Genomic DNA, 142,599 nt, shown 5'->3' with positions numbered 1-142,599 from the left:
TTATATCTGGATTTTCATGAAATTGCTTTGGTCTGTCAGGGGCACATGAAGCAAGGAAAACGGAGTATACACTACCTAAAAACCCACTTTCACAGGTCAAACAGCACTGGAAACCACCATACTTTGGGGTTGGGTGGGCAGAGTAGAACTGAATATCAACTCCCTAGGTGCTGTTCAGTGAATGAGAGAGGTTTGTTCCCTGCCCCTTACACATTCCCTTGCTCAGGAAGGTTTACTGGAAACACTGAATTAAGCCCCTGTAGTTTACCCCACTTTCCCAGTAGTAACGTATGGCTGTGAGAGCTGGACTATAAGGAAGGCTGAGCACCGAAGAATTGATGCTTTCGAACTGTGGTGCTGGATAAGACTCTTACGAGTCCCCTGGACTGCAAGGAGGTCACATCAGTCCATCCTAAAGGAAATCAACCCTGAGTGCTCATTGGAAGGACAGATACTGAAGCTGAAGCTCAAATATTTTGGCCACCTAATGCGAAGAGAAAACTCTCTGGAAAAGACCCTGATGCTGGGAAAGACTGAAGGCAAAAGGAGAAGGGGACAGCAGAGGATGAGATGGCTAGATAGCATCACTGATGCAATGAATATGGACTTGAGCACGCTCCGAGAGAGAGCGCAGGATAGGAAGGCCTGGCATGCTATGGTCCATGGGGTCACGAAGAGTCAGACACGACTGAACGACTGAACAACAAAGTTTACCCCACACCTCTCTCCTCTCATCCACCATTGGGATATTGTGAAAGGTTCTGCACTGTTGTGAATGGGAAAAAACAGGCTACATAATCTGAACGGGTGAAGCAGCTACTGTGAATGCTTGAAACAGTGCTACTGCACTATTGTGAATGTGAAAACAGGCTACATGCTGTGAATGGGTAAAGCAGCTACAGCGGTATTGTGAATGCTTGAAACAGCTATTGTGAATTCCTGAAATGATACTGTTTCAATACTTTGATACTGTGAATGGTGAAAAGAGGCTAGATATTGTGAATGGGAAGGCAGCCTGACTGCGAATGGGGAAAAAGAGGGAATGGGGGTGGATGAAAGGTCATTGCCAGATCACAGCCAGGTCACAGAAATAGGCACACCCAGGATTCAATGTGGGAGACAGGGGACACTGCAAAGGAACAGTGCGGGAGCTGCATTTAAGGAAAAAAAGGCGCACTAAAAGGACTTTCCAAAAATGTGCCTTTTCCAGAGGGAAGCCACAGGATTGCTGCAGATTAGCAACAGCAGCAGCCCTGAAGTGCTGTTGCTCCGCACTAAATCAGCTGTGTAGACTGGGCCCAAGTTATAAAGGAGATGGATCGACAGAGCAACGGAGGCACTTGGAAGCATGGTTAATCCACAGGGGAATGGGGAATAATGTAAAGTAAACCTATGGGAAGCACTTCGCATCTGTCATGGACCTTGGCGCAGAGGGGTGGTGAAAGCCATAGGCTGGGAGCAGCAGAGGCTGGTTTCTCCTGTTTCAGTGGAGCGGTGAATCCGCTCTGGGTTTCAGTCAGAACTCTAAAGGAGATATCCAAGGTGCTGAACCCTGTGGGCTCTGCTCTTTTAGAGTTCTGACTAGTTTGCACTGAAACCCAGAACAGATTCACTGCCCCACTAAAATAGGAGCCACCAGCCTCCACTGGCTGGGAGTGAACTGCCATTTCTAAGACCACTCCTTAAAATGCCAAGAAACCCCTTGTGACTGCCTGGGGCTGGTGGGGCACTACAACAGGGTTCTGCGGAACCCAAGCAGATCTCGGACTAGATTAACATAAAAGCAACAGCTTTTTATTTGATACACATTACCCAAAAGCTTTGAAAGTTGAACTTCAAAGCCATCTCTCTCCCAGGTCAGGGACTAATATTACAAGGGAAGAGAGAGTGAGCAGGCAGTGATCTTTCGGGGGGTGGGGGTGGTGAGGCAGGGGGTGGAATCAAAGCATTCAGAGTGATCTCTTTACCTTGGAGTTACAGGAACATCTGCTCTAGTAACTCGTCCCCCTTGTTTATTGATCCGCCTCATTGCCACCCCCATCTCTGCACAGCAGCACTGCATTGCAGGAGTGAGGCTGCACTGCTGGCATCTGACCCATTTATGGGGAAAGCGCAATAATACTAAGGAAAATGACCCAAAGCAAACCAAGTCTTTGCCGCAGTGGGCAGAACACTGCGGAAGAGCAGCAGCCAAACACAGTGTTTGCGATCGCCAGTAAAACGGGTGGGGGTGGGGGGAGGGGAACCTGAGGCGACAATAATTAGATCGAACTGACCGTTCTGTGCAAGATTTAGAGAGGTGGCTAATTACACCCACCAAAAACAATAAAACATAGGGCTGCAATCCAGCAATTCTATTTGCAACAAATTCATTTGTATTTCCTTTAGGGGGGGATAAATCCGGGCTCTTCTCGCTTGCTCCAGGCCCCCTGCTGTTACTCATCTGAGCTTTTTAAATGATTTATTTCACCTAATGACGGAGAATGCGCCACGTGCCAGCTGAATTTAGAGAAATGTTTCCTAAACACGTATGAAATGGCAGTAAAGATTCATGAGAGTGGGCCTGGCGGCATCCCCCCAGCTGTGATTATTCGGGAAAACATTCTGTACCTCTTGCTACCCGAGTCTTCGTCTCGTACAAAATTAGCACTGTGCTTGTTAATTGAATAATTAGTCAGGTGCATGCAGACGTCGTCCTGTAAATAATTAAACAAACAAGCAGGTTATGAGGCTTGAGAGATTTCATCCTCCCTTCTGCTCCTTCTTCAGGGGGTGGGGGTGGGGGGCAGAGAAGCACCTTTACCTCATGAAAAGCCTGTGTAGGTTGGATGGCCCTTACGTCCGTTTCAGGTCTACCATTCTGTGGATATGACATTGCCTTCCTTAAATAATTTATTCTGACTGTAGAATTTCCAGCACACAAAAGTGACACCCTTCCACCTCTCAGGTGTGTGCAGTGGGTGGAGTGGGAGAAACAACTTGATATTTTTGCAATCTGAATTCTAACTATGCAAAGAAAGCAATGTCAGATTCCTAGAATCATAGATCTGAAAGAGGTTTCAGTCCACACAGGCTATTTTGTAAGGCTGGGTGCTCAGAGCAAAACTAAACAAATGGATTTTTTTTAACACTTCCTGCTTCACAGCAACGTTGATGGCTATCTGGCTCCTGTTCTGTTCTGAAAACAAGGAAAGTGAGAGCAGATCATTTTAATCAAACCACAGATAGCTGGGTGTTACCCAGGAATCGGCTGTGGGCTCAGATTTCCTTACAGCCTTTAGGACCTAACTACAATGTTTGACACGACAGTTTGTAACAGAACACAAACACACATTTGGAACCATGCAGATTTGGAGTGGAGAAGTGGGGGGCAAGGAAAGGGTTAAGCACCCCCTCCCCTCCACTGCTTCTCTGTTCCAAATTGCACCCTCCAAAAGATACTGTGTCTTTAAAAAAAACAAACCCTGAGAAATAAACATAACAAATCAAATAACTTCTTTGGGCTTTTCTACACAAGGCTGTTAATCCATTGCATCACTTTCAGTTTTGTCACAGAACTGAGATTCGAGCACAAAACAAGGAGCATTTTGTTTCCTGCTTTTCCACTACATAACCTCGAGGTGGCACTGTAGCCAGAACATTGGGAGGGCATGAAGAATGGTCTGGCGTGAACTGAATGTCAACAGGGTTCCCCCTTTACTCACCAAGTTGCTGTGGGATGGGTCTGAGTAGGCGGACGTTGCAAAGCGCGCCAGACCCTCCTTATAGACAAATACTCGCAGGGGATCACATGATGTCACCAGCACATAAACCCGGAGATCAAACTTGAACCCATCAATAATAAAAGGCTTGGGAAAAGAAGATAAATTCTTAAATTAAACACCGAAATGGTCAGAAGTGTCTTGTTATATCTTGAAAGTGCAACGTCACCTAGAAAACCACATGCAAGCCATTATACCAGTGTTCCAGGATTTTCAATGCCTTCCTATAGCCTACTGAGTAGTAATCCATATGTAGCTTTTGACCTATGGAGCCCTAAATGGCAATATATATATATATATATATATATATATATATATATGAATGAGACGCCTGTTGTGTGCATTGACTGATTCAGAATACCCTCTACTCAACTCCATCCATGCACTATGTTCACACCAGAAGGGTACACACAGAGGGGCACTTCCAGTGGCTGCCCCTTCACTGGAGGTTCACCAAAACCCACTTCTTCTTCTGGAAGTGCAGAGTAAGAACTGCCTTCACTAATTTGCACCTCAGATTTCTGACTGGTTCTGACTGAACCTTGGAGCGGATTCACCACCCACTGAGATCAGAGCCACCAGCCTCTACTGCTATCCGACCTCTTCTTGAAGGCCTCCAGCAAGAGACAGCCCTTCCCCTAAGTAACTTGTTCCATTGTCAAGTTGTCCTTACTGTTAAGAAATTTCTCCTAATGTTCAACTAAAATATATCCGCCTGTAACTTAAGTCCGTTAGATCTAATCCTGCCATCTGGGGCAGCACCATTTGACAGCTCTTTGGGTATTTGAAGAGTGCTATCATGTCCACCCTCCATTTTCTCTTCTCTAGGCTAACCATACCTATTTCCTTCAGTCTTTCCTTATGGGTCTTGTTTTCCATACACGTGACCATCTTCATTTCCCTCCTCTGAACACCTTCTAATTTATCTACACCCTTCTTAATGTGTGGTGCCCCAAACTGGACACAGCACTCCAGATGAAGTCTAACTACTGTGAAATAAAATGGAACTATTACTTCTCATTAAGGGGAAACAATGGCTCTATGAATGCACCTAAAATTGCATTAGCCTTTTTTGCAGTTGCATCACACTAGCGACTCATGTTCAGCTTGTGATTGGGTGCAATCCCACAACCTTTTTCCCATATACTACTGCCAAGCCAGGTATTTTCCATCTTCTCTCCCTGTGCAACTTGATTTTTTTTCCCAGCCTAAATACAGAAGTTTGCATCGGTCTCTGTTGAATTTCATGTTGTTTGTTTCAGCCCAGTTTTTCATTCTATCATGGCCATTTTGAGTTTTATTCCTGCCTTTTGAGGTTTCAGTTATCCCTCCCAGTTTTGTGTCATCTGTGATTTGGTAAGTTCCCTCCAGCCCTTCATCTCAGTAACTGATCAAAATGTTGAGCAATACTGGGTCCAGGACAGAGTCCTACAGCACCCCATTCAAAACCTCCCTCTAGTTTGAGGAGGAATACAGTTCGAGTAGAATTTTCGAACCTGCTGTGAATCCATCTGATGATATTATCATCTAGCCTGCATTTAAACAGTTTGCTGATTAATCTTGAACTGGAATTCTGCAGTCAAAATCCTGGCTGATTATTTCAGATCAGTATGTATCATTCTGTCCCAGTTCCACCCATCCTAGCTTTCTGTCTCCCAACTCCCTTGCTTCCCTCATCCTTTTCCACCATCAGCCCTTCCGGATCCTAGGGCATTCTTTCTGTGTGTCATCTCCCCTTAGCCTCCCTTACCCTATCCCATTTCCCCTGAGAGGCTTCTCAACCTGTTGTCTATTGTGATCCCTTCCTTCAGCCCCCTTTCTTCTTGAGCCCCCATCCCCACATCTTCCCACTTCCTTACCCCCCACCCCATGACTCCAGAGTATTTTTCACACTGACAGAATGCAGCTCTTTCTGTCTCTTGGTGCCATATGTAAGTTCCCTGGTCCTCAGTCCAACTACGTCTCTCACAATAGCTTCCGCAGCCATCAACATTCTTTGACTAACTAACCCTTCCCCCTCAGTAGAACGTTGTGAAGATCTGCAAAATTGCAACCACCAATGGCTGGAGGGCATCCCAGGTTTAAGATTAATTCAAGGGGTTACCTTTGAGATATAGAGCTGGCAGATCATATCCTCCCCAGGTTTTATATCTTTGACAGTTCTTGTGATGAAAATGCCTCTGCCTTGACAGCCAGAGTCTGGTTTGCAGATGTAGGTCTTATGTTTTTTCAATCTGCCAAAAGTCTGCAGTTCTCCATAGCTGACAGCCATGAGAAGGAAAGCAAAAAGAGATCCTTATTTGATATATAACAAAACAGTGGCATAACAACAATCTAAGGCAAACTAGTGATGGCAATTGGAAGTAGCTCTGATACCATCATCACCCCAGACTCATTTTTTTAAAAAACAGACAGAGAGAGATTCAGAGGGGATCTTTGCTGTTCTTCATACAGACCCTGATCTACCCTTTCTCCTCAGGATACTCCTCAGTGACATAATGAACAGATTGCTAATGGGGTAGTGGCTTTCTCAGAAAGACACAGAGAATGAGTAAAACTGTCATGCCCTGCTGGAGGAATCCTCCTCTGAGGAGCTAGAGCTCCCAGAGACAGCCAGCACCAAGGAGCCACTCATGGCAGGAGACCTGGGGGAGCCTGGGCCCTCAGAGAAGATGACCATGGTTCCATCCCCACAGGAGGAGGGGAGTTCCACCTCTGAGGGGGACACCGGGTGACCACCTAGACCCTGAGAACGTCATCACCTCAAGAGGCAAGCCAGTAGGGCTTCTTTAAGGAGAAGTGCTTGAATAGAAAGAAAGACTCCTCAAGAGGAAGGGACTCCTCAGGAGCAAGGCCTGTAAAAAACTGCAGTTGGGCCCCGGGTAGGGTCAGGAAGCTCTGACAATATAGGGCTACAGTATCGGTCTAGTCGTTGCTGGAAACGTTTTCCATGAGCTCCAGTACCTTGTACTTCTGACCTTGCTCCAAGATTGAACCTTTATGCAACTGATATTGGACTCCTGCTTGACTCTGCTTCTTGGACTGCATATTGTATCTGTCTGCTTATCTGTGTTTTGACCTTGGTTGCTCTTCAGACCTCTCTTTTGGAACTCTCCCTCTTGCCTGGTAAAACTGTGCCTTTGACCATTGCCTGGCTATTGACTTGCTTTTGAATTGCCCCTTACTTTAACCAAATCCCAAGCCTGAGCCAGCCATAGCTTGACAAAAATGAATTTTGACCATTTGTGTGAAAGACCTCTTTCTCTCCAATTTTGCTTGCCTCCCCCATCCCCTCGCAACTCTGTGCCCACCTGGTGTTGTGCTCACCTTCTGCGTCTATGTGATGATGAAGAGGAAAGATCAGAATGTAAACATTTTAGTAAGACTCACTCAGCAGGAAGACACCAGGTTCTGGGAAAGAAGTTAAATTCCTTTGGAAAAAGCTTTAGCATCCTGCCCATGTTCCTGGCCAGAAGGTCCTTCCTACAGATTTCAGACATCCCAGGAAAATGATTTATTTTCTAGAAAAGGAGGTCAAAGACAAATTCTTAAGTGATGCCTAAGCATTCAGATCTTTTTCATGAATGAAAAAAGGATATATGCTTTAGCTCCACCTTAGGGTGACAACAATACCTGATAACTTCTCATTTCCATCACCCGATCCAGTGAGACAGAATAATCAGTCCAATACAGGGTCCAGTCGTCAACCTCACTTGCCTCCCGGAGGCCACACATCCTAGCAGCCCGCCGCACTGCACCATAGGAGGAGAGACAGATTATATCAGCATTTACATAGAAAGGACTGGGAGGGAAGTGGGCAGTGGAGGCTGGTGGCTCCTATCTCAGTGGGGCAGGAAATCCACTCTGGGTTTCACTCAGAACCAGTCAGAACTCTAAAGGAGCTCTCCAAGGTGCTGAACACAATGGATTCAGCACCTTAGAGAGCTCCTTTAGAGTTCTGACTGGTTCTGACTGAAACCCAGAGCACCCCATTGACATAGAAGCCACCAGCCTCCACTGGCAGTGGGACGACTTGTTCCTTCAATGTGTCTCTCTAAATTGAACACCATAAGCTCAATGGTACCACTAAACTGTATATTTTTAATTGCATGGAATTAGTGTAACAGATGATGCTTTGGTTGAGCTTCGCAAGCGCAAAGCTACAGTTGGTGGACGTGTTTTATTTCCTCTGCAACATTCTTATCTTCAGACTGCTACCCTGAATAATGATAATTAAACATTTAATGTGTGTGTGTATGTTTTTTAACTTACATTTTAGTTTCCAAACCATATTTTCAACTGCAGTCATGAGGTCTAGAATCTTATTTTTGTTTGTTTTAAAACAAAAGTCTAACTTCTCAGTGCTGTAATTAGAATGAGAGATACATAAAAGTTGCTCCCTAATATGAATGGAGTTTTTCTCAGTTTTTCTCACAAGAACTGACTGAGAAATAAGGCCAACCTCTTCTTTCACAACTGAGGACCAAAAAGGGTACTCACCACTCTCGTATTTGCAGTTGGTCAGATTTATCACTAGTCATCTGGAAAACATAAAAAGAAGAAGAAAGACAGAGGCAGACAGGCAAAACCAATTCATGGTTTTACTGCGAAGCACCTGAGAACCTTCTGGATCTACTTTCTAAGAAGAGGTGGAAAGAATACACAGAAGAACCATACAGGAAAGATCTTAATGTCCCTGGTAGCCAGGGTAGTGCGGTCACTGAACTTGAGCCAGACATCCTAGAGAGTGAAGTCAAGTGGGCCTTAGGAAGCATTAGTAACAACAAAGCTAGCGGAGATGACAGTATTCCAGCTGAGCTATTTAAAATCCTAAAAGATGATGCTGTTAAAGTGCTGCACTCAATATGCCAACAAATGTGGAACACTCAACAGTGGCCGCAAGACTGGAAAAGGTCAGTTTACATTCCAATTCCAGAGAATGGCAATGCCAAAGAGTGTTCAAACTACCGTACAATTGCGCTCATTTCACATGCCAGCAAGGTGATGCTCAAAATCCTACAAGCTAGACTTCAGCAGTATGTGAACCGAGAACTACTGGAAGTACAAGCTGGGTTTCGAAGAGGCAGGGGAACTAGAGATCAAATCGCCAACATTCGCTGCATCATGGAGAAAGCAAGAGAATTCCAGAAAAACATCTATTTCTGCTTCATTGACTACGCTAAAGCCTTTGATTGTGTGGATCACAACAAATGGTGGCAAATTCTTAAAGAGATGGGAGTACCAGACCACCTTACCTATCTCCTGAGAAACCTGTATGAGGGTCAAGAAGCAACAGTAAGAACCGGACATGGAACAACCGATTGGTTCAAAATTGGGAAAGGAGTACGACAAGGCTGTATATTGTCGCTCTGCTTATTTAATTTATATGCAGAGTACATCATGAGAAATGCTGGGTTGGATGAATCAGAGGTCGGAATTAAGATTGCTGGGAGAATTATTAACAACCTCAGATACGCAGACGATACCACCCTAATGGCAGAAAGCAAAGAGGATCTAAAGAGCCTCTTGTTGAGGGTGAAAGTGGAGAGTGCGAAAGCTGGTTTGAAACTCAACATTAAAAACACTAAGATCATGGCATCTGGCCCCATCACTTCCTGGCATATAGAAGGGGAAGAAATGGAAGCAGTGACAGATTTTATTTTCTTGGGCTCCAAGATCACTGCAGACAGTGACTGTAGCCATGAAATTAAAAGACGCTTGCTCCTTGGGAGGAATGCTATGGCAAACCTAGACAGCATAGTCAGAAGCAGAGATATCACCTTGCCGACAAAGATTCGTATACTCAAAGGTATGGTTTTCCCAGTAGCAACGTGTGGCTGTGAGAGCTGGACTATAAGGAAGGCTGAGCGCCGAAGAATTGATGCTTTCAAACTGTGGTGCTGGAGAAAACTCTTATGAGTCCCCTGGACTGCAAGGAGGTCAAATCAGTCAGTCCTAAAGGAAATCAACCCTGAGTGCTCATTGGAAGGACAGATACTGAAGCTGAAGCTCAAATATTTTGGCCACCTAATGCGAAGAGAAAAGTCACTGGAAAAGACCCTGATGCTGGGAAAGATTGAAGGCAAAAGGAGAAGGGGACAGCAGAGGATGAGATGGCTAGACAGCATCACCGATGCGATATGAACTTGAGCACACTCCGGGAGAGAGCGGAGGACAGGAAGGCCTGGCGTGCTATGGTCCATGGGGTCATAAAAGTCAGACACGACTTAACGACTCAACAACAACAACAACAACTCCATCCAAGTGTGGATGGAGTGCTGGACTTGGACACTGGAGAGCTGTTCAAATCCCACCTCAGTCATGGACTCCCTGAGAGCACTCTATCTCCACCATACCAATAAGCACCTCATGGGAATATTATGAAAATCAATACTGAAATGCTACCTAAATATTATTCATACTTATTTATTATGAGAGAGAAAAACATTTTTCAGAGAGCCGAATGACACGTTATCTTGGCAAAGATGTGTTCCCAAACCCACATTTGCTGAGTTACCAGAAAGGCAGGATGGGGCATTTGCAAGAGAGAATTAGCAGGCAAAAAGGGTGATTATCCCCTTCCACGCCACCTGATTCTTGTCTGCAGCCCTCCCCGCAAGCCCTCTCCTTCCTGACTAGGCTTCCTTCTGGTTTCAGAGTCCAGCTGGGGGAAAATTGTTACAGGTAAGACCTGGTGGGACTGAGAATGTGAGCATGTCCTCTGCTCCTCTGATGTTGAGATTAATGCACCTCTGATTTCTGCTGCTTTGATAGACTTTGAATCTAATTGGTTTACATTATAGTATTTTAATGATGATGTATGTTTTGCTAATTATTTCTTAGTGATTTGAATTAGTCAGTGAAGAGCTTGTTAACTAAATATGGGTACTCTTGAGATAACTGTTAAAAATGTGTTTTCATATATTTAGGGAAATGTTAATTGTAATGTCTTTGTTAACTTGCTAATGTGGATATAATATTATATTATGAAATGTGTTTGATATATTTATGGTTCTATATGGTTTTTCTTGTATCTGTATAGTAATAGTATGTTTTCTCTCCCCGTGAGCCACTTTGAGCATAAAGGGGGTGGGGGGGACAGCATACAAATAAACATGATAATTAATATTTTGTACTTGAGAAAATGTGATCCTTCCCCAATTTGGACATCCATTATTATGTTTCTTATGTGGAATGTGGTTTCACGCATATTGCAGGCACCTACTGAATATTTCCTGACATTCTTGGGGGGTGTCTCCATGAGTGATTTACCCCAAGCTGGCTGCATTTGGAGTTGTAAGGGATATATGACGTTGTGGCCCTCCAGCATCCACCCTGGAGCTTATCAGATTTCCTGAGACTGCTTAAAGTCTGATTCTTGTCCTTAAGTCAGGTTCTCCCAGGTATAGTTGCTGTGTGCCCCAACCCTCGCATTGACCTCAGGTATGCTAGCAGGGTGTGCCTTTCACCCTGACCCCAGTCGGGGGGTGTTTCCTGTGTGTTTCCTGTCCCTGCACGATTAGTGTCTACTCAGAAGTAACTCCCATCGTGCTCAGTGAGGCTTGTCCCCTGAATGCCCACATCAGAATTTACAGAGATCCCCCTCAACTGAAATGCCACAGTTTAAAGCACAAATTCCCTAAATGCTCTAAAGCACGATTCTCCATTGTTTGGAGGTAACTACTTCACACCTTCATTATAGAGACCCTGCACAGCATCAGGTTAGAAAGGGGGCTGGTTCCCCATCCCTATGTTTCTCCCCCCCACCCCCAACTTTCCCAGCACAAGCATATGTGTGTCTACTCAGAAGTAATTCCCATTGTGCTCAAGGAGGCTTGCTCCTGAAATGCAGGTGCATCTGAAGCTTCAGGGGAAAGGAGAAAGGTGGGGAGGGGGGAAGCCTCTCTTATTGGTTGAGCAGCCCCTGCCGGTCAGATGACATTCACTGTAACCCCCACCCAGAAGTATGTTCTGTGAAGTGATTTTTACTGGTACGAAGCACTTGCTCATGGAGCCCTGTACAGACCAAAGCACAGCAAAGCTGATTCCTTTTAAAAAATCTGGTACTCCTCCATTCGATTCTCCTTCCATTGTTGTGGAAACACCTCCTTGGTGATGAATACACCAATCTCTTGCTTCAGGGCTGTGCATTCTTTATACAGGCTCCCATCCAACTCCATTACACGCAGATGTAATATTGCACCCTGTTGCTAGATGAGGACTTGCTTGGGAGAACCACACACAGGGTAAAGCACTTTCTAATGCTACAAGTCTCTCTTGTGCTCCAGTACACAAGTGCGTGCTAAGACTTATTTGTTTAATTCTACTTTTATTAATTCTTTTCCTCCACCTACATTACGTTCTCGGTCCATGCTCTGACTACCGATATAAGCAAGATATTACAGTGACTGTGTGTCTCAAATTCTGCTCTGAACAACCAGATTCTGCAATTGCCATAACAAAACAAGGAGATCTGGTATTTGAAGAATGGTTTAGACTGGAAGTTCCTTGGGGCAGGGCCCTGTCATCCCGTATTTGGTAAAGTGCCATGCACACAGATGGAGCTATATAAATAATAGCGACCTTTAAACACTGCAGAATGTATGCTCTGCAAAATCAAGAGTGTTGAGAAATGGCACAGGTTTGATGTCTGGGACTCCATGCCTATGATGGAAGCAGCAGCTGTGTGGCACTGGATAGGGTGGGAAGGGGAAAATAGGAAAGATAGGTGGAGTTGTGACATACAGAGCCTGACCACAGAAAGGCTGACAAGATGCAACTACTAAAGTTCTGAGCCTTTAGCAGAAACCGTCTGTGCATCATTTTTAGCATTTCTCAGAAGGAATACAACCAGGAGGTACTTTGGAGGGAAAAAATGCCAAACATTAGAGTAAGTCAACAAACCTCATTTCAGCAAGAAAGATCCTGCCAGCGCAGAGCACTTGCTGCTATTTTTGTTGTTGTTGTTTATTCGGTCAGTCGCTTCCGACTCTTCGTGACTTCACGGACCATCCCACGCCAGAGCTTCCTGTTGGCCGTCGCCACCCCCAGCTCCCCCAAGGTCGAGTCCGTCACCTCCAGAATATCATCCATCCACCTTGCCCTTGGTCGGCCCCTCTCCTTTTGCCTTCCTCTTTCCCTAGCATCAGCATCTTCTCCAGGGTATCCTGTCTTCTCATTATGTGGCCAAAGTACTTCAGTTTTGCCTTTAATATCATTCCCTCAAGTGAGCAGTCTGGCTTTATTTCCTGGAGAATGGACAGGTTTGATCTTCTTGCAGTCCAAGGCACTCTCAGAATTTTCCTCCAGCGCCACAGTTCAAAAGCATCTATCTTCCTTCGCTCAGCCTTCCTTATGATCCAGCTCTCGCAGCCATAGGTTACTACGGGGAATACCATTGCTTGAACTATGCGGACCTTTGTTGTCAGTGTGATGTCTCTGCTCTTAACTATTTTATCAAGATTTGTCATTGCTCTCCTCCCAAGAAGTAAACATCTTCTGATTTCCTGGCTGCAGTCAGCGTCCGCAGTAATCTTTGCGCCTAGAAAGACAAAGTCTTTCACTGCCTCCACGTTTTCTCCCTCTATTTGCCAGTTATCAATCAAGCTGGTTGCCATAATCTTGGGTTTTTTTTAGGTTTAACTGCAACCCAGCTTTTGCACTTTCTTCTTTCACCTTCATCATAAGGTTCCTCAGCTCCTCCTCGCTTTCAGCCATCAAAGTGGTATCATCTGCATATCTGAGATGGTTAATGTTTCTTCCAGCAATTTTAACTCCAGCCTTGGCTTCATCAAGCCCAGCACGTCGCATGTTGTGTTCTGCGTACAGGTTGAATAGGTAGGGTGAGAGTATACAACCCTGCCATACTCCTTTCCCAATCTTAAACCAGTCCGTTGTTCCATGGTCTGTTCTTACCGTTGCTACTTGGTCGTTATACAGATTCCTCAGGAGGCAGACAAGATGACTTGGTATCCCCATACCACCAAGAACTTGCCACAATTTGTGATGATCCACACAGTCAAAGGCTTTAGAATAGTCAATAAAACAGAAATAGATGTTTTTCTGAAACTCCCTGGCTTTCTCCATTATCCAGCGGATACTGGCAATTTGGTCTCTAGTTCCTGTGCCTTTTCTAAACCCAGCTTGTACATCTGGCAATTCGCGTTCCATGAATTGCTGGAGTCTACCTTGCAAGATCTTGAGCATTACCTTACTGGCATGTGAAATAAGTGCCACTGTTCAATAGTTTGAACATTCTTTGGTGCTTCCCTTTTTTGGTACGAGGATATAGGTTGATTTTTTCCAATCTGTTGGCCATTCTTGGGTTTTCCAAATTTGCTGGCATATGGCATGCATCACCTTGACAGCATCATCTTGCAAGATTTTAAACAATTCAGCTGGGATACTGTCATCTCCTGCTGCCTAGTTATTAGCAATGCTTCTTAAGGCCCATTCAACCTCACTCTTCAGGATGTCTGGCTCTAGCTCACTGACCACACCATCAAATCTATCCCTGATGTTATTATCCTTCCTATACAGATCTTCCCTATATTCTTGCCACCTTTTCTTGACCTCTTCTGCTTCTGTTAGGTCCTTGCCATCTTTGTTTTTGATCATACCCATTTTTGCCTGGAATTTACCTCTGATGTTTCTGATTTTCTGGAAGAGGTCTCTTGTCCTTCCTATTCTATTATCTTCTTCCGCTTCCGCGCATAGCTTGTTTAAAAATAATTCCTTTTCTCTTCTGGCTAACCTCTGGAATTTTGCATTTAATTGGGCATATCTCCCCCTATCACTGTTGCCTTTTGCTTTCCTTCTTTCTTGGGCTGCTTCCAGTGTCTCAGCAGACAGCCATCTTGCCTTCTTGGTTTTCTTTTTCTTTGGGACTTTTTTGTTGCCGCCTCCTGAACAATGTTGCAAACTTCTGTCCATAGTTCTTCCGGGACCCTATCTACTCAATCTAGTCCCTTAAATCTATTCTTCACCTCCACTGCATATTCACTAGGAATATTAGTGAGCTCATATCTAACTGATCTGTGGGTCTTCCCTATTCTCTTTAGTCTGATTCTAAATTGTGCAATAAGAAGTTCATGATCTGAACTACAATCAGCTCCAGGTCTTGTTTTTACCGACTGCATAGATGTCCACCACCTTTGGCTACAAAGGATGTAGTCAATCTGATTTCGGTGTCGACCGTCTGGTGAAGTCCATGTATAAAGTCGTCTCTTAGGTTGTTGGAAGAGAGTGTTTGTTATGCACAGTGAGTTGTCTTGGCAAAATTCTATCAGCCTATGTGCTGCTTCATTTTGTTCTCCCAGACCATGCTTGCCTGTAATTCCAGGTGTCGTTTGACTACACACCTTAGCATTCCAGTCTCCTGTAATGAAAATAACATCTTTGTTTGGCGTACTATCATCCAGTAGGTGCTGCAGATCCTCATAGAACTGATCTGCTTCTGCTTCTTCAGCATCTGTGGTTGGGGCGTATATTTGGATCACCGTGATGTTAAATGGCTTACCCTGAATTCGAATTGGGATCATTCTGTCATTTTTTGGATTGTATCCAAGCTCTGCTTTAGCCATTTTATTATTAATTATGAAGGCTACTCCATTTCTTCTGTGGTCCTCTTGTCCACAGTAGTAGATCTGGTGGTCATCTGATGTGAAGTGGCCCATTCCAGTCCATTTCAGTCCACTGACACCCAAAATGTCTATATTTCATCTTGACATCTCCCCAATAACCACATCCAATTTGCCCTGGCTCATAGATCTTACATTCCAGGTTCCTATGGTGTGTTGATCTTTAGAACATCAGATTCGTCGTTCACCATCAGCACCATCGGCTGCTAGCTGTCCTTTCGGCTTTGAGCTAGCTGCGTCATCACATCTGGGGCTAGTTGAACTTATCCTCTGATCCTCCCCAGTAGCATTTTGACCATCTTCCGACCTGGGAGTCCCATCTTCCAATGGTATACCGACATATCTCTGGTTGTACTGATCCATTTAGTGTTCATGGCAAGAATACTGGGGTGGGTTGCCGTTTCCTTCCCCAGGGATCGTATTTAGTCTGACCTCTCTGCCATGGCCTTCCCATCTTGGGTGTCCCTTCACCCAAGACATCATTGACGTCTTGCTCATTGCTCATGACGTCACTGAGGTGCTCAAGCTCCAGCACCATGACAAGGTAACGATCTCCTTTGCTGAAGACTTGCTGCTATACAGAGAGATTTTCCTGTTATCCTGAACGGTATGTTAGAAAAGGTCAGCACAAACCTGTGACCATTTCCCTTCTGAAACCTGCCTGCATATCCATATGAATATTATTTGGAGCATTTTAAAAATTAAAATCAGGAACTAGCCAAATCTTTTCAGAGAGTGAGAGATGCTGGTGGAATTTCAATGTCCGGCCTAAAGTGTGCAAGCTTCCTGCCCTCAAATGGTGTGCATCCCTTTTCCCCATGCCTTGCAGTCCTGCACCAGGCTATAGCGTCAGGCTTTGAGTCTCCTCCCTCTGCTAGAAAGGGTGTGATGATCAACAGCAAATTCAAATGTGCTTGTTTGCTGATCACTGCAGCCTCAGAGTAAGTGAGCACAGGACTCCCAGAGCCCTGGCTGAGGTATCAAATGAACCACAAGCAGTACGGTTCATTTGACAGAGAGATGCAGAGGAGCTGATATGCTATAACACCAGTCAGGCATGCAGCAAGATCACCATCAGTCAATCCAAAGCAGGTTGGAAATTGCTGCATTACATAGAAAAAACAGAATATATTTGTTTAATACATACAAAACAGTGGCGAAAGGCAGCTGAGTTTGGATGATGGTACACAGAAGGCTCCCCTTCATGGATCACTGCCTTGTTGTGGCGAAGGGGCTTGCGTAACTCAGTGAAGCCATAAGCTATGCCGTGCAGGGCCACCCAAGATGGACAAGTCATGGTGGAGAGTTCTGACAAAATGTGGTCCACTGGAGAAGGAAATGGCAACCCACTCCAGTATTTTTGCCAAGAAAACCCAATGGAACGTATCACAAGGCTAAAAGAGATGACGCCGGAAGATGAGCCCCTCAGGTCGGAAGGTGTCCGATATACTACTGGGGAAGAGCAGAGGGAATTTCCAAGTAGTGTTAGAAAGAGTGAAGCAGCTGGGCCAAAGCCGAAAGGCCACTCAGCTGTGGATGTGTCTGGTGGTGAAAAGGAAGTCCGATGCTGTAAAGAACAATATTGTTTAGGAACCTGGAATGTCAGATCAATGAATCAAGGTAAGCTGGAGGTGGTCAAACATGAGATGGCAAGATTGAACATCGACATCTTGGGAATCAGCGAACTAAAATGGACAAGCATGGGCGAATTTACTTCAGGTGACCATCATATCTACTACTGTGGGCAAGAATCCCTTAGAAGAAATGGAGTAGCACTCATAGTCAACAAAAGGGTGGGAAAAGCAGTACTGGGGTACAATCTCAAAAATGATAGAATGATCTCAGTACGAATCCAAGGCAAACCATTCAACATCACAGTAATTCAAGTCTATGCCCCAACCACTGAGGCTGAAGAAGCTGAGGTTGATCGGTTCTATGAAGACCTACAACACCTTCTAGAACTAACACCAAAAAAAGATGTCTTCTTCATCATAGGGGATTGGAATGCTAAAGTAGGAAGTCAAGAAATCACCGGGATAACAGGCAAGCATGGCCTTGGTGTACAAAATGAAGCAGGACAAAGGCTAATAAAGTTTTGCCAAGACAACACGCTGATCATAGCAAATACTCTTTTCCAACAGCACAAGAGGCGACTACACATGGACATCACCAGATGGTCAATATCGAAATCAGATTGATTATGTCCTTTGCAGCCAAAGAAGGAGAAGCTCTATACAGTCAGTCAAAACAAGACCTGGAGCTGACTGTGGCTCAGATCATGAGCTTCTTGTTGCAAAATTTTGGCTTAAATTGAAGAACATAGGGAAAACCACTAAACCATTCAGGTATGACCTAAATCATATCCCTTATGAATATACAGTGGAGGTGAGGCATAGATCTAAGGGATTAGACCTGATAGACAGAGTGCCTGAGGAGCTATGGACGGAGGTCCGTAACATTGTTCAGGAGGCAGCAACGAAATCCATCCCAAAGAAAAAGAAATGCAAGAAAGCAAAGTGACTGTCTGATGAGGCTTTGCAAGTAGCTGAGGAAAGAAGGGAAGCGAAAAGCAAGGGAGAAAGGGGAAGATATACCCAACTGAATGCAGATTTCCAGAGAATAGCAAGGAGAGACAAGAAGGCCTTCTTAAATTAACAATGCAAAGAAATTGAAGAAAACAGTAGAATGGGAAAGACTAGAGATCTCTTCTCTGAATACCAGTTGCTGGGAAACAAAGGGGAGGGTGCTATTTCCCTCATGTCCTGCTTGTGGGCTTCCCAGGGGCACCCAGTTAGCTGCTGCGGGAAACAGGATGCTGGATTAGATAGGTCTGATTTGGCAGGGTGCTTCTTAAGTTCAAATCATGATGGAGCCATGAAACTCCCAGGGAAGCCCTGTGGAGTCACCATCTTTCAGCCCAACCTACCTCTCAGGGTTAATGGTAAGCTAAAGGGCCATATCTCAGAGCAACTGCCTAGCACACAGAAGGTCCCAGGTTCAATCTCCCGCATCACCAGATAGGGGCTCCTTCACACAGAGCTTTTATCCTGCAATTGAGACGGCTCCTTCATGGACGTTTGCGGGCTCTTTACATGACGCTGTGACCCTGTTGTGATCCTCCAGAGCGTTTCCTGCACTAAATGCCCTTTGTTCCATTTTTAAATAGATCGCAGAGAATAAGCAATCAAATTACCCTGTTGTGTTCCGCTTCAGTTTCCTCCATGAAAAGAGTTAAAGCGGCAAGAAGAGGAGTGAGATCAGTGAAAGATAATGGAAGACTCAGGGCATCTCTACACCAGCCTAAAATCCTGCATTGAAAACGGGGCTTTCTGCTTCTGTTTTAAATGCAGGATCACAATGGGTGTTTCTGCATTAAGCAAACCCCCCCCACAAAAATCCACATCCTTTCTGGAGCTTCCTGCGTGTGGTTTCTTTGCTGGATTAGGAAGGGCGCCTTTACACAGCAGACACATGGTTTGAACTGAGGGAGTGCCTTCGTCCCTCCCTGGCAAGTGTGCAAAGGAGCGGGGGTGGAGGGTTTCTTGTTTTCATAGCTTAACTTCTGCTGTACTCTTTTCTCGCAGCCCCCAGGAAACCTGACTTACTTCTGGGCAGACATAAAATGTAAGGTTGTGCTGTAAGTCTGCAACCCTCTGCACACTTATGTGGGAGTAAACCCCACTGAACTCAATGGGACTTACTTCTGAGTAGACATCAGACCACCCTGTAAGTCTGCAACCCTTGGCACACTTACTTGGGAGTAAGCCCCAATGAACTTAATGGAGTGCTCTAAATCAACAGAGGACGTTGCATCTGAGCTCGGTGGGGTGGAGGGTCAGATGTGTCTCCCTTCGTTTCAGGGAGGCATTTTACCCTCTTCTCCCTCCAACTGAGAAATGTGCTCAAGCATTTACATGACAGACACCTAGGAATCAAGCAAAGTCCTTCCTCAGCAAGACTTGAGCGGAGGAAGGCGCTGCAATTGGTGGGCCTCGTGCCTGTCAAATCTGCTCCTGCACATCCCACTCCCATCCTCAGTGCCTTCGTCATCTTGACCACGTGCACCCCCAGTAACTGAAAACAAACTCCAAATTCTGGAGCAGCTTATAAAGCAATCCATCTGTAAGCACCTTGAAAACAATGCAGTGATTACTCGAAGCCAACATGGATTTGGCAAGAACAAATCCTGCCAGATGAATCTGATCTCATTTTTTGATCAAGTAACCTCCCTTGTGGACTGTGGGAATGCTGTGGACATCATATTCCTCAACTTCAGCAAAGCACCCCATGATATCCTGATGAGCAAACTAGCTCAAAGTGAGCTAAATGAAACAACGATCCGGTGGATCCACAGTTGGCTACAGAATCAGACTCAAAGAGTACTTATCAATGGGATCTTCTCAAACTGGGGAGAGGTAACAAGTGGGGTACCGCAGGGCTCAGTCCGGGGCCCAGTGCTCTTCAACATTTTTATTAATGACTTGGAGGAGGAGGTGCAGGGAACGCTGATCAAATTTGCAGATGACAGAAAATTGGGCGGGATAACTAATACTTTGGAAGACAGAAACAAAATTCAAAGTGATCTGGATAGACTGGAGAGCTGGGCAGAAAACAACAGAATGAAACTTAACAGGGATAAATGCCAAGTTCTGCACCTAGGAAAAAGAAACCAAATGCACATTTACAAGATGGGGGATACGTGCCTCAACAACCCTACAAGCAAGAAGGATCTTGGAACTGTTGTCGATCACAAGCTGAATATGAGCCTACAGTGTGATGTGGCTGCAAAAAGGCAAATGCTATTTTGGGCTGCATTAATAGAAGCATAGCTTCCAAATCCCAGGAAGTACTAGTCCCTCTCTACTCAGCACGGGTTAGGCCTCATCTGGAGTACTGTGTCCAGTTCTGGGCACCACATTTTAAGAAGGATGCAAATAAACTGGAGAGGGTTCAGAGGAAGGCAACGAAGATGATCAGGGGACTGGAAACAAAGCCCTATGAAGAGAGACTGAAAGAACTGGGCATGTTTAGCCTTGAGAAGAGAAGACTGAGGGGAGATATGATAGCGCTTTTCAAGTCCTTGAAAGGTTGTCACAGAGAGGAAGGCCAGGATCTCTTCTCGATCATCCCAGGGTGTGGGACACGGAATAATGGGCTCAAGTGACAGGAAGCCAGATTCCGGCTGAACATCAGGAAAAACTTCCTGTTAGAGCAATACGACAATGGAACCAATTCCCTAGGGAGCTGGTGGGCTCTCCCGCACTGGAGGCATTCAAGATGAGGCTGGACACCCATCTGTCAGGGATGCTCTGACTTGGATTCCTGCACTGAGCAGGGGGTTGGACTCGATGGCCTTGTAGGCCCCTTCTAACCCTACTATACTATGATTCTATGAAATGCCCACAGACACAGCGGTTTCTCCTGCTATTGGAGAATTTCACAGGGAGGTCATGGCACTCCTCTTCCATGGGCTGGAAAAAATACATTTTTTTGCGTTTGGGGAAAACATTAGATACACTGGAGGAATGTCAGGAGACACCCTGGAGGGTAACGGCGGCGTCTAAAGAGCCCGCAAACTTCCGTGACAGAGCCATATCAATAGCAGGATAAAAACTCCGTGTGATGAACCCCAACGACTCCCTTTTTCATGGGCTTCCTGTTCCCCTTCCCCCCTCCTTCTACCCTACAGCTGAGTCTTCCATTATCTTTCATTGATCTCGCTCCTCTTCTTGCCGCTTTTACTCTTTTCACAGAAGGAACTGAAGCAGAACACAACGGGCTAATTTGATAGCTCATTATCTGTGATCTATTTAAAAATGGAACAAATGGCATTTAGTGCAGGAGATGCCTGGGATGATCACTGTGTCATGTAAAGAGCCTGCAAACTTCAGTGAAGGAGCAATCTCAATCGCAGGATAAAAGCCCGGTGTGAAGGAGCCCTCAGATATGGGGAGAAGCGGGGGGAAGGGGGCATGTGTAAAGGGAGTCAGTTGTGATCCTGCATTTAAAACAGAAGCAGAAAGCCCAGTTTAAAATGCAGGATTTTAATGTAGATGCCCCTAGGAAAGAATCCTACCTGAAACTCTGGAGAGCTGCTGCCAGTCAGTGTCGACAATACTGGGCTAGATGGACCAATAGTCTGACTTAGGTTTTTTTTTAAGTAGGAACACATGAAGTTGTCTCCAATAAGTTAAGCATATTCTGATATGCATCCAGAGCCTTTGGGATAGGTGGGAGGGGCTGGGAGAAATTATGCATATATATTCTGTATAGTTCAATAATTTCCTCTCAACCCAATATTATTAGCCAAGCTCTCTTCCCACTGCATAAACCTTGCACCCCCTTCCCCTTACTCATTAGTACCATAAAGGGCTGTCATGTTTCCCTGTAGCTCAGGGGTGAGCAATTTGTAGCCCTCCAGATGTTTTGGCCTACAACTCTCATCAGCCCTAGCCAGCATAGTCAATGGTGAGGGAACATGGGAACTGTCGACCCAAAGATCTGGAGGGCCACAAGTTGCCCACCCCTGCGTAGCCCTTCATCTGTTTTGGGGAGCTTTAGAGCTACATTTCCCTATCCTTATCCTAATGTAACTTATTTCTAACCTCCTTTTCTTCCTCTTCTTCTTCACAACAGTGCTGGAACCTGAACTTCTTCTGCTTTCCTCCTCACACACCACAGTTTCCTGGTCCTGATCCGTGGCATCCAGTGTACTTTCCTCTCTTTCCAGCCCACTTGGAAAATAATCTAATTCAGATGCATCCTTCTCACCCAGCTCTTCCAGCTCTTGCCTCTCTGTGTGAAAAGAATGATACCTTTGTGCTTCATCTGATACTTTCATCCTGCCAAAAAATAAAAGGGGGTGGGGGGAGAAGCAAATTGGATATACAGGCAATAAACATTTATACCCACTTGTTTGTGGGTCTGGAGGTTTCCTTGTTAAACAACCAAAAAGATGCAATACCCCCTCCCTTTTGTTGCATAGGTTTTTGTAGATACCTCTTTAATTGGCTGTGCCTCCATGAATTTCTCCATGTTTAAATAAGATGGCCTCCTTTTCTTCCCATTAGAAGGTACAGCCACCCACTATGAGCATCTCTACATCAACCTAAAATCCCACATTTAAAATGGGCTCTCTGCTTCCATTTTAAATGCAGGACAAGGAAAAGCACCATGTCTCTTGGCCCTTTCACTTAGGTTTAATATATCATGAATTCATCCCAGTGCAGGCATTAAAGTGATATGCATCCTTCTCATATAACCAGTGCTTCTTTAAGAGCTTACCGCTGCTCATCTCTACAGGTTCAGTCCTTCTTAGATTCTCAAGTGCAATGCTATAGCCCAAAAGAACATGCACCTCATTTGAATGCCACCTCAGTACTGACACCCGATAAGTAGAATGAGAGAACTCTGGATCTATCAAATCTACGGGTTGAAACTTGAATCTAACAGGGTCAGGTTCTCCTGCAAGCAAGCAGTTCAAAGGGAAGTTAAAGTACAGCTGCCTTGGGTTCCTTGCAAGAGGAAAAAGGCGAGATAGAAATGCAATAAATATATAATAAATAAATAAATAAATAAAGTACAGGAAATAGTTCACTGAGGTCTGTGCATTTCTGGATGGGGTTAATTAATAACCATCGTACCCCATCAAATCTGTTCTCTTTTGCTACAACGTTAAACCCTGTAGGATTTATTAAAAAGTTAGAATCCAATAACTAAGGGTACAATCCTATGCATGTTTAGACAGGAAAAAGTCCTACAACTCCCAGCATGCCCAAGCTATGCCGGCTGGGGCACGCTGGGAGTTGTAGGACTTTTTCCTGTCTAAACATGCATAGGATTGCACCCTAAGTTATTCAGCTACAAGGTTTTTTCAGTAAGACACTAAAAATGGCTGGATAACCAGATGTTTGCAAAAACAAAAACACTATATATGAGGGTGACACTGAGATGTAGCATGTACATCTAGATGTACATCTAGATGTAGATGTTGATATATTCATACAAGTACCTCGGATGACTGTTGTGTAAAAAAAATGGGGGTTCTATTTTAGGTCAGAAACCAACTCCCAAGCTTTAAAAACCCTGTTCTTCCAAATCTCAATTACCAAACATATTTGGATAATCAGAAGTTTAGCTGAAAGGGAGAACAGCTTACAGAATGTTATACTGATTTGGAGGCAAATGAGTGAATTTAGAATTTCAGAGACCTTGGATAAATGGGATCTTGTATAAATTGTGCTGTCAGGCTTGCTTTCTGGATATCGGTTTGGGAGACGCCCAACCAGTTTGCCAACCAGGCAGAGGTTTATATAATTGGGTTACACCAACATGCAGTGATGCGGGAATTACAACAGCGCATATTAATTTTAATAAGCAGGTGTAGAAAGTCCTGAAACATACCAAAGAGTAAATATTTAGCCCTCCCCACTCCATCTGTCTCCCCCAGCGGAAGAAAATGAAGCTCAGGCCTCCTCTTTCTCCCCTCTCCAAAAGAAAAAGGCAAGCACTGGACAGGACAAAGGGGTCCCTAGCAAGACCGCAGTTCTGCCTCCTTTCTGGTTCTGGTACAGAAGATGAAATGAAAAAGTGGGAAATCAATCTGTGCCGAAATCCTCAATAGGATTGTGCATTCTAGTTTGGTTTGCTCTTGACTCCTACCCAACAACCTGCAAAGCTGGGTTGTAAGTGGAGCATGCTAAAATTCACGGACACTTCTGGAGCACATTATTCTGTTTAATCTTCATGTAACAGAGACGCTGGTAGCAATCCATCCTGAACAAGGAGATGGGGAAGTGTGCAAAACCTTTTGAGAAGCTATCTCTAAACTAACCGCTTTGTTCTTACAGTGCATCACACAAGATATCCAATATAAACCTTGAAAAGTAGAACATTAGCCCTAGTTGCAACACCCTGTGCCAAGGAGTTATCAATGTTCATTACTACAAGCAGTTTCTTATAGTAAGTATATTAATTAGCATTGCAGCTACAAATATGTTTTTAAAAGCATACTTTTTCATGGTACAGAATTATTTAAAATCGCAGTGACTATTCTCAAATGGGACATAGCTTTGCTAGGATCTGAATGCTAAACAAACAAAATCTCTAACAGTGCATGTAACTTGCTTAAATAGGATTGCAGAGCAAAAATAAATGCATAAGCAAACTGTAAATCATGAAATAACACACTCATTGTTAGTTTTCAGAATTATAGTGCAATCCTACGCATGTTTACTTCGGGTGCTTCCAGACAGAGAGCTCCTAGCACTACCAATCAAAAGACATTGTGGAATTATTCCATATTTCCCTCCTTAACGGATTTTCTTTGGTAAGAAAAAAAAACCTGGAAGAAGTGGTGAGAAAATACAGGAGGGTTACAAATGAAAGATGTTGTCATCTGGATATCCTGTAAAAATTCTGTGAATGAGGCAGAGTAATTGATGGGACTTACAGTTGAGTAGAAAAGTACAGGACTGCACTGTGAGACTTCAATCCTGACCATAGTTATTTGGCAGTAAGCCCCACTGAAATCAAACTGACTTCTGAGTAAACACTGTTAAGAGGACATTTGGAAAAGATTTGCTAACATTGGAGGAGGTGTTTTTTTTAATGTACAAGCATTTGCTTAAAGAAGTAGCCAACCACAGTGGTATATTGTTTTGGACTCCAAATAACTTGAAAACTATCAGAAAAATAAACAGCATGTTTGAAAGTGTGAGCAGCATACACAGTTTTATAATAATTCTGTTTACAGCTATGAGGCCGTCTCTCATATGTTTAACTCTCATATTTACTAAAACTAACCTGATCCTCTGGCTCCATTCCTCAGAATGGGTTTTAGGCTCTTCCCAGATCTGTTCATAAGGGAAGGAATATGTTGTTGCAGTTGTCATCTTGACGTCTCTAAGCAGGGTAAAAATCAAACAGTATAACAAAACTGAAGTCTCAGCTGTTTGGATAGCAAACTATGCTTTCAGCACTCAATCCATCTAAGACTGGAATCACAACAGACCCAAACAAAAATCAAGAGTTATTTTTAAGTAATAATCAGTGAACACACGGCAAAGAAAACCAGTTATGGTAACAGAATCAGTCCCACCGTCACCAGGGAAAGGTTTGTTTGTTCTATTCACAGTTGTCTGAACATGTCTTTCTGTTATAGACCATTGTGGTTATCCAGATGGCAAACAGTATATGTATGTGTACACACTTATAACTGATAAGAATAGGGAGGGTTTTTAAAAGCCTGAAAGTGTGTCTTACTCATACTTAGATTTAAAAACCCAGTAGAAATATGCTTTTAATTTCAACAGTGCCCAGATGTACAAAGGTATGTTTGTGCAATGCTGCAATTTTATATTAGAATACACGAGCTGAACAGTTAAACTGAAGATAAAGTATTACTTTCCTCCACTAATAGATAAGCACGCAAAAGGGCAGTGGGAAAACAGCCCTTTAAATCCCATACACACCCAGTGTTATTACTGTATAACATATCTGGAAATTGTTATCTATTACAATGCAAAAATTATACTAAATACTAATTAAGGTGGCCTTCCACAAAGCCCGTAACTCCTTGAGCTCTGTCTAAAGCATGAAAATAAAAAATTGAGCTATGCAGATATTGTTTATATGGGAGCATCCCAAGCTCATGCAGTTGATCTAAAACTGTACATGTGGCAAGCAGCTAAGGTAAAAGAAAAAGTACTATGGGATTTGGGGTATTTTCTCCCACATGGATTGTGCCATTCCCAGTGATCCCCACAGTGCCCATGTGGACTGACTGACAAATTAATATGGGATATGCATAAGTGCCTGAAAGGATCTAATGCACTGCATCATCACACCAGGGACCTCACATGACACATCCATTGAGTGACATTGGCCTGGGTGGGGGCACAGTTGCCTTGATCCAGCAGCCTCCTGCAGGCACAGGAAGCTAGTGCACATATGTCACACAGAGCTTTGTCACCTGCAACAGCTTCTGCATTGCACTTCAACAGCGCACTGACACTTCATGCACATAAAGGCATTGAAGTGAATGGGAACGCCTGTTTGCACAAATAAACATGCTCTGGGTTTTTTAGTATTGTAACACAAAAATAAATAAGAAAACTGTGACTTTTGCTTTGTTGTTGTTGTTCAGTCGTTCAGTCGTGTCCGACTCTTCGTGACCCCATCGACCATAGCACGCCAGGCCTTCCTGTCCTGCGCTCTCTCCCGGAGCGTGCTCAAGTTCATATTCATTGCATCGGTGATGCTATCTAGCCATCTCATCCTCTGCCGTCCCCTTCTCCTTTTGCCTTCAGTCTTTCCCAGCATCAGGGTCTTTTCCAGGGAGTTTTCTCTTCGCATTAGGTGGCCAAAATATTGGAGCTTCACCTTCATTATCTGTCCTTCCAATGAGCACTCAGGGTTGATTTCCTTTAGGATGGACTGATTTGACCTCCTTGCAGTCCAGGGGACTCGTAGGAGTCTTCTCCAGCACCACAGTTCGAAAGCATCAATTCTTCGGCGCTCAGCCTTCCTTATAGTCCAGCTCTCACATCCATACATTACTACTGGGAAAACCATAGCTTTGATTAGACGGACCTTTGTCGGCAAGGTGATGTCTCTGCTTCTTACTATGCTGTCTAGGTTGGCCATAGCTTTCCTCCCAAGGAGCAAGCGTCTTTTAATTTCATGGCTACAGTCACCGTCTGCGGTGATCTTGGAGCCCAAGAAAGTAAAATCTGTCACTGCTTCCATTTCTTCCCCTTCGATATGCCAGGAAGTGATGGGGCCAGATGCCATGATCTTAGTTTTTTTAATGTTGAGTTTCAAACCAGCTTTTGCACTCTCCTCCTTCACCCTCAACAAGAGGCTCTTTAGATCCTCTTCGCTTTCTGCCATTAGGGTGGTATCGTCTGCATATCGGAGGTTGTTGATAATTCTCCCAGCAATCTTAATTCCGACCTCTGATTCATCCCACCCAGCATTTCTCATGATGTACTCTGCATATAAGTTAAATAAGCAGGGTGACAATATGCAGCCTTGTCGTACTCCTTTCCCAATTTTGAACCACTCGGTTGTTCCGTGTCTGGTTCTTACTGTTGCTTCTTGACCCTCGTACAGGTTTCTCAGGAGACAGGTAAGGTGGTCTGGTACTCCCATCACTTTAAGAATTTGCCACAGTTTGTTGTGATCCACACAATCAAAGGCTTTAGCGTAGTCAATGAAGCAGAAACAGACATTTTTCTGGAATTCTCTTGCTTTCTCCATGATGCAGCGAATGTTGGCGATTTGATCTCTAGTTCCTCTGCCTCTTCGAAACCCAGCTTGTACTTCCAGTAGTTCTCGGTTCGCATACTGCTGAAGCCTAGCTTGTAGGATTTTGAGCATCACCTTGCTGGCATGTGAAATGAGCGCAATGGTGCGGTAGTCTGAACACTCTTTGGCGTTGCCCTTCTTTGGAATTGGAATGTAAACTGACCTTTTCCAGTCTTGTGGCCACTGTTGAGTGTTCCAGATTTGTTGGCATATTGAATGCAGCACTTTAACAGCATCATCTTTTAGGATTTTAAATAGCTCGGCTGGAATACTGTCATCTCCGCTAGCTTTATTGTTACTAATGCTTCCTAAGGCCCACTTGACTTCACTCTCTAGGATGTCCGGCTCAAGTTCAGTGACCGCACTATCATGGCTATCAGGGACATTCAGATCTTTCCTGTATAGTTCTTCTGTGTATTCTTGCCGCCTCTTCTTAATCTCATCTGCTTCTGTTAGGTCCCTGCCTTCTTTGTCCTTTATCATGCCCATCTTTGCACAAAACGTTCCCTTGAGATCTCCGATTTTCTTGAAGAGATCTCTAGTCTTTCCCATTCTGTTGTTTTCCTCGATTTCTTTGCATTGTTCACTTAAGAAGGCCTTCTTGTCTCTCCTTGCTATTCTCTGGAAATCTGCATTCAGTTGGGTATATCTTCCCCTTTCTCCCTTGCTTTTCGCTTCCCTTCTTTCCTCAGCTACTTGTAAAGCCTCATCAGACAGCCACTTTGCTTTCTTGCATTTCTTTTTCTTTGGGATGGATTTCGTTGCTGCCTCCTGAACAATGTTACGGACCTCCGTCCATAGTTCCTCAGGCACTCTGTCTATCAGGTCTAATCCCTGAAATCTATTCCTCACCTCCACTGTATATTCATAAGGGATATGATTTAGGTCATACCTGAACGGTTTAGTGGTTTTCCCGACGTTCTTCAATTTAAGGCGAAATTTTGCAAGAAGCAGCTCATGATCTGAGCCACAGTCAGCTCCAGGTCTTGTTTTTACTGACTGTATGGAGCTTCTCCATCTTTGGCTGCAAAGGACATAATCAATCTGATTTCGATATTGACCATCGGGTGATGTCCATGTGTAGAGTCGCCTCCTGTGCTGTTGGAAAAGAGTGTTTGCTATGATCAGCATGTTGTCTTGGCAAAACTCTATTAGCCTTTGTCCTGCTTCATTTTGTACACCAAGGCCATGCCTGCCTGTTATCCCGGTGATTTCTTGACTTCCTACTTTAGCATTCCAATCCCCTATGATGAAGACGTCTTTTTTTGGTGTTAGTTCTAGAAGGTGTTGTAGGTCTTCATAGAACTGATCAACCTCAGCTTCTTCAGCCTCAGTGGTTGGGGCATAGACTTGAATTACTGTGATGTTGAATGGTTTGCCTTGGATTCGTACTGAGATCATTCTATCATTTTTAAGATTGTACCCCAGTACTGCTTTTCCCACCCTTTTGTTGACTATGAGTGCTACTCCATTTCTTCTAAGGGATTCTTGCCCACAATAGTAGATATGATGGTCACCTGAATTAAATTCGCCCATGCCTGTCCATTTTAGTTCGCTGATTCCCAAGATGTCGATGTTCAATCTTGCCATCTCATGTTTGACCACCTCCAGCTTACCTTGATTCATTGATCTGACATTCCAGGTTCCTAAACAATATTGTTCTTTACAGCATCAGATTTTCTTTTCACCACCAGACACATCCACAGCTGAGTGTCCTTTCGGGTTTGGCCCAGCCGCTTCACTCTTTCTGGCGCTACTTGGAAATACCCTCTGCTCTTCCCCAGTAGCATATTGGACACCTTCCGACCTGAGGGGCTCATCTTCCGGCGTCATCTCTTTTAGCCTTGTGATACGTTCCATGGGGTTTTCTTGGCAAGAATCCTGGAGTGGGTTGCCATTTCCTTCTCCAGTGGACCACATTTTGTCAGAACTCTCTGCCATGACCTGTCCGTCTTGGGTGGCCCTGCATGGCATAGCTTATGGCTTCACTGAGTTACGCAAGCCCCTTCGCCACAACAAGGCAGTGATCCATGAAGGGGACATTTGCTTAGGCATTGATGAAACAGGATTAACATGTTGGTTGTGGCCTGGTGTGACCTTTTGGAGTGGGGAAGGGCTCAGCTCTTCTTTGAGGATTTTTAGATTTCACTCATGTTAGTTCAGGTTGAATCCCTGCATCCATCCTGTCCATATTCAGCCTTCTAGGCATATCATCAACACGCCATCATCAATACCAAAACAGGCTGAGGCAATTGCTGCAGTTGCCTCACATTTATGGATCTCCCTGAACTTTTGGGGAGCGGTGGTCACCATGGCTCTACCTAACATTTTCAGGATCAGGTTAGCCACCCTGAACCTCCCACATCATAAACTCAGAAACATTTTTAAATGCTTGGCTGGTGTTACATATGCATACATCTAAATGAATCAGGACATACTGGGGGTTGTGATAAAGTTGCCTGTGGGTCAAATAGGAATCAGCATCATAGGCAGTTGTCGTCGCTCGGCTATGGGGAAGATTGCGATGGGTGCGTGTGTGTGCAGGTTCCTCTTATGCTTAATAATCTGAGGCAGGGCTACCTCTGAGCAGTGTTTACAGACCCACTGGAGAACCCCAGTACTGCTGCATGCTCTTGGAGATCAGTGATTACAACTGAAGCAGTCCTTATTTGCCCAGGGGGGGAAGGCAAGAGAGAGGAGCCCCAGGCAAGGGAACTGACACCATCAACAGCCTTCCAGTTCCTGTGAGGCAGTCCCTCACTTGCCTAAGTGTAGCCCTACCCTATCAGAAGGCGACAAGAGTTTTAGTTCACGCTCTAAACCTAAGAGGAAAGCATAAATTGGCAGATAAATGGGAGAGCCAAGTATACGCGTTCATTGAACAACTACAGGGCCTTACAGTTTATGTTGTGAGATCTGAAGATAACGACGGGCCAGAAAGGACACTGCATCGTTGCGGCCATGTGGTTTCATTTCAGCTATGAAAGCGGAGGAATCTCAAGCAGGTGACTAAGAATTGTCAGGTGCTGACATATTCAACACTACAGATGAAGACGAATCAACAGTTGGCTCGAACCCTGAAGCATCTGAGTTTGAGCCAAAAGAGTTTAATCTTTCTGAATCCAACGATGTCTCGCAGCCAACCGCAGACGAGACGCGCCTCTCACAGAGCCCTGAGCCTTACGCGGCTTTCGCCGCGCAAGCCCAGTGGTGCTGGAGTGGGCGAGGCTAGACCCAGCGGGGGCGTGGCCTCCAAGCCCATTCCCGGCTCCTCTGCCCTCCGCCCCGCCCCGTGTCGCTCTCAGCCAACCTGCAGCAGCCCCGCCCACAGGCAACCAACCCCTACCTTCCCTCTTTCTCTAGCTTGCTGAAATCTGAGCCCCGAAGGTCCCGCCCGCGCAAGCCCATTTCACAACAAAAAAACGTACTGCTTTCCTATTGGTCCAAATTGAATCCGGGGCGGCTTTGCTTTTTTTTTTTTAATTAGGTGACATCAAGGCGGAAATGCGGATGTGGAGGCACGGTTGTCATGGAGATAGCTATCATGCTGGAGGACTACAGACTTCCAGAGCAAATGCGGCTGCGCGCGGGATTCTCTCTCCCTCCCTCCTCCCCACCTTCCTCCCAATCAAGTCCCTTCTCCCGCGTTCCCCAATTGTGCACATGCGTACTTCTGGCTCCGAACGAATCTTTTTCCGGGTTTTCTCCTACCCATCCTCCCCGCTGCATAAAAATTAGCGCGAGACAAACCGTCGCCGTCTCTCTTCTTTTCCCGCTAGTCACAGTTGAACGCGGAGCCAATCAGGGCTACTGGCGAACTGGCTAATTTGAATATTGATAAATTCTCATTCTCCGCCCCCGCCCCGCCCCGCCCCGCCAGGGCTGCTAGGAAAGGGCCGCTGATGCTTGTAGGGTTAACACATAATTGCCTTGCTCTGTACCCCCAAAGCCAAAACTCACCTCGTACAAAGGCGAACAAATACCTAATCATTTTACTTCTGTCTCTGATGGATCACCTATTTTCACACAGGAGAGCCATATATTTAAAAATTAGAAATATAACGTATCTTCCTATGTGCACCATAGTTGCCATTCTCGAGGTCACAGCCTTTTTCTCTGAGTCTTTACTGAAAGCAGGCAGACATTTTAAAGCAGGGGTGGGAACTTGTGGCCCTCCAGATGTTGAACCGCAACTCCCATCATCCTTCACCATTGGCTATGGTGCCTAGGACTGATGGGACTTGCAGTCCAACAAATATCTGGCAGGCCACACATTCCCCATCCCTGTTTTAAAGCTGGTGTGGGCAGAAAGTAGATCACCAGATGTGTTGGACTTCAACTCCCAGCATTCCTAAACATTGGTCATGCTAGCAGGGGCTTCTGGGACCGAAGTCCAAAACATCTGGAGCACTACCTCTGCCCACCCCTGTTTTTAAAGTATGCTAGAAGTGTTTTTCAAAAAACAGGTTCCTTGTCTGGGAGGTGATAAGGCCGAATTCTGAATTGGAGGAAGGGAATTTCCTTTTTAAAATCTCCCTGAAAGTTTTTTGAAGACAGCAGTGAGAAAAATAGGCTAAAAATGTCTCCCGGTGGGGTAGTTTCTTACATGCAATGAGCTATTTACATATGAGAGCATTAAAAAAAAAAACTGAGTTCACAATCACACTCTGAAATGATATATAGTCCAATCTACCAGGTCAGGAGTCTACTACCACATTCCCACCTAATTCTGTTACATGTATAGGCCTCAGATCAGGGGTGGGGAACCTCTTCCAGCCTGAGAGGGCCCAATTCAGTTTTGGAGAAGTTCAGGGTAGGTGGGGGGCATTCCAATGGGGGGCAGGGCAGGGCAGACCAAAAACGGGGATGGGGCCAGAGGCAAATGGTTTGAGGGCAAAAATACCCCCCAAATCAGAATATTGTAGCTTAAAACTCTTACTGGCAGTAACTAAGCCGTAGGAGAGGCATTTCAACCTTTTAGAATGGGGAGCGGGCAAACCTGTACAAACGATTGTGGGGAAGGGGGGCATGGCCATGTGGGGAACCCCAGGGGACCAGAATTAGTCCCTGGGCCTGAGGTTTCCCATCCCTGCCTTAGGTGCATCAAATGTATGTGCAAACTACTTTGACCACACTTCAGAATGTCTATCTGCCCTCTAGAAAGTAAACATTTTGAGTGGAGAATATACATTTAGGGCACAATCCTATGCATGTTTACACAGAAAAAAAGTCATACAATTCCCAGCATGCCCTAGCCAGCATGGCTGGCTGGAGGAATGCTGGGAGTTGTAGGATCTTTTATTCCATCTAAACATGCACAGGATTGTGCCTTTGATCATAGTACTTGTATGAATCATTGTACTGGTTAAGCTTTCTATTATTTTTCTATACTTGACACCAGACTTCTTGTTATGTGATAATTAGACAACCACCAAGCTGGCACTTGTCATAGTGAAAACAACAACATTTTTTATTCTTGGATGTACTCTTGGGTTGTATGCTGTTGCCATGGGTGTTAGCTGAGAAGAGTTTTATAACCATTTACATTTTGGTTTCGTTTTTTGTTTCTGAAATTCATACTAGCCGTGGAGCCTCTTAAAGTAGAATCATCACCATCACCATCATCTTGGGTAAAATGAAGTGAAACTAGTTCTGCATGCCCCAGGGGGCTCTGAGATTCTCAAACGACAGTCTTCCTTGCTTTATGGCAAACCGCTTTTGAAACTGAGGGGAGTTTTAGGGTACTTCCATATGGAGAACTCCTAGCTCTGCCAAAGCAAAGACATTTTGCAGCTATTCAGTTTTTTCTTTCTTAATGGATTTTCTGCATTTAAGAGAAAAGACTGAAGAGAAGCAGTGGAAAAACACAGGAAGGTTTGAGTTGAAGATGACATTGTCTGGACCCCCCATAACATTCCGTGAATGATGCAAGGCAATAGTGCCATAAAAGTCTTGTCTGAAAGTAGATGTTAAGGATAGGCATGGTTGGGCATCTGCCGAGGGCCCATACCCCAGCAGGGACCCACTGACAAGAACCCCCTGGAGTTGCTCCTCCTTCTGCAACCTTCTTGCTCACCTGCTTCTTGCTCTGGCCAAGACAACGGTGGAGGTGAGGAGGAGCAGTAGATGCCACTGCCTGCTTATTCATTGGCTCTCTGCAAGTCAAGCAAGAAAGCGGCAGCAATTATTAGAAAGAGGATTAGGAGCAATAGAAGCTGTTGACTATGTCAGTGACAAGACAGAGTCATTGAGGGAGGCAGTCCATTGAGGGTGTCTTGCCCAAGGGCACTTAAACATCTGGAGCTGGCACTGCCTAGAAGCACCCTTAAAAACAGTTTGTAATGTGGCTTGGAGTCTACTGTTCAAAGGGGGAAATTAAAACAAGAAAAATCCCACTGGGTAATTACCTAAAGTAGCTCTTTGAATTTTGGTTGTTATATTTCTGTCCCATCATTTGGCCTTCAAAAAGACATCTTAAAAAGCAGCACTTCATACTTACATAGCAAGGAGCAAGGGAGAAAAAGCATAGCAACTTTTATTCTCACAGCTATGGTATAAAAAGCTTTCTGATTAGTTACCCAGGATTTACAAGTGCGCAGAATATGACTGCGCAAACTGTGGTGCATTTTCCTTTATTGCCCTTGAGTTTTCATGATGATGATGTTATCCTGCCATTCCCCACTATGAAATTTCCCTCCCTCATTAAGGTATGGAAAGGGTTTGGTGTCTCTAACTCACCATTCAACAGCTGCTTTCCCAGTACCAACTCTTTTGATTTCCAAGCCTCCTTGCAGTGTCTTCCCCAACCTCTCCTCCCCTCTCTTTCCCTCCCTTGCCCTGTGTCCTTCCAATCTATACTGCCTGATACATGCTGCAGGCTTGCAGTCCCCAAGGAGGGATGGTGTGATGGAAATGAGGGAGGGCATGTAAAGCAGAACTGCACAGGCTTCCATTAAAACCCTTGACAACTTGTAATTGATGAGAGAGAGCCCTCCTGCTTCACTAATAGCCCAGATATAGGAACTATTCTAGTCCTATGATGCTGCTTTTGGAAATGGAACAAAAATAAGCATGACCAGAAAATAGCGGCTATCTCTGCTGGCAAAATGTGAAATCTGACCTGGCATTACAAATCAATTTCATTTATCCAAGCTATATTCTTTGTGTGATTGATAAAACTCTTATTTTTAAATACAGTGTGCGTTTAAAACTCATAAGAAAGCTAGAATTCCATTGACCAAATAATGCACAGTTTAATATAGAGTTCTACAAATTTGCTCCAGTCCTCTGAACATAATTGTTTCCTACTCAATAGTTCTCTGGTATGAAACCAGAACTCTGGTCATGCCCTGCAACACTGTGGAATAATGGAAAACTATTTAAAGTGAGGGATCTCTGACAATCCTTACACCATACAGTGACATAGTACAGATAGTCTATTAGAGACTTCTAAAAAGAACAAGCTCTTATTTATGAGGTGTTCCGTATCTCTTTCTGTTTGAATGTTTATCTAACCTTAAATTAGCATTGTGCTGATCAAGGGTATAATTACTCAGATGGCATCTAGAAATTTTGCTTTGAACATATAACTAGCTTACATAATTAAGAATGTCTTTTTCTTTTCTCTTACACTTTCTCTGACACCCACTTACAGTCTAACCAACACAACTTGCATACTAAATACAGAGCAGTTATTACAAACGAAAGCTAGCTGCTGAATATTTATCTCCTTCGCACTAAAACAATTACTGGTAAAGGACATGTGCTAGTTGCACATATGCACAAGTCATTTTAGATTTACTAATGAGTGTCTGGTGGTGAAAAGAAAATCCGATGCTGTAAAGAACAATATTGTTTAGGAACATGGAATGTCAGATCAACGAATCAAGGTAAGTTGAAGGTGGTCAAACATGAGATGGCAAGATTGAACATCGACATCTTGGGAATCAGCGAACTAAAATGGACAGGCATGGGCGAATTTAATTCAGGTGACCATCATATCTACTGTTGTGGGCAAGAATCCCTTAGAAGAAATGGAGTAGCACTCATAGTCAACAAAAGGGTGGGAAAAGCAGTACTGGGGTACAATCTTAAAAACAATAGAATGATCTCAGTACGAATCCAAGGCAAACCATTCAACATCACAGTAATTCAAGTCTATGCCCCAACCACTGAGGCCGAAGAAGCTGAGGTTGATCGGTTCTATGAAGACCTACAACACCTTCTAGAACTAACACCAAAAAAAGATGTCCTCTTCATCATAGGGGATTGGAATGCTAAAGTAGGAAGTCAAGAAATCTCCGGGATAACAGGCAAGCATGGCCTTGGTGTACAAAATGAAGCAGGACAAAGGCTAATAGAGTTTTGCCAAGAGAACACACTGATCATAGCAAACACTCTTTTCCAACAGCACAAGAGACGACTCTACCCATGGACATCACCAGATGGTCAATATCGAAATCAGATTGATTATGTCCTTTGCAGCCAAAGATGGAGAAGCTCTATACAGTCAGTCAAAACAAGACCTGGAGCTGACTGTGGCGCAGATCATGAGCTGCTTCTTGCAAAATTTCGGCTTAAATTGAAGAACGTAGGGAAAACCACTAAACCATTCAGGTATGACCTAAATCATATCCCTTATGAATACACAGTGGAGGTGAGGAATAGATTTCAGGGATTAGACCTGATAGACAGAGTGCCTGAGGAACTATGGACGGAGGTCCGTAACATTGTTCAGGAGGCAGCAACTCAATCCATCCCAAAGAAAAAGAAATGCAAGAAAGCCAAGTGGCTGTCTGATGAGGCTTTGCAAGTAGCTGAGGAAAGAAGGGAAGCGAAAAGCAAGGGAGAAAGGGGAAGATATATCCAACTGAATGCAGAGTTCCAGAGAATAGCAAGGAGAGACAAGAAGGCCTTCTTAAATGAACAATGCAAAGAAATCAAGGAAAACAACAGAATGGGAAAGACTAGAGATCTCTTCAAGAAAATCGGAGATCTCAAGGGAACGTTTTGTGCAAAGACGGGCATGATCAAGGACAAAGAAGGCAGGGACCTAACAGAAGCAGATGAGATTAAGAAGAGGTGGAAAAAATACACAGAACTATACAGGAAAGATCTGAATGTCCCTGATAGCCATGATAGTGCGGTAACTGAACTTGAGCCGGACATCCTAGAAAGTGAAGTCAAGTGGGCCTTAGGAAGCATTACTAACAACAAAGCTAGCGGAGATGACAGTCTTCCAGCTGAGCTATTTAAAATCCTAAAAGATGATGCTGTTAAAGTGCTGCATTCAATATGCCAACAAATCTGGAACACTCAACAATGGCCGCAAGACTGGAAAAGGTCAGTTTACATTCCAATTCCAAAGAAGGGCAACGCCAAAGAGTGTTCAAACTACCGCACAATTGCGCTCATTTCACATGCCAGCAAGGTGATGCTCAAAATCCTACAAGCTAGGCTTCAGCAGTATGCGAACCGAGAACTACCGGAAGTACAAGCTGGGTTTCGAAGAGGCAGAGGAACTAGAGATCAAATCGCCAACATTCGCTGCATCATGGAGAAAGCAAGAGAATTCCAGAAAAACGTCTATTTCTGCTTCATTGACTACGCTAAAGCCTTTGATTGTGTGGATCACAACAAACTGTGGCAAATTCTTAAAGTGATGGGAGTACCAGACCACCTTACCTGTCTCCTGAGAAACCTGTACGAGGGTCAAGAAGCAACAGTAAGAACCAGACATGGAACAACTGATTGGTTCAAAATTGGGAAAGGAGTACGACAAGACTTCATATTGTCACCCTGCTTATTTAACTTATATGCAGAGTACATCATGAGAAATGCCGGGTTGGATGAATCAGAGGTCGGAATTAAGATTGCTGGGAGAATTATCAACAACCTCTGATATGCAGACGATACCACCCTAATGGCAGAAAGCGAAGAGGATCTCAAGAGCCTCTTGTTGAGGGTGAAAGAGGAGAGTGCAAAAGCTGGTTTGAAACTCAACATTAAAAAAACAAAGATCATGGCATCTGGCCCTATCACTTCCTGGCATATCGAAGGGGAAGAAATGGAAGCAGTGACAGATTTTACTTTCTTGGGCTCCAAGATCACCGCAGACGGTGACTGTAGCCATGAAATTAAAAGACGCTTGCTCCTTGGGAGGAAAGCTATGGCAAACCTAGACAGCATAGTAAGAAGCAGAGACATCACCTTGCCGACAAAGGTCCGTCTAATCAAAGCTATGGTTTTCCCAGTAGTAATGTATGGCTGCGAGAGCTGGACTATAAGGAAGGCTGAGCACCGAAGAATTGATGCTTTCGAACTGTGGTGCTGGAGAAGACTCTTACGAGTCCCCTGGACTGCAAGGAGGTCAAATCAGTCCATACTAAAGGAAATCAACCCTGAGTGCTCACTGGAAGGACAGATACTGAAGCTGAAGCTCAAATATTTTGGCCACCTAATGCGAAGAGAAAACTCTCTGGAAAGACCCTGATGCTGGGAAAGACTGAAGGCAAAAGGAGAAGGGGACGGCAGAGGATGAGATGGCTAGATAGCATCACCGATGCAATGAATATGAACTTGAGCACACTCCAGGAGAGAGGGCAGGACAGGAAGGCCTGGCGTGCTATGGTCCATAGGTTCACGAAGAGTCGGACACGACTGAACAACAATGATTATATTTATTTGAAGTCAACGCCAATAGACATGTGTAGAGAACAATAAGGGAATAATTGAGGGACAAGAAACAAAATAAGAACAGTAAGACAGCAGAAAGGGACTTACTCCTGAATAAATCTGCTCCTGGGTATGTACATCAGCCTGTTGTCTGAAATGCCAAACTGGGTGTTAATCTACTCAAAAGTGTATAGTTAATGGTTTTGCAAACTAGCCACATTTCTGACTTCTACCATATATATTTTGTTACTCACTTGCTAGTTCCGTAAACAGTGAGAAGTTCTGGAGCAACACCACTCAAATTTGGTTTCCTTTGGAAGAGAGCTCATTGGCAACTTAGGGCATTTTTGTAATGTTTGACTAATTTACATATATACAAGGCCTGCAGCCTTTCTCTCTGAGGACCTGAGGCAAAGTTGCAGCTCCAATGCCTTGTAAGAGCAAGTGGACGCATGCTGCTTACCTCCATCTATGCTCTACTTGTATATTCAGTGATTAATAAAGTGCCTGTTTAAGTCCAGAGTTAAGGTTATTTATTTACAACATTTCTATACTGCTCTGCATCTAAACAGATTCTGGAGCAATGAACAACAAGAGATTAAATGATAAAAAGTTAAAAAGGATAAAACACAATATTAAAATTACTCTTTTTAAAAACAGAGTGCCAATAAAACCGTGGCTGGTCAACCAAGGAAGGCTTCCTGGAAAAGAGCTGTTTTCAGGAGGTGCCAAAAACACTATAGTGTTGGCACCTATCTCACCTCCAGAGGCAGGGAGTTCCATAGGAAGGGGACCACCACACTGAAGGCTCTTCTCTGAGTGGACTCCAGTTGGGCCATAGGTCCATGTGGAACCACCAGGAGCATGCCCTCTGATGACCTCAGTGACCGGTCAGGTTGGTAAGGGAAAAGGCACTCTCTCAGTATCCCAGTAACTCATTATGCAGAGTATACTGCAAACTAAATGGCAATCTTAAGAGAAAAATCCACTAATTGCGACCATCCCACCTGCTTATGTGGGGAATTTGGGGTTGCAGGGGTTGCTACAGTTCCAATAGGGATCAGAAAAAAACAGCTGTAAGGATGGAAACCAAAATACAACAGGAACAGTTGTACCAATTGAATTCCCTTCTTAAGGGAGAGGGAATCCTCCAGAAAAGGCTTAGAGGGAGCACTCCTATGTGGAGAGGTGGCCGCCTCCGAACTCGGAGCAACCGCCTATCCAATGCAGGGCAGATGGATCTTCTCCGCTGTGCTCCAGCCGCCCTAGATGGCCAATTTCACCAGTCTAGCCGGGGCAGAGCAGTGGACGGATGGACAGACGGTGCATAGGAAACCTCGTAAAGAGGCTTCTGCCATCCCTGCCCCTCCCTACCTCTGGGAACGCCCCCTTTTGCCCTGCTCCACACTGCTCTTCCAAACATGGGGACGATCAGTGCCACCTACAAGGGAGAGGGGGAGGGAGAGGTGGTTCCCTGGGAACCAAAAAATCCTACGGCCATCTAGCTGCTGTCTAGCAGCCACAGGATTGCGCCCTAAGCCTTTGTAATTCCATTGTGAAAGACCTGCATCAAAAAGCATTGGGAATTCAATTGGTGCAGCTGCTCCTTTTTGGATTTTGGTTGCAGGGTTTGCTCCCCACCTGCCCCATCTGATGAAATTTGGAGCACCACTTTAGCACCTGCACCACTGTTAGGCAGAAGATTCTGGACTCCGGTGAGGTAGGAAGCAGAGGTGGTTCTATATGTGGGGCAAATGGAGCTGTGACCCCTTGCCTGTGCCCTACCCACTTGTTGCAGAGCCCCCCATTTGCTCCACTGCTCCCAAATGCCACACATGGTCTTATCCTGTACTCCTCCGACAATTTATTTGTTTACAATATTTGTATACCGCTCCATATCTAAAGCAGATTTCGGAGCGGTGAACACAAAAGATAAAACAATAAAAGAATAAAAAGATTAAAATACAATATTAAAATTATGCTTTTAAAGAGCAGAATGCCAATAGAAACCGTGGCTGGTGAATTAAGGAATGCCTCCTGGAACAGTGCTGTTTTCAGGAGGCGCCAGAAACAGCACAGTGTTGGTGCCTGCCTGACCTCTAGGGGCAGGGAGTTCCAAAGAAGGGGGCCACCACACTGAAGGCTCTTCTCAGGCCATAGGTCCATGTGGAACCACCAGGAGCATGCCCTCCAATGACCTCTCAGTAGAGAGGCAATCTCAGTAGAATACTGAGCACTTCTCTTGTCTTCCACCCCACTAGCCCAATGGGCACCAGCCGCCACTGGTAGGAAGTATAGTGCAGGCAAGCTGAATTGGCCAGCACATCAGCTTGGCTGATTGGACAGCAGCTGCCTGTTTTACATTTTTCACTTGCTTACTCTCATTTAAGTTGGATGCATAATAGCAGAGCAGCCTTCCCCAACTGACTGCCCTCTAGATGTGCTGGACTACATCTCCCATCATCCCAAGCCAGCGTGGCCAATGCTGTTGTATAGGATTAAGCTGCACTGAAGGAGTACTCAGGGCAGACATGAATGAGGTAAGAGGAAAATGGGAAGTTCTCTTTTGCGGGTGGGGGTATAAAGGGGGGAAGGAGTGTTTTGAAGGTAAGCTGTGGGACGGTGTAAAAGCCGGAACGGGCCGAAACGGCCACTTTATATTTAAAAAAGCATGCCAAAAATAGCGGCATGTGTTAGAAACACTTGAGAACAATGTTTTAGGACTAAAACTCTTGCAATATTGAATTATTATTAACTCCATTATGCCTAGAACGCATCCAGAAGAATGGAATGGCCCGGAACGTACACTTCCGAATGAGCAAAATCAACCAAACTCACCAGTCACATATAATCCCACGGCAGGGATTGTCTACAGAAACCATGTTCTGATACCAGGCAATAGTCCGTATTGAAGAACAATGGCCTGGAACAGCAACTTCTGAGTGAGCCAAATCAATCAAACTCACCTGTCACACACTACTAGATGGAACAGATATAATAAGCTCCAAAACCTCCAAAATCACATTTCAATAGCCGTTCTGGGCCATCGTCCATATTCTGAAAAACAGGCCAAAACGTCATCTTCCAAGTGAGCCAAATCAACCAAACTCACCAGTCACACCGGACTAGATGGGACTGATGTAATAAGCTCCAAACCCTCCATAGAAACCATTTTTCAATAGCCGTTCTGGGCCACAGTCCACATTCCCAAACAATTTACCTTTCCACTATCTGACTTACACACACAGGAGAAGATATAGGTGACTTGCTGCAATTGTTTTCACTGGTAAATTAGACAAATATAGCACTGGTTGGTTTAATAGTAGACAAATTTAATTTGATTATGACTGCATAATTTTGGACTAGACTGGGTTGCTTTATTCCTATGTAGGATTATAATATTATGCGTCTTGTTCATTTGCTTGTAAGAGATACCCCAGAAACTCAATACCCATTCATGACATTGCAGCAGAGGCTACAAGGAGCGAAATCCCGGTGTGCACCAAAAAGGGGGTGGCACAAATAAACCCTTGGAAGTTTGCAAGATTGGGGGAACAAACTTCATACACAGCCTCTCCTAGGCAGGAGGCACCTGATGCACCATCAAAACCCAATGCAATTAGCCCAGAGGAGGGAAAATCCCAGGTGCAACAAATAGAGGACGCCTGTGAGGATCAGAGCAACAGCAGTCTCAAATGCTGTTGCACACAACTCTGTAAATGACCAAAATAATCCATGGTGACCACTGGTTGACAAGATAACCCACGACGGGTTAAATACCCCTAATGCAGACTGTGGGTTAGCAGAGTGAGTTATTTCAGCCAAATAAGCCTTTGCAAGTTAAAAAATTCCCAACAGATGACACAATAACTCACAATGGGTTAAGTAAGCCATCATGGCTTCTTTAACCCATTGTGGGTTATCGTGACATCCGAACCCAGTCTTTACCTCATGCCTCTGGCAACATATTTATTTAATTGCTACATTTATATCCCACCTACGTTCAAGAAGCGCATGGTGAAATATAATGGTTGCCCCCAATTTTGTCCTTGCAACAACCCTGTGCGATCAGTTAGGCTGAGAGATGTGAATGGCCAAAGGTCATTGTAAGCTTCAGGAGTGAATGGGACTCCTTGTCTGATATTTTACGCACTAAACCACACCACAGTTATAGGCTTCTGTTGGAAATGGTCTTTGCAGATCTTCCCTCTGGATTCTGTAGATGTTTCATGATTAACTGCATCAGTTCCATCTAGTAAAATGACAGTGGTATATTTGGTTAACTTCACTCACTCAGAAGTTGTAATTCTGGGCTATTTCTCCACAACAATTTGTGGTTAATTTTGCTCATTTGGAAGTTACTGTTCTGGCCTGTTTTTCAGAATATGGACTATGGCCAGGAACAGCTATTGAAATGTGGTTTCCATGGAGGTTTTGGAGGTTATTATATCAGTTCCATCTAGTAATGTGTGACTAGTGAGTTTGGTTGATTTGGCTCACTCAGAAGTTGCCGTTCTCGGCTATCCTGTTCTGTTCTGGGTATATTCTGGGTAATATGGGCTTAATAATATAATATTGCAAGGGTTTTAGTTCTAAAATATTGTTCTCAAGTGTTTCTAACACATGGTACTATTTTTGGCATGTTTTTTTTTTTTTAATATGAAGGGGTCGTTCCAGCCCACTGCATTCCGTTCCGGCTTTTACACCGTCCCGTAAACTGTGGGGAGACTGATTTGGGGGTTAGATTCTGTGGCTCAGGCCCCACTCCTGCCTTGTACTCAGTTTGTGGCTTGGGCCGCATCTATATGGCACCGCTTTGACCCCCCTGTTGCAACTGCGCAGCAATGAGGCTTCAAGTCAGCATGCCCTGCAATACACTCGCGATGTACTGCGCTCTTCCCTTACAGGCTCTCCGTGCCCTCTTTTTTTTGCCATTTTACTGAAATGTGCAGCTGTGCAGTCCCGTAAGTGTGGGGGTGTGAACCCTCAGTGGCTGTTTTGTATATGAGGGGCTCTGCTGTGTCTTTCCGTCCCTTTTTAGGTAAAAAGTGAGTGTTATGTGCTCCTTCATTTCCGCACCATCAGTTTCTCAGTTCCCCAGCCCAAGACTCTCGCGATGGTTCGCACTCACAAGCGTGAGCGCTAGGTGCCTAGCCATCACTTCGAAATGGTGGCCAGAGCAATGTTGGTCCTTCCCCAAGACCCCCACCCCCTGGCCCTTGGGTACTGAGTCCACAACTATTGTGACGATACGAAGCTGCAAAACTGTGCAAAAGTGTGATTGCACAGATTAAAACACCCCTCTGTGACTCTGTAACTGTGCAGCTGAGAAGGGATGGAGGGAGTAAAGGGGCATCACAGAGTGACGCAGGCACCACGCACGCCTACAACACGCCCACTGCAAAATGCGAAGTCAGTTTGGGGAAGGAACAGACAGCCCACAACTGCTGGGGAACCTGCAGCAAACCCAAAAAATCACAGGAAAATGACTCCTTGGAACTCCTCATTTTGCAGGCAAAAACCACAGATGGCTGTGAAGTTGCGACTGTTTCATCTGTCACGAGGGACCTCATCTCGCACCCACCCCAGAGTAAAAGCCCGGTGTAGATGGGGCCTTGGACTAGTCACTTATCTCTCGGACTTTCCTGTTTCCCTAATGCAAAATGGATGTTGCAGCTGCAAATGTGGCAACGTCGTGTTTTGGGCCTCAGTCGACAACCCTGTGCTGCATTCAGTTTGTAACCTTGGACAATTCGGTTATTTATTTTATATATGTAACCCTTGCCAGATCAAAAATAAATAATTCAAGATGGCTTACATATCATAAAAGCGACAAGCATAAAACAATAAATACCAACAAAAGAAATAAAATAGCAACAGCAAAACTGAAAATGACAAAGCAGCCCATAAAAGAATCCAGTGAAAACCGTAAAGTTTTAACATTCTAGAAGCAGCAACCAATAAAACAATAATATACAGCACTAAAATGCCTGGGCACATTTCCCCCCCCAGCTTCTAAAATTCATAACAGTGGGTTCCAAGTGCATGAATCTAGAGAGGGCATTCCAAAGGTACGGTGTCACCAGAGAAAGAAAGACTGCCTCCTCCTCCCACCCATTTAGGGGTGTATGAAATCAACTTACCTTTCCGATCCGGAGCATCCGCGGCGGGGGGGGGGGGGCGATCTGTCCCTCCCCTCGGAATCCTCCCCGGCTGGCTCCGCTCCGCAGCAAGTCCGCAGAGCCGCCGGCCAGGCTTGTCTACAGCCGGACTTCCATCTGCTGCCAGGCTGTGGCCACAAATGGCGTGCGGCGTGGGGGACGCCATTTGCGTCGCTGCTTTAGCCGTGATAGGCTACATAAAGATTTACATAGCCTATCATGAAAAGAGCAGGGATGTAAATGGCGTAGCGGCAGCCATTTGCGTCCCCTGCTCTTTGACGTGATAGGCTATGTAAATCTTTACATAGCCCATCGTGTGAAGGAACAGGGACACAAATGGCGTATCTGCAGTCCGCAGTCGTCAGTCCATCCAGCGATATGGCAATGGCGGCCGTATCGCTGGGGCTTAGGAGCCGGCGGCAGACAGGATCCACCGGCGAGGACTTTGCAACAGAAGAAGAGGTAGGGGATCCGATCCTCTATGGACTTTGGGGGGCCAGATTCAATAGAATCCGGCCTCATTGGGATCCATGGAGGATTTCTCCAACATCCCTACACCCATTTAACCTCAGTAACAGAGCTGATGTCAGCAGTTTTATAGTGGCAAATTCAGAAGTGCAGGGTCCCTTCATGATAGTCACAGCCACACACCCCACAGCCACGCCCCCTTCTAAGATTATACAGCCTTGTAAGAGTATACAGTAAAAAAGAGCTTTCAGTCATTTTGGAGTTCTGTTGAGCAATGAATGCAGGATGAGGGCATGCCTTTTTGAGATTCATCAAGAAGGCAATGATAGCTTCCAGAAGGTCCAATTAATCACCCACAGTGCCAGAAACACATCTTGTTATATTCTCCCTAGAGCAGCAGTCTGGATTGTTGATGACTATTTTGGTTTCTTTCAACATTCTGTGGCCTCTGTGACCACTAATTTCATAGGGTTTTTTTTTAATGAGTCCAGAATCCATAGTTCAGTCATCTCTTATGGTGTTTTAGTTGGATCCAGACTTAGTCATGCTTAGAGCAGAGTCACTGAAATCAGAGGACCATAAGACAGTCATAAGTCGTGACTTACTTTTCCCAATTGATTTCAGTGTGTTGACTCTATGCAAGACTAAGTCTGGATCCAACCCTTTATGTGGCCTTCTGAGCAATGTCTCAACCTTGGGGAAATCACAGTATACAAAAGCACTCCTCTGGAAACAATGGCTACTGCCACTGCTAATGATGATATCCTCAAAGCCACACAGCAAGGGCCAGCTCAAGGCCATGATGGGCTCCGGAGTAGCTGTCCCTACGGAGCCTCCTACTCTGCCCCCAGTACTGAACTCACACACAACATACACACATACATACACAGAGTCAACAATGTACAATAATAATGCAAAAACATTTTTCACTACATACTTTAGTGGAAATCATCTTCCATGCTTTCCTGGAAGCAAAAGACTTATATCTCTTCCATGGTAGAAAAGTCAGATACAAACACAAGCTTCTCCTTTTACAATATACACATAAACACATTGATGTACTCTCTCATACACGCACACGCGCACACACACACTCAAGAAAGAGACAAACTGACTCACTGCCTCTTCAAATGCAACAGCCAAACAGGCTGTTTTGTTATTATAAAGAAATCAAAAAGGCCTGTCAGGAATCCATGAGTGTTTATACCCCATTAACTTCTCGGGGCCCGCACCTACCTTTTTTTAATGTAACCTCTTCAAGACCATGTATTGTGCAGTGGCACAACACAGACTCCACCTTCCCCAGTTTCCCTCCCACTAAGCACACAGGGAAAAGCAGAAGGAAAAACACAGAAAGGCTGCAGGAGCTTTCTTAGACCCAGCTTCCTCCTCCTCCCCCCCCCCATTTCTTCCTCGGAAGGAAGGGAACAGAGGAAGGGGAGTGTACAACGTCAGGCACACTCTCCATGCAGACAGCCAAAACCAAGGAGGTATACCATGCAACCCCCAACTCCCTTTCTCCTTCCCACAATGACTATGGCTCCCTCGCCTCCCTCGTAACCTTCTGCTAACCTGGCGCCCACAGCCGCAGGGAGCTGCTCCAGCTGCCATCGCCAGCAGCAGCAGCACCCACTCTGAACAGCATCTCAGGCTCTTCCAGCTGCCTGCCCCACAGCAGTAGCTGGGAGTGTGAGGGACCCAGCTGAGACCTGGCTCCAAAAAGAGTCCCGCGTTTTTGTCCCGGTGAGACCCCGCACCACTGCAGCCCTGGATGTCGGTGAATCCTTGGGCAGTTGCAAGGCTTCTGGCAGGCCCACCAATGATGGCTACCTTGGTCCCCCTTTACCCCCCCAGTCCAGCACTCCAAGCAGTGTCAGGTAGCTGGGTCTAGCCACCATTTTAATTTCCACAATGTCCCCTGATGCTGTATCACTCTGGGGCACTGTGAGAAATAGTGGCTAGACTCAGCTGCCTGGCACTGCATATACTGCTACTGCTGGGTAAGCCCATCACGGCTCACTGACAAAGGAGGGGGGCCACCAGGGAGTACTTTGGCCAGGACTCCCTCCAACCTGGAATCAGCCCTGCTCAGCAAAAGGCGGCGGGTGGGAACATGGAGAAAGGTCTCCCCAGATGATTTCAGGCACAAACAGATTCATCTGAGAGCAGGATTGTTTTCTTAATGCAGGGGAAGGAAGCTGTGGTCCTCCAGATGACATTGGATGCCAACTACCGTCAGCTCCTGCCAGCATAGCCAATGGTGAGGGATGATGGGAACTGTAGTCCAACAACATCTGCATGGCTTCCCCACCCTTGGCTTAATGGGAAGAGCATTCCGCTGCCAACAGTGTCCAGCCAAATACTTCAGAGGCCTTTCCAGAAAGAGGAAATAATAAAATATGAACAAGTTATATAAAAATGTTGTAAAAATATACAAAATGTTTTAAATAAATTAAATAAATACATCTCTTGAGGGGCTGATCCTTTCAAGCTAAGCGAATGCCGGAGGATTTATCAGGATCCGAGAAAAAGTGTTTCCTCCAGTCCAGGTTAACTGGGTCCTCCCAAGCATTCTTTCTGCTGCAATGGAGGCAGAGTGCCTAACAGGTTCAAGGATTCTGAAATAAGGGGTGTATATAGCATTACTACTTACTTCTGAAAACACATGCATAGGATTGCGCTGCAAGTCTTCAGTACTTTCTCATTTAAAGGAAACTAAACTGCATAGCCCTGCTCCCAACACTCACCACTTGGGGGTAATGCATAACAATATGTTTGACCCAGAGTCTGAGGAAGGAAGAGATCGCAAGGGATTTCAATAAACAATCTCTTTATTACTACTTAGTTGTGCTATATGACAAGAAGCAAGAAACAGGCCTTCCTGATAATCTGTTGGAATGATCAGTGATGCAGTGGAGGAAATAATAGATGCTTCTAGTTCAAAGAGTCCAGATGTGTTGGTTGTCGGTCTGTATGGCTTCGAAGGCCAGGTGTCCTCAGCTTCATCCTGTATTTCTGCTAATGATGGCATATTGCATAAAGAAACACCTGAGAGAAGTCCAGTAGAGCTGTACACCCTGCCCTGTGTCCAAGAAGCAAGCCCAACACTGAAGGCTGTGCATCTTCTCAGAAGTCCCATGATGGCTGTTGATAAGCAGGATAGAGCAGAGTCCCTTATGCAGATTAAACGGCTTGGCAAGAGCATCTGGGCCTGAACAGGTAACTGATCAGCACGATACTGTATGTCCCCCATGCAAGATGGGGGTCTTCATGTGCCTTCGTAACTGACTATATACCCCGGGCTTTGCGATGAAGCTTGACCATCTCAGACAGCTTCTCCATCGCTTCAGGGATGCCCTCTCCACTCACGGCACAGCAACCCTGTACGTGCCACTGGTGCCCTGGCAATTTCCTCAGTCCCATTTTTTCTGCCACCTCCAGCGGGGGCCATGCTCCAGGTAAGTCCTGCTTGTTGGCCAGCAGTACCAAAGGCACTCCTTGTATATCCTTGGCACCCAGCAGTGCCTCCAACTCATACCTGGCCTCCTCAAAGCGATTGCTGTCCATGCTGTCCACCACAAAGACCAGCCCATCTGTGTTGGAATGGTAATGTTTCCACAGGGCCCGGATCCGGTCTTGGCCACCCACATCCCACATGGTGAAAGTGACGTTGTTGATGGGCTGTATCGTCTCCACGTTGAAGCCCAGGGTGGGGATGGTCAACGGGGTTTCGTTCAACTTCAGCTTGTAGAGGAGGGTTGTTTTGCCAGCTGCATCCAGACCCAGCAAGAGAATCCGAGCTTCCATCCCATAGAACCCCTGCAAGGCATTCTGAATCCGGCTCAGTAAGAGCCCCATGGCACACTGTGTGTTAGCTCAGCCAGCGTGTAGCATTGCAAAGGACTGCATTCATTCTTATAGACAGCCAGCTGTTGTTTCATTGGCTCAACTCTAGGAGGTGTGGTGTGGAAATTCCCTTCCTGTCTTGTTGGCAGCTGAGACGCTGGAGGTTTTGCAGCCTAGCACTCTGACACAGGAGGTTTTGACGCAAGCAGAGCTTGGCCAGTTAAGAGGAGGAGCTCAGAATTCTAGCTGCACAAGCTATGGAGTGGCTTCTCTTGCTGTTGAAACTGCTTTGTAGCCCTTATCAACAACCCTGGCTGGTTATTAGTACTCACTGTGGAGCAGAGTAGCCACAAGCACACGAGGACCTGTTTGAACCTGCAATAGTTGTATAGCAGAAGGAATTCCAGCAGATGTGGCTTGCTTGACAAGCTACACCTGCTGAAAAAAATCCCTTCTTTTGCACAGCTGTTAAAGGTGCAGAAGCCCAGTCCTTTTTTGCATCTGGCCCCCTATAACTAACCAAACCTTTCCTCTGGACTGCCTCCATCATCTCAGGAAGGGCGACTGCCAGGCAAGGGGGTAGGCACTGTACCAGCAGAATCCCTATCCTGTCTCAGAAATTGAAGACACAACGTGCTGGTAGGAGGCACGTAACAAGTAGGCGGTTAGATATGGCACCTGGTCAGTGAGATGGATTTTCAGTGTACCATGGCAAAACCAAAGGCAAATATTTTTTGTCTGTTTTTTAAATCACCCAAACACACACAAGCCTGAACACTGGTTAATAAAATTCTGCAAGGCTCACAAGGGGAAAAAATACCACCCCCCATTGCTACCTAGCAACCAGCAGTAGGTCGCACAGGTTTTCCATCCCTATGGGGCTGGCCATGTCTTCACCCAGCCAGCTGCATAGTCTGTGGCTCCTGACTATGCCCAGCAGCAGTGGTAACTGCTGGGGCAGCCTTTCCCAACTTGGTGCCCTCCAGATTTTTTGGACTTCAGCTCCCATCAGCCCTAGCCAGCATGACCAATGGTCAGGAATCCTGGGAGTTGTAGTCTAAAACATCTGGAGGGCACCAGATTGGGGAAGACTGCTCCAGGAGGACAAAGATGTAAACCAGGAATGTCGAACCTCTTTCAACCTCAAGGCCACATTCAGCTTCAGAGCAGCTCTCTTGGGCCACATTCCTGTGGTGGGCAGAGCCTGGAGGCCTAGGCAGTAATTCAGCATTTTCCCAGCAGCCCTTGCCCTAATGGACCATTGCTGTGACCCAGGGGCTACAAGAGAGATGCTGCCTTTGGCCTGGAGATAGCAGCATCAGCAGCAATTCCAGTAGCCAGAGGGGAAGAAGGAAAACCAGCTGCCCTGAGCTTGACAGTGAGTAAGCTTTTACCATCTACCTTGCTTGCTTACTTGCCTGTGGAACCTTCCTCTCAAGTAGACCTGCTTCCGGAGGCCTGGCTGTCCAGAGAGTTTCTGCTTCCTAGTCAGGCCTGGCAGTAATTTTCCAGCAGCCCCTTGCCCCCACTACTGGGACCTAGAGACTTAAAATCTCTTTGTTCTCCAAAGTCTGGGTTAAAACATGGTGTAAAAATATGTCAGGGCTGTCAGTACTTCAAGAAATGGAGTTCATAGACAGGTGTAGTATTAATAAAAAGACTGAGTTCTTTATGATGAAAGCTGCTAAATTAATCTACCTTGGGTTTGGGGGAGCCATGTCCTCTTGCCTGCCAGGAACACACAGCTCCCTCGCTGTTCTTCTACATCACCCCTCTGTGGCATAGGTGTGGGTTGGTTTGTTTTTACCAAGAAGCTATAGTAGAGGCCCTACCATTAGGCAGAGTAAGGAGGACTCCTCAGGTGGCAGATGTTGGGGTTGCAGAGCAGTGGTGAGGTGTTGGTAGATAGAACTGTGGCCCTAACCTGTTGCTCTCAGGTATGGGGGATGACAAAGTCCTGTTTCCAGTGTTCAAGTAAGATTCAACAGTCACTGCAGTCAACTTCTGTGCATGGAATGGGAGGGCTTTCTTGTCCTTTTCCTCAGGCACTGAAATGGCTTGACTGTTCTATCAGCACATATTTCTGCAGCTTGTTACTGCTCCTGTGGCATCCCATGGAATTCACCACATACCCATACACACATATTTGCTTCCATTCTTACAGGAATCATGCAGGTTTTCTCCCTCTGAATTATATATTCTGATGAAATGAGATAGCACAGAACTCAGTTACCAGCGACAACAAAGTGAAGTCTATTTATTTAAGCTGTTGAGGGACGTAGTTGGTCAAGCAATATGAATCCCTTTCCACAGGGTAACCATTGTGCATATTTAATGACCCGCATAACAGAAGGAGGAATTGATCAATGCCGCAGGCCCAACAACAGGTTTCACTCTGGTATGCCACATCCTACAGAGATCATTTTGTGCCAGTCACTGCCAGATCATACAGAGAAGAGGAAGAGGCACTATCCCTTGTAGCTTATGGCTTAAGCAGGTTCAAGATCAGTCTAAGTCATGGCAGAAGACGTGGTTATCAAAGACTTGCTTGCTGGAGTTGTCAAAGGTCTTGATGCAATAGGGGCAGGGCCTCTTCAATTCTTTGTATAGTGCCACGTACATAGATGGTAGTAAACAATAATCGTGGAGCAAATGAAACCGGTCAAATTAAAGGTCTTTCCCGAAGACCCATGGGAACACAATACTTACAAAGTCTGCCTCAGGAATCTCTGGGCGTGTTCCAAAACAGAGAGTACATCTTGGCCATAGAAAGAAAAATGCAACACTCTGACATGAACTGATCTATGGCACGAGTAACACACTAAGACGGGGTAGGCAGCCTCATGCCCTCCAAATGTTCTAGTCTATCACTCTCGTAATCCCTGACCACTGGCCATGCTGGCTGGGGAAAATGGAAGTTGTAATCCAAACATCTGGAGAGCTTCAGGTTGCTTACACCTGGACTAAAAGATTGTGAAGTGGCAAGATCTCTGGCAGTGATTGGCCCAGCTGCCTGTGCTATCACATGAGAAACTAAATAGAACTAAAGGGTCTCTGGCTTCCATTGGCTGAGCTGCTCTGACTCTAGAGAAGTGTGGGGCAGGCAAAATGTAGGTGTAAAAAGTAGATGTAGAAAAAGCTGGAGGCCTAAGAGAGAGGGCAGCAGCCAGGGCCTGAGAAGACAGCAAGGGAGCTAAGGAAAGCTGGGCTAGGAGGGGCATTAAAAAGAAGAGGGTTGGAAGAGAACATGGTCCCCATGAAAGAAGGAAAGAAAAGGCCAGAGGGAGGTAACTGAGAGGAAGAGGAAAACAAAGAATTAGAATATAGAGAGGTACGCATGGCTAGGAATGGCAGAGGCAAAGAAGGTGAAAGTTCCTGTATAGATCTGAAATAACCATCCAGTTTTTTGGCTGTAGGCCTTTAGTCAGTGCTTATATTAGCAGGAGCTTCCGAGCACCAGACAGGAACTCATTTAGGAAATGAGGGGGCTGGGGGATGAATGCTTCAACTTGGAGAATTGAGATTCAGAGGTAGACTGCTTGTCTTGCTCATGAACAAAAGAGCCCACATCCTGCGCAAAAGAAATAATACAGAATACTGTAGCAAGGCAGACTAGAAGACCCTCCCAATAAAAACTCATCAGTGTCAGAAATTGCTTCCTGTCTGGAAGCAAATAAAGAGGTTTTTATTTCAGCAAGGGTTTAAAGTGACTGCCCTACTAGGTCACAATGCAGCAAAGAGTTCCACTCCTGCTCACAATTCAGTTCAATGGGCGTCGCTCGGGAAGACTTCCTAGCTGGATTGTGCCTCTAATCTTTACATACTCTTTGTTATTAACCATTGTCCAGGCTTGTGTGTGTGTGTGATATAAAATGGAATAATCTCCCCGACGATGCCCACGTGGTGCCAACACTGTTATCTTTTCGGCGCCAGATTAAGACCTTTATCTTCTCCCAGGCATTTGGCAGCATATGATAAGTTTTAATTGTTCCTGGAATATCTTATGGTTATAGTTGTTTCCACTGAGATTGCTTCATCGAAGTTGTTTTAGATATATGTTCTTTTGTGTATATTGTCTGTTCGTGTGTGTGGTTTTTTTAATGTAAATGGGTTTTGATCTCTGTATACTGTATTTTTAATGTTTTTAATCTTTGTAAACTGCCAAGAGTTTGGCTATTAGGCAGTTTAGAAATGTATTATTATTATTAACAACAACAGCAGCAACAATAATAAAAATAATACAAAAATATTTATTATTTATTTATTGCATTTATATCCCACCTTTTTCCTCTTGCAAAGAACCCCAAGGTGGCTTATATTATCCTCCTCCTCTCCATTTTACCCTCGCAACAACAACCCTGTGAGGTAGGTTGGGCTGAGAGTCTTTGACTGGCCCAACATTACCCAGTGAGCTTCCATGGCTGAGTGGGGACTAGAACCCAGATCTCCTGGCTCCCAGTCCAACACTCTAGCCACTACACCACACTGTGGTGGCTCACAACATTTGCCTTTGGTTTTGCCATGGTACACTGAAAATCCATCTCACTGACCGTTGCCCTATCTAACCGTCCACTTGTTACGTGCCTCCTACCAGCACGTTGTGTCTTCAATTTTTGAGACAGGATAGGGATTCTGCTGGTACACTGCCTACCCCCTTGCCTGGCAGTCACCCTTCCTGAGATGATGGAGGCAGTCCAGAAAGAGGAAAGGGAAATGGTTTGGTTAGTTACACGTGGCCAGATGCAAAAAAGGCTGCTGCACCTTTAATAGCATTGTAGAGGAGAGGATTTCAGCAGGTGTAGCTTGTCAAGCAAGCCACATCTGCTGGAATTCCTTCTGCTATACAACTATTGCAGGTTCAAACAGGTCCTCGTGTGCTTGTGGCTACTCTGCTCCACAGTGAGTACTAATAACCAGCCAGGGTTGTTGATAAGGGCTACAAAGCAGTTTCAACAGCAAGAGAAGCCACTCCATAGCTTGTGCAGCTAGAATTCTGAGCTCCTCCTCTTAACTGGCCAAGCTCTGCTTGCGTCAAAACCTCCTGTGTCAGAGTGCTAGGCTGCAAACCCTCCAGCGTCTCAGCTGCCAACAAGACAGGAAGGGAATTTCCACACCACACCTCCTAGAGCTGAGCCAATGAAACAACAGCTGGCTGTCTATAAGAATGAATGCAGTCCTTAGCAATGCTACATGCTGGCTGAACTAACACACAGTGTGCCATGGGGCTCTTACTGAGCCGGATTCAGAATGCCTTGCAGGGGTTCTATGGGATGGAAGCTCGGATTCTCTTGCTGGGTCTGGATGCAGCTGGCAAAACAACCCTCCTCTACAAGCCGAAGTTGAACGAAACCCCGTTGACCATCCCCACCATCAGCCTCAACGTGGTGACGATACAACATCCGTTTCACCATGTGGATGTGAGCAGCCAAGGCTGGATGATGGCCAGGTGGAAACATTACCCTCCTAACACAGATGGGCTAGTCCTTGTGGTGGTCAGCATGGAGAGCAATTGCTTTCTGGAGGCCAGAGCTGTGTTTCCACCAGCGATTTACTCCAACCTGGCTGTGCGGTGAGGTCTCTGTTTCCATGACGTCATGGCCATTCAGCCCCAGCCCCGCATTTTATCGCAGAAAAACTGCTTCTTCCGAGACTGGTTATAGTCCCGACTTTTCCAGCTTACTTCGGCTCCGTTACTGACCTGTTTCCACAACTGCACTGGGTTCAGTATCGTAGTCCTGCCCGTGGGGCATGTAGCCTGGCCCTTGTGGGTGTGTTACTCATGACTTCAGTGAGCCAACCCTTTCATTGCCATTTTGGGGCAGGATGCTGAGGGGCCAACTTTTAAAACATCATTGAAAATAGCGCTAGAACACTAGTTCATGTAAGCCTGCTATCGCGGGCAAGCAAGTACTCCCACTACAGCCTGAAAATCAGGTTTATCTCAGGTCGCTTCCCCAGAACTACACATGGGGAGGATCCATGGCTAATATTCCTTTGTGTCGTTTGGACCAGGGAGACGATGCTGCAAGCATCATAGTCTAGTTTTCATATTACACGTTTAGTCACTATCTCATTATAACACTATTGCACAGGTCTTCGTTCAATATGCACACCCTCTATGTCAGTATCTTCCTATGACTCTATCACTCAATCGCAAAAGAGCACTAACATGCATTTGCACTGTTGCGTGATAGTGCTATGCACAGTAGCGCATTTTCAGAAACAAGTCTCCTTGACCTCAACAGGAATCAGCAGACACCCCTGGACTAATGTGCTATTGTGCAATAGCGCAAATGCGTGGTAGTGCTATTTCGCAACTGAGTGATAGAGTCATAGCAACATACTGACGTGGAGGGTGCGTGTGTTGATGGAAGACTTGTGCAATAGTGTGATATGAGATAGCGACTTAGCGCATGCCTGCTAATGCGGTAGCCTTAGGGGTGCTTCCTAATGCAGTTGCCTGCTATTTACAGGGAAAAGGAAAAAAATGGGCAGAATCGGGCATACGTCCAGGAAGTCTACTCAGAAGTAACTCCCCTTGTGGTCAATTGTTCCCAAGATTGCTATTAAGGGGAGTAGAGCCTGGAGGGGGGAGCCTCTCTGATTGGTTCAGCAGCCTCTGCCAGTCTGATGATGTTCACTTCCAATCTCTCCACCCCACCTGGAGGTATGTTTCTTTTAGCGAAGGGGGAGAAGGAGGCGGGACTCAGCAAGAGGAGGAGGCAGGAACACGGATGAGGAAATCAGACTCCACCCAGCCATCAAGAAAAGAATTTGATTAGAGCTCAGTGGAAACAGCACAGAGCCTCAGGATACAGCGATGATAAGCCAGGACTTTAAGCACTGTGGAAATTGGAAAAGGAGAGGATGCAATTGGGGGGAAATTGCAACGATGTTGCAAGCCAGCTGAAGCGGATAGTGTGGAAACACACCCCAGGTGTGAGTTGAATGCACTGCTGAAGGAGGAGTGAGTTCAAGGGGGTGCCTTTGGTGCTGTTGGCCAGCAAGCAGGACTTGCCTGGAGCATTCCCCCCCACACCTGGAGGTGGCAGGACAAATGGGATTGAGGGAGTTGCCAGGGCACCAGTGGTACGTGCAAGGCTGCTGTGCCGTGAGTGGAGAGGGTATCCCCAAAGTGATGGAGAAGCTGTCTGAGATCATAGAATAGTAGGGTTAGAAAGGGCCTACAAGGCCATCGAGTCCAACCCTCTGCTCAGTGCAGGAATCCAAGTCAGAGCATCCCTGACAGATGGGTGTCCAGCCTCATCTTGAATGCCTCCAGTGCAGGAGAGCCCACCACCTCCCTAGGGAATTGGTTCCATTGTTGAATTGCTCTAACAGTCAGGATGTTTTTCCTGATGTTCAGCCAGAATCTGGCTTCCTGTAACTTGAGCTCATGATTCTGTGTCCTACACTCTGGGATGATCGAGAAGAGATCCTGGCCTTCCTCTCTGTGACAACCTTTCAAGTATTTGAAGAGCGTTATCATGTCTCCCCTCAGTCTTCTCTTCTCAAGGCTAAACATGCCCAGTTCTTTCAGTCTCTCCTCATAGGGCTTTGTTTCCAGTCCCTTGATCATCTTTGTTGCCCTTCTCTGAACCTTTCCAGCTTGTCTGTGTCCTTCTTAAAGTGCAGTGCCCAGAACTGGACACAGTACTCAAGATAAGGCCTAACCCGTGCTGAGTAGAGGGGAACTATTACTTCACATGATTTGGAAGCTATACTTCTATTAATGCAGCCCAAAATAGCATTTGCCTTTTTGCAGCCACATCACATTGTTGGCTCATATTCAGCTTGTGATCGACAACAATTCCAAGATCCTTCTCGCTTGTAGTGTTGTTGAGCCACGTATCCCCCATCTTGTAAATGTGCATTTGGTTTCTTTTTCCTAGGTGCAGAACTTGGCATTTATCTCTGTTAAGTTTCATTCTGTTGTTTTCTGCCCAGCGCTCCAGCCTGTCAAGATCATTTTGAATTTTATTTCTGTCTTCCAGGGTATTAGCTATCCCATCCAATTTTGTGTCATCTGCAAATTTGATAAACATTCCCTGCACCTCCTCCTCCAAGTCATTAATAAAAATATTGAAGAGCACTGGGCCCAGGACTAAGCCCTGCAGTACCCTTCTTGTTACCTCTCCCCAGTTTGAGAAGATCCCATTGATAAGCACTCTTTGAGTCCGATTCTGTAGCCAACTGAGGATCCACCTGATAGTTGTTTTTTCTAGCCCACTTTTAGCTAGTTTGCTCATCAGGATATCATGGGGCACTTTGTCGAAAGCTTTGCTGAAGTCAAGGTATATTATGCCCACAGCATTCCCACAGTCCACAAGAGAGGTTACTTGATCAAAAAATGAGATCAGATTAGTCTGGCATGATTTGTTCTTGACAAATCCATGTTGGCTTTGAGTAATCACTGCATTGTTTTCAAGGCGCTTCCAGATGGATTGCTTTATCATCTGCTCCAGAATTTTCCCAGGAATTGATGTCAGACTGACTGGTCTGTAGTTCCCAGGTTCCTCCTTTTTACCCTTTTTGAAGAGAGGGACAACATTAGCCCTCCCTCAGTCGTCTGGCACTTCACCTGTCCTCCATGATTTCTCAAAGAGAATAGACAGTGGTTCTGAGAGTTCTTCTACCAGTTCCTTTATTACTCTAGGATGCAGTTGATCTGGCCCTGGAGATTTGAACTCATTCAAAATAATTAGGTGTTCCTTGACCATATGCCTATCAATCTCAAGCTGCAATCCTGCCCCTTCAGCCTATACTTCCGCTTTACCAGGGGGGTGGGTCATAGACCCTCTTTCAGGAGGAGACTGAGCCAAAGTAGGAATTAAGAACTTCTGCCTTTTCTTTGTCATCTGTTATCATTTGGCCATCCTCATTTAATAGTTGAACCACCATTTCTTTCCTCTGTCTTTTACTATGCATGTATCTGAAGAAAGTCTTTTTGTTGCTTTTAGCATCCCTCGCTAACCTCAGCTTCTTCTCAGCTTTAGCCTTCCTGACGCCATCCCTGCAATTCTGTGCTATGTGCCTGTACTCTTCCTTTGTAGCTTGGCCTTCCTTCCGCTTCCTATATGTGTCCTTTTTGTTTTCGGGTCATCTCTAAGCTTTTTTTGTGAAGCCACATTGGCTTCTTCTGTTGTCTTCCACCTTTTCTTCTTGTTGGAATTGTTTGTAATTGTGCCTTTAGAATTTCCTTTTTTAGGGAAAAAAGGATGGTCCAGCTGTGTCACAAAGCTGGGGGTACTTAGTTAATTACAAAGGCACATGGAGGACATACAATATCCTGCTGATCAGTTACCTGTTCAGGCAAAGATGCTCTTGCCAAACTGTTCAATCTGCATAAGGGACTCTACTGCATCCTGCTTATCAACAGCTATCATGGGACTTGTGAGAAGATGCACAGACTTCAGTGTTGGACTTGCTTCTCAGACACAGAGAAGAGCATACAGCTGTACTGGACTTCTCTCAGGTGTTTCTTTATGCAATATGCCATCATTAGCAGAAATACAGAATCAAGCTGAGGACAACTGGCCTTCGAAGCCTAAACCATACAGACCAACATTTACCATCTCTGGACTCTTGGCTGCTAGAGCCTATTTCTGTCATTGTACTAGAAGCATCTATTATTTTCTCTACTGTATTACTGATAATTCCAACACGTTATTGGGAAAGGCCTATGTATTGCTTCGTGTCATGTCTATAGCACAGCTAAGTAATAATAAAGAGGCTGTTTATTGAAATCCCTTGGGATCTTTTCCTTCCTCAAACTCTGGGTAAACCGCAGTGGTGTAGTGGAGGCAGGGGTTGCAGGGATGCAGCCCCAGCACTTTTTCATTAGCAGAGACCCTGATGTCATCTGCCACCCCCCCAGAATTCCCTGTTCCCTCTGTGCTTAGCTGAGATCCTCACTGTAGCTGTGGGGGGAATGAATTTTCCAAGCAACAATATATCATTCCATGTTGGAATGCAAAGTCTTTGGGATGACTTGGTCTGGAATGGGCAATTAAGACCTATTCGCTTTACCAAAGATGTGCTCCTGGTGGAGATGAAAACTTCTAGAACTGGTTTGTTATAGATCGACACAACTGCCTGAAATTTTTGGACTGCTCTTGGAGACTGTCACAGTGAGCTCCTGCATTTCCAAATTTACCACTACACCACAGTATGTGTGTGTGTGTAGTTCAATCCAGCTGGGTGTGTGGATGTTTCTGTTGGAGTGGGAGGGGAGAGATATAGTGAAGGAGCTTAGCAAAGGCTGGGTAATGTTGGGAGACTAGGGGAGTGTGCAAGGGGGCTGTTTAAATGAGAAGGGATCTGTCCATGAGGGCTGAGTTGAGAGGGTGAAGCTTCCACAGAGTATAATATTTTGAAAACCTAAAATGTTTGTAAGTGAAAAAGATTTTAACACCCCTGCATTTTTTCTCAGACATCCAACTGAAATTCCCCTGCTTTACTCTCAGCTGCACTGTTTTTGGATCCCAGTTGAAGGCTGTATCTCTTACAAGGTTGTATAATCTTAGAAGGGGGCGTGGCTGTGAGGGGGCGTAGCTGTGACTGTCGCGAAGGGACCCGCACTTCTGAATTTGCCACTACACTACTGGTCAAACATATTGTTATGCATTACCCCAAGCAGTGAGTTCTGGGAGCAGGGGTACACGGTTTAGTTTCCTTTGAATGAGAAAGCACTGAAGACTTGCAGTGCAATTCTATGTTCTCAGAAGTAAGTAGTAATCCTATATCCACCCCCATTTCTGAAACCTTGAACCGGTTAGGCACTCAGCCTCCAAGAATGCTTGGGAGCAGTTAATCAGGATTGGAGGAAACACTTTTTTTCTGACCCTGCTAAATCCTCTAGCATTCGCTTAGCTTGAAAGGGTCAGCCCCCTCAAGAGATGTAGCTATTTGTTTTATTTAAATCATTTTTTATATTTTTATTGTTGCGTATTTCCCCCTTATTATAATTTTTGTAGTCATACATATTTGGTCTACACTTTTAAATACAAAATAATTTATAGCCCACCTTTCTGCCTGACAACAGGCCTTGAAGGCAGCCTACAATAAAATCAAAGCACTATAACCATAAGGCACAACAGCACAATAAACATAAGCACAATAAACTTAAGGGGGCGGTATTTGTTAAAGCAGTGGTGAGTGATGAGGATGCTAAGCTTGCTGCTCTTTAAAGATTCTGCAGTGGCTGCAAGGGAAAGAATACCTCCCCCCCATTGCTACCTAGCAACCGGCAGTAGGTTGCGCCAGATTTTTCATCCCAGTGGGGCGGGGCATCTCTTCACCCAGCCACAGTGCATAGTCTGTGGCTCCTGGCTCTTCCCAGCAGCAATGGTAACTGAAGAAAGCTCTGGGGCAGCCTTTCCCAACCTGGTGCTCTCAATCACCTTTGGACTTCAACTCCCATCAGCCCCAGCCAGCATGGCCAATGGTCAGGAATCCTGGGAGCTGTTGTCTAAAACATCTGGAGGGCACCAGATTGGGGAAGACTGCTCCAGGGGGACAAAGATGTAAACCACGAATGTGGAACCCCTTTCAACCTCAGGGCCACATTCAGCTTCAGAGCAGCCCTTTGGGGCCACGTTCCAGTGGTGGGCAGGGCCTAGAGGCCTAGGCAGTGATTCAGCATTTTCACAGCAGCTCTTGCCCCATTGCTGGGACCCAGAGGCTTAAAATCTCTGTTCTCCAAAATCTGGGTTAAAATATAGCGTAAAATGCATCAGGGCTATTAAATGCATCAAGAAATGCAGCTTATAGACAGGTGTAATATTAATAAAAAGATGTATTGAGTTCTTTATGGTGAAAGCTGCTAAATTTATCTACCTCAGGCAAGGGGAGCAATCTTCTCCCCTGCCAGGAACACACAGCACCCTCACCGTCCTTCTACATTTCCCCTCATGGCCTAGGTGTGGGCTGGTTTATTTTTTATCAGCAATCTATAGTAGCAGTGTATTGGATTTGGTTTCAGAAGAATGACAAGTCAGGTGTGAATTTACCGAGTCATATGCAGTGTTTAATGGTGTAAGAATATTGATTTGCTAGAGTACAAAGAGTTAGTTCTCATAGCTGTATTCACATACAGTGAAGGTCAGTTTTTTTGCAACTTACAACGTACAGTAGTTCTGCACAGTATGTACCTTCTAGCTGGTAAGGATGCTTCTTTCTATGCTGCGAGACTCTTTCCTGCCAAGAGAAAAGCCTTTCTTCCTTCTCTCTGGGCAGAGTGAGTGTGTGTGCGCATGTGTGTGGTGACAATTTCTAACTCAGTGAGACTTGCTCTATAAAATCCTGAGCAGGCTGGCCTGTTACCTGTTCTCATCTGAAAGGGGGAAGGTGTACCACCTGCTCAAATAACCAGCCCTGGGACGTGCCTGTCGCTTCTTTGGGAACCGGAGTGACTGCAGCTGAAAACCAGTGCGTGTAAGCTTTCTTTCGGTTTATTCTATCATCATCCATTTTCCATCAATAAATTCTATCCTTCTTTCACACATAAACTTGAGTCATATTGGTACCTTTGAACATGTTTAGTGTGTGGGTCCTGACTGGACCAGGCCCCAGATTTAAGACAGGCAGCCCTACCATTAGGCAGAGTAAAGAGGACTCCTCAGGTGGCAGATGTTGGGGTTGCAGAGCAGTGGCGAGGTGCTGGTGGATAGAACTGTGTGCCTAACCAGTTGCTGTCAGGTATATGGGATGACAAAGTCCTGCTTCCAGTGTTCAAGTAAGATTCAACAGCCACTCTAGTCAGTTTCTGTACATGGAATGGGAGGGCAGCTGCTTGACTTTTGACTCAGGCACAGAAATGTCTTGAGACTAGGGATGTATGAGAAATTTGTTTCAGATTGTTTTTGATTCAGGATTTATCCTGTTTGCACCTTCTAGACCAAATACAAACTCAGACATAATCTGTGGTCGAAGTCCATACGTTTCCGAACTTGCAATGTGATTCATAGACCTAAAAATAGCATTCGACTGCATGCGTATATTTAAAAAATGCATATGAAAAATTCATACTTTTGAAAAATGCACACAAATACACTTGAATCAATTGGAGAATGTGTACATTTCAAAGATGCATAAATTGATGCATACATTAGGAAAAATAGGCATGAACATACACACGGCTTTTCATGCAAAAAGAAAAAAACCCTCGTCGTCTGATATAGTCTCAAGTCAGAATGAGCTAAGGGAGAATTCAGCCTTTGGAGCATTTCCATGAGCTCAAGTTTTGCTGATTTGCACATCCCTTACTTGAGCCCTATACAGCACATATTTCTGCAGCTTGTTACTGCTCCTGTGGCATCCCATGGAATTCACTACATATCCATACCCATATATTGCTTCCATCATTACAAGAATCATGTAGGTTTTCTCTCTGAATTACATATTCTAATGAAATGAGTTAGTACAGAACTCAGTTACCAGCAAGTGCTTGAAAGAAGACAACAAACTGAAGTGTATTTATTTAATTAACCACAGCTGGTCAACCAATACAACTTTAGATTTATAGTATCGGAGGAGAATTTTAACATGCTATCCTTTTAAAATACAATATCAAATATAACTGAAAGCAGAATGCTGTTAAAACTAAAATAGATTCCTCTACCTACATTATTAGGTATTTATCAGTAATCAATACACAGTGTAATACCTGTAGGGAACTGACTACTGTTACAGCTTTTGGTCTTGCATAGGACAACATGTGCTGTCAACATCAAAATGAAAAATTAAAAACAGCAGTTTTCAAGAAGCAGTGCAAGAATTCTACGTATCTGCTCAGTTCTAATCATCATGAGTATGTACTGAATATAGCTTCTTTAAAAACCAGAGAATCAAATTTTGGATCAAGCCTTGCCAGTTCCAAAGCAGCAATGAAAGCACACAAATTCTATTGAAAGATGTATTCTTTATGTTGTTACTTTGGTTCCTGAGTTTACTATTAGCAGTTAAGTAGCAGTGAATAAAATAAAAGGCGTTGGCCTTGTTTTAAAAACAACAGAACTGAATCAAGTCCCTAAAGCCTTATATTCCATGGACTGCTTAGACAAGAGACTTCCAACTGCTGCCGCCTCACAGCTGAGGTCCCCAATGTGGGGCCCATGGGCGTCACTATGCCCTTGGACACAGCCCTAGGCACCCTGCCTCTCTTGATTTTTAAAACGTAAGATTTTTTTAAATTACAAAAACATTAACCGGGAAGCCAGCATACTGCCAGACAAAGTGCCAGCCTCCAGAGCTTCTCCATCTTTATTTCCAAGAATAAAGGTCCCTGGAGGCATTCTTAGAAAAATAAAAATGGTGGATGGCTGCATCGCAGTGCGTTGTTCTGACGTGTGCCTTCCATGAAAGAGGCATTGGAGCACAAAGCTGTGAATTCAAAAGAATGGTTTTGTGTTTTGGAACTTAGAACCTACCTCTGCCTTGTACTTAGGTTCCTGTGGAAGTTAAGGTTTTGTTTTATTTTTTAGCCTCACCAGTTTACCTTCTAGAAAATGGGTTCATAGAAGTTCGTAGAATCATGGGGTTGGAAAGGGCCTACAAGACCATTGCGCCGAACCCCCTGCTGAGTGCAGGAAGCCTGATTGCCAGGTGGTCTCCCATCCAAGTACTAACCAGGGCTGACCCTGCTTAGCTTCTGAGATCAGGTGCATCCAGCCCTTTGCTTTGTGACTGGTGATGCCATGGTAGCCATTTTGAAAATGGAAGCCCCCCAGTATCTATCTTGTGAGAATCCCAATATCATGCTCTCAAAGTTCCAAATATGCTCCCCAGCCCAAGAAGGGTGGGAACCCCTTCCTGTCTAGCTCAGCCTTCCTCAACCTGGTGCCCTCCAGCTATTTTGGACTTCAGCTCTTATGATTCTTGGCTACTGGCCATACTGGCTGCAGGTGATGGGAGTTGAAGTCCTAAACCTCTGGAGGGCACCAGGTTAGACGAAGACTGGCCTAGAGCTTCCATCAAGACAAGGTCCATGCCCCCTTTTTTCTGGCCTTTGCACTATGGCCAAATCTGATGCAATACACATGAGCACGTGGACTTTCTCCACTTCTTATGTCCATTCAAAACCAGCATGGAGGCAGGAGTTGGTAGGGTCGCCATCACACCTGTAGTTTGTTTTTCCAATTATCCCCTCTCTTAGCATGAAATGGGTAAAGCATATAGACAAATTATTTGTCTATATAAACTATATTACAAAACAAATCTCCTATGCTGGACTGATTGATTCCTATGACTCCTATAGCTCCTATGCTATGCCTGTTACAAACATGTAGGAAGAAGGGTAAAAGTCACCATTCCATAACAGTAAAAGGCACAGGGACAAAACACACACCATCTCACTTTGAAATAACCTGCAGCAAGATTTTAAGCTGTTGAAAAAGGTACTTAGTCAAGCAGTATGTATCCCTTTCCACAGGAGAAGCATAGTGCATATTTATTTAATGGCTCGCGTAACGGGAGGAATTGATCAATGCTGCAGTCCAAACAACAGGTTTCACTCTGGTATGCCAAGTTTAACAGCAGCACATCCTACAGAAATCATTCTGTGCCAGTCCCTGCCAGATCATGTGTGGAAAAGAAAGAGAAAGAGGCACTATCCCTTGCAGCTTATGGCTCAAGCAGTTTGTCATCTAAGCCATGGCAGAAGGTGTCGTCAGTTAAGCCATGGCAGAAGACGTGGTCATCAAAGACTTGCTTGCTGGAGTTGTCAAACGTCTCGCCACAATAGGGGCACTCCAGAAGGTGGCTCCGCACATGAGCAGAGTACTGCTGCTCTCCAATGTCATTAGGGAAGACTTCACTGCACAGGGGGCATTTTTTCACAGAGACCTAAAGGGAGGAGAATGTGAGAGCAGAAGCAAATGACAGTATCTCTCACAGAACTGGACAATTTATGTTTGTGTCACAGCAACAAATTAAACAAGATTTGGGTTTTGTGGCACTGGGGCAAGTGGGGGAGCGAAGACACAGGTGCCTGCAGAATAGAGGATGGATAGCTAGCACTGGGCAATGAGGGTAAAGGTGACAGAAACAAAGGGTCCCAGAAGGACAATCCCAATTTGCCTTTCATCCTTCAGGGCGTGCTTGGTGCCAAACAGCTTAAAATAGGCAGAATTTTTATTGTTTTCTTATGAAATGATATGGAAGTGTTAGGAGTGATTATATAGATGGTGTCCAATTGGGTCTTGGAACTTGAAGTTTCAGTGTTTAACCATCTTCCCTGGGATCTCCAAGGAAAAGAACTAAGTCAAGAAGAGGAGCTGATCTGTTTTCCCCATAAGACCCCCTCCCAGTGTTCTCTGTCATTCTGAAATTTTATAGCTCATTCTTCAAGGCACACAGTCTCTCATTTTCTGTGGGAAAGAGCAACATGGATGCCTAAACCCAAGTCTGTGTAACTGTAAAAAAAAAACTTATTTTTCCCCAGTTTATCCCTGCCTCAATTTCATTCCTTTCTGTTGTGTCTATTGTGTCATTTTAGAACTGTATGTCCTTTGAGGCAGGGTCCTGTCCTCTCCAATTCTTTGTGTAGTGCCAAGTACATAGATAGTGCTCCAGTAAACAAGAAGAGTAGAGCAAATGAAAGCAAACAGTCAAATTAAAGGTCTTTCCCCAAAACCCAGGAGAACACAATACTTACGAAGTCTGTCTCGGGAATCTCTGGGGGTGCTGTAAAACAGAGAGTACACCTTAGCCATAGAAAGAAAAATGCAACACTCTTGACACGAACTGCTCTATGGCATAAGTAACACACCAAGATGGGGGTAGGCAACCTCACGCTCGCCAAATGTTTGGAACTACCACTCCCATAATCCCTAACTATTGGCCATGCTGGCTGGGGACAATGGGAATTGCAGTCCAAACTTCTGGAGAGCACCAGGTTGCCTATGCCTGTGCTACGTGGCAAGACCTCTGACAGTGACTGGCCCAGCTGCCTGTGCTAGCACATTAGCGGCTAAACAGAGATAAAGGGTCTCTGGCTTCCATTGGCTGAGCTGCTCTGGCTCTAGAGAAGGGCAGGGCAGGCAAAAAGTAGGTGTAAAAAGTAGATGTAGAAAAAGCTGGAGGCCTAAGAGAGGAGGCGGCAGCCGTGGCGTGAGAAGGCAACAAGGAGCTAAGGAAAGCTGGGCTAGGAGGGGCAGTTAAAAGAAGAGGGTTGGAAGAGAACATGGTCCCCATGAAAGAAGGCAAGAGAAGGCCAGAGGGAGGTAACTGAGAGGAAGAGGAAAACAGAGTTAGAATAGTCAGAGGTACGTATGGCTAGGAACAGCAGAGGCAAAGAAGGTGAAAGTTCCCGTAAAGATCTGAAATAACCATCCAGATCTTTGGCTGCAGGCTTTTAGTCAGTGCTTATATTAGCGGGAGCTTCTGAGCACTCGATAGCTCATTTAGGAAGCAAGGGGGCTGGGGGATGTATGCTTCGACTCAGAGAATTGAAATGCAGAGGTAGACTGCTTGTCTTGCTCATGAGCAAGAGCCCACACCCTGCGCAAAAGAAATAATGCAGAATATCTGTAGCAAGAGACCCCCCCCCAATAAAAACTCATCAGTGTCAGAAATTTGTTCCTGTCTGCAAGCAAATCAAAAGGTTTTTATTTCAGCAAAGGTTTAAAGTGACTGCCCTACTAGGTCACAATGCAGCGAAGCGTTCCACTCCTGCTCACCATTCAGTTCAATGGGCGTCGCTCGGGAAAACTTCCTGGCTGGATTGTGCCCCTAATCTTTACATATTCTTTGTTATTAACCATTGTCCAGGCTTGTGTGTGTGTGTGTGATATAAAAAACACAAAAATATAAGCCCCTTTGATTCAACTGGAATGCCACAATCAGGAACATTATGAGAAACATTCTTGTTCAATAAAATTCATGTCCCAGGCAGATCAAAACCATAGAGAACAAATTTGGAAATTTCTATAGAACTATACAAGTAAAAACATGATTTCATTAAATATGAATAAAAATAAAAAGGCAGAATTAAAAGAGTACAGTATCCAATCACATCACATATTATGCAAATGTGAAACTATAGAAGTAAAGGGAAGGTACTGGGTGGGGTTGCTCCTGGCAGGGAGTAATCTATGCTGGCAGAATTCTGTATTGGTAATGTATGCACCGTGCATTGTCTTGTTTTCTTTCCCTATTGTAACCTTTGTCAACAAATACCATGTCAACAAATTTCTTTCTATAATTGTCTTAAATATACTTGCTTGGCATTAATAAATGTTTACAATATAGTCTATGAGCATCTATTTGTAAAGTAACTGTGTTGAGTATAAGATGACTGGGTCCTTCCCAGCATCAGAAGAACCACATCTCTGTGGACCCAGATATAGAGAGGAAGTGGGAGCCTGTCAAGATAACTGGAGGTCTGCTTAATTAGATTATCCATAAATTATTTCTCTGACAATTGTCTACCCCACTGCCTGGCAGTCACCCCTCCTGAGTTGATGGAGGCCATCTCAAAGGTACTGTTTTAAAACTTTAATAGCCACACTGAAGCCCCCTTATCGGGAACAGTGCAGGACTTCATGGCCTCAAATTGTATCTGGCCCAATGCACTTAGCTGGGCATATACTAGGGCTGCTGCTTCTTTCAAGTTAGGATGAAGACAACCACATATGTGGGTGAGAGAATCTTAACTGGTTCCATTGTCACGGACAGATCATTACCTGGTCAGGTTTGGGCTGTGACACCTAATATCCACTGCAGGGGTCTGGGACCCATTAAACTGGCCTTCCCTGAAAGCTTATCAGGAATCCATTTGAATCCATGTCTTTTGGGGGATTTTCTGATATATATGTTCGGTGGTTGTGTTACAGGGTTGGCTGATCTTTGGAAGAGGGACCTGGACTATTGTTCCTAAGCATCCTCTCCCTATTTTTGAGTTTAGCCAGCTCCTTGGTTTTCTAAGGAGCTGGGAACAACACAGACAACAAGAGTGCAAATGGTGGGAAGACTTGAGATGAACCCAACTGAACAAAGGCTAGACTCTCCATTAGGGCCTACTCTGCGGCAGTGATAACGGCAAAGAAATCTTACTTCTCTGCCACTGTTGCATCTGCAATAGTGTCTTCCAGAGGAGCTCTTCCAGGTGTTGCGAAAGGCCTTCTACAGTCTGGCCAAGTGGGGAAGTGATACAACCACTGTTGGAATGTTGTGATGGTTTTGCAAGACATTTTGCAGATCAAATCATTCAGATCTGTTCTGATTTGAAGTCCACTTTTGGAGGAAGATCATGGATACCTTCCAGATTGTTGACCCCAAGGACCTGGATGGAACTTGATCAAGCACAGGTATGTTTGATCCTTGCCTATTGCTGCTTAAAGCGGTACAATAAGACATGTGTAATTGGCTCGCAGAGGGAGTCAATGCCGCTTACAGTTCTCAAAGAGGTTATGGTGAGACCCTTATTAAAGAAATCTACCCTTGACTTTGGCAGTAATAATTGTTAGTTTCTATCCTTCCTACCTTAATAAGGTGTTCAAGTGTGGTTTCATCCCAGCTCCAGGTTTTTCCGAATGAAACTGTTTTGCATCCATTCCAGTCTTGTTTTAAGCCTTGTTTTGGAATGGAAACTGCCTTGATTGCCCTGGTGGATGACCTGCACCAGGAGGAGTGCTACCCTGATCATTCTCCTGGATCATTCAGCAGCTGACCATGGTATCCTTTTGGCCTATCTGGGTATAAGTGAGCTTTCCCCAACATGGTGCTCTCCAGATATTTTGGACTTCAACTTCCATGAGCCCCAGTCCACATGACCAATGATCAGAAATTCTGGGAGTTGTAGTCCAAAACATCTGGAGGTCAGGGAAAGCTGGTATATGTGATAGCACTCTTCAGTGACTCCATTTCTATCTCAAAGACTGGACCCAGAAGCGTTGCCTGGAGAATGCTCTATTATTCCATGACTTTTGGGGTATCACAAGGTTCTACCTTGTCTCCCGTTGCTTTTTAATATGTACATGAACCCACTGGGTGAGGTCTTCTGAAGGTCTGAGCTGAGATGTCACCAGTACGTAAACAACATACAGCTCTACCTCTTGTTCCCATTGTCCAATCCCAGGCAGGCAGTAGAAGTGATCATAGCTGTATGGAATCAATTCAAGAGTAGCTGGGGGTTAACAAGCTGAAAGTTAATTCAGACAAGATGCCAGTACTATTTGTCAAGAATACTGGTGATCTAGGTGAGATGGTTCAACCTGTTCTGGATGAGGTTGCACTCCCCTTGAAGGGACAGGTACGTAGCTTGGGGGAAGTCATTGATCCATTACTTTCCCTGGATGCTCAGGTGATGGTGGTTGCTAGGAGTGCCCTTTACCAGTGTTGGCTGATATGCCAGCTGCAGCCTTACTTGGAGAAGGCAGACTTGGCTTCAGTCATTCATGCTTTAGTTACCTTCCAATTGGATTACTACTGTGCACAGTATGTGGCGCTGTCTTTGAAGACAGTCCAGAAATTTCAGTTTGTTCAAAATACAGTAGCCAGGCTTGGTCTGGCACTCACCAGGCAGAGTGTACAACTCTGATCTTATGTCAACTCTGCTGGCTTCCTATTAGCTTCCAGGATGAATTCAAACTGTTGGTCCTATCCTTTAAAGCCCTATATTCTGTTTTAAACTTAAAAGTTTTTATATTACATTTTACTATGTTATTGTATTTTATGGTTTTATGTTCTGTTTTGTGAACAGCCCAGAGAGCTTCAGCAATTGGGTAGCATAAAAATATAATAAATAAAAATAATAAATATAAATGGCTCAGGACCAGGTTAACCTTAGGGACATTCTTACTCCCATATACACCTAGCCCAGAAGTTAAGCAGTATCAGAGGCCTTGGTCTTGGTGCCAGCTTGGGAGATTTGGTGGGTAGGCAAAAGACACAGGGTCTTTTCTGTGGTGATGCCTCAACTCTGGAATGTTCTCCCAACTAAAATTCATCAGGTTCCCTTGTCTGTCTTTTGCCAGAAACAGAAGATGCTTATTTCAATGAGCTTTTAATGTGTAACATCTAGTTTTACTACTGCCAGTTTTGCTGTGTAAAATCTTTTACTCTTGCTGCTGTTAGGTTTGTGTTTTAAGTGTTCGTTGTATTTTATTTTTGCTTTCAGATGTTGTACTTACATTTTCATTGATCATATTCTATGGTTTTACAATTATGCTATATAATATTTTTGTTTACAATTATGTCTTGGATATGTTTGGTAGAAGAGCAGGATGTAAATAAATTAATAATGATGATTTTAAAATGATGCTGAAAGGCAGAGCAGCAGTTAAATAAATAAAAACAACTGACAAAAAGCCATTCCTATACATATGGGGGACCACAGGGTGGCAGTATTGGCTTTTTCCACAAGCCTAAGGTGGAGAGACTCCATCTAAAAAGAACAACCCCCACTAAAAAACCAAGGCTTATTACAGCATTCCCCACCCTACAGCCCTCCAGATGTGTTGCACTTTGAATTCCATCACCCTGGCCATACTGGCTGGGGATGTTGGGTGTTGTAGTCCAACACATGTGAAGGACTGGCTTATTAGTTCATTCCCACCACCGAGGCTGTGGTGTGCCAAATGGGAGAGGGCTATCTTGCAGCTGGTTTCAGCGGTTTTAATCCCCAGCTGTTGTCTTTCCTCTCTCTTTTACAGGGAGAGTTGCTGACTGTAGCTTGTTTAACAGTCAGCCACGATGCAGATTTTATTTGCTCTCAGAAGTAAGGGAAGCTTGCCATAAAATGGCACCTTAAAGGCTAACATGGCATTTTACTGTGTTCTTCCAGAGCATGTGCTGCTGTTGCAAGTTGTAACGTGTGCACAGAAGGGAACCAAAACAAAACAGCTTACACCAGTGTCTCATCAAGATGAGCTGGTAGGGTAGCAATTTCACTCATTATTTTATTTTGTTATGCAGTGTGCTACTGAGAATGTTCTACAAATGTTACATGGTGAAGTGTACAACAAGTGCAAGGAATTTTAAAGAAACATGTTTTCCATGTTTCACCACTCCTATCTAGATCTCCAACTTGTACTTACCGTAGGGAAGGGCTATAGCTCAGTGGCATGCTTTGCACATAGAAGGTCTCAGGTGCAATCATAGGAAGCTGCTTTATGCCAACTCTGACCATTGGTCCATTTAGTTCTCTACACTGGCAAGCAGCTGCTCCCCATGGACTCTGAAGGATTATCCTAGCCCTACCTGGAGCTGCCAGGGACTGAACTCAGGACCATCTGCATACAAGTCATGTGCTCTACCACCAAGCTAGAGCTCTTCCACCTCACTGTATTTTCATAACATACTTCATATTAGTGCACAACCAGAATAGTTGACAGCCCCACCCCCGAAAGCTATCCCAATTGTAATTTTCTCAGCGCATACATGCTTGAACAGCAGCATTAGTCTGCCACCAGTGTGAAAAGTCCGTTTGGATCTGTACCTAGGCTAGGAATGTACAGGTTTTGTTAAACCCATTCCGTCTATATTTTGCAGGTTGTCAAGCATCTTTCATTCCGTCGTCTGCTCATTGACGGAATCTGATTTTTTTTAACCGGAATTTTGTTCTACTTGCGCAAGTCCACTAACGCATTAGTTAATACAAATATGCACATATCCCCCCTCCCCCAAGTGAAAAACTGATCCACAAGTCCATGGAATCCACATGATTTGGGACAAGTCTGTCTGCTGCAGAATCCACAAGTTGGATTCATATAAATCCAAACTCATTTGACTCCACTGCAGATTTCTCTGACATCCCATTTATCTCTTCTCCACCCTGTTTGGAGAATTTCCTTCACCCTCAGGCACTATGATCATGTGACTAAAAACAATTTAGCAAGTAGTTCATTCCTGTGCCCTGCAAAAAAGAAACTTAATTTTCCATCATTGCAAAATTTGGCTCTGCAAGCACAGGAGTGTGGTATGTGTATTAAACACCTGGACATTAAAATATAAACTCATGCACCTTTGTCTCCAGTTCAGCCTTCTAACTGGATTTCCTAGCGTACTCACCAGCATACGGATTCCCAAACAAAAGGACTGAATGTTCTGATGATTGGGTTAGGGACCCAGAAGGTGCATCACCTCTCATTTCAGGAAAGTGTGCCATCAGGTCTTGGTTCTCCTGCCTTAATCTCTGCGAAGGAACACATGGCAGAATAAATCAATGCCTTTTGAAGCCATCACTTGTAAGCGGTTGGGACCTGAAGTGGTTGCTTGCATCTGAGAAACAAAGGAAGCAGTGGCAAAACTTGTTATTCTGGCCTTCCTCAGCCAGAGGCCTTTCAAATGGTTTGGACTACAACTCCCGTCAGCCGCAGTTTGTAAACAGCTGCTTACATACAGGAAGTACATAATGGCCAACGGTCAGGAAGGAGTGCTGGGAGTTGTTGTCCGAAACATAGAGGGCATCAGGTTGGTGAAGCCTGCTTTATTCACTACAGAAAACCTGCCTCTTTCCTATCCCCTAGTCTGCTTTAGAGTGCTGGACAATCCACACCAATCTATGGGAATGGGATGAGCTGGAGTACCTTTTGACTGGGCAATTCAGAGTAGGATGTTTCAGCTGAAGCATGAAGGAACAGAAGTGAGGTGGGAGGCAGGAACCAGCAATGAATCAATGATGGGGCAGAGGGAACGAGAGGAATTGGGCAGGGAAACCGAGGCAGGTGCTCTAGCCTGTGGACTGTGTTGCATTATTCTCAAAAATCTATTTGTTACATCTTTCAGTATCCTTCAAGGCAAGTTTGCAAATAAGGCCATGGAAGTCACTAGCTCACCAATCCACTTTTTTTTCCCTGGCCCACCTGCCCACACATACCTGTATTAGTAATTTGTGACACTCTGACAGCTTGAAAGAACCAACACTCTTCCAGTTTATGAAAGCTTCCTTGTTTGGTAAGTTACCTAGAAGCCATTCTTGCTTGGTGAGCAGCTATTTACAAGCGCAACTTTAAAGGCTTTAAATCATCAGGTACTTGCTTTCCCAGTGATCTCTAAAAGGTATTGCCACTACTCCATAAGAACAACTCTTGGCTATGGTGGTTGGGGGTGATGGGGGTTGTAGTAAAACATATCTGGAGGGCACCACGTTGAGGAAGGTTGCCCTGGGCAACTTGTATACAGCAACATGCTTCCATCCATTGCACAACAGTTCCTATAATAATCTCTTAAAGGTGGCACATTTATTTTCACAACATTTGAGCATTTCTGCCCAAAAAAACATGTGTGTGATCTTCTGCCACCCCCACTTGACAGAACTTGCACCTGATTCTCCTTTTGCATTTCAACCAACTCCTGCTGCAGGGTCTGAAGCAAACGTGTTGTCTCCTCCAGTTTCTCCTCTGAATCTTGCTGAGGAAAGAGAAATGAGGATTTGCAACGAGGAGCTAAACGTTATCAAGAGCAGCTGTATACCATCATCTGTCTGATTTTTTAAACCTCAACCTTCCTCCAAGGAGCTCAGGGCAATGTACATGGTTCCCCCATGCCACTTTATCCTCACAACAACCCTGTGGGGCAGGGCAGGCTGTGAGATGGTGATGAAGTCAAGGTCACCCAGAAAATCTCATGGCTGAACAGGGATTTGAACCTGGATCTCTCCAGTCTAAGTCCTGCTCTCTAACCACAACATAAAATTGGCTCTCATAGAAGGGTAGTTACTACTCTCCATTCAGGGTGCCCTGATTCAGTCACCTCTATATAAATCTAAATCCATCAGTAGGAGTCCCTGCAGACCTTAAGATAGGAACTTAGAGAGGGTAAGCCACTTCCCTTCTCACTATCTCTCAGTTCTTGTGAGTCAGCCTCAAATGTGCTTCTTCCTCCTGAAGAAGCATGACACTCTGACTGTATTCTGCACGGCATTTCCAAGACACTAACTTCGGGTAGCCCTTCATTTTCAGAATGCGCTGTCAGGGCCCAGCTTCACCACTGCGGCGTGCCTTGTCGGTTATAGCCAGGATTTGATTAGAAGTATAGCCTGGAAAAGCTTGGGCCTATTCAGCCTCTGGAATGTCAGAATCCGTGTGAGCTTATCTCTGCCAGTGCTCTCAGGGCAGAGCCAGGGGGAGTCACCCAACTCCCTGTCCACCTGCTGGTCTGGCCTTGGAGGGCAGGGAGGCTGGAAGCTGTCCATGAGACCCTGACAGAGGTGGGGTGGGATTTGCAGAACGGTCGCTCAGGCTGAAGCGTCACTGCTGGAGGGCTGAATAGGCCCAAGCCCTTCCAGGCTACTTCTAATCAAATCCTGGCTATAACCTACAAGGCCCACCGCAGTGCTGAACCTGGGCCCTGTCATGCGCTAAGCATGCCTCGATGGCCTGCTACTTCCCTGTCCTTTGTAATGTTAAACCACGGAGGCAGGTTTCAACAGAGAAAACGTACACAGGACCAACGACTCCATTGCTTCAGTGTGGGCTAATGGTTAAGCTGGGCACCCCAACTAGAGATGTAACGTTTCTGGATATTCTCATGGGAAAAAAAGAAGTCTCCCCCACCCCACCACATTTTTCTGGCTTTTTTCCAGGCCCCAGCTTGAATGTCTTCCAGATATTTTGGCCTACAGCTCCCATCAAACTTCACCAATGGTCAGGGATTGTAGGAGTTGTAGTCCCAAAGAACTGGAGGTCACCACATAGGTGAAGGATGGGTTAGAGAGTCAAACTAGGGCCTGGAGACCTGTGTTCAAATTCCCACTCAGCCATGAAACTCAGTGGGTGGCCTTGGGCCAGTCGCAATCCCTCTGCCTAACCTACCTCACAGGGTTGTTATGAGGACAAAATCGGGGAGGGAAGGGGAAGAACCATCTACAAGGCCTTGGAGGAAGGGTGGGATATAAGTGCACTGAATAAATAAAACAATTTCCAGAACAATCCCTACCTGTGAACCCATCTTTACCATCCACAGCTGCCCCCATTCTAAAAAGCTAAAATGCCCTTTTTAAGGCTCAGCTACTGGCAGTAAGAGCATTAAGCTGGTTTTTCTTACATTTTGGCCCCACCCACCACTGGAATGCGGCCCCTGAGATCTTCTCTGAAACTGAATTCGGCCCTTGGGCTGAGATTCCCCACCCCTGATATAGAACCTCCATGTTCAGAAGCAGCGTACCCTTAAATACCACTTGCTGGAGAACAGTGGGAGACAGCTATTGCCTTCATGCCCTGCTTGTGGGCCTCCCAGAGGTATCACTGCGGGAAGCAGGATGCTGATCTAGATGCCGGCTGCTACGGTGCAAGCAATGGTGGAGGAAGGCCACTGCTTTCTTGCCTGGTTTTGCGGCCTTCCCAAAACCATCAGAATCACTGCTCTGGGAAACAGGTTTAGCACTTGCGTTCCTCTCTCCAGCAGGACATGTTCTATTTGGAGACTGACAGGATACAATGTCCTATTCTCTCTTCCTACAGGCGATTACTACCCAGTGCAAAGTAAAAGTTTTCCTGCAAGGCTATACCAGACAGGAAAGGTACGGCAGAGGTAACAGGAAGAATACAAAGCAAACAGAGGAGGAGGAACATATCATTGTGCAGACACATGGATTTTGTTCGGGGGGTGGGGGGGTGGAAGGACACTCAATGATCTACAGCAGTGATCTGAAGCTTTCATCCTGTGGGGGAATCCATTCCCTATTGCATCTCCCACAGAACCTATTGCAGGCTCCAAAGGATTCTGGGCATGTTCCAGGGAACACCATCAGTTCATGCAGAGATCATAGGTCTACTTGCCCTCACTGCTGCCCTGCACAAACCGAGAGTACACCTTAGAACAGAGGTGAGCAAACTATGGCCCAGATTTCATCTGGCCCTTGGGCTAATTTCAAAAGCCCTCCGCGAGCGATCTGTTCAGACCTCGGGGAAAAGGGCTCTGTATCTCCTCCAGCAGTCCGTGGGTGGGATGGGGGGATGGGGAAAGGGGTAGGGAGAGAAAAGGGCTCACTCTACCCACTTTTAGTTTTTGGCCCTGCCCACTGCTGGCTTCTGCCCCATGTACCAGCAGTCTATGGCCTTCAACAGATTGCCATGTGGCCTTCAACAGGATGAAGCTCCCCATTCCTGCTTTAGAACGTACCCATTTCTCAGCTGTGAATGCACACTGAAGGGGAAAACCAGTAGCGGCAGACAAGACAAGTTTCAAGGAAAGTTTGTTTGCCCATTACCGATCTTCTCATTAAGGAGGCTGATAAGCTTCTGACCATCAGAACATACAAAGCCACCTAATCAGACAGCTTCATCTGATTCATCCATCTAGCCCTGTACTGACACTACTTTTGACTGGAATCAGGTCTCCAAGTTCTCAAGCAAGGGTTTTCCCCAGCCCTACTACCCAACACCCTCTAAACAGGAGATGCCAGGAATTGAACCTGCAAGTTTATGCATGCAAAACATTTGCTCAGTTAGCAAACAAGGGTCCCTCCCCATGAGGAATCCCTATAACACAGTTTGAACCCCACTGATTTACAATAATGAGGAGGGGTAAGTAAGGCTACCTGATTAAGTAAAATGGCATTCAACTGATGATTCTCTTCATTCAGCTTTTCCAGGCATCTTGCTTTGTCTTGATATGCCCCCTGCAGGTTTTCCATTTCCTTCTCTTGACTCTGCACTCGTGACTGCAATAGAACAAGAGGCAGACATGACTCCCCAAGACCCAGTTTATGAAAGGAACGCTGGGCAATCAGGCTCAATGTTAGCCCCATTATGTTTTGGTAAGGTTTCCAGATTTATAATTATGAGATTACTAGAATTTTAGAGCAGTGGTCCCAGGAGAGATGTGGAGGCTAAGAACCTGTTAGGTTTCAAAATAAATGCCTATTGGATGCCATAGATCAAGACAAGTTACTTTAAATACCTAGTGAGTGCCCAGAAAGGAGGTTTAGTTTTCAGAAGCGATTCTATTTTTTAACTCCCAAGTGTAGATGAGGTAGGAAAATGTGAAAGGCTGTGCCCTTTTTCCCTCTGGAACTGAAGACCATCAGTTCTGTACTGGCCTCCAATTCCACATTACATGGAATAAGAAGATTCTGAGGTTGTTCCAGTGACTCCCATGATGCTAGGGCAATGTAAGGACCCACTCAAGGAGGTGCTAGAGCGGAGTAGTAGAATTCTGGACTGTACCACTTCTGACGGCAGATATGGGGGGATTGCATTTTTTAAATACTATTCTGCTTTAGAACAAAGCACAACACACACCTCTCATGTAAATGTACATACTGGAGGGAAAGGTCTAGCACACCCCTTACCTTAATCTAACATTCAAGGAGCGCTTTATGGGGGCGAGCATTTAATAACATGACACCCCCTCACCTTCAGCCTGATTTTACCTCCTCATTCCGCCCAACGTGTAGCACAGCTCAGAGACATGGGGCTCCTTCACACCAGGCTTTTATCCTGCGATTGAGATTGCTCCTTCACAGAAGTTTGTGGGCTCTTTACATGATGCTGTGACCCTCCTGCACTAAATGCCCTTTGTTCTGTTTTTAAATAAATCGCAGATAATGAGCTATCAAATTACCCTGTTGTGTTCCGCTTTCTTCCATGAAAAGAGTTAAAACGGCAAGAAGAGGAGCAAGATCAATGATAGATAATGGAAGACTCAGCAATGGGGAGAAGGAGAGGGGGAAAGGAAGCATGTGTAAAGGGAGTCAGCTGTGATCCTACATTTAAAATGGAAGCAGAAAGCCCCGTTTTAAATGCAGGACTTTAGGCTGGTGTAGAAATACCCATGGAGTGCTTCTAGACAAGGCTTTTATTGTGCAATTGTCCTGCTTTGTTCACAGAATTTAGGGGGGGGGGGTGTCTAGACGTTGCCTCTTCCATTTGTAACCCTCTTGTGTTTTCCCACCAATTCTTCTGACTTTTTTCTTACCACAAAAAATCTGCGAATGTAAATGGCTCTGTTAATCTGTTAAAGCCAGAACAGTTGCATACTGTCTTTGGACAGGCAGCACTAGGAGCCCTTATTTGGAAGCACCCATTGTTTTAAAGACATCACAATCCCAGCATGCAATATCCAGATAGGAGCACCTGTGTGGTCTTTTTCCTGAACAGCTGTCCAGGTGGGGTATTTTTTTCCCCCTGAACAGCAATGATAACTATATATCATCTGACCATTTGTGGCTATGCGGAATGAAGTCTTGGCCTTGGTGCGTGAACAAGATCAATCACAAGTTAAGCGGTTCGGCATATTTGGCCCTATCCATTAGAGCACAAATTCAGTTTCTGGCTCTCCAAAGGCTGACTGGGTTTTAGGTAGCCTCCTCAACTGCATGTATTTCCTTTCCTCACTCCCCAAGGGCTTACAGCTTTTAAACCAGGCTTTCCCAACCCGGCACCCTCCAGATGTGTTGGACTACAACTCCCACGAACAGGAGAGAAACGTCTCAAGATGCTGGAACAAAGAATTTATTTGTTAAAAAGCCCAACGTGTTTCGGGCTATTTTTATTTTAAAGCCTTCTTCAAGGGGTTATAAAAATGTCTGCAGAAATTCCTGTAATAATGTCTCCTACTAAAATTCACTGGCGACAGGGGATTCCTGTGCACTAGTCAGCTGGGGCTTGCAGGAGTCAGCTCCTGAAATTCCCAGCCAAGTTCCATTCCACGCCATTTGCACCCTCATCAGGATGCAAATGGCATGGGAAGGAGCAACCCGGCTCGGCCGGGGCCTGCAGCAGTGGGCTCCTGCAAGTCCTGGCCAGGTTCCTCTCTCTGCATGGAGAATTTTTTCAACAATAAAGGGGGCGGGTGGATGATGTCATTGGAGGGGGAGGAGCTTCAGTGGGAGCTTCAAGGGGATAACACCCCTTGATATCATCTGGCCTGCCAGGCTGGTCTGAGGGGGTATAAACCAGCCCCTGAGCCAAAAGTGGTTGCCTCCCCCTGCCTTGAGGGAAGATCCAGGAGTTTCCCACCTGAAGTTGATCCAAACGAACCAGGGTGGTTTTCAGCTTGCTTTCCAGCTGTTCCTTTTCAGATGACATGTTTTCTCTCTCGTCTTTAACCCTGTTTGGGAACAGATAGTGGATGAATTGTTTATTTCCTCTATTTATATACCGCCCAATAGCCAAAGCTCTCTGACCAGTTCTCACCATGAACATTAGGACCATAAAAATGCACGAATATAATAAAAGATAATGTAAAATCTACAGCAAATTAAAATAGCCGCAAAATAAACCCATGGTAAAAAATAGAGGGCAGATATAGTGTAAGGATCTGAAGTGGGTGGGGAACCTCTGTCAGCCCAAGGGCCAAATTCAATTTCAGAAAGGCTCTTAGGGGCCACATTCCAGTGGTGGACGTGGCCAAATGTAAAGGGGTGGGGCCAAAAATACACACACACCCCAGCATATTGTAGCTTATACCTCTTGCTGCCAATAACTAAGGCTTAGGAGAGGCATTTCAACCTTTTCGAATGGGGAAAAAACTGTGCAAAAGCCGGGAAACCCCCGAACTATCAGTAATCGGTGGAAAGGGGCCAAGGCCTGGGGAAGGGGGCACGGTCATCTGGTGAATCCGCGAGGGCTGAACTGGGACCCCAGGAGGGCCAGCTTTGGCTCCTGTGTCTGAGGTTCCCCACCCATGATCTAAAAGCACATTTTTAAAACTGAAAAATTAAAAAGCCTGGGAGAATAAAAAGGTCTTCATCAGTTGCTGAAAAGACTACACAATGTAGCTGTCAGGTGATCCTCTCTGCACAGGACATCTATGACCTGCATCCCACCACTGAAAAGATCCTCTCTCTAGTAGCCACCCACCTCACTTCATCCAGCGGGGGCATCCACAGGAGGGCCTCAGAAGATGATTCCAGGAAGCTATATATGTGAGGAGACGCTCCTTTGGGCAACTTGGCCCCAAGCCATTCAGGGCTTTAATGGTCAATACCAGCACTCTGAATCTGGCCAGGGAAAATCCTGGAAGCCACTGCACAGCCCCACAGACCCCCCACCTCTGGGCCTGGTAAATGCCACTAGCCTCCTGCACTCTTAGAACCACTGAGCAGCTGAGCTGGTCCTCCTCCAGGTTCAAAGTAGTGCTGCCGCCATAGATTTCAAGGCTTTGCAGAGGCGTAACTGTCCCTCCCTGCTTTCAGATTCAAGTATCTTCGCTCAGTGCTGCAAAAGAGGCAGCAGAACCCAAACTGCGGCCTCCATGCGGCTAGCTTCTCATTACACAGAAACATCGGATTCTTTCATGCCTGGTTTCCAATTGCTAGTTTTGCTAAGTCTCCTTACCAATGTAACATCTACCACAGGGATGAGAGTTTCAAACCGGTACAGTTCCTAAAGAGCTATTCGCAGCACTTCTTTCCTTCAAATCCCTTCTCAAACCCCAGCTTTTCCATGAAGCATTTGGCTTATTCTTCCCTTGCCTACATATCCCTCTTGTCATCTCTCCCACTTTGAATTTTAGGGCAGGGACTTTGTAAAGTGTAATGCGCATTAATAGCATTACGTAGGCAACTAATAAAATACTTGTCTCTTTGATGACAGTAGGAACAGTTGAGGGAAAAAGCTTTGGATACTGGAACTGCTGTCTGCAAGACTAACCATTTAAGCCAGGGTGGGCAACTTCGGGAGGTCCAGGGGCCATTTTCACTTCCTGGACCTCCCCACCCCTGTGGGCCACACACACCCATGCGTGCCGGAAAAAAAAGCATGGGTACAGAATGCCAAAAGGGTTAAGCTTTTTGCAAGCTCAGTTTGATCCTTTGCCGCTTCACAGCCACAATGGACAGCACTATTTTTTTTTTAAATGAATTTGGGTGGCAGCATGTTGCCCACTACCTGTGTGTTGCCCACCCAATTTAAGCCACATAGTGGCTGTGTTTGGGTGCAACACTAAACTATAGTTTAGGCTTTGCTTCCCCCTTGCTCTGACATGCCTCTGAGAAGATTGGAAGCATCTACTTCCATTTTATATTAACCATAGTTTAGCATGTTGTCCAAATCCTAAACTGTGGGTAACCTTAACTATGTTTAGTGAAAACAAGCTAGCTTCATAAAAGTATGGCTTGAAGTTGGCTTGTTTCCACTAACCATAGTTAAGTTTAACCTCAGAATCAAGAATGGGAGAGAAAGCTTCTGAACTCCTCCTCATGGATTCATGGGGTGGGGGTGGGAGCTCACAAGCCCAAGGCTCTTTTAGACCCATTTTTGTAACGATAAACCAGGCTCCCCCAACCTGGTTCTTTTTAGATGTTTCCAACTTCAACTTCCATCAGCCTCAAACAGCATGGACAATAGTTAGGAATTCTAGGAGTTGTAGTAAAAAAAAAAAAAAAAGTTTGGGATAACTCTGCTGAACTATAGTTACAAAGGTTTAGCATTATGATTGAACCAGACCACTGTCCAAAAAAGAGGCACTCACTGGCATAGTTCTGCCTCTGCGGAGCTGCTCTGCGTTTCTAGATGTATAACCTTCTTTTTGAGACAACACACTTCTGAATCAAGTTTCTCATTGCTTCTCCTTAAAGTATCCAAGCTTCTTTGAAGAACCTGAAGAGTCAGATAAGACAGAACTCATTGTCAGCTTCATCGGAAAATGAAAAAAATACTTGGCATTTACAGATACAGTATGCAAACTCCCACCACCTGCCCAATCATGTCAAAATTTTAACACGGTCTCCTCAAGATTCCATTTTCAGTCAGCCTTCCCATTGTCATAGAAACATAGAACAGTAGGGTGGAAGGGGCCTATAAGACCATCAACCACTGCTCAATCCAGGAATCTGAGTCACAGCAACCCTGACAGATGGCTATCCAGCCTCGTCTTGAACGCCTCCAGTGTGGGAGAGCCCACCACCTCCCTAGGTCATTGGTTCCATCGTCGTATTGCTTTAACAGTCTGGAAGTTTCTCCTGATGTTCAGCCGGAATCTGGCTTCCTGTAACTTGCGCCCATTATTCTGTGTCCTGCATTCTGGGATGATCGAGAAGAGATCCTGCCCTTCCTCTCTGTGACAGCCTTTCAAGTACTTGAAGAGTATGAACATCTACTCAGCTGTTCTTTTTGTTTACCTCATTTTCCTTCTGAAGTTTTGTATTATTTTCTTTAACTGCAGCCAGCCCTGTCTGAGCAGAGCTTATCTCTAAAGCCTGGAGGTCCTGGGTTCTCTGAAGCTCCATGGTCCCAGTCTGCAGCAAACGGACTTTATCCTCAAACTCCTTGGTTTTCTCCTGGGCACACACAGTTGGGGGGGAAGGGGGGAAACAAAGATCGTAAAATACACAGCAACGGTTGCACGGTTGGGCAACCTGCGGCCCTCCAGATGTTGTTGGACTTCAACTCCCATCAGCCCCACCCAGCATAGCTAATGATCGGGGATGGTGGGAGTTGCAGTCTAAAACAGCTGGAGGACACTGGGTTGCCTACCCGTGTGATTATGGGAGTTGTAGTCTGACAACTTCTGGAGAGTCTCAGATTGCCCATCCCTGGCTAGACATCTGTACAGCTGCAAGTGCAGCATGCAGACCCAACAATGAAGAAACCCCCTGCTTTTTCTAGCACACTTCAGGCCAAAATACATATGATGGTTAAATGCATCTTGGCCTCCACTGTGCAGGCCGAGCTAGGCAGCCTGATGTCCTCCAGCTGACATTTAACAGGATCAGAGCAGGTGGAGAGAGAAAATATGTCTCTTTCCTCCTCCCCTCCCAATGGCAAATAGCCGCTTCAGAAGAGCTCTTTTCCTCAGGACCACAGCAGGGAGGAAAGGGCTAAATTCTCCCTCCACACCTGCTCTGATCCAGTCAGTTATCGGCCCCAGATGATGCAATCTGCATTTCTCAAAGCTTGCATGATGCAAAGAGGCATTTTAACATCATATCTTAGTTTGGGTCATGTTCCTTCCCATCTTGACGTGCTCCAATATAAAGAAATGCCTCTGCTTTGTCAATTGACTTTCTGTTAGTTCTGCATACTTTAGTCCTCCTCCCTGCTTTCTAAGTGGGATTTTTTAAAGGAAGTATATAGCATTGCTTAGGTAGAATCCAATCTAAGTCCTACTTAGAGTAGACCCATGGAAATGAATGGAACTTAACTCAGTCATGACTAATTTAAGCCCTATTCATGTCAATGGGTCTACTCTAAGTAGGACTTACTTGGATTCTAACCCATGCTTCTCCTTCTGGGGAAGCCATTGACTTATCTAGCTCATTGGTCATGCTGGCAAGGAATGATGGGAGTTGTAGTCAACCACATCTGGAGGGCACCAGGTTGGGGAAGGCTGATCTACTGACTGGCAGTAACTTTCTAGGGTTTCAGAAGACTCCAGGGCTGAACCTGGGAACTTTTGCATGCAAAGCATTTTCCCTTTTTCTCAAACCCTGCCAAAACTTACTTTTAAAAACTAAGAAAACCACTGAAAGAAGCAACCTGGATGAATCATGTACATTTATCAGGATATGTCTATTTGATTTCAATGGCAGAATCTGAGAAGATTGGCACAATTATGAAGTATACATAATTCTAGAAAGAAAAAAATAGCTTGGTGCTGTGATCCACACAGACACTTTGCTGCTTATTTAGACCGCTCCTACCTCTGCAGCCCTGAGTTTCTCTTGAAGATCCTCATGCTGTTTCTGGAGGCTTTTAAGGTTTTCCTTCAGTTTATGGTTTTCCTGAAGCAAAGTTGTATTTTGTTGCTCAATCTCTTCCACTTCTCCCTGGGGAAAAGAGCATACATTGAGAGGTATTAACACAGTTCTGCAAAGAGACACTAGAATTGCCAAAAGGCACAGTCTGTTCTTCAGATGGAGCACTCCTTACCTGATTTCTATTAATAGGCCTCAAACGCAATAATTCCTTAAGGCAGGGGTGTTGAACCTCTTACAACCAGAGGGTCAGCTTCCATATCAGAGAAGCTCTCGGGGGCCTCATTCCAGTGTGAGTGGGCCAAAAGGGGCATGGACAAAAACTACCAGCATACTGTAGCTTAAAGTTTTTACTGCCAGTAACTAAGCCTTAGGAGAGGCATTTCAACCTTTTGGAATGGGGGGAAAACTCCACAAAAGTCAGGGAACTACCAGACGTTCAGTAGTTGGGGGAAAGGGAGTGGAGCCAGAGGAAGAGGGCATGGCCTCCTGGGGACCCCAGGGAATGCCACATTTGGCCCTCAGGCCTGAGGTTCTGCACCCCTGCCTTGGGACCCGACGATGCTAAACATGTCATCAGAAACCACTGTCATGTTCCTCCACCTCTTCTTTCGCAATCACACACTCCAGGAAACAAAGCTCCAGGCTAACACTACTTCATTGGTTAACTACTAGCTTCTTTTCAAATGCAGATTCTAGGAAACTCTCAGGCTGCATAGAACCAGCTAATCCACACATCTATGAATATCAATAGAGGAGACGAAGTAGAAGTTAGAGAAGTTGCCAGCAGTCTGGGCATAAACTTCACCCTTAGGGTGGCACCCTCCTATGCCCGCTTCCACGAATGGCCTACCTGGTGGAGTGTCTGAGCCCTGCCCCTAACTTTTCCGGCTTTGCTCTGCGACAGACTCCCACCATCCCTCAAGGCACACCCCTTGCCCTCCTCCTCCTCTGAAACCTGGGTTCTCATGGTGGAGGAAAGGGGGAGCCATTCAGGCTGGGCATTCTGTGTGTCAAGGTCTTGGGAAGAAAGTATCACCGTATCTGGGCTCACTGGGGAGGTGGCCTCCCTCTGTTCAGGCTGTTCCCGTTCTGATTCTGAATCCGAGCTGCCAGACATCTCCACATGCTCAGATTCTTTCCTGACAACCACATCCATTTTTTAAGGAAATATAATAGTAGGAGTTGGGGTAATTTCTACCTAGACTTCAATGTGTGGGGAGGCTAACCCCTCTCTCCCCAGCCACGGTCCCGATGAAAATCCACACACACACACACACACACACACACACACGCTAGTAAACACCTGGGGGGAAAAAACTGATGTGGTTTCTAATGGTGCATTTAGTGTCACATCTAGTTTAGCTACAATTCTGCAGCTACAGGGTAACACAGCAGAAGGACCACAGCCAGGTTTCTTGGTTTGTTTTGAAAAAGGGAGGACAGATGGAGTAGCACCTGGATCCAGATATCACTCTTGGGCAAGTCACTATGTGACATAAGGAGGGCTGAAAAGAGTACCCTCCAGAGATCACAGATGCTCACAGAGTCAAAGCACTTGCTGCTGTGAGCAGATGTGCTCCCTGAGGGGTCCTTCTTAAAAGCATGCCTGGCTGAAGAGATGTGTCAGCAAAATTTGGTCTCTGCACAATCATATGCAGTGTCTGCTGTAACCAAACATCAGAAAACTTTGCTCCTCTAACATTACCACCTTCAATCCAAAGGTCCCCTGGCCTCTTAGCTGACTCCGCCCCATCTTCCATTCTGCTTGGAGCTAGCTATTTCCCAGACCTACCAGGGAAAAGTACCTCTCTTGCAGTGTCACCTCTCTCTCCCTTCAGTTCCCTTCACAGAACCCACTTCTTCCATGAAATTTTTGCTTTAACTCCTTAAGTCTTGAGGTAGGCAATCTAGTGCCCTCCAGAAGTTTTGGACTAGAACTCCCATAATCCCCAACCACTGGACATTCTGGCTGGGGCTTATGGGAGCTGTAGTCCAAAACATCTGGATGGCACCAGGTTGCCTACCCCTGCCTCAGTCCTTGGAAAGGAAAGGTTCCTCCTGTGCAAGCACCGGGTCATTACTGACTCCTAGAGGGACATCGCTTTCACTGGCATTTTCATGGCAGACTATAGCGGGGTGGTTTGCCATTGCCTTCCCCAGTCGTGACTACCTTTCCCCCAGCAAGCTGGGTACTCATTTTACCGACCTCGGAAGGATGGAAGGCTGAGTCGACCTGAGCTGGCTACCCGAGACTCAGCTTCCTCTGGGATCGAACTCAGGTCATGGGGAGAGTTTCGGTTGCAATACTGCTGCCTACCACTCCGTGCCACAGTCCTTACCCTCATCCAAAATGACGCCTAGGGACATGGGCTTGCATTTGTGCATAATCAATCCCTTCTCCCCATTTACCCTTCTCCTCCACCAACAATGTCTGTTTTCAGACAGTAAGCTCCTTGGGGCAGAGACCTGCCTTTTGCTTAGGTTACTTCGCAAAGTCTGCGGAAATAATAAGAAAAGAATCCTCATGAGTGTCACAAAGGAGGGCTGTGTTTCTATGCTGCTTCTGCCGCCTCTGCTGCTTAATTGCTTTTAAGGATGCTTTAGATGCATTTATTACTTAAGTGTTTAGTCTCCACCAGCTAAAAGCAAAAAGCCACATGCCCCAGAGGTGCTTATCTATGATTGCTTTGACAAGGATGCTCACCACCCATTTACTCTCCAATATAATCTCCTTACAAAAGCAGCATATGTTCAAACGCACCAATTTATTCTGACCACCATTGGCTCGTCTTCTGAAACGAGGGCTGGATGAGGATGAAGAAGCTGAAATTAAATCCAGTCAAGACAGAGGTGCTGTTGGCCAGTAGGAAGTCTGGCTCGGGGATTGGGTCTCAGCCTGTTCTGAAAGGGCTGCACTCCCTCTGGTAAGATCAGGTTTGTAGCTTAGGAGTGCTCCTGAACCCTATGCAGTCCCTAGATTCTCAGGTGGTCAGGAATGTGTTTGCACAATGATGTTTAGTGTGCCAGTGGTGACCTTTCCCAAGTCAGTTTCATTTGGCATTAGTTATCCATGTCTTAGTCGCATCACATTTCAACTACTGCAACACATTCTACGTTGGGCTACCACTGAAGAGCATCCAGAAGCTTCAACTGGTGCAAAATGCAGCAGCTAGGCTGCTAACTGGTGCATGGTATTGGGATCATATTATTCCAATACTGAAAGATCTGCACTAGTTGCCAGTTGCTTTTCTGGCTCAACTCAAGGTGTAGGTTTTAATCTTTAAAATCCTGAACAGCTTATGGCCTAGCTATCTAAGGGACTGTATGTCTTGTTATGAACCTGTTCAATTATTAAGATCTGCAGGAGACAGGGCAGAGATGGGGAATTTCTGGTCCATATGCCAGATACACCCATGCAAAGCTTCCATCCCCTGCCCTTACTTGCCTTTTTTAATAGTTTTTTTTAGTGGTTTTTGTTTTAGAAGTTTTTAATGAAGGTTTTAGTGTCAGCTTTAATGTTTTTATGATGCTGTTTTTATGGTTTTTGGTGTCAGAAATGGGCAACAATGCTTGTTAGTTAATTGTTTGGGCCAGTGGGAGTTGATAGTTGTGATAATATTTCTGTCCCTGCTGACTAATCCTCTCTGGTAAACAAGGGATTAACTTGCTTAACCTTTCTTTAATTGCCCTTTTTCTGCTCCTATATCTTGACCACTTCCTTTCTTTCTTGTCTCCTCCTTTTTTTCTCCGCCGTCTGCAATGAGATGCTGTTTTATTTTCCAGCAACAGAGATGACTATGCATGTGCCTTTTTCTTTGAATAAAGTTTTTTTTAATCTTTCTTCTTTTTTACCTTGACTATAAGTCTTAACAGACTGTTCCTTGCAACTGCTGTCTGCAAACTTATCAAACTATTCCCATATTCTCACATTTGATATGTTGCATGTCGCCTTGGTGGTTTTCCAGAAAGGTGGTAGAAAAATGTTTCAAATAACGTGGAATCCAAAACTGGATGCTGACTTATTGTCCACTTTCCTGTACGGCCACCAGTTATTCAGCCAACCATTCTATGCCAATGTTTCCCTGCCAAGTTACTCGCTGCATCACTTTCATATACCATTTCTTGAAGATTCTTAACATCTGTTGGAGGTACAACGTGTCAGTTGCTGAAGCCCTTGAGAGACAGACATCTCTGGGATGGAATACATCCTCATTTGGGGTCATTGCCAAGGTTTTTCTTTTGTGGTGGAGAGCGAGGAGCTTCACGCAACCCACCCAACAAAATGTGGACAGCAGAAACATTACAAGGATAGCTCCAAAGAAATGTTTTAACATCTATAATCCAAGTAGCCAATATCTGGGACAGAGCCAGATGGTGCAAAATGCACCATTCTGATGTTTAAGAACTCATTTTTAAACAGCTGTTAAAAGTGGGAACATACAAAGCTGCCTTATACAGAGTCAGATCATTTATCCATATAGCCCAGCACTGCCAACACTGACTGGCAGTGGCTCTCCAGAGTTTCAGCCTGGAGGTTTTTCCAGCCCTGCCTGGAGATGCTGGGGACTGAACCTGAGACCTCCTGCAGGCAAAGCAGGTGCTCTACCACTGAGCTACAGCCCCTCCCAAAGCATTCCTTTCTCCCTTCCCCACCAGCTGTGATCACCAAAAGGTGGCTGTTGGTTCGCTCCATTTAAAGTATTTCTATCCCATCTCACTCATGCTTGGAGGTGGCTCATGGCAACATTTTAAAAGCAAGCATCTATCAGCTGGTTCCACAGCCATGTATTTACGTGAATGAACACCTGGAGAGACTTACGAGCATGAACTGGACTAGAGATTACTACAAGCGCACAGATTCCTATTTGGGGCAATATGGTGTACCCCTTTCCTCACTCTGAAAACTAGATGAGCATACTGCACTGCCCCACCTGTAGTCATAACGATCCCGTCTGGAGTAATACATTCTGCTTAGACAACATGAACAATGGGAAGGAGAAAGCATCCAATGCTTTCCTTCTAAAAGGATTTCTTCAGGTTGCTCAATGTTTCTTAGCTGTAGTTATTCACTGGATTTTAGTATTTTACTCAACTAGATGTTTTTGCATTAGTGTTATTGCTGGCTTTTATTAATTATTTTAGTATAACTTTATAGTTTCTGAAATGTATCATTATTTATACGTCGCATTTCTATATCAGAGGTATGCAACCTTTTTAGCCCCAAGAGCTGGACGTGATGCTGGCACACACATGCATACATGCAAGCACATATCACAATGATCCTGATACAGATCACTCATTCCTCAACCTTGCTACACGTGAGGAAAGAATTATTTGCATCAGGATTGCTGGGGAAGGGAATTTGGTGGCAGTGGATTAGGGGCCGCAATTCAGGCGTGGAGGGCCACATGTGGCCTACGGGCTGTACACCCTTGTTCTATATGTTGGAAGCCACTGTGGGAGGGTTTTTACTCAGAAGTGTGGCCTACAAATATTTTTTTTTAAGTCAGAAAGAGACAAGGAGCAATAATGAATGGTTGGCATAGGCTCATGGATGTGTCAAACAACCCACTATAAGCATGAGAAAGCAAACAAACCTGGGTAGTAATCACAAGCATGTCATCCTCAACCTCTGCACGGAACTGGAAGGGGATACTGGCTCCACGGACTTGCCCATCCTGGTCAACGTAACAAAACTGATAATATTCATCGTCCTTTGGCAGGTAATAGGCTAAAAGAGCAAAAAGCCACATCTCACTTCTAGCCTCTCAAGCATGCAAAGTGAATTACAGGAGCAAAGGATGCTTCTTTATACCAGGTCAGACTATTTTGTCTCCTGCAGAAGACAGAGAAGGATGACAAGGAGCACCAGAGGCAGCTGGTGTCCAAGACCGTTTAGTGTCCCACCAACAGCCAACCGTTAATTTTGCAAAATAGCAAAAATAACAACCCAACAACCTTGGATAAAGGAACTCGTTCTTTGGAATGACACAAGCAAAACTGAGATTTCAACATGCCATCCTGCGTACTGTACTGACATTGGGTTGTATCCAATATTAGTCCTACTTAGGGCCCGATTCAAAGTGCTGGTATTAACATTCAAAGCGCTTAACGGCTTGGGGCCGGGCTATCTGAAGGATCGCCTCCTCCCATATGTGCCTGCCCGGATGTTAAGATCATCTTCAGAGGCCCTGCTCCGTGAGCCCCTGCCAAAGGAAGTGAGGCAGGTGGCTACTAGGAGGGCTTTTTCTGCTGTGGCACCCCAGCTGTGGAATGAGTTCCCTAGAGAGGTTCACCTGGCACCTACATTGTATTCTTTCCAGTGCCAGGTGAAGACCTTTTTATCTTCCCAGGCATTTTAGCTCTTTAGACTTTTAGCTTTGTTGTTTTAAATCTGTATTTTAAATCCCTGCACTGCTGCTAGGTTTTATTCTGGTTGTACTGTTTACTGTGGTTTTAATGTTTTTTATTGTTTTATTGTGTTTTAATTTTTGTGAACCGCCAAGAGAACTTTGGCTATTGGGCGGTATAGAAATGAAATGAATGAATGAATGAATAAATTACTTAGAGTAGAGCTGTTGAAATGAATGGGACTTGACTTAGACTAATACTGGATACAAGTCATTCTCTGGAAGTTGAGATTTGGGCACACAATAATGGTTATTAACACAAATGACTCAAAGAAAACGATCAACACTTCTTAGGGAAAACTCATGAAAATTCTTACATCGATAGTGTATTACACCACTGCATCTGGGAAGGATAACTAATATAAACAATAAAGAATGTTGGAAAAATTGTAAACAGCAAAGTTTATATATTCATATGTAGCGGTCATGTCCTGTTGTATTACAATTTTGGAACATGATATTCTCAGAAATGCCAAACTTTTATGCACCAAACCATGTGTGTTACACCAGCATTAGCTCTATTAACAATGTGGGAAGAACAAAATGCAAAACTGACTTCTAAGGAATTGTATTCATGCTAATGGCAGCCCACAGGGGTTAATAGCTAAAAGTCGGAAAACTGTAGAACTTCTAACACTGAAATCTTGGTACATGAAGCTGTGGCAAATAGACATGGCAGAAAAACTGACATAATTGAAAAACTGAAATTAGCTAAAGGCAAAGTTATAATAACTGATTTTCACAAAATATGGCATGTTTTTGTTTGATATACAAACTAGGGACACATGCAGCAGTATTTGTCAAAGCCCTTCCTCAGATTATGAAAAAGAGAGCCATAATCATATGCATGTTTAGACAGAAGAAAGTCCTACAACTCCCAGCATTCCCCAGCCAGCATGGCTGGTGAATGATGGGAGTTGTAGGCCTTTTTTCTGTCTAAACATGCATAGGATTGCACTCTAAACAGAATTTAAAAACCATTAAAAAAACTTCCAAGCACTAATGGGTTCCACCTATATTTTTGTCTGAAGTTAACGAGAGGGGATGTTCTACTCTGTCAATAATCAGATTTAAATCTGATGTGTTATTTCCTTTTTGTTTGTCTGTCTTTATATTTGGAAAATAAAAAATTAAACACACAAAAGTACACCATGCCATGCTTGTACCACCCAATCCCTTCCCCTCCCACCACTGACCTTTAAAGAGCACCTGCTGAAATTCAGTGCCACTGCCTTCAGGGCGGCTGGAAAAAGTCGCCCACATGAACGTGTAGTATTCGCGAGTCGTCTTCCATCCCACCTGCAACAGCAAAATATTTGTGCGATGGCCCTGGAGTAACTGAGGAGGCGGCTGGGAGCGGTGAAGGCTTAAGAGACCTTCCTAGTCATGCCCAAATCCAACGTACTAGAGAGGCCTTTCTAGGAGAAGGGACATATTTGCAATGCAGACTTGCAGTGTAATCCAGTATGTGTCTCCTCTGGTCCCAGTGAAGTAATTGAGGATTGCAGCTGGGAAGAGCAATGCTATGGGTCATCTACGGGGAGTGGAGCGGGGAGAAGTGATCCACTGGTGAAGCTGCCATTGCACCCACAGCAGGGCTGAAAGGGGCCGTAGTTCAGTGGTAGAGTACATACTCTGCATGCACAAGGTCCCAGGTTCAACCCCGGCATCTTCAGTCAAAAGTGTCATGTAACAGCAGAGGTGGGCAGATTTCAAGCTCATGGGATCTACTTTTGTTTTTCCTCTCCCCTCCCATTCCTTCGCGTGTCATGTCTTTTTAGATTGTATGCCTGCGGGCAGGGACTGTCTTGTTTTACTGATTGCACGTAAGCCACTCCCGGAAACCTTTTTGGCTGAGGAGCAGGATAAAAATACTTCGATCACATAAACAGCCCTCCTGATTTGCTGCAGCCGCGACGGGAGGAGGAGGGGAGCACATTGCAGTTTATGGGAAAGAATTCCCTATGCCAGCCCTGGGGCTGGCATGGTGCCCAACCAGTTTTGTGGGCGTGTCAGGCAAATGATGGGTCTTTGGAAGCTTATCCACACCTGGTCACGACAAGTCCTGTTTCCCCCTCCTCTGCAGGTGGAAGACTCCCAGGAGAACACCTGTGCTGGCAGATTCTTCCACCTGCATACCAGGAGACCTATGGCAGCATGACTGATACCTCACCAGCAGACCACCCTCTCTGCTGGTGGAACAGAACTTACACTGCCTCCTGAGGCCCTTCAGCCAGCCTCTGGGTAACTGTAACTTTTAAAATAAGAATCATTTCCTCTCCCATTCTTCAAGGAGGACAAAAGACCCCCAGCAAAGAATTTCCCAACATCACAACCAGATTATAATTCCCAGGTTTCTTTGAGAGAAGCCATAGTAGTTAAATTGGCATAAAACGAATAGAGGTTTGTAGACACTTGAAAATGCTACAAAGGGGAATATGCTCTCTCACACAATTTAACTTATTAATAGCACCTGAAATTTAAAAAGAAGTACTTCTTATCTTCCAAGCTCCCCAGCATAAAATTCCTTTCCTGACCTCTCAAACTGAGCATTGCAAAAAAAAAAAAACTGGCCAAGTCTCCCTTTCTTCTCACCCCACACAAAACCCTGTGTATTCTGGCAAAACTCCCACCCGATCACAGTCTCTCCTCTCAAGCCATCGCCAGGCCTGATACTTCCGAGAAGGAAAGAGAAGACTTTATAACCCAAGCTGGTCACCATGTTATAAAACAAGAGACTGTGACTCATAAGCACATTCCAAAGTCCATATTGCACCACCATAGGCAGCTGCTTTCACAATACAAACTCACCCTAAATATGCCAACCCAGTCCTTCCGGCGTGGTGTGATATGCTGGGAAAGATTATAACGGCAATTTATGTCGACTCCAGGGACATAGAATTTCTCCACATTTGTAAAGACGACCTGGGAGAAGTGGCTGCTGTCCATGAGGACCACGGAAGTAGGAGGCTCATCTGAGTTGTTACATAATGCAGCTTCCATTCTGGAGTTCTGTGACAGGACAAAGAGGAAAAACAGAAACAGGAGGGAGAGAGACAAAGACAATTAAAAATGGCCGCCACTCATTTTGACCTCATATTGCAGATGATACCATGTCAATTGTATCTAATAATAAGGTCTTTGTGGCATGAGGGGGATTTTGTCTGCATCAATACTGCCTCTGTTGAAAACAACACGGATGGGTAGGCTACAGGGCAAGGAAAGGGGGTGCTAGCTCTGCACTAAGAATAATTCCCCCATCTCCTATCCTCTTGCCTGTAGAGGCTAACTACCTGTTTAAATACAGATGTGTGTAACAGAGCCTCAGTACCATTTGTTTAAGAAAAGCACTTGCTGGTGCTGGTGGAAGGAGTGGGGAGACAGTGAGAGGTACCTGAAGTAGAGAAATAGTGAGGGGAGGTGCTGCTTAACCCTTTCTCCCACCCACCAGTTATCTACTCCAAATTTCCTCCACATTGGTTTTCTTCCTAGGGGATTTCAAGTGTGTGTGTTTGGAACCTCACATGGCAGGGGTGTGTGTACAATGGGGGTGGGGGTTGCTTGGTGGTTTAGAGCCAAGGTACAAATCTGTAAGCCCCTCATTTGAATCTTGCCTCTGCCATCAACTCACTAGGCAGGCTTAGACAAGCCATTCTCCCTCAGCCTCAGCTCCCCATCTATGATATGGACATAATAATACCGGCCTACCATAAAGGCCTGCTGTAGAGAATGTACGTAAGCTCTGTAGAGACTTTTTTTTTTAAATGCCAGTTGTCCTGGGATTGCAGACCCGAAGGGAAGAATATTCTGGTCTCTCAATCAGCCAGGAGGAACAAAGGCTGCTAAAAGGCTGCTCTCCCTGCCTGCCTGTCATGAAGAGCATCACAGCAAGTTTAAAAATGAAGGGGCCCAAAAACATACACTATGTACTAAGAACCCCAAATCAGGAAAAAAAAAAAAACAATGACTGTGCATGCAGTCATGCAGAAGAAAGGAAAGAACACAAGAACAGCTGTCCCACCTCAGCACGGATGCTCTCCCACTCTGGGTAGCCTCCCTGATCCAGAAGGGGGAACTCTGAAGGCCTGCTGACAGGATCCACAACTTCAAAGGCTCCCCCCCCCCCACACAAGCAACATTTTTTTGCAGGGCCTCCCCTGTATTGGCCACAGGGAAAGGGGCTGCCTTTATTGCACTTTGGGCAACAGCACAGCTTCTGCCAGCAGTGTGGAACCTCAGGCCTCTGGGCCAAATCCGGCCTGCTTGGGCTGCCCCAGATGGCCACGCCCTCTTCTCCTGGCCTCATCCTTCCCCTGCCTGTCAACTGTTTAGTGGTTTCCTGGCTTTCGCGCAGGTTCTTCCCTATTCTAAAATGCCTGCTTCCTAAGGCAGTAAGAGCTTTAAGCTAAAATACGCTCACATTTTTTGGTTTTTTGGTATTTTGGTCCTTCCCCCTTTTGCATCCTCCGCCCCCACCGGAACACAGCCCCCCAAGAGCGTCTCTGAAATTGAATTTAGCTGAAAGAGGTTCAACACCCCTGCCTCAGGCCTAGAGAAAAACAAAATACAAGCTTCTTTCGGATGCTCCAGGAGCAACCAGATGAAGCTCTGGCCAGTCTCCAGAGAGCAAGAAGCTCTCCGCCTAGACAGCTTTCCTGCCAGTCCAAAACTATCCCAATTCCAGGAAGCGAGAAGCACAAGTTCCCCAGCTGATCCTCGTAGCTGTGGAACACGGAGCGAGACATGACCTCTCCAGAGAATAGACAAAGGGCATTTGGGGCAACGGAAAGAGGTCACGGATGGCAATGCCAGCAGCTGAACACAAACAATTTGTTTTTGATGCTCTGCTCGCTTCAGCTGTGATCATGCCAAGTCAGTCTGGATGACACTAACATTTAAGTATTTAGAGAGAAAAAGATGTGAGGAAACACTCAAGGCTCTCGCGCAGCACAGATTCACACACAAATGTTGCTTTCATTTTTAAAAAGAGGTGGGGGAAGCACACTTTTTAAACTAGCATTTATGGAGAGAAGACAGAAGCAGCTTCAGATGGAGAGGGGGTTTCTGCCTAGGGTGGACCAACATTACATTTATCACTTCTCCCAATCCACCACAGCTCCACCAGACTCACATTCCAGATCAAGCAAACACATAAAAGCTTGCCAGAAATCTATTCCGACGGCAGTTTATTGGGTATCTGGTAGCAAGATTTGGAGTTATTAATAGCAAACGTTTAAGTGACTCAAGCATGCAAGCAACATGCTTGGGGGACATGTTGTTCCACCAATTTGGGATGCAGAGAGAGTCCCCTAATGAATTCAACTTGGCAGGGCAAGTTACTGTGTCACTCCTTTCCCCACACCCCCAGAAAAAACATCCTTCCGATAGCCACAGGCAGTCGTGGACACACTGAGCCTCAGGTGGCAGAGTTTGGCTATCATTAAGGGCAGCACAGTGGGAGACAGATGGATCTCACTCAGGGAAGTGCTCCTGCACATACCTCACTGAAATTAACGACAGCCATGTGATGAGTGCAGTAGTGTTTTTGCTACTTCCATTACAATAGGATCTGTACGGGAGAGTTTCCCATGGGATTGCATCCTCGTGTTCATTAGTGTCTCAAGCCCCATAACATGTGGGACTAGCCCTGGCATAGGGGGAAAAAAAGGGAGCGCTAACACCGTACTCGCCTCTTCACAGCCTCGGCACTCTTGCTTCCTCACTCTGTCAGCCTTCCCCACCTCTGGATATTTTGGACTACAACTCCCAGAATTCTTGACCGTTAGCCATGCTAGCTGAGGCTGATGAGAGATGAGGTCCAAAACATCTGGAGAGCACCAGGTTGGGAAAAGCCCACTCTAAGGAAAGCTGCCTCCATGGAGCAGCCCTAAAGCCCTGGAAGGAAGGATGGGAGGGAGGGAGGAAATAAAGGGGAAGCCCCTGAACCATGGAAGAAGTAGTGTGTGCCTAAGCAGGGGAATATAGTTGACATAAAGATTGCTGACTTTTCCTTTAAGTGGCTCCTGTGCTTTTCACTGTTGCTAAAGGCGAAGAAACCATACCAAGGAGGAAAAAAAGGCAGATGGACTCCACAACTTGTATCTTCCAACTTTTGAAACCTCTGAACTGCATTCGAGTAAGCAGTTTCTGGGCTGGTATGTCAACTTCTATTAGAGAGCCAGTATGGTGTAGTGGTTAGCCCAGACTCCCCCAACCTGGTGTCTTCCAGATGTTTTGGACTACAACTCCCAGCAGCCCCAGCCAGCTTGACCAATGGTCAGGGATGACAGGAGTTGTGGTTCGAAACATCTGGAGAGCAACAGGTTGGGGAAGTCTGGGCTAGCGTGCTGGGCTGGGGAGACCAAGGTTCAAATCCTATGGTAGCCCTAGGCTAGTTGCTACTTCTCAGCCTAACCTACCTCACAGGATTGTTGTGATGATAAAATGGGGGCGGGGGACAGTGCACCCCGCCTTGAGCTCCTGGAGGAAAGCTGGGATATAAATTCAATAAATAAATAATTAAAATAGAAAGATGAGAGATGGCCCAGCCTCACCCATACCTGCCTCCTGCTGAACAATCTCCCACTCTCAAGTTCTCTTCCTTGTACTGTTCCAGGACTCGAGTTCTCCACAACAGAGATTCAGAAGCACAAGTAAAGAAAATCCTTAGCACAAAGCCAAGGCAGCCTTTTGCCGGGGGGCATGCACTTCCAGTCTCTTCTGGTTAGGCATCTCAGAGGTAATGGCTGGGCATAAGCAGAGCTAGCTGCCAGCCCTCTGATTTCCTGTCATTAAGAAAGCACTTCAGAGGACTGCCTGTTTAGAGCAGGCCCACCTAGCTTGCAGCTTTCACTTTCCACAAGTTACAGAAAAGACACACCCTATTCTAGTTCCAGGAATTGTTTCTGCTGTAAGAGACACACCTGTCACCAAATCAGGCCATGAGCCCAAGCAAAAGGGCAGAACACAGTTGCAAGCTTGTTTAACACTTCTGTGCCTCCACAGCAGCCTGCCATGAAGTAATTAAGCCAGTGAAGCTTTTCCCAGTTGTGTAAGGAAAAGCTTTACCTCAGGAGGGCCAGATTTGGCCTGAGGTGCTACACCTTTACCTGCTCAGTTTCTGAACAACCTTGAACATTCACGTAACATTTGGTTGTTCAAAGCACTTCAGTCATGCTATCACAGTCATTCAGCCCTGCAATGTAGCTAAACAATATCATCTCCGCATTGCAAATAAATGGTTAAGAAGAAGCCTAAGATAGCAGCAGGCAGCCTTGAGCCCTCCAGATGTTTTGGACTACAACTTCCATCTGCCCCAGCAGCATGGCCAGTGGACAGGAATGCCGGGAGTTATGGTCCAAAACATCCAGAAGGCACTGGGTTGGCTACCCCTGGCCTAAGGCCACCGTCTCAGTTCACGGCACATGTGGGATCTCCACTTGCAGCGTCCTGGTTCACAATTCAGTCTCTTAACCACTATACTGCCATTATTTATTAACATTAACATTATCAATTACATGTATCCTTCTTCGAAGGAGCTTAGGGCAGTGTACATATCCCATCCCTATTTGATCCTCACAACACCTTCCAAAGTAGGCTAGGCTGAGAGATGGTCACCAAGTGAGCTTCGAGATAAGTGGGGGATTTGAACCTGGGCCATAGTCTGACACTCTAACCACACTGGCTGCTGTCCTCACAGGGCTGTTGTGAGGATAAAATGGGATAAGTGTTGGAGGAAGGGCAGGGTATGCACGCACTAATCTACACATATAAAAGCCAACGCCCTACAATACATCACATCCCAAAACTTTCCATTACCCTTTAGCCTGACCAAGAAACAGAAACCAGGATAACGTTACACAGCTACGAAACTTGATTCTCAGTAGCCGAAGTCACCAGGGAGCTGGTTTAGCCCCCTTTATGATGTTACAAGTGCACTGCTTATTCTCATGTGAGTGAATAACTGTCTTTCACTCATATGGGGGAAAGCAGCAACGCTGAGTAGCCTGGCCCTCACCAAAGGAGGCTGAAACGCAGACATACTTTGCAAGGCTTCTTATTGCAATACACAAGTCCTTCTTGGCCACCCATAACAACAGGCATTTCACAAGCCACAACCCTTTTTCACACTGTCCAAAGCTACCTCTCATTTTTACACCTGCGTATTATCCCCTTCCTTTGCCCTAAACAATTAGATCATTGGGGAGGAACCACTGCTTATTGGTAGCTCACATGCTTGGATGCAGTAGGTCACCGGTTCAACCCCTGGCATCGCCAGTTAGAAGGATAACTGGGTAAGAACAGCCTCCTCCGACCGGGTGACCTCCGGATGTGTCAGATGCTGGGAGTTGAAGTCTGACAACCTGGAGGTCGCCAGGCTAGACCTTTCGCTGCCCAAGAGATCCTGGAGAGGCCCTGCCAGTAGGCAACAGTAGGCTAGACGGATAAGTAATGCTGAGGCAGTAGTATAAGGCGGTGTCCTACGTGGACCAGAGAAGCAAAACAGAGGAGTCGAACATAAAACTGAAACCAAGTCCTCTCGCTGCCCCAACTCTTTCCTGCGCTCGTCATCACTCACAACTCCCTTCCTGTATGTGCGACACACTTTAAGACAAAACAGAGCACCCATTATCCCCATCCCCATCGCAACTGGCAAGAACATGACTAAGGAAAGAGTTACGTTGTTGCTGAAGTCTAACTGTGCTGGCTAGCTAGGTACTCACCCTTTCCACAGAGGCAGGGGATGGAAGAGACCACTCCGCAGCTACAGGGGCTTAAAAGACGACTAGCCACCACTCCCCCGCCCCACACAGAGAAGGTGGCGCCGACTGGCAAGGGGCAGAAACTTGATACTTTCACTTATCGGACAGTCCTCGCCCCCGGAAAATTACAGCTAGAGGCACCGCCCCATGCACGGAATGCTGGGAAGTGTAGTTCTGGAAGTAGATGGAGCCTTCCAGGAACACTGCTCAGCATCGGCACCTAGTAAGTCTTTGTTGGAACAGTTCCGAAAGACTTCTGGTTTGGCTTCAGGTCAACTGGCTGCCAGCCCCGAGGCCAGTCATCAGTTAAAAACGGAGAAACATGAGAGAGCAGTAGCAAAAACAAGGGACCTGTGGCACCTTAAAGATTAACATATTTATTATGGCATAAGCTTTCATAGACTACAGGACACTTCGGTTTCCTTCCCTTCTTTTCCTGACAAAAATGCCCTAAGGCTACAATCCTATACATACATACTTACCCAGGAGTAAGTCCCACTGAATTCCATGGGGCTTACTTCTGAGTAACATGTATAGAATTGCACTGCAAGGCTGGAGAGGGTGATGTGTAAATGTTAGTGCAGGAATAATAAGCAGAAAACAACCATTTTCAGTTCAAGATGAACATTCTTGTAAACCTCAGATACTTTCTCAAGTGACACGGAGTTAAATTTCCTGCATCTCTAAATACAATGAAAAGCCTCAACTGAATAGGAACTAGGTTCATAAACATCCACTAATGAAGGATTCCAGTCTAAGCCTGCAATCTTATGCACATTTACTCGAGGTCAAGCTCCACTGAATGCAGTGAAACTTAGTTCAGAATAAACATTCATAGGATTACTCTACACAGGGCATTCACGCAACCCAATAAACACTTACTTGGGTGTAAGTCTCATTGAATTCAGTAGGATGTACTTCCGAGTAAACATGAATCAGAGCTGGGCTAAGGTTCTTATAGGCCGATCCTAATTATGTTTACTTGAATATAAGTCCCACTGGGTTCACTGCACAGAGATAGGGGAATAAATCAGAGAGAATCACCATTATCAGTATAGGTGATTTTCCAGTTCTTTTTGGAGAAAGCATTTTTAAATGTCCCCCTGGGTGGAAATGAGAACTGCACATAGATGACTGGGTAGCAGCAGTCCTCCCCAAAACAAAATGTAACAGCAAAGAGAAATGTCCCTGCTCTTTCTAACTTGGGTATAACTTTGTGCAAAATATTTAAGAGAGAGAGCACACGCGCGGAAACCTCTGCTGCATGTATCCTCCACTGTGTACCTACCTTCCAATGAAACCTACATCTCTGAATATGTATTAAGGTTATATTAAGCAATAATATACTTCTACTAAAAATGATAAATAGAATCTTCCTCATTAGTGATTTAAACTGTGACTTAAATCATTAATATTGAGTTCATCAGAGAAGTGATTTAAATCAAATCAACCCTGAGACACTATATCTTTTCATCATAGGGGAGTTGCTCCAGCCCTTTTCTGCACCTTTTCCAATTCTGTAATATCTTTTCCGAGGTGAGGTGACCAGAACTCTACTCAATATTTCAAATGTGGTTGCATCATAGATTGGTATGTGAAAGGAGACCTGACTAGGCCTTGTTAAGTAGTTTGGTTCAGGCGAAGTGCCTGATGGGATTGAGTGTGTGTGTGCGCACCTGTGACCATGAGAAGCTAGTTATAATTTGCTCATAAGAAGAAATCCTATCCAACTCAGTAACTCATCCCTAAAGATAAGAAGGCTGCTGTGCTGATAAGACCACTGTGCTGAGTACTAATTGGGTTCTGAGCATGCATAGTGTGTTTTCCTTTGTTCTCCAACTTTCAGTCTGTATCCTGTTTTCTTTTGCAGCGAGAGAGACAGTTTTGTCTGTCTCTCCCACAGCTGTGGTGTGCTTTAATAAATTTCAGACTGTTCAACCTAAGCTGCCTTGGATATTTCCTTAACAATTTGGTGCCGTGACTTGGATCCCAAATGCTGAGGAGAATCGAACCAATTTGGACCGCCATTCACTGAATATCCCAGAAGCACACACCAAGGTAAGAGACCTTTTGAAATCTCTAAGTCTGGGATTCAGTGTGAAGCTGCCCATGGGATGATTCTGCCTTGGCTGATGGGATACCACCTTTAAATAGACAGTCAGTAACTTAAGCACTTGGTAAGCTGTTTGTTTTTTTGGGTTACAGAGGTCCATGGGATACGGCGTCAGGTGAATGAGAGTTGCCTTGTGTGAACTGAGGAAAAGAATAGAACGAGCTTCGTATGAATTGAGGTAAAAAAGAGCAGGGCAAATTATTGTCACTGGAACCTTGTGAGAGTGAGTTTTCCTCCTTCCTTCCATGGTATGAACTGGCCAACAAGGCACGGACCTCCTGAATAAATAATTCGGGGAATGAACGGAGATTGGAGTGAGTGAACCGACCTTTCCTTCACTCCCTGCCATGGTATGAGCTCCCTAGACAGTGAGTTACTGATCGTGCCTCCATTTCTGTGAGAGTCGGTCTCTGAGTGTACCTTGGAATTGGCAGTGCCTTTCGTTTCTTGCAATGTGTGGAGACCTGATTGTTTTCCTGTGTGCTCCTGTGTGAATTGAGGATGGGGTCGGATTCTTCCAAAGAAATTCCGCAGCCCCAAAAGGGATGCCTTCAATGTACATGAACAAGAATTACGGACCTAAGACTTGCAAGTTTTGGAGAAATGGCGCTTGACCCATCCAAACAATTTCCCTCGGTTGGGACCTTTGATTTGGACAGAATTGTGCATTTGAAGGGAGCCTTGGAATCTCGAGGTCCAAGGTGTACATGGTCAATGAGAATGCATTCTTTGATTGGTATGTTGAGATGTCAACGACAACGACAACAACAACAACAACGTCACCTAAGTCCCGGGGAGTGGAGTCTTAAGGACTCCCAAGAAAAACTGAAAGGCCAGGTAAAATTTTGAAACATCAGAAAAGCCACAGAATATTTTAGAAAAACAGTGATCACTTGTTACAACCCTGATTGCACTAGCATGAACCAACTCATGCAAGTTATTTTGCCCCAAGAAGTGTGCACTAGATTAAAGGAACAAGCAAACTGGCCAAATCAAGAACCAGCTAATCTTAATACTTTAGACCAAGCATGCATCAGATGCTGCAGAAAACTGATTAGGCTAATTTTTTTTTAATCATCAATTGTAAGCAAAACAAAAGTGAGACTACAGCAGACTACATGGATTGTCTAAAGACATTTTTGAAAAAAATATTCAAGCATTGCTGCCACTTTTCTGTAGCCAAGTTGAGCATTAGAAAAATAAGTGTCCCCACCAGCCTGGCCAGCTGATGGAAACACTTCACACCTCCCAGCCGCTTCCCCCTCCTTCTCAAAACTTGTAAGACAGCTGAGAGGTTTGTAACTTTTTTTTTCTATTGACCAGAGACCTTCTGGGTAAACTTGGTTGCACTATCTTTGTTCCCTGACAGAGTATATTCAGATATTCCTGGGCCACTTCCCTGGTCTTCTGAAGCCGAATCTGCTTCCACTGCTCCAAAACAAGCACTGTTCTAAAATAACTTGGGCATTTTTTAATAAAAAAATTACTGTGCTCTTAGTGCGTTTATCTAAAAGAATGGAAATAACAACTGACCAGTAACATATTACAGGACTTTCCTTGATTCTGCAGCCGCTGCCTTCCTTGTTCACGCCTCTGAAAATATTGTGCTATGTTCTCCTTTAACTCTTTGTGTACCTCAGTGGCAGCTCTTCTACTTAAAGCAAAGACTCAGCACCTGTCTCAATTGTGCCTCTTCGGGTATAACATTTTGCTTCTCTCTAGTATTTATATTACACTGCAACGTTGTTCCGCTCTAAATCCTGCTTCTTTGCTGCCTGATGCTTCTGAAAGTATCCCTTATGATTGTTTAGAAGTGCCTGAGCACCTAGCAAAGCCACATCCAGACTTGTCAGATGAGCCACTGACTAATGTAGATTGTGTATATTTTGTGGATGGGTCTTGTCAAAGAAATGCTAAGGAGATATGCTGTCTGTAATTCCCATGTTGTAATAGAACAAAATTCTTTTGCTTAACTGTACTTCTGCTTAAGCGGCAGAACTTTTTGACCTCTCTAAGGCTACTGCCTTATTCGGTTCAGCAATAAACCAGTCTCCCATGGCAACTTTTGAAGATGTTGCACAACTCCAAAATCAGGCCCAAATGTTGAAAAAGCAGAGACTGGCTGGTTGTCCTCAGTACACTGATCTTTTGTAGCGCTCCCTGGATGGCTGCCTGGTAGCTCCCATGGTCCTTCTTCCCCCCCTTGTAGTAGCAGATAAGAGTAGAGTCGATTGAGTCAATCCCCTAAGGGGTGAAGGTGCCACAATGATTTAGATCAAGCAAGTTGCATAAATGTGAATAATGTGTTTAATGTACTCAGTAGCTTTGTTTTTGCTTTTAGAAAAAAATGTCTTTATATCTGTATTTGTGGCTATTGTTCTTGCCATGTTAGAATGTGAGCTTTTTATTCCTCTTAGTCATCGAATGCCTGTCCTTTGAGTCTGCTAGACAGATTGTCCTATATGCCTCCAAAAACCTAAAATAGCGTCAGCTTCTCCTGTGTAAAAATCAAGATGCAATGACTGTGTGTGACTGGTGATAGAGTGTGAGTGTTGGCTGAGGACTGTCTGTATGGCCATGTATTAGCTAATGTGTTTGAACACATATTGTAGCTTAGGCTCAACCTTCTGTACCAGTAAGTGTTACTTCACAAAGAAGAAAATGCAAACTAAACTGAATGTTTGTTGAGGGGTGCGGCGTGTGCTAGAATGATGCTGCTGAGAATGAGATTTTAAAGCGGTCTAAGTAAGTGATTTTTATTGAAAGTCACTGGTAAGGTATTTGTACACTGAGGTAACCGTGGATTTGAAATCCTATGCGTTGTGCATTGTCCCTTTGTTGTGTTAGTTGTTATTTTCTTGCTTTGTCTTTTTGCTTTGTATGTAGCCTAACAAGCTTAATGATAAATGATTTGTTTTAATTGTTTAATAAACAATATAGAATCTGTGAGAATTCAAGGGAGGAGCATATTAGATTGTTTAAAAAAAAACACAGCAAGCAGCCAGGTGTGAATTTGCCTAGAATCATATGCAGTAATAATGCAGTAATCAATAGCACAAGTATGCTGATTTGCTAAAAAGTTAACAATTTTCATGATTTTAGAGTTTGCTCTCATAGCTGTATTCACATAGAGTGAAGGCCACGTTTTTCCTACTCACAGAAGTTAAAATAATGCACCGTACTCGCTCTTCACACTGTCTGCCTTCTAACTGATAAGGAATGCTTCTTTCTGTACCATGAAAAAACTTATTTTGCTGCCAAAAGAGAAAGGCCTTGGTGAAGGGGGGCCAGCGGTGTGTGTACTTTCTTATAGTTTTCTAACTTAGTGAGACTTGCTGTATAAAATCCTGAGTGAATTAGCCTGTTATCTGTTCTCAGTCTGAGAGAAAGGTGCACCATCTGCTCAGATAATCAGCCCTGGAGTTATGGCGCTCCGTCACTCACCTGGAAACCAGAGTTACTGAATCGACAGTTAACAGATATGTAAGCTTTCTTTTAACATACAAATAGATTTCATTCAGATGAAGAAATTTTGTTCTTTTAAATATGTATCAGTAGTTTTTGTGTTCAAAGCTCTGCAAATTCAATGGCATTTCCAGTGCCCCTACCATCCCCAGCCAGCAGGGCTAGTAGAAAAAAAAAAGGAACGAAGTCTTAAAGAACAAGTTAGCCAAAATTTGTGCTAAAACTGGGTTTAAAGGGCCAGATGCTCTGCCTTTGGCCCTGATAAACATATGTGCCATTTCACACCGACAAACTGTGCTCAGTGCCCATGAGATCCTTATAAAGAAGCCCATGAGACTCCCGTCTTCAGCACCTATTAAAGAACATAACTTGCATTTAAGGGATGAGACTGTGTTAAACTATTGCCAAGCATTAATGAAGTGTGCGAAGGCTTTCCATTCACAGGTTAAAAAGTGCTTCCAGACGTTCCTATGATACAGTGTCACAACCTGTAGCCTAGAGATTGAGTCGCCAACAAAGCCCATCAGAAGAAGTCCTCCCTTGGGCCTCATGGGAGAAGTACCCATCAGGTGCTGTTGACCACCCACACTGCTTGAAGCTGCAAAGACAGCCTACCTGGATCCCTGCATCCCACTGCAAGAAAGTGTTGCCCCCTGGAGATGACGTGCCCCAGAACCAGACAATGCTAGATGTGCCCTAACTCAGAGCTCATCAGCCCTTTGACTCATTTTGGACCTGGAAGAGAAGAACATCTCTGGTTGCCGTTGTGATACTGGCTTGTTGCCCTTTTACCTGCTATTATGTGAGATCTTCTTACACTTTTGGCACTTTGGCCTCCTCTGGATTACAAAATAGCCACCTCTGGATTACAAAATAGCCACCCCTAAAGGACTAGTAGTGAGCCAAGCACTTGCTGGCGAGATGAGCATAAGCAGAGCTCACAGCTCTTGTTAGTGAAGAGTTGTCTCAGCCTCCACTGGAGGCACATTCTCATGATGTGGCCCACCTGCATCCTGCTCCTGCTTGGCATCTTCAGTTGCATGAAAGCAAAGAACACTTTCCTGAAAGTGGTGAACCAGATTCAAGTAGACTTGAATGTATCCAACTGCTAGATCTGCAGCCATGTGCCAGTCCATGCTCATAGAAGCATACCAATGATCCCAATTCCACAAAATGAGACTAAAATGATTAAACCCTACTACCTAGATCTACCAGAAACAGCCACCTAGCCAGATGTGCAATGTAATAAGCATAATTGTTGTTTGTATTGTTTTGTTCCATTAATCACTGTTTTGATTAAATGTTGTCTCAAATTCCTTATAAAAACTATACATAAAGCTAAACTGCACTGGATGGTCAGTAGAATACAAACAGAAATGTGAAAAGAACGGAAAGACAGCAGTAAAGAGACTGAACAACTGATAACAATGCAAGCATAGATGGTGACTCTGACAGGCTCAAAGGGGGGATTGTGAAAGTAGGCCTGACTAGGCCTCATAAGTAGTTTGGTTCAGGTGACGTGCCTGATATGTGTGTGTGCGCATCTGTGACCATGAGAAGGTAGTTATAATTTGCTCATAAGAAAGAAATTCCTATCCACCTCAGTAACTCATCCCTAAAGATAAGAAGGCCGCTGTGCTGAGTACTAATTGGTTTCTGAGCATGTGTAGTGTGTTTTTCTTGGTTCTTCAACTTTCAGTCTGTATAAATGCATCCTGTTTTCTTTTGTGGTGAGAGACACAGTTTTGTCTGTCTCTCCCACAGCCGTGATGTGCTTTAATAAATTTCTGACTGTTCAACTGAAGCTGCCTTGGATATTTCCTTAACAGGTATAAGGGCAGTATGATATGAATGGTTTTATTTTTGATTCCTTTCCTAATTATGTTCAACATGGAATTTGCCTTTTTCAGAGCAGCTGCACACTGGGTTAACATTGTCATCAAGTTATCCATCACAACTCCATGATCTCTTTCTTGGGTAGACACTGCCAGCTCAGATCTCATCAACATATATGTGAAGTTGGGATTTTTTTTACACCAATGTGCATCACTTCACAATTGCTTACACTGACCAACATTTTCCATTTTAATATCCATTCTCCCACTTTAGAGAATCCATTTCCCCCTTCATTATCCCTAAATAATTTGGCCTTATCTGCAAACTTGCCCCCCTCACCGCTGACTCCTAACTCCAGATCATTTATGAACAAGTTGAAAAGTACTGGTCCCAATACAGATCTTCGTAGTTCACTTTTAGCCAGCTCACAGCTCTTTGTCTCCCTGTTCAAAACTCCTATATTGACTTACTTGGGAGTAAATCCCATTTAACTCATTGGGACTTACTTCTGAGTAGACAAATATAGGATTGCACTGGTAACTGCTTTTCCCTCATCTGAAATAGCATTCAAGCTCCCAACAGGTATCCCATTTAAAAACAGAGATTTATCAACTCTGAGGAGACCCTCTCAGACTTAACTATTGGCTACCACTGGATCAACCAACCCCTCCAGATTATTAACCAGCAATCTGCCTAACAAAGGAACGGTCAGCCAGCAGCTGTAGTGCTGTTTCATCTACACAGCGCTGCACATTCTGTCCACTATCATAACAAATTGCCATGTTTATATTACTAAGGGTGCAATCCTATACATTTCTTGGGACACGTTGGGAGTCGTTGGGCATTAGGCAGCAGTACCGCAACCAAAACTCTCCCCACGACCCGAGTTCCATCCCAGTGGAAGCCAGGTCTCGGGTAGCCAGCTCAGGTCGACTCAGCCTTCCATCCTTCCAAGGTCGGTAAAATGAGTACCCAGCTTGCTGGGGGAAAGGTAATCACGAGTGGGGAAGGCAATGGCAAACCACCCCCCTAGAGTCTGCCATGAAAACGCCAGCAAAAGCAGCGTCCCTCTAGGGGTTAGTAATGACCCGGTGCTTGCACAGGAGGAACCTTTCCTTTCCTACACATGCATAGGATTGTACCTTAAGGCTGCAGTCCTAACCAGGAAGTAATTCCCACTATACACCACTAGATTTTCTCCCAAGCATACATGCATACGGTTGTGCTATACAGCCTGGTTCACACGTGTGCGACCATCCCTCGAGGATTCCAGCACCCTGGGCGCTTCTAGTCTCCACTCAGCCATGGAAGCTCACTGGGTGACTTTGGGCCAGTCAGACTCTCAGCCCAACCTACCTCACAGGGTTGTTGCTGTGAGGATAAAATGGAGAGGAGGAGGATAATGTAAGCCGCCTTGGGTTCCTTGCAAGAAGAAAGAAGGCGGAGTATAAATGAAATAAATAAATAAAACTCACGTGCGATGCTTTTCGGCAGAGCCAGTTTCTCACACTCAACTGCCAGCAGAGCCTACAGCGAACGAGGAGATTGTAGGATCCAACCACGCAGAAGCCCGCCAACGTGAAGCGCGCGCGGCCAATCCCAGCAAAACAGACACGTGTACGCGTGGCCTTCACACGTGAGGCGGCGCCCTGTGAGCGGACGGCGTTTCTTGTACGTCACGAAGAGACGCCCCGCCCCCTCAGAGACACCGTGTGACCCTATAACGTCCCACGGTGCTGTCCTGCGCAGTAAAACCTCCGCCCTGTCAAGGAGAGGCCACGTGACTCTCTGGACGCACGCGATGGACCACTCCCGAGAACAGAGGCAGCCGCCCGACCAATGGTCGAGCCGCCAGCCTTTCGGCGCGGCCCAATCCTCGCGCGCGCAGGGGGCGGGGTAGAGGCGCGCGCGGGAGGAAGGCCAAAGGCGCGCGGAGAGGAGGTCTGCGTCCCGTGAGCCACCGCGGCCTGGCCGGGCGGCGTTCCTTGCGTCGCGGCGGCCAATAGGAGCGGAGGACGCTGTGGTACATTGGCAAGGTGAGCGGGGCCGGGAGGGGCTTGGCGGTGTCTGCTCGGGAGAGCCGCGGCTTTGAGGTTTCCTGCGGCCGTTCTTCGCTCTAGGAGGTTTGCAGGGACGGGGACCCTGAGGAGCGGAGGCTGTGGGGCGGGGAGCCCATGCATGAGGCGGGGAGCCCGGTGGAAAGATAGGAGCGGGTGCATGGCGGGAGCAGGGAGACCCGGCATTCCTTTTAGTAGCCTTGTTCTCATTCCGCCCTGGCCAGAAAGGGCTAATTTGGAAGCGTGGGGCGGGGGGACGACGACACGACCCTCGTCTTGCCTCGCCGTGCTTCCAGCCGTTGCAGAGGCTTCTGCTTCGGCGAGTCCCCAAGGAAGAAAATCCCAAAGATGAGGCATCTTGTGGTACCTTAGCGACTAAGAAGGTCCAGGCTGCAATCCAGCACACTCCCTAGACCTCAGCACCCTTAAGATGCAATCCTGATGCACTAGGGCCGCCTTCCCCTGCCGGGTGCCCTTCAGATGTGTTGGGCCACAATTCCCAGAATCCCCCAGCCAGCAACAGTTTGGGGGAAGGCTACACTAGAGTCTTGAGAACAAACCCCGCTGAGCATGGTGGGACTGACTTCTAAGTAAATATGCACTGGATTGTCATCTTGTTGTGGCATAAGCTTCTGTAGCCTTTGAGCTCTATAGAGCATGGGAGTTTCTGGCAGTATAAATACGTTCCTCTTTAAGGTGTCACAAGAGTCTCTTTATTATCTTAACTAGCTAACATGGCTTCACCTCCGGAATTTGTCACTAAAGATGTGCAAAGCCACTGCTTTCAGAATCCTTGCAGATCTGATTTGGCAAGTAGATGGTATACCATGAAGTCTTCTGGGTTGCTCTTAGAGGCTGTGGTGGGAGGATAGGGTAGAGGTATGCATGCTCATGTCAGGTGATCGGCTTTGTAGGCCATCACCTTAAACTGAGCCTGAAAGGTGATGGGAGGTGAAGGGGACTTGTAAGTTCTGGAAAGGCTGGGGTGCAAGTTGGCTTTGGGACAATGGTATGTACTGGGGGTGGGGGAGATTATTAGAGTAATTTGATTTGGTAGAGGTAGTAATGTCCTGAAGATGTAGATGAAAACAAGCCAATGAGGAGCTTTCAACATGACTGCTCTGAGGGAAAAAGGCAGCGTGTTCTGCTTTGGGAGGGTGCTGAATTCCTATGTCCTGGGATGCTGGAAGGAGGATGAGCCAAAAAGAATGGAACAAGACTAGGGAAAGCATGTGGGGCTATGGAGGATGGAAAAACGGACAGTTCGTATAACTGAATATTATGCAAAGGGCCCTTAGGATGTAGCTAATATGGATCACTGCCTTGTTGTGGTGAAGGGGCTTGCGTAACTCAGTGAAGCCATAAGCTATGCCGTGCAGGGCCACCCAAGACGGACAGGTCATGGCAGAGAGTTCTGACAAAATGTGGTCTACTGGAGAAGGAAATGGCAACCCACTCCAGTATTCTTGCCAAGAAAACCCCATGGAACGTATCACAAGGCTAAAAGAGATGACGCCGGAAGATGAGCCCCTCAGGTCGGAAGGTGCCCAATATACTACTGGGGAAGAGCAGAGGGTATTTCCAAGTAGCGCCAGAAAGAGTGAAGCGGCTGGGCCAAAGCCGAAAGGACACTCAGCTGTGGATGTGTCTGGTGGTGAAAAGAAAATCCGATGCTGTAAAGAACAATATTGTTTAGGAACCTGGAATGTCAGATCAATGAATCAGGGTAAGCTGGAGGTGGTCAAACATGAGATGGCAAGATTGAACATTGACATCTTGGGAATCAGCGAACTAAAATGGACAAGCATGGGCAAATTTAATTCAGGTGACCATCATATCTACTATTGTGGGCAAGAATCCCTTAGAAGAAATGGAGTAGCACTCATAGTCAATAAAAGGGTGGGAATAGCTGTACTAGGGTACAATCTCAAAAACGATAGAATGATCTCAGTACGAATCCAAGGCAAACCATTCAACATCACAGTAATTCAAGTCTATGCCCCAACCACTGAGGCCGAAGAAGCTGAGGTTTATTGGTTCTATGAAGACCTACAACACCTTCTAGAACTAACACCAAAAAAAGATGTCTTCTTCATCATAGAGGATTGGAATGCTAAAGTAGGAAGTCAAGAAATCACTGGGATAACAGGCAGGCATGGCCTTGGTGTACAAAATGAAGCAGGACAAAAGCTAATAGAGTTTTGCCAAGAAAACACGCTGATCATAGCAAACATTCTTTTCCAACAGCACAAGAGATGACTCTACACATGGACATCACCAGATGGTCAATATCGAAATCAGATTGATTATGTCCTTTGCAGCCAAAGATGGAGAAGCTCTATACAGTCAGTCAAAACAAGACCTGGAGCTGACTGTGGCTCAGATCATGAGGTGCTTCTTGCAAAATTTTGGCTGAAATTAAAGAATGTAGGAAAACCACTAAACCATTCAGGTATGACCTAAATCATATCCCTGATGAATATACAGCGGAGGTGAGGAATAGATTTCAGGAATTAGACCTGATAGACAGAGTGCCTGAGGAACTATGGACGGAGGTCCGTAACATTGTTCAGGAGGCAGCAACTCAATCCATCCCAAAGAAAAAGAAATGCAAGAAAGCCAAGTGGCTGTCTGATGAGGCTTTACAAGTAGCTGAGGAAAGAAGGGAAGCGAAAAGCAAGGGAGAAAGGGGAAGATATATCCAACTGAATGCAGAGTTCCAGAGAATAGCAAGGAGAGACAAGAAGGCCTTCTTAAATGAACAGCGCAAAGAAATCGAGGAAAACAACAGAATGGGAAAGACTAGAGATCTCTTCAAGAAAATCGGAGATCTCAAGGGAACGTTTTGTGCAAAGACAGGCATGATCAAGGACAAAGAAGGCAGGGACTTAACAGATGCAGATGAGATTAAGAAGAGGTGGAAAGAATACACAGAAGAACTATACAGGAAAGATCTGAATGTCCCTGATAGCCATGATAGTGCGGTCACTGAATTTGAGCCGGACATCCTAGAGAGTGAAGTCAAGTGGGCCTTAGGAAGCATTACTAACAACAAAGCTAGTGGAGATGACAGTATTCCAGCTGAGCTATTTAAAATCCTAAAAGATGATGCTGTTAAAGTGCTGCACTGAATATGCCAACAAATTTGGAACACTCAACAATGGCCGCAAGACTGGAAAAGGTCAGTTTACATTCCAATTCCAAAGAAGGGCAACGCCAAAGAGTGTTCAAACTACCGCACAATTGCGCTCATTTCACATGCCAGCAAGGTGATGCTCAAAATCCTACAAGCTAGGCTTCAGCAGTATGCGAACCGAGAACTACCGGAAGTACAGGCTGGGTTTCGAAGAGGCAGAGGAACTAGAGATCAAATCGCCAACATTCGCTGCATCATGGAGAAAGCAAGAGAATTCCAGAAAAACGTCTATTTCTGCTTCATTGACTACGCTAAAGCCTTTGATTGTGTGGATCAGAACAAACTGTGGCAAATTCTTAAAGTGATGGGAGTACCAGACCACCTTACCTGTCTCCTGAGAAACCTGTACGAGGGTCAAGAAGCAACAGTAAGAACCAGACATGGAACAACCGAGTGGTTCAAAATTGGGAAAGGAGTATGACAAGGCTGCATATTGTCACCCTGCTTATTTAACTTATATGCAGAGTACATCATGAGAAATGCCGGGTTGGATGAATCACAGGTCGGAATTAAGATTGCCGGGAGAATTATCAACAACCTCCGATATGCAGACGATACCACCCTAATGGCAGAAAGCGAAGAGGATCTCAAGAGCCTCTTGTTGAGGGTGGAAGAGGAGAGTGCAAAAGCTGGTTTGAAACTCAACATTAAAAAAACTAAGATCATGGCATCTGGCCCCATCACTTCCTGGCATATAGAAGGGGAAGAAATGGAAGCAGTGACAGATTTTATTTTCTTGGGCTCCAAGATCATCGCAGACGGTGACTGTAGCCATGAAATTAAAAGACGTTTGCTCCTTGGGAGGAAAGCTATGGCCAACCTAGACAGCATAGTAAGAAGCAGAGACATCACCTTGCCGACAAAGGTCCATCTAATCAAAGCTATGGTTTTCCCAGTAGTAATGTATGGCTGTGAGAGCTGGGCTATAAGGAAGTCTGAGCGCTGAAGAATTGATGCTTTCGAACTGTGGTGCTGGAGAAGACTCTTACGAGTCCCCTGGACTGCAAGGAGGTCAAATCAGTCCATCCTAAAGGAAATCAACCCTGAGTGCTCATTGGAAGGACAGATACTGAAACTGAAGCTCAAATATTTTGGCCACCTAATGCGAAGAGAAAACTCTTTGGAAAAGACCCTGATGCTGGGAAAGACTGAAGGCAAAAGGAGAAGGAGAAGGGGACGGCAGAGGATGAGATGGCTACATAGCATCACCGATGCAATGAATATGAACTTGAGCACACTCCGGGAGAGAGCGCAGGACAGGAAGGCCTGGCGTGCTATGGTCGATGGGGTCACGAAGAGTCGGACACGACTGAACGACAACAATATGAAGTAAACAAATCAAGGGCCCTTAGGATGTAGGGAGTCAACAAAGGTGTAGATGGGGAGGAAGTATGTTAGGAGGCTCTTTATGGAAGTTTAGGATACATGCCATTGGCTGAGGAGTTACTAAAAAAGTATTGGCCAAGGGCTTGGGGAGGTGATAGGTATGGGGTAGGGAAAGGGCTTTGTGGCTTACTAGGATCCCTTTGTAAGTGTGGCTTTGTAGAGAGATAACTATAGCTCTGAAACATTGGCTAACATGCTGGAAGTCCTATGACTTGTGCTTTTCTGTGTAGAACCGTTTCCTTTAGACAACCGTTCAGTCAATGGAGTCAAATACACTGTTCCTTGTCTCCAGCAGAGTCTTTCTCATTTGTAAGAGGAGGAGCAATTTTGTGTCAGACTAACAGTCTTCTTCATCTGTCCTTCCTGTGATAGTTTGCATGTCTGTCCCCTTATGTTTGCAGCTGGGGGTCACTGTTGCACAGTTACTGGCTCTCATATCTGGTGGTTCTTTACTCTTTTTGAGTAACTGGTAATCCTTCATTAAGGGTGTTCCTTCAAGACTAGCTTTACCTGCTAGTTCAATTTTGGATTTACACTTTATGAAAACCCTTATAGAAAAACATGCCTGATATAGAAAGAGAACATAAATGGATGAGGAGAAATGATCTACTTGTTCTTCAGCAATTGCATATTTGCCACGTGGTGGGCTTTCCCCTTTAACTCAATGAGTATTTAGGATGTGTGTATGTAAACATGGCTTTCCCCCCTGTTTATTCAGGATAATCAGAATGCAGACTCCAGTAGCTCTCCTGGCTTCGCCAGCTCTGGTAAGAAAATTTTGGCATATAGGTGCCTTAAAAAGAAACGTAGTACTTTATGTTCTTTAGTTTATTCATCCTTACAGCAGCCCTGCAAGATAGGTCACTAATATTCCCATTTTACAGGCTAAGGGCACAATCCTATGGGGATAGGTGACCTCCTATCCAATGAAGGGCAGGAGACGTGCGGAGGGGATCGTCCCCTCTGTGTTTCAGCCACCCTGCATTTGCGGCTAGACAGCTGATCTCAGCTGTCTACCTGCAGGAAGGTGGAGCAGGGGAGGCGGCTGCCAGATGACACATAGGATGGGTCGTGCTGGCATTTCCGCCTTCTCTGCCCCAGAACGCCCAGTTTTCACTGCTCCGTTCCTCTTCCGAATGCAGAGCTGTTCCAAGCTGCCTGTGAGGCAGCGCCGGGGGGGAGGGGAGGTGTGTGTCAGTTGACCAGGAACCAACCTTGGAGTGCGGGCTCCGAGGTTGGTTCCCAGAAACTGGCATATCCTATGGCCGTCTAGCTGCTGGCTAGCAGCCGTAGGATTGCTCCCTAAGAGTGACTTGTCCAAGCCCACAGAATGAACTTTGGCTGAGGGGTTGTTTGAACCTTGGCCAAATGCCACCTAAACCATAATGGCTTCTGAAGGGTATTATAGCCTTGCAAAAAAGTTACTAGCCAACAGATCTTTACTTGTCCTCCTGCCCATACATAGTCATTATCGGTCAATTGGTTACTGACTAACCCTGTTCCAGTTTAGAAAATAAAATGAAACATCCCTGCCTGGCTGTCTTGATTTGTACTTGGTAGGGGGAACAGACTGGTGGGTATTTACTTATTAATTCTATTTATTATAAAATGTATATGCTACTCTTCAAAAAGATTTTCCAAGGGCGGCTTGTTACTAATCTGTGTTAAGAAAGACTTCTTACAGTCTGTAAAGCCAATGGAGGAAATCATTGGGTATGGTACAGCTACTCTGCATATTGAATTTAGAGTAACCTTCCCAACCTGGTGCCCTCCACATATTTTGGACTATAACTCTCAGCATTCCTGATCATTGGCCTTGCTGGCTGGGGCTGATGGCAGTTGTCAAAACATCTGGAGAGCACCAGGCTGGGGAAGATTGATATAAACACTCAATTTACCTTTAAATCAATTAATGGATCACATTACTCAGTGCAAGTCATGACAGAATGGTATTGGGAAGGGTACTCTTCCCATGTCTAGAACTCTAGCCAAGCTTAATTTTGGGCCAGAAACATTTGTATGCAACCAAAATCTAGCATCCCCTGCCAAAGAGAATTTTCATGAGAACACGATGAATAAATATATCTGTCTTTAAAGATAACTGCCTTCTGATAAGCAGAACATAAGAAGAGATGTCACTACATTATCTCTTATATTTAACAACGGGATTGAACAAATCAGAAGTTTAAGGGAATTTTAGGGTAGTTCTTCCAAGGTGACTGGTAGTGCAAACAGGCCCCCAAAGTAATGCATAAGACCAAAGATGGTTGGTTGTCACACTGGCAATGTCATGGCCCTACATACATAAGAAGAGCTCTTCTGAATCAGGCCAAAAGCCAGCATTCTGTTCCCACAATGGTCAATCAGATGCCTCTGGAAATCCCACAGGCAGGACATAAGTGCAACAACACTCTCCTCCTTGTGTTCCTTAGCAATTGGCATTGAGAGGCATACTGCTTCCGATGCTGTCTGGAAGTAATATATAGCCATCATGATAACCTTATCCTTCATGAATTTGTCTTATCCCCTTTTAAAGCTGTCGAAGTTGGTGACTGTCGCTACATCTTGTAGTTTAACTATGCACTGTGTGAAGAAATAGCTCCTTCTATCTGTCCTGAATCTCAGCTTCATTGCATGACCCTAGTTCTAGCATTATGAGAGAGGGAGAAAAACGTCTCCCTAACCATGCCATGCATAATTTTATACACCTGCATCATGCCTCCCTTACTTGCCTTTTTCTAAGCTAAAAAGCCCCACATGTTGAAACTTTTCCTCATGTGGGACTTGCTCCAGCAAAAGTATCTCATGATAAATTTAGGGAAGGGCCATAGAAGGCAAAAGGAGAAGGGGACGGCAGAGGATGAGATGGCTAGATAGCATCACCGATGCAATGAATATGAACTTGAGCACGCTCCGGGAGAGAGCGCAGGACAGGAAGGCCTGGCATGCTATGGTCCATGGGGTCACGAAGAGTCGGACACGACTGAACGACTGAACAACAACATAGCTCAGCAACAGAAAACATGTTTTGCAAGTATCTAGTCCATGATAAATTGCTGGCATCTACAACTTAAATAATCTCAAGTAGGAGGATTAGGAAAAATCTTTGTCTAAGACCTTAAAGAGCCACTGCCAGTCAGGATAGACAGTACTGGCCTCTGTATATAGCAGTTATTTATATTCTGATATGAATTAAATGTCTTTCTCCCCAGTTCCGCTGCTGTTCCCGAGCTCTGACCAGACCAGCTTCCCTGTCTATATTAAGCAGGCCAGAGACTCAGACTGTGCAGGTAAGAATAAACAACATGCCCCTCATTGCTGCCTTATTTTTTTCATTTTAGTGTTTGCACCCCATCCTTCCTTCCGAAAGGAATCCCGACATAGTGGCTAACATAGTACAAAAACAAATATCAGAATACAGTCAAATAACATGAAAAGTTGTTTAACAATAAAAATGCTACAATAAACCTATACATAGAAATTATTTTATTATAATACTGTAAATTTTCTCAGAGTGGAGACTAGGCTGACTTGGAGCTTGAACACATAGGTTCCCACTAGTCTCTTCCTAGATTGCATTTGCTGCTTGGGAGCCATGAGAAGACCTGGATCTTTGGGGAGGGGTCCATGTCCTATGGTTTGCTTATATCAACATCACCCCCTCCCAAAAAGTGAGCCAGTGCTGGCATGGGAGAAAGCTTTTTCTGCATAGACTCTTCCCACATGGCCTGGAGCTTCTCCCATTACCTGAGCAGTACTGGAAGGAACTGTGCTGCTGCAGCTCACACACCACAAATGTAATGAAAGGACGATTCCTTGGGCAGATGCAACTACCTTGTCGCTACTTCTAGGACCCTACTTAATATTAAGAATTCAAATTAGGGAGAGTGAAAGGCTTCTATTTGTTGCATGCTACTATGGCTTTCCTTCTCCAGCTTATTTGACCTTTCCACTCTGCAGCTACACTGGAGATTGAAAAATTGACCTAACTTGGGATAAACCTTGGTTGCCAGCATGCCTTTCAGTTACTCTTCCTTCATCCTCCTCACCATCCATTTAGAAACCCTTCTGAATTGGGCACTGCATTAATTTCAGCCTTCTTGAACCCTGTGCTGGCATTCATGCTGAATAGCTTCCCCAGAGTTCCCTTTTTTAAACTCCCACTGGATTGGAGGAAAGGCAGTGTTGGTATTCCTTGTGTGCACAGTGGGCACTTCTACCTGTACATCACAGAGAAGTTTTCTCTGATGTACATATCTGTGGTTCATTGGTGTCTGTCTTAAGTGATTGTGACACCTCTCAGCAGGATATAGGCGTGGTCAGTTTTCTCCCTAAGGGTTCCAGTAGGGAAACTGAACAATAGAGGGTTAGGTCTCCTGGAGATCTGTGCTTCTGCTCTAGACCATGATCTGGCAGTAACACTACTTGGGATTCTGTGTTGCATTGTTCCTAAATATACATGCTCAAATGCGTAGAATGAGGTGGGCAAGCTTTGGCCCTCCCGATGGTATTGGACTCCCATCACCACTGACCATTGGCCATGCTGGCTGGGGGTGATGGGAGTTAAGAGTCCAACAACATCTGGAAGGCCACAAGTTCCTCATGCCTGCTTAGAAGCTTGCCAGGCAACCCATAGGGCTCTTGTTGCCAACCCACTGTATTCTCTTTTCCCCACCCCTTTCCTACGTATGCTCTAACCCAGTGTTTCTCAAACTGCGGTTTGGGACACACCAGTGGGGCTCAGCCAACCTTCAGGTGGGTCTCAGTGCTACAGACTACCCAGTGCCTCTTTGCTTGACTACCCTGTGCCATGACCACACCATGCACACTGCATAGGTGGGTGTGGCAGCGGGTGTTGGTTAGAGAGCAAGGCTAATGCTAATTTTTAGAAACTGGGAATCAAGAGGAAGGGGATAAGAGGGAAGCTGTTATAGGAGGAAGTGAATGTAAAAGCAGCAGGACGGCAGTGGGAGATAGGGTTCAAGTTAAGCGTGAAAGTAGAAGGGGAAAATAAATGACAGAAGGGTAAGACCTTGAGAGGCATGTGTGGGGAGGAGAAAATCAATATAAAATAAATAGTTTTCTCTATTTGCAGGAAGAGTCCCTTATCTTTCTGGGTCGGTGGACATATTTGGAATTTTGAGAGTGTAATAGGCACTCTCACAAAATGGCTGCCATGGATGGACTTGCTCATTCATAAAATGGCTGCCCACCATGGCCAGTCTATAAAGCATTCATTTCCCAGAAGGCAAACTGGTAAGACTAATAGAAAAGTAACTAACCCAAGAACTTAAGTCCAAGGCAGAAGTGGGGGTCTGAGCTCCAAAATACAAAACCACTCTTTGGAACCCAAATAAAGGGCAGCACTTTGCTTTGCATTATGACAATCTCCCAGTTAAAAAAATAATTTAAAATAATCTTAAATAGAAGTAAAATGAGCAGAGGCAGGTAGTCTGGTGGGCTCCAGGTGAGGTGTTCCTGGGCACATTGGCACCCATGGGCACCGTGTTGGAAACCCAGACGTAGAGCCTCTGGGTCAGCAAATTTTTCCTGAAATGGGGAGGCTGAGTCATGCGCATGTACTTAACTTGTACTTCAGAGCTAGTGCGTATACTTAACTTGAAGGTTGCTGGACTATGGACCTCCCTGTTACAAGGAAATAGCTGGGGCAAAGAAGTTAGCAATTTTCAGAGGGGTTAGATATCAATACAAAATGGTATCAGCAATTGCCTGATCAAAAGCTGATCATGCCAAACTCCACCTCCGTCTGTCACCATTTTGTGATGGATGAGTCCGAGTAATTTTCAGTTGTCTCAAGTGGGCTTTGGGGGTAGAGTTTCAGAACCCCTGTCCTAACCTGTTGCTTGGGAACAGCTCAAATAAATGCTCTTGGGAAGGGAAAGTTATATGGCGCTTTCAAGTGTCTTGCCCAAATCATATTAATTACTTGCTTCCTCCACAGGTCTTCAGCATTTCCAATCGTCAGCTGGCTCATCGGGAATTCCAGACCAGCGCCGTCTCCCGTGACATTGATACTGCTGCTAAATTCATCGGTGCTGGTGCTGCTACGGTGGGGGTAGCAGGCTCAGGAGCTGGGATTGGCACAGTATTTGGCAGTTTAATCATCGGTTATGCCAGGTAAACTAGCTTGGAAAAAGCATTTTTTGCTTTATTTCAGCAGAGAGTTTAGAATCTTTCTTTTTTCCGGCAAAGATTTTGACCTCCAAACGCACACCCATCTGACGAGAAGCAGTTTCAGCAGGCAACACTGGATACCCAGATGGGGAAAGCTGTACTAGAAGGAAGAGGGAGAATAATGAGTTCCGAATGGAATTTTTTTTGTCAAGTATCTTGTTGAGAAGGTGTATAAATGTCTTTCTCAAACCTCTAGGTTCAAAGCCCCTCTTTACTATCAAAACAGAAATGTTAATATACAGGCAACACACAACTCTCATGTGCTAAAAATGCAATTCTCAGTCTGTTTAGGCTGCTAAACATTATTGTGAAACTTCCCTTAGAGCTGCTGCTCGTACCACCTAAAGTGCAGGTGCTTTCATGAGGAGCAGGGATGGCACATGTCTCTTTAAAGGTTGGACAATGCTATAGAAGCATTGTATGCTTGTTTTCAGGGAGTGAATTTTCAAATCTTTAGACATAGTGACCTGGTTCGCACGACACGACAGCCCACAGTAGGTTAATTTATCTATGGGGGCTGTTATGCCAGGCACCCATGGATGTCAATTTTGCATGGCTTGTTTTAGGGTTGAGGGTTGTCTAACCCTCAAACAATCCCAGCCACCTGGGTTTGCACAACACAACAAGCCACAGCACACTAGGCACCTGTGGGCGCCATGCAAAAATGGTGCCCATGGGCACCTGTCATGATAGCTCCCGTAGGTAAATTAAGTCATGGTGGGCTGTCGTATCATGGGAACAGGCTCAGTGTAGCTTATTTATTGATATAATGAGAATGTACCCACGTGCCTCAAAGTTTAACTAAGTGATCCGAAATCAAAGAAAAATAGTTCTAACTTTCCCCTGGTCCCAGTTTCCCTACTTGTCCACTATCTCCAAGATCCACAAATCAGCCACCCAGGATGTAAGGCTAAAATATGTGCTTATGTGTCTGTAAAGCGCAGTCTTGTTTCTGTGGCTGTTTGACCTCAAGCTGGGAACAATCCCACAGCTTTTTTGAAACTATTTAACAGCCCTAACACCTTAAAGCACAGGTGGGGAACCTGTAGCCCTCCAGGTGTTGTTGGATGCCAGCTCCCATTAGCCTGAGCCAGTATGGCCAATGATCAGGGTGATAGAAGTTGTAGTCGAACATCTGGAGGGCTACGTTTTCCATCCCTGCTTTAAATTGAGGTATAGTGGATATATTTATGGCTGTGCTACTTAATTTTGCAGACTTTTATTTTGGAGTAGCCAATAGGATTTGACCTTACAAATCTTCTGTGTTCCACCAACAGGAACCCATCCCTCAAGCAGCAGTTGTTTTCTTACGCTATCCTGGGTTTTGCCCTCTCGGAGGCCATGGGACTCTTCTGTTTGATGGTGGCATTCCTCATTTTGTTCGCCATGTAAACGCCTTGGACCTATGCTGCAGGTGCTGTCTGTCTTGTGTCCTCTCTGGTTTGAGCTTGCCTCCTTGGCCAGGGTGTTAACAAATTTAAACAAACTTTAAATAAATAAGACTCAAGTTTTTTGTTTTGTATCATTCTTTCATTTTGCGTTTCTGTGTGTGCATGCTGGGGGTGGTGGTGGGGGAATATCTCTTTTGAAATCAATTCATCATGGATTCCTTCTATGAACAAGAAATATAGTTGGTAAAAGAAACAGGATAACACCATCAGCACCACTATTGGCTCTCGGACAATTAGAATAGTCTTCTGAAGAAAACTATTCAATGGCCTGCTTAAAGGTTGGTAAATAATTGGTTTTAGTATAACTATTGGAGTTTCATGTCATCATCGGACCTACACTGTGCCTAAAAACAGAAGTTGCATGTAGAGGAGCTGCATAGCACGTACTCAGATCATCAGTATCCATATGACTGAATCAAGTTTGCTTTCTTCAGGAGCTTGGGCTTCATAACCTTATCTGCATTCTGAAACCAGTCAGTTCCACAGGATAAAACTTCTGCTCACTCGTTAATCAGTGTAGCTCATGCTTGAGACTGGACTTTTTTCTAGACATGGCAATTCCCCTCTAGTAAACCAGTGCCATTTAAAAAACTATGCAGCAGTGAGGGAAATCTAAAATGAGGGGGAACTGCAACAAAATACTGCACTGTCTCCCCAGCTCCTAGGACTCCAGCCAGCTTGGAATGAGAGTCCTGTAGTGCTGTTTGTGGCTGGTTCCAGGGGCAAGGAAAATACACTTCTCTTTCCCATACTCCAGGAATGTTCCCCTGCATTACCATGCAATGCTAAAGGACTCATTTGGGGCTAGGTGCCAGCCTTTGTGTGCTACAGTGTGTGAAAGGGTGCCTCTTTCTCACCACTCCCCATATAGGGCAGGAAGGGGAGCTACTTAACCTCATGGCCTGCAACTCCTATCCCCAAATGTTCCTCTCCCCCACAAATGGCCCCCAAAATTTGGTAGATCCTGCCATCTTCAGGTAGGTCAGGGAATGTCCTGTCTATGAACCTTAGCCATTGCTAGTCAATGTAGACAGTACTGAGCAAGATTGACCTGGTGTAGTATAGGGCAGCTATAAAAGTTCCTTGCTGGATCTTTTAAAACTATGTTTTAACTAGTATTCTTTAAGCAGCAGTCACTATCTCATTTGTCCGTGGTCCTGTTCCTGACAAACTGATGGAGGTATGCCCAAGTTTGGCATTACTAGGGACAAACGGCGCCTCCCACAAAGTGTTGCAATGCATTCTTGCCGCCTCCGACGACTGTGTCAATCACCACTGCCCTCCATCAGGCCATTCCCCACCCACCGACCGCCCTCTTTTCAACTGTTCTTATCTATAACTCAAGATTCTAGGGTCGCTGAGGATAATTTTGCGGTTTTTTGTTTGCACGCACTTCTACAAACCCCAAGTTTCTCTGAGCGAGTGGACACCTCCTTCGTGTTTCTCAGTGGCTCCATTTTGGGGCTCCGTTTCTGTCGGCGCTCGGCCGCCTGGGTTTGCTATTAGACGGAGGGGCGATGACGACAGGCGTGGGCAGGGACAGGGGCTTTGTTACAGGGCTGCAAGGTGAAATTGTTAAAGGACACAACGCGGTGACCTCCAGAACTCCCCTGGCACGGATAGATCCCCTTGAAGAGTGTGTGTGCGGTGGGGGATCCCGGAAAAACAGCCAAACATCCTGCTAAAGATGGGCCTCATTTCCGCCTGGACCGTGTTAAGTGCAGCCCCCGTATCAGAGCCCCTCGAGGGCTAGATGGTGACCGCAAGAGCGATCGTTGGTCGGCGTGGAGACAACTTCGGCTCTTCCGGTTACGCTCTAGAGCGGATGTCTATGGTGAGGCGGGAGGGGTACGCTCTAGGAATCGCATGTGGAGAGTCTATAGTGACGGGTGGGTGAGAGAGTTCTACGCGACGCCACTAGAGGGATACGAGGGGCGGGGCCTGCGTGACGCGGCGCTGAGGCAGCCGTAGGAAAGCGGAAGGGAGCGAGGGGAGGCCCTACGCCTGTAACAGGGAATTTCCGAGGACGAGCGGGCTGGTTGCCGCTGCGCATGCGCGGCTCTCGGGGTTGATCCTTTTATGCTCTTACGTGGGGGTAAATCGCATGGAATTCAGCGGGACAGACTTCTGAGTAAATACGTCGCATGGGGCTGGGCATTTGAGAAGTCGTGATGATGCCGAAAGGGGCGCTCTACCCCTGAGTGGAAAACAAACTGTAGTTCTGTACGGCGCTTCGACCGTTCCTGGGAGACGTTCTAGCCTGGCCGGGGGCGGAGATTCTATGCGAAGGGCTCGTTGTAGAGTGTTTTGCTCTCGCCAGTAAAAGCGGGTTCTCCGTTGCAGCGGATAGCATCCTCCATGTGCGGGGCAAGAGCGTGGGAAATCCAAAGGAATTCATGTAAAAACTCAAAACGAGTCAGAGGTTCCTTTTGAAAGTATCATAGGCATTCTATGCATGCTTTCTGCAAAGCAGCGCAACAGAAGGTATAGGAGGGTGACCGTTTTCTGACACGGCTCACATGCTTTAAAAAGCCTTCAGCAGACAATTCAGGGACGAAAGGCCTTGCCTGTTGAATTTCTACCTGGCATCTTAAATGTTCAAGGCCCAGGAGTGCGACTTCCATGATCCCTCGTATGGCACTGCTTTGAACGCATGGTGCCCTCTACCACCTCCAGGACGAAAGAAAAAAAGCAGCATGGGGTTAAGATGGACTTGGGGTAGGGCAGGGCTCCTGTGCCTTTAAAACGGGTGGGCAACTTATGACCCCCCCCGTTTTGGCCTACAACTCCCATCATGCCTCACTGCTAGGGCTGATGGATAGTTGTAGGCCCCACAACCTTGAGCGCCACAAGCTGCCCACCCCTGCTTTAAAAGCTATGCGACAGACAGAAACCCAACCGGAACAGCCCCACCGTGGAGACGCAACATTGCAGAAGGCTGCACGCGGAGTTGCTATCTGTCATGCCGCTTCTAAAAGGCGCCGGAGATTTCCCCACTCGAGATTTCCCCGAGCACTGAAACAAACAGGACCTCCCCGTCGCGCCCTCCTGCTCTAGTCCTACGCTCGCCCCTACGAACGTTCTCCACTTCGGAACCGGAAGTGAGGACCGCGTCCGACCGCTGACGCGCAACTCTTGGAGGCTGCGGCGCCTCCGGCGGAAGGAAAGAAGGAGCCAACCAGCGAGGCGGGCGGCGCCTAGGGATCCGCTCTGCCCGCCCCTGTCGCTGGCGCCGGAGGTCCCGGAAGCGGAGCCGGGACTGTTGGCGACGATGGCGGAGAGTCCGGCGGCCGAGGAGGCGCCCGCGGCCGCGATGCTGGCGGCCACGCCGGGCGGCGGGCCGGGGCCCGGAGCGGGCGCCGGGGCGACGAGCGCGCTCCAGACGGCCGACCTGTGGGCGGTGGCGGGGCTCGGCTCGGCCGGGGGCGGATCCGGAGCGGGGTCTGGCGGGACCGCGGTGGCCGGGATCCCCCACTCCGCGGCCGCCGCGGCCGCCGCCGGCGTGCTGCTCTCGCACTCGGCCTTCTGGGACCCCACGACCAGCGGCGACTGGGACGGAGAGAGGCCGAGCGCTGCCTGCCTGCTGCGCATCAAACGGTGAGCGGCGCTGGGAAGAGGCGGGCGGGGGCAGCCGAGAGCAGAAACCCGCTGCCCGCGTTTCAGGGGGACGGTGCTTCTGAGCACGTGCAGAGTGTGCATTCCCATCGCCGGCCTGCCTTCGTGCTTCGGGGGTCTCCGCCGGCGCGCGCAATCGGACTTCTCTAGGAAGGTCGGCTGTCGTATTTTCTTGGCAAAGATCCACCGCCTTTGATCGCTGCTCGGTGGGTAACCGAGTCAGCGGTGGTGGGAAAGCCGCACCTGTTACACTTCTGCGTCCCAGAGAGCCTGTGTGGTGTAGTGCTCAAAGTGTTAGACTGTGGCTCGGGAGACCCGGGTTCAAGACCCCACTCGGCCATGAAGCACAACGAGTGACCTTGGGCCAGTCACAGACTGGCAGCCTAAGCTCCCTCACAGGGCTGTTGTGAGGATAAAATGGAGAGGAGGAGGAGGACCATCTATGCCTTCTTGAGCTCCGTTGGAGGAAAAAGCAGGATATAAAAGTAAAGAATAAATAAACGTCGCACAGTTAAAGTTGTCGATCTGGCCAGGAATAAAGTCTGTAGCTCTATGCATGGGTTAAGCGAGAGTTCAGTGGTATAAGTTCCTGATTACAAGAGCCCAGCTAAACTGCCTTTCTCTGGGGCAGCGTCTCCCACAGCGCCTGAAGATGAGAAAAGCCTCACACACACCTGAGCTTATAAACTTCTCTGTAAGAAGCCTGTTCTCTAGGTTGTTTCCACTCCAAGCTCAACTTCCTTGTTCTGCATCAGATAACAGTTGGTATATAGCATACTTAGAGCCTCATTAAAGAGAAAGAAAAGTCACAGGCGAATAGCCTCCAAGGATAAGGTAGATTTGGGGGCAGGGGGAATTACTGTATGTCCAGAATACTTTTACTGCCTAAGGGTCCCACTTTTGGTTTTGGCTTAGTTTTTTCTTCCTCTTTCAAAGCTTATCTTGCTTGGTTTGTATATAATGAGAAGGTGTAAAGCAGCTTTCCCCAACCAAGTACTGTCCTGATGTGTTGGATTACAAGTCCCATCAGCCCTACCCAGCCATAATGGTTGTAGTAGTCCAGCACATCCAGAGGGCACCAGGTTGGACGAAGGCTGGTGCAACGTTTTACTTAAAGTATTTTTCTTCCAGGAATAGAAACAGATTCCTTTCCATAGCAGAAATCAGACCTTCCCCTACTCCTAACCATATAAACCTGAGGAATGAGACACCCCCCACCCCAATATGTTGCACTCAGATAAGTTATTTATACCGTGTTTCTGTTTTATCTGCGGTAGATCAAGCAATGAAAAGCAGCAGTGTGTTACACTATATACCTAAGTTAATTTATTTAGTTCAGAACTAACATGCACACGCACTCAGTTTTGTAATCAGTGAGATGGATTAACACTTTCTCCTTGCCTCTGGTCCCGTATTTAAAGGGTGTTCCTAGGGTTGGCAGGACAATTACAAGTCATTAAAAATTATGCTAAGTGATCCTGACCATACACCCGTAGACAGTAAGCTCTTGGGGAAAGGGTGTTACTAGCAGCGCTAAATGTTTATTTATTTATTTATTTATTAAATTTATTAATCGCCCATCTGACTGGTCACCCAGCCACTCTGGGCGATGTACAACCCACCATAAAACAATTTAAAACAATAAAATTTTACCATAAATTTTTTTTTTTAAAATACCCTAACCCACCCCAAATGCCTGCCTGAACAACCATGTTTTTAATGCACGATGGAAGCTCATTAAAGAGGGGGCATGACAGAGTTCCCTAGGGAGGGAGTTCCACAGAGTGGGGGCCACCACAGAGAAGGCCCTCTCCCTCGTCCCCACCAGTCTAGCTGTCCTGGCTGATGGGACAGAGAGAAGGCCATCCGAGGCTGATTTTGTTAAGCGGCCTGTCTGGTGTTGCTGGAGGCGCTCCTTAAGATAGGCTGGGCCGGAACCATATAGGGTTTTAAAGGTCAAAACCAACACCTTGAATTTGGCCCGGAAAACAACTGGTAACCAGTGCAACTCCTTCAGCACTGGAGTGATGTGATCTCGCCGGCGGCTGCCTTTAATCAGGTGAGCCGCCACGTTCTGTACCAGCTACAGTTTCCGAACCGTCTTCAAGGGTAACCCCACGTAGAGCGCATTACAGTAGTCTAAACGAGAGGAGACCAGGGCATGTACTACCGATGGGAGCAGATGGTCGGGAAGGAAGGGGCGCAGCCGCCGTATCAGATGGAGTTGATACAGCGCTGTCCGGCTCACAGCTGACACCTGAGCCTCCATGGACAGCTGGGAGTCCAAAATGACCCCCAGGCTGCGGACCTGGTCTTTCAAGGGTAGCCGTACCCCATTCAACACCAGGTCAACATCCCCCAGCCTCCTCTTGTCTCCCACCAAAAGTACCTCGGTCTTGTCAGGGTTGAGCTTCAGCTTATTCCTCCCCATCCAGCCACTCACCGTCTCCAGACATTTGGACAGGGATTCTACGACCAACCTTGGTGAAGATTTGAATGAGAGGTAGAGCTGCGTGTCGTCTGCATATTGATGACACTGCACCCCAAACCTCCTGATGATAGCCCCCAGTGGCTTCACATAGATGTTAAATAGCATCGGGGAGAGGGTGGAACCCTGTGGCACCCCACAAGTAAGTGGCCACGGATCCGAAACCTCCTCTCCCAGTGCTACCCTCTGTACCTGCCGGAGAGGAAGGACCGGAACCACCGCAATACAGTGTCTCCAATGCCCAACCCCTCCAGGCGGTCCAGGAGGATACCGTGGTCAACGGTATGTTTCCACTTTCACAGCGCCTTCCACTTGTTGCATGTCCGTTGTGTCTTGCAACAGCCCTGAGAGGTAAGCTGCCCCCTTTCCCATTTTACTGCTGAGGAACTGGGGTTCTTGCCCAAGGACATATGCTGAGTCCTTGGCAGAGATGGAATTTGAACTCAGGCCTCTTGAGTTCACCTGTCTGTGCCCTGGGTTGCCCTGGCTCTTTGCTTTTGTCTTTGTGTACTATACCTGGCATGCTTTTAGCACTTTTAATAGATGTTGTTATGGACAACGCTTCGTCTCTCCAAAAGGTGCCACACCCAGCATACCCAACGAAGTGTAGAGGAGAATGAGAGGCACCAAGAAGTCAGATCCTTCAAGTCAAAAGTCTCCCCCCCCCCCTCCACACACTGCTCCCAATAAACACTCGTGGATCATGTCAGAAATTGCAGTAGAAAGGAAGGGCCCTTCCATTACAGCCGAATGCATCTTCTTAACAAGTCCCCAAGTCGAGCCCTTGCCATCTCCACTCAGCACAACCAGGGAAGACCTGCCTGGGAGATTTTGGAGAGCTGTATTTCGGCCGTGCTGCTGAACAAGGATTACTGGGCTGAAGTCTTCTGTGTCTTGCTCCATCACCTTGCTTTGGAGCAGGGAAGTAAATGGGGGTTGGAGGAGGCAGCAAAGAGGGACATCTTGGGTCCGTTCCTGCCATTGAACCTGGCTACCGCCGGAGCGGTTCTGCCGGTTTTATGCAATCCCAGAAACAAAAGCTCTATTGTCAGGACCAGTGAAGGAGCGTAGAACCAAAGTGAATGTGCAGAGGGTCTTTTTTTCTCAGGATGAGTGTGTCAGGAGTGTGCTGTTCTCTTGTGTGCCAAGGCAGGCCGAGGGCTGCAGTGGGCACGTGTTACGTGTTAGAAGGGCTACACTTGTTATAATGTGCCGTTGACATAATTTCTGCACTCAGCAGGAGGTGCCAGGCCACCCGGCTTGCCTTCTAGCAGCTGTCCTTGTTCATTGTCTGGTGGAAGGAAGTTCAGATCCTTCAACTCAGAGTCCATGGCCAGTGACTTTCATTGTAGCTGTATGCTTGTTAAACAACCCCCCCGCCCCCATTTTTGCTTGTGAATGTGTCTGCTTGGTAAGAGAACAAAGTTTGAAGGAGCCAGTCTTTATGGGGGGGGTGGGGGGTGATGATGAGTCCCTTCACATTACATTCCCCCCCCTTCTAGCCTCGAGTGGAAGGGCGGAGATTAAGTCGTAATATTCGCCAAGTTTCAAAATCGTGGGCTTTCCTCTTTCTCTCTCCCTTCCCCTCACTGGACAGTGTTGCGAGAGGTGCTTTGGGATCATCCATAAAGTGTAATATCCATTAGGAAGGAGGTGAGTAATATGTTGCGACAGAGGAGGAATCAAATATGGATTAAAATGGGGCAAAATCTGACAAGCGGGGAGAGGAAGCCTGAAAAAGGCACAATGTAACTTTATGGATGGTTCCTAACTGGGTAGGTTGGGTTGTCTTAATATTTGTTTTCTAGAGTCTTTAGGGGAAAGCTGCCTGACAATAGCCATGAGGGCTAGAAACTTGTTTCCTGCTTTTTTGTTTTGTTTTAAGCAGGCTTGTTTCTCAAGAATTCATCAAGAGGCTTTGGGGACTTGGGTGCGAAGCCAAAAGCTGTGGAGAAACACTTGATTGATTGCTGCATCTATTTTTTTGTTTGTTTCCCAGAGATATCATGTCAATTTATAAGGAACCACCTCCTGGAATGTTTGTTGTGCCTGACCCTCACGATATGACCAAGGTAGGTGATACCTGAATGCCTTCCTCTGTAGTGTGTTTTCCTGAAGGGATTTCCTGCTGGTTTTAGAAGAAGGTTGACATCTAACGGTTCACCCTACAGTGACATAAAATCCCAGTGTTATCAGTAGCCTTTGGGAAAGAGTAGTGACGAAAGTACATAACTTCTCCTCCTGCAACAAAAAGATAGTCACACAACATTTTTCTAACCTTAGAAAATTCCAACAATGCTTTGCAGCTCATGTTCTGTTCATACTGTGAAATGAATTGAAATGGGGAAGAATGAGGGCTAAGGATACTATTATAACAAGCAGTATGTACCATTTTATTGTTATTGATTATATTCCTATGTTATCTAGGAGCTGTGCGGTAAATCAGAATAAAAGGCTTACAATCTAAAAGAGGGAAGGGGAGGAGAGTGGTAGAGGAGGGAGAATAGTTTGAAAATGCCAGAAAAAAAGAACGGAGTTAATGGATATTTACATCCAAATGGGACTGGACCAATTTTTCTCTTGCTGGTAATTTTACTGGACTTGAAGGTGTTGCAGTACCCAACTGCCCTTGGTTCTGTAGCCTGGTTTCCGCAGTTTATAGGGCTTTATGTATATAGGTGAACTTGGCAGGAGAGTCCACTGTGTGTGTGTGTGTGTGTGTGTACACACACGCACACCCTCAATTAAATCAAAATGTTGTGCTAAATATAACCCCCCCCCAAAGTCTGCAACTCGCATAAATTATACAAACTGTTCCAATTTGCATATGTTTTGGATTTGTATGCATGGCTCCATGGGGTTGGGCCTTTGACCAGTCAAATATTGGTCAAGTATTTCTCAAGCGTTGACATGACGACAATAGCAAAGATGAAGAAAGATCATCAACTGGTCTGATAACTTGTGCCAATCCCAGAACTAAATAAATAGATACTGTTGTTATGGGACAGTATCATGAACTTTTAAAAACATAATGAATTATTTTATTGCACATTTATTCTGCCCTTCATCCAAAGAGCGCTGTGTGTGTGTGTGTGTGTGTGTGTGAGAGAGAGAGAGAGAGAACATAATCCCTTCCCATTTTATCCTCACATCAGCTCTGTGAGGGAGGTTAGGCTCAAAGTGTTTGAATGGCCCAGTGTTGCCTAACGAGCTTCACGGCTGAGTGAGGATTTGAACCTGGGTCCCTCTGGTCTTCATCCAGCTCTCTACTCACTAGGCTAGCCTTCCCCAACCTGGTGCCCTCTGGATGTTTTGCACTTCAACTTCCATTAGCCCCATCCAGCATAGCCACTGTTCAAGAATGCTGGGAGTTGTAGTCTGCGACACCTGGAGGACACCAAGTTGGGCAAGGGTGCACTAGACAATGGCCTCTGTCACTGAGAATGGCTTGTTTTCCTGTTTGGGCATGCCTGCAGTTATAGCAGCCAGTAAAGGAACATTGCTGTGTTGCTCCATTTGCCCCTGAGTGCTGCAGGGCCAAGGGACGACCAGCACTCACTCCTGCCCTTGCTAACACATGAAATCGTAATGAGTTTCTTTTTTAAGGTAATCTACCATCTACACAGTGGCGTTTTTGGTACATTTGATTGCAACTGAATGATGGATTGATTGGCGGGCCAATGTAGTTGGGATAGAGGTCTATGTATTTGCATTGATGCTCTCCTTGGGCACTGACATTCCCACTCAGCAGGGTGGATTGATTTAAATCAAAGCAATCTGTATCACTTATTTAAGTCATGATGCAAATCACTGGGAACACCCTCATTTAAATCAAGTTTGGCACTGATCATTCTCCATGTATTTCTGAAACAGTGGTACAAATCTGATCACTAAAACATATTAATTTACACCTAAAACATATTAATTTACAACATTTTACAACCTCAAGCAGGGTATACTTTGTGTAATTTTTAAGATAACTTCATTTTTATTAATCCAGGAAATAGGATGTAGTACTCATTACCTGTGTCAAGCTGGTATATTTAGAACAGTAAGAACTAACTCCCAAATGCAATAGCACTTTTTCTATCCAGTCCACTCTGTTATTACTTTCTACTCTGCCTCCAATGGTCCTTTTCTATATTGTCTTTCTGTCTTAACTAACTACTCTGCCTTACTTGGCCCAGCTCCACCACCACGTAAGCACAGAATGACAACAATCCCATCCTGCCTGTGTCTTTGCACATGTGACTTTAGTCAGAGAAACAGAAGCTGAAAGTCCTAAACTTTTAAGAAGCAGAAGCTGGGAGTTAGGCTAGACAGAACCATTTTTCATTAAGTGAACCACTGAAATTGAATGGCCTTGACTGGGAGGGGACTTCTTTTTGTGTGACTCTAAGTGTAGGTTTAGTGTGTTTGCAATGAGATTTAATTGTTGCTGTTATTTTTTTTTAACGAGAGAGACATTTGGTATTTCATTGATTCTTTTGAATGAAGAATCCAATTTAAATTTTAAAAATACATTTTTTTTGTTTTTAAAAAATCATTCATTTTTATTCATCCTGCTGCTCAGCCAGCCCTCTGGTTTCTTAGTTTTCAAGAAGCCACCCTTCCATCCAGATGTCTTGGACTACAACTCCTACCATCCCCAGCCAACATGGCTAATGTACTGGATCACAGCCTCCATCATCCACATCTGGAGGGCACCAGGTTCGGGAAGCCTGCACTGAGCATTACACATCCTTAAGTCTCTCTTTGCAGGTTCCTTCCTTCCTTCCGTCCATCCTTCCTTCCTTTCTAGCTGGAAAAGCTCCCTGAGCTGCTTTACAGGCCAATAAAAACAAGGCAGTCCCTGTGCTCAGGCTCACAGTCTAAAGAGGCACGACACAGAAGGAAAAAGGGATGAGGCGGGAAAAGGAAAACAAGAACGCTCAGGCACTGATCTTTAACAATATACAGTTCTTATAATGACCAGCTGTCACGGAAGCAGGCTGCTCACAGTCCAAAAACGGGCCTTGCCAAGCCTCCAAGAAATAGCCTGCTGACCCCTCCTTTCTCAAAATGACTGTAGTACAGCCAGAAGTTGTTGGTCTTACAGGGTGGGGCCCTGGCCTTCTGGGGCCTAGTTGGAAACTGCCAGCTTCTTGTCACTGCGGGTAAGGCTCGAGGGGCCCAGATGATACCATCTCAAAGCAGAAGGTTCTGTTGCTCTGTCTCAGCTCAGGCCAGCTGGAATGGATGGCCGGGGGGGGGGGGCTGGTAAAAGCAGCAGCTTTCATATGTTCCCTATTACAACTGGGAAGCTTAAGGTGGGTCACCTCAGTTGAAGTTCAGGTAACGCTTAGTTCGTGCGAACAGATGAGTTGGTAAAACTCTTCTAGGTTTTAGGCTGCAGGTGGGAAATCATGTTTTAAAAACTCTTCTGTGAAAAGAAATTCCCTGCAAGGACAAAATGAGCCTATCTGAGAAAAGGCTATGCTAGAACGCTTATCCCTGACATCTAACCAGAGCTGGGGAGCCTGTGGCCCTCCGGGTGCTGCTGGATTACAACTCCCATCCTTCCTGAACTTTGGAATGCTGGCTGGGGCTGGTGGGAGTTGGGGTTCAACAACATCTGGAGGGCCACAGGCTCCCCACCACTGGGCTAGAACCCCCTGACAGGGAGGTGGTGTTGTTGTTTTAAGGGAAACATTTTAGGGGCACATTCAGTCACAGCAGCCTTCTGCAACCTGGTGCAAGTCGAAGTCCAAAGCATTTGGAGGGCGCCAGCCCCGGTCGGCACGGCCAGTGGGCAGGAATGCTGGGAGCTGAAGCCCAGAGCCTCCTGTTAACGCCAGGGTGGGTGAGAATCCTCCAACTGCTGTGTGAAGCAGAGGGGTCCAGAGCCCATTCTTCCCACCTCGCCTGCTGCCCGTGTGAATGAGGCCCACAACCCGAATCCGCGGCCTTCCGAAGAGGGCATTGAGTTTTCCGCAGCGGCTTGTGGAAGATGCTGCCCTCGACGCGTCTTTGCGGCTGGCGTGTGTTCCGCGCAGGCTCTGCTGGTGTTGCACCCCAGTCGGAAGTGTTTGCGCGAGCTGGGCTTTTCTCTTGCAGATTCATGCGTTGATCACAGGCCCCTTTGACACGCCTTACGAAGGGGGTTTCTTCTTGTTCCTGTTTCGCTGTCCTCCAGATTATCCCATCCACCCGCCACGGGTCAAACTGATGACAACCGGGAATAACACAGTGAGGTTTAACCCTAACTTCTACCGCAATGGGAAGGTCTGCCTCAGTATTCTAGGGTAAGGAGCGGAACAACTCGGGCTCATTTTTCTCGGGGCGGGGGGAGCCCAGGTTGGGTGCCTAGGGGAGGTCCGCACTTCTGCATGTGATTCTCTTGTCCCTGATCCCTTGGGGGTGTCCTCTGAAGGAGTGTGTGTGTGTTTATACAGTCCAAGTAGATTAATCCAGGGCAGAGACAAGGGGCCAAAGCGTCAGATGTGAGGGCATGCATGCACATAGCCACTAGAACAGGGATGGGGAAGTCATTCTTGCTCAGGTCAGAATAAAGTGCTACTAAAAAAAATGGACAAGGGAGCTGAACTTCGCTGCTGCAGCCAGCATCCCTAACAAAACAAGACTGAGAACAAAAAGTGACAGCCTCTAAGCCTCCAGAACATAATTCTTGTGAAATGGCTTCCTGTCCTTTGCACTGTTGCAAGCATTAAGATTCTCACCTTCGCAGGCAATACCATCTCTGCACCAGGTTCAAACTGCTAAGAGGGGGAAGTTGGCTGCCCCAAAGCAAAGGAATTTTTTCCCTGGAGGTTAACTAGTGCCGAAGCGTTTTAAAAACCCTTTTATTCACTACCCCATGTCTGTTAGTTGCCATTTGTTTTTAGGGTCAAACAGGATGTGGAACCGAAACGCAGGGGACCTGATCAAGCAGCCCCTGCTGCTCCAAGCTTTTGGGGAGGGGGGACTTGAGGGCCTTCCATGGCAGCGCCTCAAAAACGCTTGCAGCAGCAAGAGCAAGCATCCTGTTATTCAGCTTTATGATAAAACTGTGGCTTGGCTTTTTCTTTTTGAGCTCTTGCCCTTCATCTCTGGACCAAAGGCTTCCTGATCTCGGAAGCTAAGCAGGGTCGGCCCTAGTTAGTATTTGGATGGGAGACCGCCTGGGAATCAGGTTTCCTGCATTGAGCAGGGGGTTGGACTCGGTGGTCTTTTAGGCCCCTTCCAACCCTATGTTTCTAAATTTTGAATGGTGTTTAGGATTTGCCATATAGATGCGGTAGTGTGTAGGCACTCAAGATTGTGTTGCTGGGGTGGGCGGGAGGATCTGGTGCCAGGAGAAGTTGACATATGTGACCTCTGTAAATTAGGGACACTTGCAAGTGCTGAGGTTCTTAGGATGCTGCATTCCGCGCCCACTGCCAGACTCTGTATCTGTGTAGCGCTTGTATGAGATGGTGAACATGTGTCTAGACCGGGGTGAGCGATCTGTAGCCCTAAGGCTGCATGTGAGCCTTGGCCTCATTTCAAAAGCTCTCTGCAAGAGATCAGTGCATACCTCTGGCAAAAGTGATCTGTCCCTTCCTCAGCAGCCTCCTGGAGGATGGCTCCACCCACTTTTGGCTTTGGCCCTGCCTACCACTCAGTTCAGCCTGCCTGCCCCCAGTAGTATGCCCTCCACAGATTAACCCTGAGGAGATGCAGATTTTGTAGGAAAAAAAGACTCTGCACCCTGACCTAAGTATGTTCTGGAAAGATGAGCAGGAGTTCAAGATGGTTTGTCATTGTCAGGCAATAAATAACCACTTTTATAACAGTGGCTTTTTTCTTCTACATACTGCTGTATACATGATTCATGTAGGCCTGGCTTTTAGTGGTTCTTCTCCAAATGTCTTCAAATTGATCCACCGCCAGGAGGACTAGAAAGGGGGTGGGGAACCTCTCTTTCAGCCTGAAGGCTGAATTCTGTTTCGGAGAAGCTCTTGGGGGGCGTGTTCTAGTGATGGGCGGGGCCGAAGGCAGAAGGGCGGGGCCAGAAATCGCAGAGAATACCAGCCTGTTGTAGCTGAAAGGTCTTGACGTCGGTGACTTAGGGCACAATCCTATGCATGTTTAGACAGAGAAAAGGCCTACAACTCCCAGCATTCCCCAGCCAGCATGTCTAAACATGCATAGGATTGTGCCCTAAGGAGAGGCATTTGAACCTTTTAGAATGGAGCGGGTGGACTGTTCAAAAGCAGAGAAACCATGTTTGGTGGTTGGGGTAAAGTGGGTGTGGCCATGTGGGGAACCCCAGAGGGCCAAATGGGGTTGGACTTGGCCCCTGGGCCGGAGGTTTCAGGCCCCTGGACTAGAAGCTTCTTTTAAAAAAAAAAAAGTGTGACTGGGACTCTCAAATGTTATGAGTTGCATAAAAATACACACATTGTCCCGTCCCCCCCGCCGTGTTATAGAATTGTGTTTATTTTTAGTTATATATTTATTGCATTTATATCCTGCCTTTTTTCCTCCAAGTAACCCAAAGCGACGTATGTAATCCTCTCCATTTTATCCTCACTTCAACAACTCTGTGAGGTAGGCTGGGCTTAGAGTCTGTGACTGGCCCAAAGTCACCCAGTGACCTTCATGGCTGAGTGAGTGGGGACTTGAACCCGGGTCTCCCAAGTCCCAGTCCAACACTCGAACCGCTACATCACACTGGCTCTCTGTTTGTTTATTGTGTCAAAATAAACTCCACTTTCTTGCTATCTGGCAGCACGTGGACCGGTCCGGCCTGGAGCCCTGCACAGAGCATTTCGTCAGTCCTTATATCCATACAGTCCCTAATGACAGAGAACCCCTATCACAATGAACCCGGCTTCGAACAGGTCAGTCGCCTGCATTTTGGATTGGTCCCGCCTGCGGAACTCTTGGCCTCGGGTACGGAAGAGTCTGGCATTGCCGCTGGCTGCCAAAAGGAATGCAGGCAAAGAAATGGGGCCGGTTGAGCTCCAGTCCGGGCATTCCTTTTCAGCAGGTGCACTCATCCAGAGGTGAAACAGGTTTCCATGGAAGAACCTGCGTCCCGGTTGTGTTAAAAAGCCTAGAGTGTTGGGACAGGCAGAAAATGAAGAAGGTCGTGAGTAGCTCTGAGGGGCAGCCCCTGAGAGATTTCCCTGGAGGGGTCCTGGCCTATGCCCTGTGGGACTCCTCATGCTGCCGCCCAAGGGTGTGGAACTGGTTTTTAAAGTCAAGGGCCACGTTCCCTCCAAGGAAATCTCGGGGGGGGGGGGGGGGCTGCACGTCAGGGTTGGATGGAGCCAGACCAGGTAGTGGGTGGGACTGGAGCTGAGAGTGGGTTACCTATTACCTTTCTACCACCCCCCTTCTCTCTCTCTGCCATCCCCATACTGTGCAGCAGTATGGCTTAGTGTTATAAAAAATGGTCACATTTGCACCAGTGGGACCTTTTTTTTTTTTTTTTTTTAAAACAAAGTCTCTGGGGAGGGGAGATTTTCGGCAGTGACCGCATGTCCCAACCCCCCTCCCCTCTGGGCGGCAATTAGATTTTTTTTTTTTTAAGGTCCGATTCACACAAATGGGAGCTTTTATTCTAAGCATAATCGCTGCGCGGGGGAGGGGCAAGCAAGGGAGGCCGGATCCAAAGGCCCCACGAGCTGCATCTGGCCCCCGGGCTGGCCGTTCCCTGCCCTTGCTGCAATCTGTATAGACATAGACACTATTTATCTGCAGTGCAGTAACATGCACGGAACGTCTGTTCTTCCCACAAGTCCGTGGCTTGGGACCAGGGAGGCGAGGGAATCTGACTTCATTGTCCAGAGATCTTAGAACAATTTGTTATGGGGCACTTAACGCGTCGCATAAAATCGGTTTCTGCGGCAACAGCTTTTGACCAGCGATTAATGAAAATGACTGAATAGCGTTCCCAGTGATTGGGAGCGTTCCCTTTGGTGTGATCAAAGGTGCAGGCTGCGTTCCTTGAACATTATAAACAGGGTCCTTTCTCTTTTTTTGGCAACTGATCTTTCTTGCAGGAAAGACATCCAGGCGACAGTAAAAATTACAACGAGTGCATTCGGCACGAGACCATCCGGGTGGCCGTCTGCGACATGCTGGAAGGGAAATGCCCCTGTCCGGAGCCTTTACGGTACATGCTGGGAGCCACAGTGGCTTAGCTCATGGGTTCCAGGCTTCTGGGTTGGGGAAGACAAAGTGCTGTGCCTCTCAGCCAAGCTTTGTCCCTACCTGGGAAATACTGCCTTCCAAAGTGAAACCCGTGACTCCGAGCTCAGACCATCTTTGCTCCTTTCTTTTCCTGTTTTTTACAGCTGCATGGTTAATGTCTGCAGCTTTTTTAAAAAACAAACCCTTGGCAGATTCTGTGCTTATTATTCTACTCCATCTCCAAATAGTCCAGTCCATGCATTTTGTTATTCATGCTTTGTCCTTAGAAAGTTTGTACAAACAGCACCGATCGCAGTGTTTGGGGTGTTGCATGGAGGGTCTCTTTTCCCCATGTTATGCCAAAATGAGATAAAACAAGGAGTCAGAATTCTGGAGGATCCTGGCTTATTGTTCACGAGCAGGCATGCTCATGCATGCTGCTGAGTCACTCCCACTTGGCTCCTCCCAACCCAATTCCTGCTTTGTCCGAACCCACCCTCTGGCTTGTCAAGCCAGGAATCGTATGCCAACTCTGAAGCCTGGCTTCAGACTCTTTCTAGGTAGGAGAGTGGCAAACCAGAAGTATCAGTTCGATCATAATGCTGAGCATTTTCCTCCTGGTGAGTTCCTGGTTACTGAAGCCACAGGAAGAGCCAAGCAGGAACGATGCTTGCTCATGAACACTAGGCCAGGATTCTCCAGAATTCTGACGTATAGTCTTACAGAAATGCAGCCACAGAAGATTATCAGGGAGATACTTTTTTTAAAAAAGAAAAGCAATAATAATGTACCGGAGTGATGATGAGCTGTATCATTTTTCCACTTGTAGCAGAACTTTATTATTCTTTGTATGGATATTTGGTTTTATGAAGCATGTTTAGCTGTTGAGGAAAGCACTATATAAATATAAGCATGTGTGGGTTAAAAACCATCCTTTTCAGGAGTATGCTAGAGGGCACATTAGCTCCTTAGTTAAACCATCTATTGCCTTCTTCTTGCAGTGCTGCCTTACACTTCATTGGTTTTGTTTGCTAGGGGAGTTATGGAGAAGTCCTTCATGGAGTATTACGATTTTTACGAGGGGGTATGCAAAGAGAGAGTCCATCTCCAAGGACAGACAATGCAGGTAAGGATGGGATGCTATCCGTGCATGCGTGTGTGTGCTCACTCCCAAAGACTGGCGTGTGTGTGTGTGTTATGTATGTATGTATGTATGTATGTATCTATCTATCTATCTATCTATCTATCTATCTATCTATCTATCTATCTATATCACAGCGTGTCATCTTGCCCTCCTATTTGAGAAGTGGGCTTGTTTCCTCTCCAGAGGGTTTTCCAAAGAGGAACTTTGAAAACCCAGGTTGGGTAGTTCCGAATGAGAGGAATGAGGACAAATGAGAGGAATTGGCTTGTGGCTAGTCTGCAGCACCAAAAACTGGCTACAAGAATATTAACACAAGCAGGGAGCTGCTATGAGGTAATGGGAAGGAAGTGACTCTAATCTATCCTGGATATTGGAACGGAGTGCCAGTAGTTGTTAAAATACCCTTTGGAGAAATACTTGGTTCTACCTGCTTTCCAACTCGTGCATGTGGAGTGTCTTGATTCGGGTTCTTCATTTCCATAGCGGGCAGATTTCAGGCTTGCGGGATTTACTGTGTGTGTGTTTTTCAAGAACTCCCCAACAGGAGCCCTGTGCAAAAGTCATACTTAGCATTAAAGAATTCTCAACCCAGGGATTAGTTTGGAGTACCAGAACTGAACACAGCTCACAGTTCCTTCACGTGTCAAAACCCACTCCTCATTACCACAAACTTCCTTCATTTCCTGCAGTATAGTTTAAGAGGGGGGCATTTATTTAGTGATTTTGTTGCTGCTATTGTTTTAAATAATTGGGTGTCAAAAATACTTGCAGCTCTCCTGCAAATCACCCAGTGGTCTACTGCTAGACCCACATCTACCTTCTGGCCACCCCATTTCATTCCAGTCTTTCCCCTTCCAGGATCCCTTTGGCGAGAAGCGAGGACACTTTGACTACCAGTCCCTCCTAGTGCGTTTGCAAGGAATCCGCCTGAAGGTGCAGGAGAAACACCAGCAGGAGAACCTGGACATAGACTCAGAAAGCAGCTCCTCCGAAACGGAGACAGACACTCAAGGGAGCATTAAGGTTTAGATGCCTCCCACTTGGCTGCGCAAAAACTCAAGATGTGGGAGTGGGATCTTCTGACTCCAGGCATTGTGGAGGTCCCCGGAGAGACCCAAGAACGAGTCTGGTTCCAGAGTGGAGAAAACGTGGGTTGAAGAAGCATCCCTTGATTGCCTCCTTCAGTGCTCTGTTAAACAAAAAGAGGATTTGATGCTAAAATTGAACCGAGCTTGTGATAGGCTATATTTTCAAAATGGTCCTTTCTCTGCTGGAGATCTATGAGCAGATGGCATAAAGGCATTCTCGAAGAGCCTGTGATGGGTGGGTTTCTGTCCCCGCGCCCCCAATTCTAAAAGAGCATGAGATAGAGCATGACTCTTCGTTCTGTCGTCTTTGTTTCAAAACATACTGCTTGTTCCTAGCACCTCCCTTCCAGCTTGCTTCCACAGTGGGCTCCCAGCAATCCCAAGTCTGTTAAAGCACTTTGACAGTTCATGTAACATGACACCCGTTTTTCATATTTGCTTCATTGTTGCTACCCAATTGGGTTGGTTTTGCCTGTCCTAGACAGACCAAAGAGGAGGAGTTTCTGCTGGAACTGGGCTTTATGGTGATTTATTAAAAAATAAACAAAATCAAAGCTTTACTCAATTCTTGAGCTCCTCCCCCCCCCCCCCCACATATATGGAATTCAGGCAGGGATAGAATAAAAGACAAACTACAACGATCCTAAATTTAAATGTTTTAACCTTGTGAGCAACCAACCATCAGCCTTCCAAAGGTTAAACTTTTTCTCGTTTCATGTTAAATATTATTTGTTTTCATGGTTCTAGGAAGGCGAAGACATTCATTCCCCTTCCCCCACCCCTGCAAGTTACATACACCCTTTGGGAAGTTTTAAGCGTTACAATTCAGGGAAAGGGCAAGCTATGAGGAGCAGCAATTCTGTCCTCTGGATGACGTTTGCAAGAGAAAAGAGCAAGTTTAGATAATCGCAGCAAAAAAAGCTGGGGAGTATGGTTAAGGAGTTTGGTGATGAGAAAACGATGCTAGTAATGGAAGAAATTTGGTCAGTGTCAGTCTATGTCATACCGTAAGCCTGGGGAGCAAACAGAAACTGTTGAAATGCTCTGTTGAAGGACTGGGTCTTGTTTTGACGAGAGTCTCTGTTGAAACTGAAGTACGGAGTTGCACACACGTGTCTTGTCTCTCAAATCTTGCCATAAATTCCTTCTCGAAGTTCACTCAATCGTGGGGTAGATAAGAGAAGGCAGCAGCCTGAAGGACATGCCTTTTTGAGGTTTGAATTGTGGGGTGTCTGTAACTATCCTCCCAACTTTTTTGTTTTGTTTTGAAAGTTCAGCTGTTTCTAGGTAGAAAGGTCCAGAAATTTGGTGAGCGTGGTTTTTTTCCCCTTTCCTTTTTGGGCTTCTAGCCATCGCTTCAAGCTGTTTGAAAACTGGAAGAATGTCCTTGATCCAAAGGTTGCCGGGGGGCAGGGGGGATGCTTTTTCCAGGTAGATACAGTATACCAGCCAGGTCAATAGGAAGGATTGCATTCTGCCAGCCCAGTAACACACATGGAACCAGGCAGGTAACCCCATGTGTGCAAGTAGGCACTGTTTAACTGCAGACATGGCAACAGACATGCAACCTTCAAGCTGTTTTCGCTTCACTCTGCATTGTGGAACAGGAGGATGTGCTGCTGCTTAAAACTATTCCAGAACTTTCCTAGGAGCAAAACTTAATTCCTGTACACCTGCCTTTGGGAGTGAGATAGAATTATCTCTCCCCCGCCCCCCGGGAGAACAGAATCTCCCAAGGGTTCTGAATAGCTGGTGGAATCAAACAAAAAGTGTAATGCAACTTTGCATGTAGATGCCTTGTAGAGGGGGTGGAGTGAATCGTATCATGTTAGTTTTAATCTCATTGGGCGCAATCCAGCAAACGTCAGATGTGTTTAACCCACATTGAAATCAAAGAGACTTGAGTGCTGTTAATCTTTTAAGTCCCACTGAAATCAGTAGGACTTAGGTAGGCCTTATATTCTCCGGTCTGTGCCAATTGCATAAATTTGGCTTTCCCTGTTCTATAGTCACCAAGGCTAGGAGGGCTTCTGTATCGGAGCACCTGTGATTTCAGAGATCTTAATTCCAGATGCATGTTGGCTGTTGAACCATTGCATACATTTCTTCAAAACAAAACATGAAAATGCCTTATGTGGTTGTTTCTTTTTCACAAGGCTCGCATGTGGATGTAAGAAAAAAACAAAACAAAAAGGAATGGTTTTCTAGCTGCCCATAGTCATCTGTTTTCTGAATGTTTTCCATTTCAAAAAGTGACAATCCTAGATGACTGATCTAGACAAATGTTTAGTGACAGAATTTTAGGCCTAACAAGCTAAACATAATAATGTGCAAGGGTCTTCAAATAAGAAACCTTGTTTATATACAGTTGTACATAAAGGGTTTTTTTGTGCAATAAAGTTTGTTTTGGCAGAATTTGACTTCTTTCTGTGTCCTCCTGGAGTTGTAAAATAGGAGTTGCTCATTTTCTGATTGTGTGCTATAGCAGCTGGCTGGGTAATTCCAGAAAAGGTTGTCTGTCTTTACATAAATCGACATTTCTGAGAAGTTTTTCAATCCAGATTTAATTATTCCCCTCAGACAGCCTTCCCCAACCTGGCGCCCTCCAGATGCTTTGGACTGCAACTCCCATCATCCTGACTGCTGGCCATGCAGGCTGGAGAAGTATGGGAGTTATAGTCCAACACATCTGAAGGGCACAGGTTGGGGAAGGCTGCCCTGGACTATCGGCAAACCCTAAATGATATTTTTCGAACTGCATGAGATCATGCCCTGCTTTCTAAATTTACTTGATGTGTAGGCACTCTTTCCCTAGCATCACTGTGGCCTGTTCTGATAGACAAGCCTGGTTCCTGCCTGGGACTAGGGAGTGGGGTAGTGTTTCACTCACTGACATTGATACTCTGCTCATTTCCAACATACGCTCCAGCAAACTCCCTTTCTGGCCTGAGGTAATTCCACCTGCACCATCGAGCAAGGCTCTTCCCCGCTTTCAGTGATGATTTGGGGTGGGTTTACCTTACCTACATTTTGGAAAGTCTCGGCCCTTTGATCCTTCCTTTGTTGCAAGCCATGCAAAACCAATAGTGGTTGGATTGGGGAGGCTCAAGTTCAAGTCACTCTCACGGGATGACTTTGGGCCAGTCACTGCCACTCAGCCTGACCTATCTCCCAGGGCTGTTGTGAAGATAAGACCGGGAGAGAAGCATGTATGCCACCTTCAGCTATTTGGAGGACAGGTGGGATATAAATGTAAAAATCCTATCCTACCTCTCCACACACCCAGTTTCAGAAAGATGGCCTTAAACAGTGTATTGGACTTTAGCTAAAAGCAGTACTTTCTGCTTCTTAATATCCTTGATTAAAGTAGAGAGCGAGATATATACCTGATACACAACATATTATTTCTCAAACTGGGTACCACGTTTGAATTGAAAGGTAGGGTGTTGGGGGCAAGGTGTGGGTGTATGTGTATATTTTAAATGGTCCCATGCATATTTCACCTCAGGCTGCCATGGCCCATGATGGCTCCCCAAAGTGTCCTCACCCTCCACACATCTGAACAGAGGGAAGGATGCGCTAGCCCAAATTACCCACCCCTCGTCCTGAATTCTATCCAGGTCCAGGGAGCCAAGAAATCTTAATGTGCTGTGCTCATGCATTCATGTGGAATCTGCGTGACCCTACAAACAGAGGCTAAAATCTTAGGGCCACAGAAGTGGATGATAGCTCTTCAAGGGACTGGCAAGATTTTTATCCTCTGTACAGTCTCATGGATTCCACATTTCT

The 142,599-nt window shown here is 45.7% G+C and overlaps 5 protein-coding genes and 1 long non-coding RNA gene across 10 annotated transcripts in view; 2 read left to right on the top strand and 4 right to left on the bottom strand.

The window, feature by feature from the left end:
* TTLL6 (tubulin tyrosine ligase like 6) overlaps nt 1-25,303 on the bottom strand; it is a 47,376-nt gene extending 22,073 nt beyond the window's left edge. The window contains exons 1-8 of the mRNA XM_084808273.1: nt 25,205-25,303; nt 22,006-22,242; nt 8,262-8,302; nt 7,395-7,513; nt 7,152-7,282; nt 5,866-6,022; nt 3,705-3,848; nt 2,611-2,696 (exon numbers count right to left, since the gene is read on the bottom strand). Of these exons, the coding sequence (XP_084664399.1) occupies nt 2,611-2,696; nt 3,705-3,848; nt 5,866-6,022; nt 7,152-7,282; nt 7,395-7,496 (620 nt within the window). The 5' untranslated portion in view covers nt 7,497-7,513; nt 8,262-8,302; nt 22,006-22,242; nt 25,205-25,303. The remainder of the gene's footprint in view (nt 1-2,610; nt 2,697-3,704; nt 3,849-5,865; nt 6,023-7,151; nt 7,283-7,394; nt 7,514-8,261; nt 8,303-22,005; nt 22,243-25,204) is intronic.
* A 22,531-nt stretch (nt 25,304-47,834) lies between these two features.
* LOC146341142 (uncharacterized) lies at nt 47,835-48,929 on the bottom strand. Its single transcript, XM_084808272.1, has one exon. The coding sequence runs from the start codon at nt 48,868-48,870 to the stop codon at nt 48,301-48,303; it is 570 nt and encodes a 189-aa protein (XP_084664398.1). The 5' UTR covers nt 48,871-48,929; the 3' UTR covers nt 47,835-48,300.
* Nucleotides 48,930-62,324: 13,395 nt separating this feature from the next.
* On the bottom strand, nt 62,325-107,601 carry CALCOCO2 (calcium binding and coiled-coil domain 2). 4 transcript variants are annotated; one of them, XM_084804821.1, is made up of 14 exons: nt 107,505-107,601; nt 92,665-92,865; nt 91,050-91,152; nt 89,041-89,174; nt 83,387-83,512; nt 81,866-82,024; nt 81,217-81,344; nt 78,762-78,852; nt 76,340-76,462; nt 73,123-73,209; nt 71,869-71,992; nt 65,513-65,541; nt 64,515-64,701; nt 62,325-63,693 (listed from the first exon to the last, which is right to left on the bottom strand). In XM_084804821.1, exons 2-14 carry the CDS (start codon nt 92,854-92,856, stop codon nt 63,689-63,691), a joined length of 1,488 nt encoding a protein of 495 aa, XP_084660947.1. In that variant the 5' UTR covers nt 92,857-92,865; nt 107,505-107,601; the 3' UTR covers nt 62,325-63,688. The 4 variants fall into 4 exon arrangements, with proteins under 4 accessions (XP_084660947.1, XP_084660946.1, XP_084660945.1 ...); XM_084804820.1 differs by lacking the exon at nt 62,325-63,693 and having other exon boundaries at nt 64,382-64,701; XM_084804819.1 differs by lacking the exons at nt 62,325-63,693; nt 107,505-107,601 and adding an exon at nt 98,577-98,717 and having other exon boundaries at nt 64,382-64,701.
* Nucleotides 107,602-108,039: 438 nt separating this feature from the next.
* ATP5MC1 (ATP synthase membrane subunit c locus 1) lies at nt 108,040-120,374 on the top strand. 2 transcript variants are annotated; one of them, XM_084804827.1, is made up of 5 exons: nt 108,040-108,065; nt 113,387-113,435; nt 115,881-115,958; nt 118,631-118,806; nt 120,141-120,374. In XM_084804827.1, the coding sequence occupies exons 2-5, from the start codon at nt 113,397-113,399 to the stop codon at nt 120,253-120,255; spliced, it is 408 nt and encodes a 135-aa protein (XP_084660953.1). In that variant the 5' UTR covers nt 108,040-108,065; nt 113,387-113,396; the 3' UTR covers nt 120,256-120,374. The 2 variants fall into 2 exon arrangements, with proteins under 2 accessions (XP_084660953.1, XP_084660952.1); XM_084804826.1 differs by lacking the exon at nt 108,040-108,065 and adding an exon at nt 108,080-108,152.
* On the bottom strand, nt 116,140-123,403 carry LOC146341139 (uncharacterized). Its single transcript, XR_014783840.1, has 2 exons — nt 121,708-123,403; nt 116,140-118,963 (listed from the first exon to the last, which is right to left on the bottom strand). It is a non-coding gene; the product is annotated as an uncharacterized LOC146341139 (long non-coding RNA).
* A 45-nt stretch (nt 123,404-123,448) lies between these two features.
* Nucleotides 123,449-141,225, top strand: UBE2Z (ubiquitin conjugating enzyme E2 Z). Its single transcript, XM_084804825.1, has 7 exons — nt 123,449-123,911; nt 128,417-128,489; nt 132,514-132,701; nt 135,170-135,281; nt 136,449-136,561; nt 137,614-137,704; nt 138,581-141,225. The coding sequence occupies exons 1-7, from the start codon at nt 123,586-123,588 to the stop codon at nt 138,749-138,751; spliced, it is 1,074 nt and encodes a 357-aa protein (XP_084660951.1). The 5' UTR covers nt 123,449-123,585; the 3' UTR covers nt 138,752-141,225.
* Nucleotides 141,226-142,599: the final 1,374 nt, after the last annotated feature.

This window comes from Heloderma suspectum, chromosome 6 (assembly GCF_057233095.1).
Source record: "Heloderma suspectum isolate Gila_16-S chromosome 6, 16-S_ref, whole genome shotgun sequence".
Classification (NCBI taxonomy): Eukaryota; Metazoa; Chordata; class Lepidosauria; order Squamata; family Helodermatidae; genus Heloderma; species Heloderma suspectum.
This window is presented reverse-complemented; position numbering and strand designations above follow the sequence as displayed.

Bases quoted from the DNA above. Each gene is read 5' to 3' on its own strand.
- LOC146341142 (XM_084808272.1), bottom strand. From the start codon at position 48,870: ATGGGGCTCTTACTGAGCCGGATTCAGAATGCCTTGCAGGGGTTCTAT.
- CALCOCO2 (XM_084804820.1), bottom strand. From the start codon at position 92,856: ATGGAAGCTGCATTATGTAACAACTCAGATGAGCCTCCTACTTCCGTG. The intron at 91,153-92,664 runs GTGAGTTTGTAT...TTGCTGTTGCAG, and splicing joins ACTGGGTTGGCATATTTAGG to GTGGGATGGAAGACGACTCG. The intron at 83,513-89,040 runs GTTTGTTTGCTT...TCTTTTCCCCAG, and splicing joins TGCTTGTGATTACTACCCAG to GGAGAAGTGGAAGAGATTGA.
- ATP5MC1 (XM_084804827.1), top strand. From the start codon at position 113,397: ATGCAGACTCCAGTAGCTCTCCTGGCTTCGCCAGCTCTG. The intron at 113,436-115,880 runs GTAAGAAAATTT...CTTTCTCCCCAG, and splicing joins TCCTGGCTTCGCCAGCTCTG to TTCCGCTGCTGTTCCCGAGC. The intron at 115,959-118,630 runs GTAAGAATAAAC...CTTCCTCCACAG, and splicing joins CAGAGACTCAGACTGTGCAG to GTCTTCAGCATTTCCAATCG.
- UBE2Z (XM_084804825.1), top strand. From the start codon at position 123,586: ATGGCGGAGAGTCCGGCGGCCGAGGAGGCGCCCGCGGCCGCGATGCTG. The intron at 123,912-128,416 runs GTGAGCGGCGCT...TTTGTTTCCCAG, and splicing joins TGCCTGCTGCGCATCAAACG to AGATATCATGTCAATTTATA. The intron at 128,490-132,513 runs GTAGGTGATACC...TTTCTCTTGCAG, and splicing joins ACCCTCACGATATGACCAAG to ATTCATGCGTTGATCACAGG.